General features: G+C 37.2%; 1 protein-coding gene across 2 annotated transcripts; it reads left to right on the forward strand.

Annotated features, from left to right (window-relative positions):
* Nucleotides 1-30,815: 30,815 nt before the first annotated feature.
* Nucleotides 30,816-94,784, forward strand: Gprin3 (GPRIN family member 3). 2 transcript variants are annotated; one of them, XM_046458938.2, is made up of 3 exons: nt 30,850-30,953; nt 41,415-41,463; nt 85,817-94,784. In XM_046458938.2, the coding sequence occupies exon 3, from the start codon at nt 85,930-85,932 to the stop codon at nt 88,225-88,227; it is 2,298 nt and encodes a 765-aa protein (XP_046314894.1). In that variant the 5' UTR covers nt 30,850-30,953; nt 41,415-41,463; nt 85,817-85,929; the 3' UTR covers nt 88,228-94,784. The 2 variants fall into 2 exon arrangements, with proteins under 2 accessions (XP_046314893.1, XP_046314894.1); XM_046458937.2 differs by lacking the exon at nt 41,415-41,463 and having other exon boundaries at nt 30,816-30,953.
* The last annotated feature ends 49,395 nt before the right edge of the window (nt 94,785-144,179 follow it).

Raw genomic sequence — 144,179 nt, forward strand, 5'->3', positions numbered from 1 at the left:
TGGGTACAAACATTACTGCTTTGGGTTCAGGTTAACATTCCTCCCCAACCTTGTTAGGACCAACAAGGAGCTGTTGGCAGTCCATAGGTTCAGAGGAGCACTGGTGGTAGATGTATGTCATGGTGATGTGACTCCATGAAGAACATGAACCTATAAGTAGCACAGCCTGATATCCCAGAAATAACTAGTGGTGCCTTTGAAAGGGGACTGAAGAAGTTTCCAGTCTCTAAGTCACCACAGTTTGAAAATTAATGTTGATGTGACTTCCTTTTAACAGGCTAGTGAGACTTAGGAAAACTTTATAATACATAAGTGATAAGGACTACACATAAAAGTAACAAATTATTAAAATCCTAATCTAGCTCAAATTGGTTATAGATTATTTTATTTATTTTTTTAAATTATCCTGCTATTTTATTAGCAATGAATTTAATTATTTTTATCCAGATAAACACTGGAGACATTTGTAAAGCTGTTGTTTTCAAATGCCATTTGAATTTCTATTTAGTTAATTTTACATGTCTGTTTATTTAAAAGAAAATAATATCATTGTCATGTTCAGATTCTTCATATTTTTATGTAAGGCATGTGTCTCCAATTCTCTTCAAGGTATATATATTTTTATTTAAAGGTTAGCTTATTTCCTGTAAGCCCTAAGTTTCTTGAAAAGTTTACTTCTAACTTACAGCATGTACATTGTTAATATTGTAAGTGAGCTTTTCTGTTATTTTATTTTCTAAATGAGAATTGCCGAAATAACATACATTTGTTGTTAGATAGCTTTCATACATGCCATTTGGCTGAATTTTTATTATAATACTTTGGTTTAGTAATATTTCTGGTAAGTCCTCTCACAGTACCTTTGTGAAGAAGATCTGCAATTTCTAGCAAGTTGATTGAGGAGAGAAATTGTGTGTGGGGGGAGTTTGTTTGTTTTGTTTTGTTTGTTAAACTATGTATGTTTAACATATATAAGTAGTAATAATGTTGTCTTTGCTTTTCCAAAACTTATGTACAACTTACTTCTATTTAAATTTCATTTCATTAAACAGAACTTACAGAGTATAAATAAATCATAAATTGATTGTGAGCAGAATTATTTATTTTTACCCTTCCATGTGGCAAAATAGAAATACTTGGGATGCTTCCTCACTCTCTTATGATAAAATTGCAGAACAGAAAAGAAAGACTGCACAGGGAAGGATGGAGAATGGTGGAGAGAGGAATGTCTTTACAAATCTCTATTTGGTAAACCCAGAAGCAAGGTCCAGGGGAGACACTTAGGCCCCATGCCAGTGGCAGAAATGAGAAAACACTGGAGGCTTTCTGAAGCCAGGTTTTGGACCAGAGATGTAATGAAGGAATGAACATGTTAGCTGTAGTGTCATGGTTGGGATATGAAGGCCAGGTGCTCAGAAATAAAAGAGGACAAATTCTGTCTTCCTCACAACCTCACTTGGGAATCAAAGTGAAAAAAAAATGGTGCTCATTTCTAATGTTAGACAGAGAAAGGAGTTCATATATTTTGTGTCTATATTTCTATTTGAAAGTGAGGGCAAATTTTCATTGTCACCATCACAGGTGTAATCAATCTAATTCCTTATGGTAATAGGGGACATTTTTTTCTGAGGAATTTGTGATAAGGAGTCCTTAAAGTCTAAACCACAAATAATTGGAGCGAGATGGGTTGAGATTTTCCCAGGAGATCCACTTGATTCTTAAGTAAAATCAATATATTGGCAGAATTTACTGGAAATAGAGAGTTGATTAGAACTACCTATGCAACCACACAGAGATGTCACACATGTAGACAGGACCAGAACCCAAGCTTCTAGTTAAATTGAGGTGGTTATTGTTGTTGCAGGAAAGGCTCAAAGATTTGGGAAGAGGCTCCCCACAGTTGACAAGCTTCCAGCTGATGATGGGAACCTCTTCTTCACAGAACAATGCTCTTTTCCAGTCAGATGCTTTCTTTTCAGAGGATTCAATATTACAGAGCAGGGGTCAGGTTGCTAGGCGCAATGGGTGGAAAGAGTATGCATTTCGGAATGATAGCCAGAATCATGACCTACTCCCATCACAGTAATAGTTTGGCAAAAACTCAAAACTCTACAAACCACAGTTTACTCAACAGTAAAACAAAACTATCTATAAAATGGAATATTATCAAAATTAAGCTAAGCAATATATATATGTAAATTTTATGATTTGATATGTGGCACATATAAAGGAAAAAATGTAAAATACTGCTTCTATTTTATTGCTATTTGAAATATGTTGTTACTTTAGCTTTTGCATCCTTTAGATCTTTGTTCACAATCTTCTCCCTTTTAATCAGAAGTAATCATTGGCTCAAAGCAGCAGGTGTTATGAGAAAAAAAATATTCTTCATTTCTGGACTTCCAAAATACATATTTCAAATTTATCTCAGGAGCAATAGTCCTGATATCCAAGTTTTCAATATAAAATACTTGAACGACTTGAACTTTGAGGTAGGAACAGGTGTTCAACATCCCCAAAACTTCTCTTTAAATGTAAAGAGATAAAGCTTAGATGCCAGAACATAGGGTTTTTCTCTAGTCTATAAGCATAGACCAAGAAACATTCAAGAAATGGCAGAGGGCATATCCTATAAGGTAGAAAGTAAAAATAGATAATACTTATTGCATTCCAAGTACTCCATACTTATTAACTCATTCATTTTTATAACAACCTTTTGTACAGAATTAAGGTTCAGAGAGGTTAAGTGAGTAATCCAATATTACACTGTTTATAGTTGATGGCACTGTTTTTTTTAAGTCTCTCTGATCTGGCTCAATTCTGTGCTCTTAACCAATATACCACACTGCCAGAAAAAAAAAAAAAACTGGTCCTGCTCTTGGGAGGAAGTACTGAAAAGCATCAGCAAGCAGAAGACTTCTCTACCATCTGAGATCTAAACACTTGGAGAGTGTAGATAAAAACATTGTCAAACATGTTTAGAAATTCCAAAGCAGAGGAGACTGTGAATATGCCTCACACTTATAGAATGGTTGCAGAACTGGCCAGTTAGTCATGGTGTTGTTACTTTGTCTTCCTAAGAGAAATATTTCTCATTCTCTGAGCCTGATTCCAGGGATTGAAACAAGTCCACACCATTCTCCTGGAGCACAAGTCCCTGCCTTCATTAGCTGGCTGCCTTCTCTGCTCTGGACTGCTGCTTTATACACTTCTCACAGCTCCGACACCTCTGTTCAATATGTCCTGTCATTCTTGACTAACAAAATCGGTCTTATGCCAAATCAACCATTCTGGCAATTCCTGGGAGTCCTGTCTTATCCTGTCTTCCTTTGATCATCAAATAAACAAAGTATGGTTTAACCAAAAAGAAAAAGGAAGGACAGCTCCACAGAAGATCCAGGAAACTACCCCCACCCCACCACTTGCGCGCACGCGCGCACACACACACACACACACACACACACACAATAGAGCAATAGGTAGGTCGGCATGGAGGGTTGTTCAGAAAGACCAGGTGTAGCTGGCACTCTGCCCAATGTCCTACATGCCCCTGCATACCAGTGAGGTATCCTGGGTGTCTCTGGGTATCAGATACATCTGAAATTCAGAAATAGGGAGAGGTATGTGGAAACGTTCCAGCTGGGGAACACTGGTCAGTAGCATTCCTGGGGTGTAGACAAGGAAAGTGCAGCATATGCTCCCTCAGGGCTGGAATCCAGGTGCCACCATGCCTGCACCCAATGATCACTGCTCATGGGGCACAAGGAAGGCCAGATCAGGTTCACAGGGGTTGAAACCTGGAGAATCCCAGGAGGCCACTTTAGGCTAAAAGAGTACGAAATGATGGATACAATTCTAAAAAGGAAAGTGAATATTTTGTGAAAAGAAAAATTTATAAAAGCTCACAAGTTATTAAAAAATTCACAAATGCCACAAGTATCACAAAGTCTGGATAATGGCAAATTTTTATTAATATTTGTCTATATCTTTATAAGACATTTTTTCTAGCTTTCAGCCTGTATTCTCTTTGATTATAACTTCATATGATAGTTACTTTGTAATTTTTTATAGAGAAAACAAAAAGGCCCTACTCAAGGAAGACCTTAGCTGACTGTCTTTTTAAAAAATGACTCATAATTGGAAAGTATAAAACATGTCACTTTGCACAGAGATGTTCCTGCTGTTTGTGCCTGTGCCCTTCAAACACAGGACTTTTATTTTGAACACTATACATATAGATATACATGTGTATGTGTGTGTGTGTGTATATATATATATATATATATATGTGTGTGTGTGTGTGTGTGTGTGTGTGTTTGTGTCTGTGTCTGTGTATTATATATATGCATAAAATTTAAAAATTGTATATGCTGCATTATTGAGCATCCTCCTGATCAGAAAATGTCCAGATGTTGGGTTGTTAATAAGAATTGAATCTTCTGCTTGCTCTTTATTCAACAAGCTTTTTTCCTAAGCTTTTTCTCCTCCAGCCCCCTATACTACTAGCATGCATTGTTGGCATCATGCCCTGATACCACACTCCATGATATGCTCTGCACATTATAAGTTGCTGGAAGCAATGGGAATATTGCCAGAACCTTCCTGCACAAGGTTGCCTGCATTTAACTTAAATATTCACAAAAGTGATTGCAAATAACATAAATATATCACATTAAAAGCAAACTGAAACTGTCCCCATGTCAACCTCACCTCACTAAAATTCCTACAAATGCCCCAAACCTACTTTATATGACAGAAAGTCTGATAGAGGAAAATTGAGTGGCAAGCAGGAGTGCCCTCCATCAGTTGCTGCTAAAATGTTTTGCTTTCATAATATTATAAAAAGTGTGACCATGTGAATACATCACGAAGGCTCCTTTCAGTACCTTGGAAGTTGCCCGGAAAATGAGAAGTCCTGAAATTTGAGCTTCATTAACTGTATAGTAAATTCAACCCTGGGCACATGACCCCACCAAAGAAGGCAAAGGAGGATGGGAAGACATAATATGGACCAGAAAACTTCCCCCCTGGCTCCTCCATTGCAGAGATCTAGATCTCATCCTGAGACAAGAAGGCTGACTTACCCTGGAAAAGAGGGTAAGCTGAAAATGATGAAGAAAACTTGATGGAGAAACTTAAAGCTCTTCCCCAGACCAGAAAGGAATCAGGGGCTCATGAGCAAGTTGAGTTCCGTCACAGAAAACAAAACCACATTTCTGCATGTCTAATTAACAACTTTACATATGGAACCTATGATATCCACCTATGGACATGGCATAATGAATCCCACTATTATGTATAATTATTTTTTATTTGTTCTAATTAATTATACATGACAGTAGAATGTAGTTTGATATATTGTACATATATGGAGTATAACTTCTCATTCTTCTGGTTGTACTTAATGTAGAATTATATTGACCATGTCATCACAAATGCACACAGCATAGTAACGTCAGATTAATTCTACTATCTTTCCTATTCCCATTCTCCCTCTCTTCCCTTCAGTCCTCTTTGTCTATTTATTCTTTATTCTTCCCTAACCTCTTTATTCTTCCCTAACCCCCCCCCCATTGTGAATTAGCATCTGCATATCAGGAAAAACATTCAGCCTTTGGTTCTTTAGAATTGGCTTATTTCACTTAGCATATTTGCCAGTTCCATCCATTTACCTGTGAATGCCATAATTTCATTCTTCTTTATGGTTGAGTGATATTTCATTGTGTATATGTACCACATTTTCTTTATCCATTTATCTTTTGAAGGGCACCTAGGTTGGTTCCATTAGTTTAGCCATTGTGGATTGAGCTGCTTTAAACATTCCTGTGGCTTCTTCATAATAGTGTGCTGATTTTAAGTCCTTTGGGTATAAACTGAGGGATAGGATAACTTGGTCAAATGGTGGTTTCATTCCAAGTTTTCTAAGGAATCTCTATACTGCTTTCCAGAGTTGTTGCACCAGTGTACAGTCCCATTAGCAATGTATGAGTGTACTCTTTTCCCCATGTCCTCGCCAACATTAATTGTTACTTGTATTCTACATTGTTGCCAGTCTGACTGGAGTAAGATGGAATCTCAGTGTAGTTTCTACAATTGCTAGAAATGTTGAACATTTTTTCATATATTTGTTGACTGATCATATTTCTTCTTCTGTGAAGTGCCTATTCAATTCTTTATTGATTGGGCTATTTGTTTTGTTTTGTTGGTGCTAAGTTTTTTGAGTTCTTTATATATCCTAGAAATTAATGCTCTCTCGAAGGTGAAGGTGGCAAAGATTTTCTCCCATTCTGTAGGCTTTTTCTAATTATAATGTACCAAAAAATAAAATTTTAAAAATTCTAGCAAAATGAAATAACTATTATGCCTACCACTTATGAAAATAAAATGCCTGAAACAGAAAAACAAAAAAATTCAACCTTTTCTCCTACAAAGATTGTGAGTTAACGTGAAATTTTTTTTAAAGGAACAAATAACATTTTGATAACTCTAAATTACTTCCTTGTAAGTCCCCAAGGCACTGCCTGACTTAACAAAAACATGGAATGGGTTTATTCTGTCTGGTTTTGAGTGTGACACTCACCGATAACTGCCAGGTTTGGAAATAGCATCTGGTATGTTTTGATTTGGATACGAGGTACCACCTAGAAAGTTCATGGAGCAACGCAGGAATGGTCAGAGTAAAATGACTATGAGAGCTAAAACCTAATTGGCAGATTAATCCACTTAATAGATTAATAATTTGGATGGATTTCTAGGTAGACCTGCAAGGAGGTACGGTGTGATTGAAGTAAGGAGGTCACTGGGAGTGTGCCTTTGGGTATTATTCATTCTCTCTCTCTCTCTCTCTCTCTCTCTCTCTCTCTCTCTCTCTCTCTCTCTCTCTCTCTCTCCCCCTTCCCCTTCCCCTTCTTCTTCTTCTTCTTCTCCCCCTCTCTTCTCCTTCTCCTGCTTCTTCTCTTCCTTCTCCTTCTTCTTCTTCTTCTTCCTGGCTGCCATGAGCTAAATAGTTTTCCTCCATTGTGCCCTTCCACCATGATATTCTTCCTTACCTCCAGCCCAGAACAATGTAGTTGGCTGGCCATAGACTGAACCTCTGAAAATGTGAGCCCAAAATACAATTTTTCATCCTCTAAGTGGTTCTTGTCAGGTATTTGGGTCACAGCAAAAAAAAAATGTTGACTAATACATGGCATCTGCAAGGCAGCTTTCCCTCTGTCAACCCTCCTGGATTAGCCAGGAAGATAAATGGATGCAGCTGGAACAAACTACACCATCAACAGATAATTTATAGTAATAAATTTAGTTAGTCCCAGCTATGAGTTGAATTGTGCCCCCCACCAGGTTGAAATCTAACCCCACTATATCAAACTGCAACTGTATTTGGATATGAAGTCTCCGAAGAAGTAATGGTAGCCATAGTAAATTAATACAATCCCCAAATGGGTTGGGTAGAGTGGAAGGTTCCCTTTATGCCCATAAATGACCATGATTTCAAGAAAGGTTTTAAAATTATAGTTTCCCCATATCTATTCTAGTTTCAATTACTCATGGTCAGAAACAGTTTAAAAATAGTAAGTGGAAAATTCCAGAAATAAGCAATTCTTAAGTTTTAAATTGCAGAATGTTACGAGTAGTATGATGAACTTTCACACCATCCTGTCTAGTCTGCCTTAGTCATGAATGATCTCTATGTCCAGTGTATCAACACTCTATATGCTACCCGCTTAGCCAAAATCTTGTTATCAGAACAATTACTGCAATATCACAGTGTGTGTTTTCAAGAACCCCACATTCTGCTTAATAATGGTTACAAAACATAGAGTAATGATACTGCAATTTGGATATGGCAAAGAGATGCCACAAAGTGCTTCCTTTAATTGAAAATGTGAAATTTCATTTACATAACTTTAATTACAGTACACTATTACAGTCATTCTGTTAATCTTTTACTGTGCCTAATTTGTAAATTAAATTTTATCACAGGAATGTATGTCTAGGAAAGAACAAAGTACAGTATATATATGATTTAGTACTTATTTTGGAGATTAATTCTCCAAGAATAAAAGGCTTCATACCAACCTCTACCATATCTACAAATTCCCTCTGGGCATTGAGAAGACATTTTAAATGGGAAATATCCTAGAAACTGATGTTACAATAGGAAATAAACCTCTTGCTGTTGGACATTTGAAGCACATGCTATATAGATCCTACAGACAAGTAGCAATTTCTGTGCAAAAATTATTCTTGCCAGGAGCAGTGGCACGCTCCTGTAATCCCAGTGACTTGGGAGGCTGAGGCAGGAGGGTTGCAAGTTCAAAGCCAGTCTCATCAACTTAATGAAGCCATAATCAACTTACCAAGAACCTGTCTCAAAATTAAAAAAAAAAAAACATTATTCTTTCTCTATGATTTCTCTTGCATTCTCTGGCAAGCGTCATTTAATATTTTTGCCTTTGAAGGAAAACTGCTTGGCCTGCTGTATATTTGGGATAGTGCTGAGAGCCACAGCATCATCGAGTGTGGCAGATGATGATGTCTCCCACGAAAGATGCCCACATGTCATCCACAGAGCCTGTAAATGTATTGTCTGAAGTGCAAAAAGACTCTTGCAGCTGTGACTAAACTAAGGATCCTGAGATGGGGAGCGTGTTCTGGATCACCATCCAGCTGGGTGGAAGCAACCATAAGGATCCTTGCAAGGAAATGAGGGAAGTAATAGGGATATGATGCCAGGGCAGAGCTCAGGTGGAAAAAAAAGGGTAATTTGAAGATGCTACTTTGATGACTTTGAAGACAGAGAAAAGGAATACAGTTGGAAAAGGCAAGGGCAAAGATTTTTTTTTTCTGATTGCCTCCTGTAGGAACATAGCTTTGAGTCTCATTTTAGACTTCTGACCTCCTGAAGGCAAGGTAATAACTCCACGTAGTTTTGAGCCACTAAATTTGTGGCACTTACTAATCTGTGCAATAGGAAACAAAACGTCTTTGTACTGCAAACCTGAGGTTTTCCTGTCCTAAAATCATCATGATAAATGTATCAAGACCCTCACATTCTATAGGAGCATGATTAAGTATGACCCATTAATTAACTGACCAGAAAGAACCCTGGGTGATTCTGCAGCCCCAGAATCCACAGCACCACCTGCCCACTGCTGCTTCTCCCTCCCTGCGTGGGCCTCGGCAGCATGGTGAGCTTCCATCCACACACCAGGCTGCCTGGCTATGCTGAAGAGTGCTGAAGACTCAGCAATCCTACTTTTCAGTAGGAGAACCTCCCCCACCCCATAGAAGAAGTGGGATCCATAAAAAAACTATAAAGCTTCAAAATCATATCCATCTTTGCTAATGAAATAAAATTTGGTTTCCATGGAGAACAGCAATGAAAGGACATCTTAGAAGGATGTGAATTTCACCTTGGAGACATCGCTAGTCCAACCTCACTTTGCCTTTGGTTTATGCAAAAATGAAATTAACTTTAACCAGCATGGATAGATTTAAAACTATTGGGGTTTTCTTTAGTGCTAAATCAATAAAGGCCAAATGACTTTAGAACAAATTGATCAAAATTTTATTTCATGTCTGCCATTTAAATCAGGGTGTCACAGAAGAACTGACTTGCCCTGAAGGAAAACTGAAATGTAAAAAAATTGCTGAGTTCAAACTGTTCTTACAACAATGAGAAAGGTTGAGATTAATTAAAATAATAATAATAGCTGCCATGTATTAAGCACCAACATTAGGCCAGACATTGGTGGATTCTTCATGTGCATTATCCTTAGTCCTAATAACAACTCCAAAGGTAAGCACTATTACCTGTATTTTACATATGAGAAACTCAACATGAAGTGATTCGCTTAACACAGCACTGATAATATATGGAAGGGTACACATCAATGTGTAATATTTTCATGACAGATAAAAGTCACTTGGCTTTATTCAGAATTATGTTATGTTTGCATTATGTAAAGACTAACTACTTCTGTTTTCTCTTACTTCTGCAACTTATATTTTTATCTTTAGCTACTAAATATGTGGTATTTCCTTAAAATTCTGGGAAGCAATGGTAGACAACTTTGTTTTTGTGTGGCCAGTATCCACACCCTTTTGGAAAACAATACCTCTGACCACCCTCAGTCAGATGATCAATATGAGTCTAACCCTGCCTCCTGGGTCCAATGCTGGATGTTTTCATTAGGATTTTGAGTCAGGATTTGATTGACCTGGCCAACCAAAGCACTGCATCTCCCTAGCACAAGTGACTGGTTCTAAGACGGTCATATCATTTAAGAGGCTGAAAGAGAAGTGTCCCCCAAGCTTTTGTTGGAACTCTTGAAAAAGAGAACCTTTATTTCCACTGAAGTTACAAGAATGATAAAGCAAAATCCTGAAGAAAAAGAAATAAGCTGCCCAAATCTGTAATTAGCCTAGAAGAAAGATAAAGAGAGGGAAATTCCTAAAGACAATTGAACCCCTGATTCTATCTATGCCTGAAACCATCTAGATATCACCTTTAATGACCTAACAAATGTCTTTTCTTCTTATTTCAATTTCTTAATCAGAAGACTTCTAATAACTTGGCATAATCTCCCTGTGCAGTTATCTATTTGACACCAGTCATGTTTCTGGAAATACTAAGCCCATGTAGATCACTGAGATGATGATGCTACAGTAGGCAGAACTATGAATGCTCTAAAGCTGTCTATGTCCTAATCCCCAGAATCTGTGAATACATTATCCTACATAGAAAATTATTCTTTGTAAATGTGATTAAGGATAAGGGCTTTGAGATTGAAGGGCTCAATCATATAAACTCTTAAAATCAGAAGAGAGACAAGAGTCAAAAAGTGAGATGGAAGAATGAGAAGAGATTCTAAGCACAGAAGGAAATGCTTACCTGATGTTAGCTAAAGATAGAGGAAGAAGGCCATAAGCCAAGAACTGTGCATCCTCTTGAAACTGGTAAAGGCCTTCAGCAGTCACAAGAAATATAAAACCTCCATCTTATAAGCACAAGAAATCATATTCTGCCAACAATCTGAATAATAAGGAGCAAATTCTCCACTACAGACTTGGTCAGTTTCCATCCACACACACTTCCATCCATGTGACACAAAGTTCTTTCAGAAAAATCCCATGGGCTCTGGGGAAGGAAACTTTGGGCCTGGACTTCAGATTGGTTATGTTAGCACACCCATGCAAAGACAGAGGGCAGGAGAGAGGCTGCAGAGTATCCAACAAGAGAAGGCAGGGATATAAGGCTAAAATGTCAGGCAATACATGTGACTCATTTTGTGTTACTGAGCAGTCTTTGATGAGGAATAGTTTTGTTGTGCTACTTATTGTATTGATAATCATGTGCAAAATTACTAATACAGTATTCGTAAAGAAGAAACAGAAGTTTGAGCCTTGGATGTCCATAAAACATTAATCAGTGGTGAAGATACTTCCCACCAGCCATAAGGTACAATGCATAAGTTTTGATAGCCAGGGAAAGTAGAGATCGGAGAGACAGCAACAGGGGTTGCAGCAGTAGTAATAGTAGCAGTGCTGGAATGATCTGGGTTTCAACAGCAACAAAGTTGTAATAGCCACCCACAAAGAACATGAAGTCCCCAGGAACCTCACAGTGAGAGGGAAAAGAAAGGAGAATGCAGATCCCTGTGAGAATTCTAGAGAACAGAAAAATCAAAGAAATGTTATTGCCCTCATTAGACAAATCCTATGTGTTCCCAAAATCCCCAGTGTCTGGAAATGTAGCAGCACATGCACACTAGTTTATATTTACAAGACCTTCTTATAATGTTCTAAGCCAGCTTATGCCCAGCTTTTCAAGGATGCTGCCGACTTGGGAATGATGTCTTAGAGGCCCCCTCAAAGTTCATCACCCAAGGCTCATGAGCTTAATCATAAAGACTTCGTGGTGTGATGGCCCCACACCAAGGTTTCCAATGTACAACTCACTTGTGTGGATTTGGCAGGGCAAATAAAAGGCCTATGTACTTCTGGCAGGATGTTTCTTCTACTTCTCAATTTACCTGGATGTCCTCTGAAGAGAATTAATCAGGAAGGTACGTGGCCATATATCTCTGAAGAAAATACTCTTGAAAAAGAAATAAAGCTTATGAAGTGGAACTGTTAAGAAAGATAGCCTTTTCTCCTTCAAGGATAGTAGCATTTATTACCAAACCATCCAGCCAGCTTTCATTCTAGGTAAATCATTTTTTACTTTCTTTCTTTTTTGTAATGGGGTAGCTTTATACTCTCAAAATGAAAGGTAATGTCGTCTGAAAGATTATTTTACATTTTAAAAATCCTAAGAACATTTGAATTATTCATTTAACTTTTAAAAAAATACCAAAACTATATTTAAAGACTCCTCTAGCTATTTAGACTTTGACTTTATAGCAGTCAAGACAAAAACCACAGAAAAATTATTAATACTATTAGCAACAAAAAGAATTCAGTACAGCCTAAACTTCCTGTGGGCTAAGAATCATAAAGAATTCATGAGGAATAAATATCATACTTTAAAAAGTCATAGTCTAGCAGTTTTATCCATGTTTTTTTCCTTATTAATACAAAGCTATAATGTCTTTATCTGTTAATGATTCCATTGGGCTGATCGCAGATAATCTTTAAAATAAGCACTAGTGGCCTCTTGATAATAACAACTTGAAAGAAAGTATTCTAGTTCATATTTGTTATGACATCTGAGCTTGGGAAATTTTAAAGAAAACTGGAAAAGTTTTTTTTTCCCTGTCAAACTATATTTAGTTTTATTTGTTTATCTTCCTTGCTGCTTAGTTGAGATCTGAACACAAGATAATCCGATTTCTTGTTTACAAATCTGCATCCACTAAACAGAAAATGATGGCATGTCCTTCCTGACCTCCAAGGCCCTCTGGGCTGAGAAGGGCAGTTAATTGCATTTATACCAATCACCCCTTACCCAACAGCAATGACTGTGTTTCTTTGATCATTAAGATTAATTGTTCTTTGTAATTCTGAGAAACAGCAATCAGTAAAGTCAATAATATATAGTAACCCAGTATGTTGTTGTTTTTTTTCAACAAATTAGGGCAAGAGTTTAAAAAAAAATATTAAGCCAACATTGCTTTTTAAACACATGGCACACACACTTGAACAAAAAAAAAATTCTGGGAGTTGTAGCTCAGTGGTAGAGCACTTGCCTAGCATGTGTGAGGCACTGAGTTGAATCCTCAGCAACACATAAAAGTAAATAAATAAAATAAAGGTATTGCATCCATCTACAACTAAAAAAAATTAAAAAACAATTCTGTAGCTAAATTTTGTTTTTCTATGAATTGTTTTGATTCTTGGGTTTATGAAAAGTCCTTGTATACAATATCAAGATCAGATTTTTAAAAGATTTTTAGCTGTTGTCTTCTCCATATTAGCCAGTCTTTACCTCAACTGATCAAGGGTTTGTACTAACAAAACAAACAGCAAAACCAAAATAAACAAACAAATAAATAAATAAATCCAACACAGAACAAAGAACAAGAATTAAGATTCCATGTGATTATCCTGTGTCATCTTTGGTGGAGTAATGGAGGACAAAGAGATTTCAGACAACTCAGAGAATTGAAGAGTTGGAAAGAACCTTGACCTCATTTTCTCCTGGCTTTATTCTCTGGGCAAGGAATATGCCTTGCTTGCTCTTTACCAGACTCCATTTACAAAAGAGGAAGGTGAGGCTTGGAGAATGTGAGATGATCGAGGTGACCATGACAACACCACTAGCTATTAAGAGATCAGAATTCCTACCTTCCTGTCCAACTTTCATTTCCTGTGTCCATGGTCCCTGGAGGATATGAAGGGTCAGAACAATAATCCAAACAACGATGTTGGTATGATGTTAAGGCTAGAAGGAATGTAATCATCTAATCCAACTCCCATATTTTCTAAGTGAAAAATATGAGGCTCAGATAGATAGCAATTTGTCTGAGGTCAGATAAACTGTCAAAGGAAAAGTAGAACCCAGAGATGTTGTCCCCACCTCAATCAAGATGCTCTTCATAGTGGGACCTGAAAAAAGATGAAACCAGCACCTAGAATCACACTGGTTCTTTCATCTCTGTCCCTCAGAGATGAATCCTGTTCAAGTGACTTTCTCCAAGTGGATTGAATAAAACTATTTCCAAGAGCCAAATAATGAAGATTTTTCAAGATATTCCTGAATCTCTTAAGATAATGACAATTGCCTTTGGAAGGAAACTCAGTAGCCTGCCTTTTACCTCTCCCTCCTTGTTGTCCCATTCAAGAAATGGAGACATCTTTTGCCCCAACTTGGAGTTGATCATCATAATTACATTTTAGATACTCCAACAGGAAATAAAAGTCATGAGGTGCCGTTGGAGCCTGGCTACAGTATACCACATTTTAGCAAAAAGAGAACCAGGTCTTTGGAGAAGAACAAGGTATAAAAGATCAAGAGAGGGAGACTGTTGCTTTTAGTTGTGATTTTTTAATTACCCTGTTTTTTTTTTCTACTTCTTCAATAGGAACGATAGTAAAACACACATTACTGGATTCTCAAACTTGTTAGGGCATTTAGAGCTCTTGATGAAAAAACCATAGGGTGCATTCACTGGATATAGCTTTTTAATTGGATACTAGAGACCACTCTAGTCACAAACACTTTAGACTCCCTCCCATATTTATTTGATACTCCAGGATATAAATACTCCATATTTATCTGCCACAATGCCTCTGGTAACTTTAATTCTTTCTCTATTCATTGATAAGCCCTAGACCTCTGAAGGGAAGAATTATAACCATAACTGCCACTAAATGAGTTCCCCCTCTATGCTAGGGACTATGCTGTGTGATATAACACCTTGCACACATAAGATAGGTCTTTTGATGCTAACTTTACAAATGATGAGTCTGAGAAGCCCATAAGTTTCCCAGAGTCACACAGGTAAGCTAAGGACAGGGACTATTCCCACTTGTGTCTCAACTGATTTGGGAGTTCTTTGCAGACTCCTCTTCTCTAACCAGGTTCTGGTTTAACAATCTCCATCCTGTTGCTCTATTACTTCTAAAGTGAAGATTTAGAAATGATGGCCATCCTCAGGGTGAATGCCCTTGCTCTGGCAATGGAGCTGGGTTGCTCACTTTCCATTGTTTGGGTCTCAATAGCAAAGAAGAGCTGGCAAGGCCAAAATGAGACTGTTGCTTGTAGCTATGCTTTTTACTTGACCTGTTCTCCATTTTTAATAGGAAAAGCAGTAATATCCACATTACTAGACAAACTCAGCAGGTCATGTGGGGACCCCGGTGAGATAAGCATTTGAGTGGGCTGAAGAAGATGTTTGAGCAAAGGAAAACTTAGAGATTGAAGCTTGACACTTTTTAATCAGAATAATATTCAAATCCAAAAAGTGGAGCAAAAATAAGTACTAACTTGGGGATAGAGTGGGAGAAGGAAACAATAAGATTAAAAAGGTTTTAGAAATACTAAGTAAGATAGAAGGAATGTAGGAGGTGATGAGGGTGATAGTGTGGTTGGCAGGGTGCAGTTTTGGTATAATTTTAAGTGTATATTTAATAAGATTTAAACGTGAGCTGTCAGAGGAGTAGTTTCTAGGTTAGAATAAGGTATATACAGAGACTCAAAGGATCCGAGATTTATTACTGTCTTTTAACTCCTTGCAAAAAAAAATTACATAATGATGTTGATTCCCTCAGCAATAAAAATTGACCTACCCTTCACAATAACATGGAAGTTAATCTCCCCCAGAATTACTCAATAATCATGTAAGCATGAGGTATTTCCCAAGAGGAATTAGGATTTATGTTTTTGGTGAGATTAATGATTGAGTTGGTTCATATATTAAATCTGTGCAAAACAACATTTCTGAATCCATTGCCTTTCTATGATTTTAGTAATGAATTAAACTTTTGGATTTACCCTAGGAAAAGTGAACTTACTTATTCTTAAAGGCAATAATAGACCAGAATGGACTAAAAAGTGAGCAGTACCTGCATTGCAGCCTATTAGTGAACAATGTGTCCTCTCTATCTTCTAGGCCTTAACTATATAGCAATACACAAAAAGAATATTGTTCCTATTCTCCCTGACATTTAAGAACTTAATACTATTGTAATTGTAGTCTAACTATGAGTTCTTGCCAATAATTGTTCTGAAAGTTACCATTCACTATAGGGCAACTACAGGAGAGAGAACAGGGGATATGGGCAAATGCACACAAGTCTGTATAAGTATTGCTGGTGATGTGTGCACACTTTATTTTCAACACAATTTTAATAAAGTGAAATATCTCTAGACTTCAGAATTTATAAATACCCATCAGCCAGCTCATATCTGGATATTTGTGGTCCTTAGTTTTTTGGTTTTTTTTTTTTTTTGTATTAACATCCATTAATCATAAAATTAAGGCAGTTGCCACCACTAGTAAAAAAAAAAAAAAGTTAAAATGAGGAAAAGAATATTCTTGCCCATGTATTCCCCATACACACTGTCATCCCTACCCTGAGATAACCTTTATTATCTTACTCTGTGTATGGTAGTTAGATCAGGTGTGGAATGAGTTCATTTATCTCAATGTACCTGATAGTTTTAATGCTACTGCATAGCCATTAGGTGAAAAACATGTCCAACATGTGCCCAGAGGTTTCCATGTATGTGCATAAAGTTCAGAAATTTAACACCAAATAAATCTCCTTCTGCTTTAGGAAGCTCTGAGAAAATTTATATTCCTCTGTCCTGAGACCAGCAAAATATATGAGGAAATAGATATATCAGTTTAAGTCTGACAACACAGAGGATAAGAAAATCAACCCTTCTCATCAGGAGCATCTGGAGATGGTCGTAAAAGAGAAACATTTTAAAATTTTAAATATTTATCTTAACCTCTGTGAGTTAATAATGTTATTAAACCAGTCTAGAATAAAACAGGTCTTGCTTAACCTTAATAAGTAAAGGTATATTATATATTATATTTTTATATATAATATGTAACTTTATGTACATAAAGTTATATTAGCAGTTTATATTTTTCTACTTTTTAGATAAATTTGAGACATAAAGGACTACTCCATGCTACATAGATTTTCTTTTCCGTCTTTACATTGATTAATTTGTTGCTAGGCAATATCTTCTTAAAATCATTAAAAGTACTATAGAAAATCAGTGGATGTTTTATTCTTAACTTTTTTGTGTTCTTCATTGTGCCATTTCTGAGGTTTTTGCCCACTATGACAATTCTATTTTCATGAGCCCTGACTTATGCAGAGGCCATAGTAAGACACAGGTAGATTTCGTGTTTAAAAAAAAAACAACAAAACAAAACTCTGCTCCACATGAAATACCTACAGGAAAGCTCAGATATGCCCACAAACAATAAAATATTGATCCAACAGTTGGAGAAGAACACACTTCACACAAATAGTAACTGAGTTCAGTTGAGGACATGAGGTAAATATAAGGAAATCCCTGTCCTCCAGGCTCACGTCTATTATTCCTGACTTATGGTGAGTTCAACAATGAGGTGGCACTTGGGACAAGAGGAGATTAGAGTTGGAGAAGAATCAGGAAGCAGAGTCATTATTTTAAAAAGCAATATGGACAGAAATTCTTTCCAATCCAGGAGGTATCCTTGCTGGCATGATCACATCAGTACACAGGTGCCAGACATTTCCTATAGAGGGCAAAACAGTAAAATATTTTAGCCCTTGCAGTCTCTGTCACCACTGCTTAACCCTATTGTGTTCCACATGATCTTTATTTACAAAAACAGGTGGCAGCTGGAATTGGCCTGAGGGCCCTAGTTTGCTGACCCCTGACACCAATTACCACAGTTTCAAACTTGGATATTATATTTAGAAGGTTGTACCATTAATTGAAAAGAAAACAGAAAGAAAGGTGAGTTTCATGAGGAGAAAACAATGAGTTGGGTATTAATAAATATTTGACTTAATATGACAAACATTTCCCAAGCATACCTGACATTGAGTGGACAAAATGTGAGTTCTACTCTCAAGGTCACCCTCTATCAATGTGATAATATCATATCATTGAGCCACAGTATTAAGGAGGTTATTTGTCTTGGAATAAGCCAGCCATTAACAGGGACTCAACAATCTGCCTCCATTTACCTCACTTTAGTCTATAAAACACACTTATCATTCAATGGGTTGAGCTGAAAAAGGGGTAGGTGGAAAAAGTTACCAATGATTGTTGACAAAGTAAAGATAGGAGGGCTTGATGAATTTTAAAATATATGACTGGAAATGTGATTAAAAAAATCTAGACAGATCAAGTTTAAGTTGCTTGTCATGTTTGCTCCTCTTAGGGGAATGAATAGTGGATGTTGCAATGTTGCAATGTTGCAATAGAATATAAAATTTTAAGTGCAAAAATGGTATGAGGCTTTTGCTATTTTATTTTATTATTTGTTTTAATATTTATTTTTCAGTTTTTGGTGGACACAACATCTTTATTTTATTTTATGTGGTGCTGAGGATCGAACCCATCGCCCCACACATGCCAGGCGAGCGCGTTACAGCTTGAGCCACATCCCCAGCCTGCTATTGCTATTTTAAATAGGTAGATTACCTACTTCAAACAAAACATGTTCTATGTTCTAGATATTACCATTGTAGAGAGAGAGAGAGAAAGATGCACCCCCGCTGTTGTTATATTAGTCATCAGAAGAGTTTGCCTACAGGTCAATTTGGTGGCTTTGATGAAGGAAGGGAGTATATCTCTCTGACTCCTGAAGAAGTTGAAAGAAATAGGGAAATATCATTATAATTACCTATTACAATGATTTTTAGTATTTGACAAAATTTAAAGACTCTTTGAAAATAGAGATAATATTTCCCCCAAAATATGTCTATATGTACAAACAAAAATTCCATATCAATCCACAGGATTATATGCACCTCTGAATTTCCTAGAAGTTGTGTATGAAAGTTTGAGAGACCCTGCTCAAAATATACCCAATGCTTTTCATGGTTATCTCAGTTGATTCTCAGACAACAGACAACAGTTAACAGAGGTACCCTTACCACCTTTGTAGAGAGAAAGAAACCAAGATTAAGACAATGATAAAAAGATCATACAGACTAAGGGATTTGTCAGGCTCCTGAGACTCTAGTGTAATGGAACTTATGCATGCCTTCATGTTGGAGTGACCTGCCTGAAATTTATAAGTAAAAGAAGGAAGTCATTCTTTTATATAACAACTTCCATGACACCCCTAAAGAAGCTTTCCAAAAGAAAGCAAGTTCTTTCATTTTAAATATTGAAAAATTATAGCAGGCCAAAAAGTGTACTCCCCCATCCCAGAAATACCCAGGTTCTGTTCCCCAGATCCTGTGAATGGGTTATCTTCCATGACAAAAGAGATTGTGCAGATGTGATTAAGTTAATGACCTTGTGATAGGGAGATTGCCTGGGATTATCCAGGTGACCTGATACAAAGTCACATGTGTCCTTGTAAGAGGATGTAGGAAGGACAGACAGAGGAAAAGGGAGTCTAAGGACAGAAGAGGACTTTGGAGTAATGTGGCCATACGCCAAGGAAAAACAACATATAAAAGCTGGAATAAACAAGGTGGCGACTCATCCCTCCCAGTACCTTGATCTTAGCACCATGAGTCCCATTTCAGGTTTCTGACCTTCAGAACACTGAGAAAATAAATTTGTATTAGTTTAAACCACTAAATTTGTGGTAATTTCTTTTACCTTAGCAACCAGAAATGAATTTAAAAATAAAATCAAGCTAATTTATACTATAATCATATTTCATTTTTTCCCAAGCTTCATAAAAGCAGGAAGTTTTGAATTTTTAGCACTTAGTGCCAGAAACAGAGCGTATGTTCAGTTAAAAATTTAAAAAAACAATGAAACACTTAATGTTCACAGTAGTGCCATAACACTCTAGAAAGACAGTAAAATTTAAAATGAAGCTAGGGGAATATTTCTACAGGGAGGAAAAAAGAAATGTTTAAAAGTACCATTGGGAAGTATAAAATAACTATATTTTAGCCATCCTTTACACCCAAAAGATGAAGATGCAAAAAAAAATTATACAAAGTTTTAGATGAACTAATATTAATTAATGATCTAAATCCTGCTATAAACCGGCCTGTTCCTCATATAAATTTTTGTAAGTTATGAAGGAGATATTCCAACTCTAATAAATAGTTATATTTTTCTTCTTCTACACTTCTGGTCATTGTTGCTATTCTTGGAACTGGGTCAGGAAGAGACTTAAAAAAGTTGGAGCTGAGCACTATGGCGCACACCTGTAATCTGAGCAATTTAGGAGGTTGAGGCAGAAGGATTGCAAGTTCAAGGCCAATCTCAGCAATTTAGCAAGGCTCTATGCAACTTATGAAGAACCTGCCTCAAATAAAAAGTATAAAATGCTGGGGGTGTGGCTCAGTGGTTAAGCACTCCTGGGTTCAATCTCCAGTACCAAAAAATAAAAGTAAAATCAGGTGGATGTTGCTGTTGGAAGAAGCTGCAGCTAGTGATTCCTACAAGCCTTGAAATCCATGTGCATATCCCTTAGAATCACTCAAACATAGTAGGATGATTATTCTTTTTCTCTTTGAGACTAAAACTTTTAAGTTGATCTTCCATGGTCACTTTCATTTTTTAGGGTTTCCATAATTTGGAGGGATATAGGAAAAATATTAAAGAAAATAGAACAACATCAAATATCAAATTCATTAAATACCTGTTTTCAAACCCTAATTGCTACAAAGAATTTTTAGTTAGATTTTCTGGATGGTAAAACATACCTCCAAAACTTGGTGTCTTCCCATAATCAATTGTATTTTATGCTTTCAACTACAGAATCAAGACTCCCAAGAGCCATTGATGGGGTCCTCGGTGGAAGCCTTCAGCATATGGCTAGCAGAGACAAGAGAGGCCCATGTAGAAGACTCATAAGAGTAAGTCGAAGTGACATACAGCTCTGCAACTGCATTCTGTTGACCAGATTACTTACATCTGATTACACACCTCACTGCAAGGAATGCTGAGAAATACAGCATGGCCACATAAGTTAGAAGTGAAGAAAACTGTGGATGGACATAAGGGTCTTACATAGAGGTCTAATGATCACTTCTACCAACTCTTTTCTGGTTATACTCTTCTACCACTTCTACCAAATCCTTTCCTGTTCTTTCCTCTTGTTTCATGTACACCAGGTGTTGTGGCCTCCTTGTTGGTCTTCAAAAATACCAAGCTGCTAAGGTTCAGGTTGACCCCCAAAGGTTCATGGGTTAGAGGCTCTTTCCCAAGTGTAACAGATTTGAGAGGTGGTAAATCTCTAAAAGACAGGGTCTAATGGAAAATCATTTGATCATGAAGTCATCACCTTGGATTCACATCATCCTCCCAGATCCTGTTTTGTTCCTGCAAGAGCGGGTTATTATAAAAGAGCAAGCCTAACCCTGCATGATCTCTTACTTCTTCTCTTGCCATGGGACATAGTTCACTCTCACACACATTCCCACCATATTGGGATACACCCAGAAGACCATCATGAGAGACTGACCAGATATGACCACTCAATCTCTGACTCTCAGTCTCTGAAATTGAGCTAAATAAACCTATTATCCCCTAACTTCATTCAATTCTCTGTTGAAAACTGCTTCTTCAGAGAGGATTTTCCTTAGAACACTCCCATCTAAAACAGCACTCTCTTCCTCCAGTCCCTTATCTCACATCTTTTCCTTTATACATTTATCACTCTCTGACTTCATAATATAGATATATTTGTGCATCCAACTTCTATCTATTTGCTGTACTGGAATATAAGTCTCAAAAGTTCAAGGACTTCTGTTTCCTATTCCATTGGGTCTACAGCACCTAGAACATTTCCCAGCACCTAATAAAACACTCAGAAAACATTTTATTGAATGAATCATGTTTCTAACAAGGATTTCAAATATGCAAATGCTACAATGTCTATTTTCTGGTTTCCCATCTTCAACACAGTCCATATTGTTCTCTCTCTCTAAAAAGTCATCTGTTCATTTCACTTCCTTATTCCATCAAATCCTATCCATCTTAAAGACTCATCTCAAGACTCAGTTTACCCCAAACTCCAGCAGCCCCACACTCCTCAGGACCTCATGCATGTGTCTGTTTGGAAGTCAGCTACTTATATGGCTCTCTTTGCACAGGACTGAGACAGGGCTATGTGTTACTAGATACAATGTTGTGTCCTCATTGTAAGGTACAGTGTCTGGCATATTGTAGAACTGTAACAATATCTGCTAGCCCAGAACTTTCAACGATTTAAAGACTTCCACTTGCTTCAAGAAAATCAAGAGGAAAACAAAAATTCATCCACTCAAATCTTTCTAAGCATTTTTAGTAAGAATTTGGCAAAACATTATTTCTCTGAACTTCTAAACTGTAAGAATGCAAATAAAATTATTCTGTAAATCATATGTAATTAATATAATGGTTATTAGAGAGGGATTTTTATTTAAATAAATCATGTGATATACAGTTATAATTGTTGAGTGTTGCATTTGTATGTGTTGTAAATGGAGAATCCTTAAATACTGATATACACATCTTATTTACATCATTTTTACAGAACTTAGTACATAATCTTATTTGAAATTACTGTAGAGATTTTAGTATTTGTTTCTGTGATACAGTGTTAATTTTTAAATTCTGAGTCATTTTGTTATTGAATTCATGATCAGAGAATCCAGGTCTAATTATAACATTCTTAGTACAGAAAGAAAAGGTCTACTTCATAATGATATGCTTTATCATACTACTTCTATGAATAACTTACAGAAAAGCATGGAAATTCCACATAGTAAATGAATATTGAGAGACACAATTTACTCCTAGAAATAACAAACTGAAAAATTACCCACTGGTTGATAGGAAAAATCTAATGTTTTTGTTAGCTAGATAAAACCTTTTCCATTCACTTTCCATATGTATATGATTTCCATAAAATCCAGCAACATTTAGACAAATGTAATTTTATCAGAAACACCTTCAACATATAAAAAATCAAATATACTACTTTTATGTTTAGACTTTATAGATCCCTACACAAATGTGTTTGTGTATGTGTGTGTATGCGCGTATTCAGTGTAATGGGCAACAGAAAAGATATGAAGAACCATTATTCCTTGAATTTGTAGAATCTCCTGCCATTCTAGAAGAACTACTAGATAAACTGGAATTTTCATTTAATACTATCTACAGGGTACCATTTACATACTGTAGGATTTAAGTTGTGCAATATCATTGCAACTAGATAAACTTAATTCATCTTGGGTACACTAAATATATTCATCAATCCATAAACATCATGTTGTGGCATGAATTCATTTAATAATCAGTCCTTATTAGTAACTAATATAGTAGTGGTGGTAAATTCTAAAATCACTGTTTGTTCTTGCAATGCCATCACACCTATTATAAAAAATAAAATTTAAAACTATATCTTAATTTATTTCTGGTTTATTTTTTCTTTTGTGATGTGATGTTACACATTCCAACCAGAAATCTTTACAGTTCTGCTTTAAAAAATTATATTCCATCCAATGTATTCTAGTTCAAAACTGTCAAAGGAAAGAGCAAGAGGCCAACTGGCTGGCTAGCTGGCTATTTTAGATAGGGCCCCTTGGGGATGTACTACCTGTGTAAGGTTAACACAAACCAGGCATTTTTGCTTTGTGGTTTGTTAAAATAAATTCTCTCTGTTGACCTCCAGTATATCAAACTCGGAACTAATTATTTAGACTGGAAAAACTTACAGGAAATTGACATGAGAACCAGAAGAGTATCAGTTTATTTCCATAGGTTGACATGCTTGGCAGGAGAAGTGTCAGTTTCCTTCCACATCAAGAAAACTGAATTGGATGGTTAAAGTTTTCTCCATAAGCTCAGCCTAAGTGTAATGGGAGCTAAAAAAAAAATCTTAAATGTATTCCATCAGACTAAACAAGTAATTCAGATAATATTTGCAAACAGATTTATTGAGATATAATTCACATACCATAAAATTCACCCTTTTAAATCATGCAGCTCAATGACTTTAATTTATTCATGAATCATGAAACTATCAATATAAACAACTTTTAGAACATTTTCATCCCCTCAAAAATAAATCCTATACCCATTAGTAGTCACTCCTTACTCACTCTTCTTTTCCTCCTCCCTCTGGCCTTATAGCCCCAGGAAACCACTCATTAACTTTCTGTCTCTATAGATCTGCCTATTCTGGACATTTCATTATAGTGGTACTCTACAATATGTGGTCTTTTGTGACTGGCAAATTTCATTTACAATTTCAGGGTTTATCCATGCTGTAGTACATATCGATGATCTGTTCCTTTTTATTTATGAATAAACTTCCCTTTTACAGATATACCACATTTTATTTTCCATCCATCAATCTGTTGATGGATATTTGTGTGATTCTTACTATTTGGCTACTATGAGTGATGCTGTTCTAAAAATTCATGTACAAGTTTTTGTATAGGCATATTTTAAATTTCTTTTGGATATCTACATAAGATGGAACTTATGGGTCATATGGTAATGTAAGGTTTAACCTTTTAAATACTTGTCAAAACTATTTTGAAAAGTATCTGCCTCATTCTCATGTCCATTAGTAATCAATGAGTGTTCCAATTTCTCCACATCCTTACCAGCAGTTGCTATTTTCTGTTATTATCTCATACCCATTAGGTATCTTATATAATATAATAACTCCTGATGGTTGGTATTTGCATTTCCCTGAAGGATTATAATGTTGGACATCTTTCCATGTGCTTTTTGGCCATTTGTATATTTTCTGTAGAGAAATGTCTATTCACATCTTTTATTCATTTTATAATTGGGGCATATATCAGTATTTCATTCTTTTTGTTGCTAACTAATATTTTGCTGTATGGCTACTCCACATTTTATGTATCCTTTCATCTGTTGATGCCCTAAGTAAAACAGAAAAGTCAGTAGAAGGGCAGATTTGCTCATGGCTTGATCTGGGATGTCCATCTTGTCCTGCCCAGGAGTGTTAGCATTTCTGATTCTCGGTCCTTCGGGTTTAGACTGTGATTACACCACAAGCTTTCCTGGTAGATTGTGTTAATTCTCGTAATCACAAGAGCCAATCCTTCATAATGAATCTCTTTCTGTTTATTTCAATATCTCCTATTAGTTCTGTTTCTCTGGACAACCCTCACTAATACAAGTGACTTTGAGGAAAGAACATTTCCAGTGGGGCTTGGAAAGCCGGGGGGCACAAAATAAAAGTAAAATTTGTGGTTTGTAGAAAAATGTCACAAGTGTGTACACAAACTACTATTTCAGAAAAGAAAAATGTAGTTTAGGAGCAGCAAGAGCTGAGGCAGTAGGACAAGCAGTGATTTAAGTGTCTATTATCCAATCAGTTGAACAAGTCTACCTTATTAAGAGTATTCCAGATGGAGAAAATCTAAACATTCAACAATAGGGCATTGATTAGGTATACAATGGAATACTAAGTATGGCAAAAGCCCCTGCAAGCATCGTCTTATGGCAGGTCCTTATGTTACTGGAGTGTGCCTTCCTCCCTCTCTCTGCCTCCTACATGGAGATGTGATCACTTCCTCCAACATGTGCTCTTGCCATTCTCATCTACCACCTCATCAAAGATTCAGCCAATAGGGTCACTTGATTTTAGATTTGACTGTCCCAAATATTAGCAAATGAATCCCTTTCTCTCTTTAAATTAAGTGCTTCTGGTATCTTTTTGGGTAACTAAGATGTACTAACATGATAAAGACACAGCAAGTAAAGGCAAGGAGAAGGAAGGGGTCGGGGGAAGTAAGATGGAAGAGAAAGAAAAATAAGCAAGAGCCGTACTTATATTCTTGCCATGGTCTCCCAGAAATCCAGATGTACTCAGGTAATGTGAAAAAGACATTAGTTTCTGTACTGATACACTGTGAAAGACATTGCTATGAAATGATCCTACAGCCTTCCTTCATTTTCCCTTTCCAATAGAAGCTCAATTTTTATTGGGGCAGCAAGATGTCCAGCCTGGAAAAATCAAAGCAAGTTTATTCCTCCATACTGGGTGTCCACGTTCACAGACCTACTGTTTGATCTAGTGACCAAATTCTGGCCAGTGACTGGGTCCTGGGAGATAATTACTTTTGTGGAAAAAGAAAAAAATAGAAACTGTTTTCAACTTGAATTTTTTTCTTCTTGAGCGTGGTTTGTAAAGATATGATTTTAAGAGGAATGGCAGCTATCTTACAACTCTTCAATGACAATCTGTTCAGAGCACAGTACTGGGCAGAATGCAGGGATGTAGAAGAAATAGAAGTTATTATAGTCCTTCAGCCCCCAAAGCCTACAATACAAGGTATCAAGACATGCACATGAATTAACTCAAGAACAATTGCAAAGCAATTTACAGTATTAGTCAGTGCCAAATACTGTAAACTCAATGGCCAGCCTCCAAAATCCACTGTTGATAACTCCATCCTGCCAATGCTTCCTGTTAATCTACCTAAATTGAATAAGTTTTTAGGAAAAATGTGACATTTTAGGGGACTCTAACCTCAATTTCTTACATATGTTAAACACATTCCTGACCCTTTTTAACCACCACAAATGACTTTTTCATGGGGAAAACAAATATCAAAAATGCATAAAATTGACATTAAATTTTAGGTTTGGTAAAGCCGATTCATCACTGTGGGACATTATAAAGTTCACTTAATCATTTGGGATTTGGGCTTCTTAATTTGTTAATTGGAGCTGATGATTCCTTCAACGAATATTTAATGAGCACTTAATAAATGTTAGAAGCTGTTTTAGGTCATAGGAATGTAGCATGAACAAGAGAGACAACGTTCTAGAGCTCAGAGGTGGTGAAACAGAATAAACAAATTTACTATATACAAAGGTATAGTGATAAGTTTGACAGAAAAACATAAAGCAGGAGGATAAAAAGTATGCGTAAGTGGGCAGTGTGGCTAATTTACATATAGCAGTCAAGAAATCTTTGATAAGAGGCTTTCCTTTCTGTCTCCATGCATGCGCATGCACACAAACATACACATGCATATCCACTACCCTGATTTTTCTGTAGGAGGAAGGGAAGAAGTCAAATGACTGAAAATACATGAACATCTGATAATTTATTCAGCACTACATGAAAGTAAGGTATGATTTTCATTATTATTGTGGATAAAGTCTAAAATCCTTAGTTTGACATTTAAGATTCTTAAAATACAACCTTCCAACCTACCCTTCCAGTTTTATTTCTACTTACCTGTGTAAACCTAATTTTCAAATAAAAATTTCAGTTCATCTCATCCAGTTGGCAATTAATCATGTACCATCTCATATTGCCTCTATTGTCTCTTCTGTCTAAATCCTCTAGGATTTAAGTTTTTATAAATTCTACATCCTTAATGAAATCATAAATTTTTGTATATCATCAGTCTTTTATGCCTTGAGCATAAAAGGTGTTCAGTAATATCTATTGGTTTTGTTTGATGTACTGTTTTAGCATTTACCATCATTCTAAAAGCTACTGAACTACTTGGGATTCAGTGTCATACTCTATTTTGTACTAGTTTTGAATTGCTTTATCTATTGGGCAATTGTATATTCCTTGAATAGCAGAATTTTAAAAATTTTCTGCATTGTTAGAGCTTCTACTTGCTTTCAGAATTTCCCATATGGGTCACCTCAGTGTCAATCAAATCTTCATGACCATAATCTTATATGCCCTTTTCATAGCCTTTTCATGTTTTAGGAGTGTTTATTGTTATTGTTGTTTCACAAATGATTTTCACGTGAATGTTTTAATTAAAAGAACTTTCCAGCAGTCTGAGAAATCAAGCAGAGGAGAAGAATTAATCAAGTAAAAAAGAATCTATAGGGTAAGTGCCAAGTGTGATTCTGATATACAGAGTAATAATAATCCTATAATGATATCTACATCCTACTCCTTGAGACCTGTGAATATGTTACATTACCTGGCAGAAAGTACTTTGCAGATGTGATTCAGTAAAGAACATTAAAACAGAAGGATGATTCTAGATTATCCAGGTGGACCTAATGTCATTACAAAGGTCCTTCTATGAGGGATGCAGAATCAGAAGAGATGAGACAATAGAAGTAGAAGTCAGAGTGATGTGGTCACAAGTCAAGGAACTCAGGCAGCCTCTAGAGACTGGAAAATACAAGAAGGAATAACTTGTCTCTTCAGAGTCTCCAGAAAGAATGTACAGCCATAATTGCCTCTTTGATTTTGATGTTAGCCCTAAAAGATCCATTTTCAGATTTATGCCCTCCATAGCTGTAAGATTATAACTTTGTAATTTGATAACTTTGTGGTTATTTGATATAGCAGTAGTAGAAAACTGATATAGTGATATAGTAAAAACAGCCACAAAATAGAATCTGTTATATCTAGCACCTAATGCATGCATAATAATTGAGTAACCTCAGGAAAAATCATTACTTCAGTTTCTTTTCCTATAAAATTAAATTTTATATACCTGTACAGTGTTCCTATGAACACAGAGAAAATTCTTTATATGAGCATTTTGTAAAGTGTTTCATGTTATACAAATGTTGTATGCAAAATTTTGGCTTAATTTTTTTAATTAATTAGTTTATTTTAATTAAGAATATATGACAGAAAAATGCATTTTGATTCATTGTACACAATTGCAGCACAACTTTTCATTTCTGTGTACATGATGTAGCATTGCACTATATGTGCAGTCATACATGTACCTAGGGTAATGATGTCCATCTCATCCCACCATCTTTCCTGCCCCATACTCCTTCCCCTCCCCCTCCCCCCTTTGCCCAAAGTTCCTCCATTTTTCTCATGCCTACCCCATTAGGGATTAGCATCCACTTATCAGAGAGAACATTTGGCCTTTGATTTTTGGAATTGGCTTACTTCGCTTAGCATGATATTCTCCAACTCCATCCATTTAGCTGCAAATGACATAATTTTATTCTCTTTTAATTCTGAGTAATAATCCATTGAATATATATACCACAGTTTCTTTATTCATTCATCTATTGAAAGGCATCTAGGTTGGTTCCACAGTTTAGCTATTGTGAATTGAGCTGCTATAAACACTGATGTGGCTACATTACTATAGTATGCTGATTTTAAGTCATTTGTAAATTTTTCTTAATGAGGCCACAGACTGGAAAAAAGGCATCTATCCTTCATACTCAGATACTGTAAATATTGCTCCATAACCACTCCTGAAATAAAGATGTTTTGGAAGTTACCACCCAGCATCCTTGTCACAAAGTTCCCATCAGCCAAAACAAGTATAATGAATTAATTTGCAGCATTATTTGCTAAATAACTAATAACAATAATAATAATATATAATATAATATAATATATAATATATATATTATATATAATATATAATAATAGCCTATATATAATATATAATAATATATAATAATAGCCTTACTATCCCTTTTAATCCACCTTTAGGAAGTAGTTCTCAATCAACTGGAGCTGGCATAAAAAAAAAAGACACTTATTTAAAAATCCCTGACCTAGTGGCTTAGAAAGTTTGTTGTTTTGGCCAGCCTCAAGGGCATCACCTGGGAGTTTGTTAGAAATGCAGATCCCACTCCAGACCTATGGAATCACAACAGCATTTTCAACAAGATATCTAGGTGAGCCCTGGAAATTGGTCAAAGAAGGTATTTTGGAGTGATGTGAATCCCAGCTGTGCCCCTTACAACCATAAACTCAAGGGAAGTGTCTAAATCATCTAAGTCTCATTTTCTTCATACACAAATGAGGAATAATACACATCTGATGGCTCATTGTGAGAATTAGAGTGCTGCATATAAGGCGCTGTGCACAAGGCCTGCCAACAAAGACTCAGTTAATAATAGTTTTCCTTATTGTATCATTTTGCACCATCTACAGCGGCTAACCGTATTACATATCCATTCATAACTGCTGGAGCTGCTCACTAGGGCCAGTTTCCAAAGCAATCCACGCCTCTTGGGGATAGGGGTATTCTATTCAGTGGAGGACCCTTAGCAATGCCAATTCCAAATACGCAGGATACTGTACACTGTACAACAAATATTAAACGTCCGGTGACCTCCTTGCTCTCAGATCTTCACCGCACGTGGCTTTGTGAGAAACACGTCCACTAGAGTCTAGACTCAGCCTTGGAGTCTAATGACCTGCAGGAAAAGGCAAGGGCCAGAATTCCTACTCTGCCGCTCTGGGTCACCAGCTCGCTTGCCTAATCCTCTTCTTAACTTTCGATCTGTTCTCCTGTGGCTGGTCTCCTTGCAGCAGAACCACAACCTGCCTTCCGCCGCCCAGCTCCCCCGCCAGGCGCGCAGCAGGCGCGGCTGGAACTCTTTCCCCTGAGACCAGTTAGGCAGAGGAGGGGGTTCGTGAGGGCGGAGCTCCGGCGTCCTGCTGCTGCTGTTGCTGCTGCTGCTGCTGCTACCACGGTTGCTGCTGCTGCCGCCGTCACCGCCACTGCCTGCAAGGCTGCAGCCCCTTGCTCGGGTCCTCAAGCCCGGCAGCTCCGGACAGATGGGAGCACCCTGGGCCTGATGGATGAACAGTCGAGTTCGTGAACTCCCATCACCAAATTTGCTCTGCGCCTGGTAGTGGCGGCGACCGGAGGCTGCAACACAGTGGCGGGGGCTGCCGGGCGATCCCGCCCCGCTCCAGCGCGCCACCTCAGCTCTTTGCATAGTAATTTCAGTTCCTGATCGCACAGAGCTGGCTCCGGGACTGGGTTGAAAAGGACCGCAGCTCGCCAACCAGAGACGTCGGTGTGGCGCCCAGAGCCTGTGCTTAGGATATGCGACGGGAAGCCCTTGCTACAGCGCAGACAGTGGCCCCGCGGTGCCGGGGAGAGCCAGGCGAAAGCAGGTAGGCGACCTGCGGCGTAGGGAGGAGACGCCCCCCGCCCTCCCGCCACTCTGCCCAGTGGCCAACCCTGGGGGCCGGAGCGTTGCGATGTGTTGTATATTGATGGGGGAGGGATTTGGTCCCACATTTTGCTGGGGGTTCCTTTGCCTGTTGCTCTTGTCCCCATCCCATCCTGCCTCGCAGGTAATGAATTTCTCTGCAAGGTCATTGCTGCCTTAAGCTCTCTGCCTTTGAAGGTAAATAGGAGAAAACTCCTGATGTTCGTGAGCTGGGGGATTTACAATCAGTCGGGTCTGCACACTGCGAATATCGAAAGAGGGGCGTGTGTGTATGTGTGTGCGGCATTTTTCTCATTTTTCTTACGTTTATTCCCATTAAGGTCAAAACACTGGACATATATAAGTATTTTCATGTGTGTTTGTGTGTATATATATTTACACATATATAGTTTTTCTTGAGATGGGCGGGGAGAGAATAGGAAGGGCGGGCAGAGGTTGATAAAGGGAAATCATTGTAAAGACCTGTTCAGTGTCTGGAGGTGAACTTTGGAACCACATTAAGTCAAGATAGAGACTAGAGCAGATAAACAGCTCTGTGGATGTGGATTTTCAAAAAAGGTCTGAAGAAGATAGTTAACTGATACAGCAGATCTTTATGGTATCCAGGCAAATGGAGAAGATGTAGGCAAAATTTCAGATGCAACAATGGGCAGTGAAAGAGGGGAAATGGAGGGGTACATAGTTGACATTGGGAAGTGAATTTGGGGTGGAGAGAGACAGCAAATGCAGGTCAGGTTTCTAGGGCCTTCTTGAGGGGTATTCAGAGAAATCACTGCCTTTGAATGTAGACAGTTCAAGGTTAAGATGATGTGAATGTCCACAAAGCAGCAGAGGAGGTGGAGGGGGGGGAGAGAAGACTTGAAGGGGGAGGGGAGAAACCAAGCTCTGAGTAGTCACTAAAGTAGCAGCCACCTTTTATTAAAGTGTCTTCTTCCTCCAGTTAAAACTGTGCCTGGATATGCTCGATTTAAATATTTTTCACAACACATTTATTAATGATCCATTGGTCTGTGTTTTTTGTTTTTTTTTTTATTTTTGCAAGGAATCTGGGTCATGGTGGGACTGGAAGAAACTGAAGTGTTTACAACACCAGAAAGATTTGGAGAGAGAGTTGATTAAGGCTCAGCTTCATGAAATATTTACACATCTCTTGCGTGGGCTTTTGTTTGCTCCTGTTGGTGCTGCTGCATATTTTACTTTGATAATGCTTTGAATGTACTTCTCCTGAATGTGCTTATTTTCCAGTTAGAAACTATTCTTTCTTTTCCATTGTGTTCACCATTGACCTGCCTTAAGTAATAATTGTGGGAATAAAGATACGTGAGTCACAGTACAAAGAATAAAATCTTCTCTATTGCTATCCCCAAATGGCCAGAGTTTGCATAAGAGAATGTTCTTTGAAAAGAGTCTTTTTCCCCCCAAGTTTGTAGGTGTTTTGGGGGGTGGGATGTACTGTTGATTCACAGAGAAAAAAGTAGTGATTGCTGTCATGGTCTAGAATATGATATGGTAGAAATTTATTTTGGACACAAAGCAGATGAACTCATAGAGAAATGTGGACATTGTGTTGGATTGTGGTGAGGCTTCACCTCATCACTAACTAGACTTATGAAAATGATAAGAATCAAATCACTAGTGCATCAGCTTCACATACAGAGTGTAGAACTGAAGCAGTATGTGACCAAATCAGTCTCAATTGGAGGGGAGGGGAGATTCCAGCAAGCTGTTTTGAAATCTGAGTGTTTTAATTGCCTCTAAGGACTTGCCCAATACACTTAATTATTTGTTCCTGCAACATTTTCTTGATTATGCCCCAAATAAACTTGAAAGAATATATTTAGATCCATCTATCTCTCACTGTTTGAATTGCTAGTCACAAACTCTGCAGCCTACAGGGAAACACTGATATATTGGTGATGGAATTACAAAATCATAAAATACTGGCCTCAAACAGTGAGGACACACAATTTTAGTTCCAAACTTGCTCTGGAGCTCTTTCTGTGGCAGCTGCATGTGGCCTCAGTGCCCTCATTCATTCACTCAGCCAAACAATTTTCATTCATGCATTCCACATGTATTTTTCTTGAATTGAACATGGCCCTTGAATGTAGAATAAAAGGATGAACAAGACATAGCTTCATCCTACAAAACTTGAGGGGGAGACTGATAGTAAGAGCTAGTTACATGCTATTGCAAGGTGCTAAAGAAAACAGATTATGAAGGTAGAGAGAACAAGACAAGTCTACAGTGGCTCTGAAGGGTGAGAGGAACTCACCAGGTGAACAAGCGAGGGCAAAATATTCAGAGTCCCAGAAAAACAAGGAGCTCTAAGTTATTAAAAAAAAAAATGTGAGCTGGGTGTGGTGATGTATGCTGGTAATTCCAGCCACTCAGGAGGCTGAAGCAGGAGAATTCCAAGTTCAAGGCCAGTCTGGTCAATTTAGCAAGACCCTGTTTCAAAATTTAAAATAAAAAGTTCTGGGGAAGTAGTTCAGTGGTAAAGTGCTTCCCTAGCATATGTGAGACCCTAGGTTCAATCTCCAGAATCATGAAGAACAGAAAACCAAACAAATAAACACGAGTACATAAAGGTAGAAAGTTGAGGATGGAGAGGAAGACAGGATCTACCTATGAGTCCAGCGGGCAGCACCTCATCTGGTCAGTAAACCTTTGGCTCTGAAGAGGTGAAGTAAATGCATACATATTCAGGCTTTTTATGGTTCCAATGATCCAAATTCGTATCCTTCAAATATCTACAAACCATATTTACCTTGATTTATAATCACCTGTTAAAGAAGAAAAATGTTCCTGAGTAAGTCATAATTGAGTCTCATTGACTTCATCCATGAAATGTCTGACCCACTTTGCACATTGTGAAAGTCAAAGAGATTATGAGGGAAAGGAAATTTGAGTTTTATAGAAATGAAATTTAGAAATGCAGAGAATCTTATTTTATAATAAGAGTGTATAGGGGAAAAGATGGGAAATTGTATATACCAAGCATTTACTTGTTCTAGAAAACTGGAAAAAGCAAATACACCAAGGCATGAAACACTGAATGAACAAACAACTAAATTGGGAGTATTACTTAAAGAGCCCAATGGCCACATATAATTTTTAAATAATTTTTAAGTGAGAGAAATGGCTATAACAATTCCATAGTAATCAATAAATGCCCTTCTGGTACGGCATTTTTAAAACTGCAGGTCTCAAGCCATTGTGAAGTCAGTGACTATGATTAGCATTTTTTTTTTAAATACAAGAAAGAGCCAGGTGTGGTGGTGCACGCCTGTAATCTCAACAACTTAGAAAGCTGAGGCTGGAAAATCACAATGTCAAGGCCAGCCTCAGCAACTTAGCAAGATCCTGTCTCAAAAATTAAGATTAATAAAAAGGACTGGAGATGTAGTTCATGGTAAGCACCCCTGGGTTCATACCCCAGGACCCTTCCCCAATATAATAAGGTAAGACAGCATAAAAGAATAAGTACTATTCATGCGAATTTTAAAATTAAGTACTTATATGTGGTACGTAATGGACCGTGATATAAAATATATATATCCTATTATAACCATCATGTTCCAGAAAGTCCAAAGGCTACTGCTTTAAATGACACAAAGAAGAGATGCCGCTACTTTGCAAGATGACAACAATTTACCAGGACTTCAGATCCACAAGTATTTATGCAATATTCTGAAAAGCAAAGTTGCTTCACTGAAAAAGGCAAGACTGTGTCTTATGAAATGCATTCCAGTAAAGTCTGAGAGCAAGCTCCTCAGGGACTGAATTGGTCTGCAAAACTTCAGGAATGAGGGGGAACTTGAGCTAGTTTATGAATGATGGCTGGATCTAGTTGGGCACTGAGGAAGGGGTGGTGACATAATAAGAGACAGCAAAAAATGAAGTGGGTAGTGGGAGGTAGCTTTCAGAATCATTTGGAGAAAAAGTGATTATCAAGTTGGAGTAGATAATGGTAGTGAAATTTCTGTTTAGCCTGAAATATTACTCAATGGTTGCTATTATTTTTAATAAATTTAATAAGTTATGCCTATTTAAGGTATACAATAAGATGTTGATATACACGTAGATATACCTAGTTACTATAGTAACTATGGTTAAACAAATCAACCTATCCATCATCTCCCATAATTACCCATTTCTCACCCCATTCTTCATACCCGTACCCCCAGTCTACCATCAACCGCAAGAGTAATTATAATCTACTCATTTGCTAACAGAAATCATGATGCTATACACTATTTTAAAAAATATTTTAGTTGTAAATTGATTCAATATCTTTTCATGTATTTATTTTTATGTGGTGCTCAGGAATGAACCCAGTGCCTCACACCCGTGAAGCAAACACTCAATCAGTGAGCTACAGCCTCAGCCCTGTGATACACTATTTTTAGCTATAGTCCTAGTGTTGTACATTAGACCTTTAGATGTTCCTCCTACATATCTATTGCTTCATATCTTTTGACTTGCTTCTCCTCTTTTCCTCCCTGCTCCCACTATTGTTTTAGTCTCTGTTTCTGTATATGTAATCTCGTTTTTAAAGAGTTGTTAATTATTTTATATCTAAGATTTCTCTTCCTAATCCTGCTGCTTCAAGAAGATATGGCTGGAATGGTTATAACATCATCAATCTGTTATGTCCTGCCATCTTTTTCATTCTTTTGCAATCATTTACTGGTTGAACCTTAATTTAGTTGAATTTGATAGTTGAACTGTTGAAGTTACGACATACACGGCATTGCAGCAAGATAATTTCATTTCTCAGAACACAACTACAGTCACTGTCACAGAGGGTGAAAGGGTGCTCAGGTGACCATCCTATTCTCTTTAACAAACTTCCTCCCAGGAAAACTTGATAGAGGCAACGTCCTCTGCAAGGCACTGACTGCCCTATGAGTATGTGCAGGTCACTGGGCTATGCATCCCAAAGGGAAGAGGAGCATCTACCATGTTTTCTTTCTTTCAATTGTTCTATGACTTGTCCATCTTCTTAAATATTTAAATGTGCTTATATATATATATATATATATTTTTTAAGAAATGAGCATCCTTGTGTTTTGCCATAGGTAGCCTAATAATTATTTTGAGAAGTCAAAATCAGAAGAAAGTCTTTGTGCTTCTGAAAACTTTATTGGCTTTCTCAATATGGTGATGTTGATACCCTTGAATGAAACTATACCTTTAACCAGAAGAACAGTGCCAGTTAGACTCATTGACTTGAATTAGTTGATTTGGACAGCAGTCAAATACAGAAATTTGCATCCACACACACATATCCTGGACACCTCTTTCTTTCAACTTCCTTTTCCACATCAGAGTGTTTCAATTAGTGATAATCTAACTTTTTGGCATAAGAGTCAAGTTTGAAATAATAAAAACATGAAAAGGTTGCATTTGAATTGGAAAGACGTGTGTATGTGTATGTGTGTGTGTGTCTGTGTGTGCGCACACGTGTTTCTTACAGTTTAAATTACTTACTGTCTTGACTGCCAGAGAGAAAATTATTCACAGCTTTTTAACTGGGCATATTGGAGTTGGCAGCACAGTAACAGCTTTCTAATTTTTCATGCCTGTAATTTGATTGTTGCCTTTATTTTAAAGTTAGCAGCAAAATAGGGGGTCCAAATTATTACTAGCAGGCACTAATAACTGATCCTTGGCCATAGGTTAAATGCAATTGACCTCTTGAATTCAAATCCAAATCCAAATCTGGAGGGAAGTTTAGAAATCTGTATTTTTAGAGGTCCCAAAAGGATTCTGACAGCCAGATGTGTACACTATCTTGAAGTCCATGCCTTTATTTACAGGGAAATAAAATGGTTTCAGATGAATTCCTGGGAACTTAATAACTTATTCTAAGTCACTGTTGCAGCAGGTGCTAAAATCCAGAATTCCTCTTGCTAATTCTTCACTGTTTCTCAGATAATGAGAACAGGAACAAGACCTCAGAGAACCTCCGTGGGGATGGAAGGAGAATCAAGTAACTTATGCATCCTTCCTCCAAATTGAGAGTCAGTGTGGTATATTCTTCCAAATGACAGTGCAGTCATCTCCATCTCTGTCTCAAGGGTCTGATGTGGCAGAAACATTGCAGGAATCAGCTGGGTGATCTGAAGCAAGACAGGTTCTTATACATACACACTGATTCTACTTAAAATTTCTGAGTCTTGGATTCTAAACAGAATGGATACCTGAGCATCTGACAAGAAGATTGGATTAATTAAGATATACAATCTGTAACTCTTGCACAATTAAAACCCCTGGGGAATGGGGGGACCCAAAACCTGGAGAATAAAAACCTACCAAGTCACAGGCATCTCCAGGGACCTCAGCTATGTTACTAATTCAGTAACAGACAGCTGGACAGAGATCTCCAAGGCTCCTTAAAAAAATCACATTTGCATCTAGTAATTTTGTAGAGAAAAAAGAGTTTCGGAAAAATCCTTTTTTAACCATGAGTTACAAATAGCGCATCAAAGTGGAAGATATAGTTTATGGGGAATAATCACATACTTTATGCTGTTAGATTCTTGATTGTTTTTCAGGGATATTGATTTCTAAATAGGCCAAAATTAAAATAACCATATTTTGTCAATGGGAGACTCTTCTCTGTCTTTATAATGTACAACTTTAGTTAAATGAAACCCTTGAGGGAGTAAAGTGTTTGTGTTAACTACATTTCCTGAGTTGAAGTTTTTCCTAAAATGTAATAGCCTGTGCCTGTATGTCTGTCTTAGTAAGTCTAAGATGTCAAATATTATTAAGATTCAGAATTTTGCATTGCCTCTGGGTTTTTACTCTGAATTATGGCTCTGTAGGACAGGGATATGAAATATAATATAGGTTTATTTTTTTCATTTTTATTCCATGTTATAATGTGCTTTCCCATGATAGACTTTTTAAAACTATTTTAAAATGCAAAATGTATTTGGTTCAATGTAGGTTCCACTTTTAAGTTTGCCATTATGTCATTTTAAAGTTCTCATTTCTTCCTTCTAAATTAATTTCTCAATCTACTCAAACATGTATTAAAACTCCATTATTTCAGCAAACCCTCCATGATTCCTAGGACCCATATATAAAACTGTTTCATACATAGCATGAATTTTTTATTTACACTTAGTTGCATTGTTCTTTAAGCATGGCTTTCCTTGGATTATTCTATAAACTATTTCTGCTTGAAAAATGCAGGCCAAAATGGAGCAACTAGAATTTTGATTGCTAATAAGAACTTTAATCAGAGGTAAAGCTAGTAAATGAGAACACATTTTCACCTGCATCCTTGGATGAGTAAAAATTTCTTATTACAAATGGGTGTGAAGAATTGTTCTTGTTTTCATGTCGAACATGTTCTGAAAGCAGTCAGAGAGCAGAAATCTGTCAATGTCAGGGTCAGGGGCTGAGCTGTGATTAAGGGCCGGGGGCGGGGGGTGACTTTATAATCCCCTTTCACATGGGGAACCATTTCCTGTCTACACATGGGAATTCTCAGAACAGAACAGATCTTTGCCACAAGCATCTGAGAGACTTGGTACCCTTGGTTTAATCTGCCAGGATTTCAGGTTTGGGAATGTATATACCAGCTCAGAAACCGAAAACTGGCAATCTGTGGGCCCAACAAGAAAACCTTGGCCTGCAGGAATTTATGTGCAATTAAGCCAATATTTAAAAATCAGAAAATCTGTTGTACAATGAAACCCTGGCCCACATTCTCTAGGATGGAATGGAACCACAGTTAAGTGCTACACAGTAGCTTCACTGCTGACCCTATTTCTCCCTGTGGTCTCTTTGACCTTGAGGCTTTGCGTGGGTCCCTTGTACTCTGTGTCTTCAAAAATACTGTTACATAGCTAGAACCCATAGGTATTGAGCTTGTGAATTCTGGACTAGGTGTTCTGTAAGTACCATCAAGTTCTAAAATTCTATGGCTGTACTCATGAAATTGATGTGTTCCCTACAAAGCAGAGAGAATTGTACTGAATACAGTTAAGTCCCATAAATAATAACTTTGCCTAAAAAGTTTCCATCAGTCAAATATGTAGAAAGTTCCATCACTACAAATTGAGTTGAACTGGTCTGTTAGCAGCAGAATAGTGAAGTTTTTGTTTGTTTGCTTACTTTTTACTGCCCGATATGTGGCAAATGTAAAAAATATTAACTGTTTTAACAATGATTTATTTTTTTTCTTCACCTTAAGGACCCATGAGTAAGATTTTACATTGAATTGCTTTACATAGTTTTAAGTGCACCATATCTTTATATACAGCTCTTTCCATACATACCCAACTTGCATAGCCTCCTGAAAGTCCAGTCTTTCAATTAATACTGCATTGTATTCAGCAAGAGTAGCAGTTGAGCTAAATCTTCAGGAGTACTGTCGACTCCTATCTCAGTTTGTGGCTATGTGTGGACAGCTGTGAAAAGCTCATCCAGTGATGGCAGCCCGCTGCATGCACAGCCGTTCTTGGAGGTAGTCAGATCACTACAGGGTCTGGCCCCTGGACTGTGAAAAACTGCTTTTTTAATATGGCTAAAAATGAAGTGACTACTTCAGTGTCAGGGTTGATTTATTTGTGCTGCAAATGAAGACAAATGTCCTTCTGAGATGCAAAACTCAAGCCCATGTCTTCAGTAGAGAGAGCTCTCTGAAATCTCTCCTTCTTTCTCAACTTCTGCTGCCACTTTCCTTCCCCGCGCACGCTTCACCGCATGCCACCCGCACATCGTGCCTCCTACTTTACTTCTAAAAACATCCTCTCATCTAATTATTAATCCTTAAGTGGCGGGTGCTTCAACAGCTTCGCTTGGAGAAGACAGCGCTGAGAATAGTATCAATTGAAGCTAACAGAGGACACAGTGCTACCTTAACTCTGTGCTTTCTTTGGAGAGTGGCATTTCCTTGTTAAATGATGAATGTTGATAATATATAAAATGTGTTGATAATGTATAAAGGACCGTGGTGCTAAAGGTCTTTAGGGATAAAGTCATTTCCTTTCTTGCTTTTTTTTTAACTTAGTTTTACTTATGATTTTTAAATAACACAAATTTACTTACACTGAAACTTCTCTACTTTGATAAGGAAACTATTCTTCCGTTTCCCTGGTGGTTATTTTGATGTTACAAAACTATAATAAGGAATTTTTTAAAAGATCATCCCTCTGGGGTTTGTGGCTTTTGAGTTGGGAGTCTTAAGTCTCAGGGATGGTCAGATTTAATGACCTGAATTGGATTGGCTTGAGGGTTCCTTCTGCTTTAAGAATTAGAGAAGCATTTCTCCAACTAGAAATAGGAATTTATTTAGAAGATGATGTATATAATTTGAAGTGTGGCTGGCAGGAGACCCTGATTTAAGGAAGGCGTATTCCTTGGATCATTTAGTAAATCTGTATTGAGCACTGGACATGTTCAATAAACCTTGTGCCATGAGCTAGGGATTCAAAGTTGAATAAAACATAGTCTGAATGCTTAAGTAATTCCCAGGCTATCGGAATAAACTTATTAATAAATCTGACTCATCAAAGTTAGAATGGGCAGTTTTCCTGGTGAGGATCTGAAGGAATTCCCCTGTAGACAATCAAGGGTCCCTCCTCTGACACTACTGCCCACCCCCATGGGCTCGCTTCCTTCCTGTAGGCCCCAGTCATTCAGCTTCATTTCCCCTCCTCCTGAGCTTTACCACCTGCTCGCCACACCTGGGTTTCTTTCTTCCAGCTAGGCCACCCTGAAAACTAGAAGTCCTTCTCATCCTATTCTTAATGCTATAAAAAATAAATCCTCCAACACACGTGTTTTTTTTTTTTTTTTGCTTCATTCTGCTAAAAACAAGTAAGAAACAGAGCAGATGAAGTGACAAAGACGAGGCAGGTATATGATGAAGAAATCTCAGGCATTTCTACCGGCAGCTCGTCCACTTACATGAAATTCCTTCCTCATGAATTTGCTAGAACCTCAGTGTAACTTCATCCCCCAGTTTTTCTCAGTTCAAGAAAACATCTCTGAGTGAGATGAGTGAGAGTGACATTATCACAGAAATAATGATGTTAGGAAGTTAGGATAACAGACATTTGAGAAAACTCTAAATTATTCCCTTAAGAAATGTTTGGCTGTCACTGATTCTTTATCATTGTCATAAATTATTTGTGATACATGAGTGTGTTTCAACACTGTTTAAGGGCTGCGGGTTGAGATGTTTGCTTGGACTCTCAGGGATCACCTCCACCCTTGGGGGATGATCTTGAATCCTCATTATTGGCGGGTGGACCAGACCAGGATGCTGAAAATACCCAACAGTTTCCATGGCTGCGTTTTGAAGTGCCCCAGTCTCTCTTGCTATCTTTTTTCCCTGAAGAGTTGCTCATAACTCTTTTGTGGTCCTTCTCTCCAGGGCCATGACCTGGAAGTTCATGTAGTAATTCATGCCTCCGGAATGCCTGGTGAGTGATTCCATCTCTATATTTACCCCAACTGGGAGGAGAACCTCTTAGCCTTGTAGCCCAGAAGGTTAGTGGCTCAGGAAAAATAAGAAGGGATAGGATCCCCCAATTGTAGAGAAAAAACAACCAAACACATGGTGAAGGAGGCGTAAAAGGGATAAAGAGGGAGCAGGAGGCTAGTGGGCATCGCTTGGGCACTTTGCTGCTTTGGTTATAGGACATAAGACAGCTCATTTGGCTTTATCCACCTGCTTTCCAGAACAGTGGGTGACAGATGAACTACAGATCTGTAGAACTCTTTCAAAACTTCGTTCTTCAGGCCCCCCTTGCTCATGGCATTCCACTAAACTACCATGTTTTATTCAAAGAAATCTATAAGGTTTGTACTATTCCAATTTTAGAAATGAGGAAGCATTAAATAACTTTCCCAAGATCTCACTGAAAGTAGTTGACAGAGCTGTGAGTAAATTTCAAGTCATCCAACTGCAAAGGCCACAAGTTTTTCTATGCCACATGTAGTATTCTGTGGAGTGGCAGTGATTAAAAAAAATAATAATAATAACACTGGTCAAAACAAGAGTCATAGGCAGGATTTTATGAACTGCTCTCTTCTGTCTTGGATCTGTTTTCATGTTGCTTTAAAAACAAATGTGAAAGCTTCTAAATCAGTCATAGGACATTTTTTAAACAAACAGGACATGTTCAAGGGCAAGCATTTTAACTTAAAACTCTATAAATCATTGTTTAGGCAATAAAATTGACAAACATAAATTTTATCAAAATATCCAGGTAACACACGTGTTCAGCAAACAACATTTCTTTGTTTCTCAAAAGAAAAAGTAAGTAGATTTTGTACAGTCACATGCATCATGCATAGTGGGCACACACACACACACACACACACGTGGATGTACACGTGCACACACACATCCACAATAAAACCAGGCATGTGTTTTTGTTTAACTCTATCTATGGACTTTGTACTCAGAAACTATTTATAGAACTAGTGTTTCCGTGGTTGATGTTTTAATCATAGACATTCATTTACTTATGAAAGTTAAGCAATTCCCTCTGATAGCTTAGAGCTAAGTGTTCTAGTTGAAAATTGAAGACAGAATAAAAGGCACAGGAGACCCATCTAAGACAAATTTTATCTTAAAACCATAGTTCTAATGTATGAATAGTACTTGATAGGAGGATAAATATACCTATCTGTGACCGTTTTGAAGATAATAATTCACTATTTTTGAAAGTCATAATTTCTGCTTCTTTTTTTTTCTTTTTAGTTCTCTAATAAGAAATTGATTTTTTTTCTAGTTAAAAAAATTGGAGAGAAGTCATCCTTAGGCATTAGTCTTACTAACTGGGTCCTTGTCATTTTTCTAGAATGTCTTTGCTACCCTGTGTCATTTCAAAATCCGAATTCTTTGTTCCAAGAGGTACCAAAGTGAAGGGCATTGCTTTTCAAAGGCCAGGAGATTTTCAACAATGACTTGTGACATGATCTTATGTAGTACACAGATTGACTTATTGCTTATGTCTTTATTTTAATATGGAAATATGCTGAGAGTAAATGTAAAAATACACTTTTAAAAATATGTGCTATGAAAACATATACAACTGTCACAACAGCCCCATAATTTCATAGATATTATTTCTCAGTACTAGGTGGGTATTTTTAACTGGGGCATCAGTTAATGTCAGTTTGATGAAAAATATTAAGTAAAAAAAATAGTTTAGATAAGGAGCACAGAAGGCAAAACTCATGGAAGTGGTAAACAGATGTCACAGTCTATGAAAGTGGTACAGAGTCAGGTCATTGCCGAAGGCACTTCAGGTTCTCTCTACAGATGAGACAGTGAAGCCAAAAATTCCTACAATCAATTTAGCTCTAATTGCCTCTTCCTTTTTCCCCCCATAACCTTGCATTTCTCCCCCACCCCCTTTTTTTCTTTCTTCCTGACTTCCCTCTTCTCTCTCTCTCTCTCTCCCTCTCTCTCTCTCTCTCTCTCTCTCTTAACACCCCTTAATTTTGGGCACATTTTCTAGTTGAGAAACCTTCAGCTTTTTTTTTTTTTTTTACAAGTTACACCTTTCTTACCTCCCTCTCTCATCACTGCCAAGCATGTATGTTTTAATTCATTCACAAATGAATTTATTAAACAATCATTGTCCAGAAAGTTTACATACTCAGTAACATGGGCGTGCAGGAAAGCTACAGAGTTCTATGCCTTTCCCTTCTTCCTTTGTTAAATGAGAATGCATGTCTGTTATTCACATTGAAGCAAAAGTCCTTGAAAGCCCTGGACTTCTGCCATAATCTTTCCTTTGTCCTTCCCGGATGGTTAAGAGTTCTTCAGTAGAAAGTCTCTTCATTGATAAAAAGCATTATTGAGGTTCATATTACAAATTTAAAACATGTGTTGCTGCACATTCTGAATGAGATTATACATGAGAAAAGACAAATGGGGTTTCTACTTTTCATAGATAGAAATATCTAATTCTTGGGTCATTTTAAGTGCAAAAGGGAAAAGATTAGTATTTTCATGATTTGAGGATAGAGGGTAATATGTCTTTTATCAGTTAGCAGTTTTTTACAAGTCTGAGTCAAATAAGGAATTTCAACACTTGTCAGTATTTGGGGTTTTTTAAAAATCAGCTACATTGAGAAGGGGAATCAAGTTTCATTAGTACTTATTGTTTTTTCATATAATTTATGCCAAAACAAGTGATGAAAGTATTACTATTATTTTTATATTTGGGGGGGGGAATTTTTGTCTTTGAAAAACGTTGCTAAATGTTTTTAAAGGATAGAAAGTTAAACTGTCACAAGTACCTATGTAATGTCAATATATCTGTTTTATGCTTGCCAGCAATTCATGAGCTTTGAATTGGTGAAAAGGATATAGCTGTGGTTTCCTGCTGGAGTTTCTATATAATAGTGAGAACAGCATGAGAGGATGCAGTTGGTTGTGGTTGTTTGCTCATTCTTTGCTGCTCTTTTCTTTTCTGTAAAAAACAGGAAGCCTAAATTTGTTTTTTTACTTAGTTCAATTGATACTCAGTACGGACTTATGTGTGTGCTAATATGGGTGGATGTAAAGATTAAAAATAAAACAGGTATCCCTGCCTTTAAGGACCATAAAATCTTAGAAAATTAAGTAAAAAATGAAGAATTTAAACAAAGAACTTGAATCTCTCAATAGCAATATTTATTTACTCTCACTGCAATACCTTGTAATAAAAGTTGATCAGTTGAAATTGCTTTCAAATTTTTAATGTTTAAATTTTATTATAAGTAAACACAACTGTCCAAGTATCATAACATTAAGACTATTTCAAGAAAGAGCTAGTGAGCTCAGGTGATTTTTAACTTTAATTATTGCACAACAGTTCAAATGAGTTTTGTATTTTTCTCAGGTCATAGACCAAACTCCCAATTCCCAGCCTATTGATTTTGAAGGGAATTAGGCAAAAGAGCATATTCAAGCCTCTATCTCAAAAACAAGGTAAATAAAATCATGTACTTAGGCTCAGTAAATTAGTACCATTTCATTTCATATCACCATAACTTTTTAAAAGGTATATACAAAAGAATATTTGTAATCAAGTATACTCCGAATAGGAAGGATTTGATGGAAGCCATTATCAGGGAATATAAATAGTGATATGAAATAATGCATTTATTGTAAGTTCTAAACCGTACACAATTGTGGGAGCTCTGTGGTTGCTTTTGCATTTACTTTTGGCCCTGATGTCATCATAAGTTAGTAGAGCTGGTTGAAAATCAAAGCTGGATTTGAATGGGAGCCAAACAAGGACCAACAAACCTGTAAGACAAACTGAAACCCATAACGACAAACCAGAACCTGTGTTTGAGTCATGCCTCCTCCAAAGTCAGTGACCCAGAGCACCGTAGGATCTGGCACTCTGCACTGCAAAGCTGTTCACGCACCTGGCCCAGAAGCCAAAGGAGAGACCTGGTGGGAGGCAATAGTCCAGCAGCCTGGCTGATATCTGTCACAGACCAGGTGAACCAGAGGTCGGAGAGCAGAACTTGTTGTGCCACACAGACCTTCTGAGCATAGCACTGCTGTTTTCCTGCTACCTTCCAAACCTCATGTAAATTTCCCTAGGAGCCAGCTGTAATGAAGAACCATTTAGGAAAGAGAATTCTGGGAATGTGTTTTCAGCCGACCTAAGCTGACCCCTACAAAACCACCAGAGAAGCTAGCCAGTGACAATATATCAAGAAGTCCCTTGCACTTGAGTTCTACTAGAAACCTATGAACACTGAATACTGAAGGATTCGTAATCCATTCTGTTCATGGATTGCATTTAAGAGGTTTTTTTTTTCTATAGACTTCTACAGTCTCCAACAATTTTCATCTATATACAACTGTACATCATTGGTTGATTTCTGTTCAAAAACTGAAGTTACAGAAGGAGTAGCTACAAAGTTCCAAGACTGATGTCACCTAAATCACCCAGTGCCTCTTTTCCTTGTATGTATCATACAGCACGTGGCACCTGGCTAAGTGATGTGGTGACAAAGGTATTCTCTGCCACAGTAGATTCCTGACTCCATTTTTAGATTTCTGTAGGTGCCATTATAAGTTCCTTATAATGCAATGTTATAGAAAAGTGCAAGCTCGGTTAGAAAGATGCTGCATCCCAGTGTTTCTCTTATTTCTTTGTTTTGTTTGGAAATCCTTGCTAGTCAGGATGTCCACACTGGTGCTGTATAAAATGCCACGCTCACCAATGATGGAGGCATCCAACCAGATGCTGGAGCCAGCGTTCATACAGTGAATGGGGGGCTGGCCTGGGCATCTTCAGAGAATTTTTCTATTTTAAAAATTGTCTTTTCAGTGACTCTCAACCCCCCCTTTTTTTTAAATCCCAAATCACTTGATAGCTTATGTTTACAGGGCAAGTACCCTGCAATTGCAACTTTCTCTCTCTCACCTAGAAAGCACATTTAAATGAATCAAATTTGTAAAATAAATAAATAAAAATGATCTTATGATCTCTTACGTACTAGTAAAAAAAAAAATCTTGTCTTTTGTATGAGTACAGGAAGTTCATCAAATATTTCACCATCCCAAAAATAAAACTGTTAGATAAGTTCCCAGAAAAACAAATGAAAGGGAGGAAAATGTATAGTTTTATTTAAATTTCTTTGATAGTCTAAAATTGGTTAAAAATTAGGCAAGGGTTGGGGTTGTGGTTCAGCAATAGAGCACTTGCTTAGCACATGCAAGCCCTGGGTTCAATCCTCAGCACCACATAAAAATAAACAAATAAAATAAAGGTATTGTGTTCAACTACAACTAAAAAATATTATAAAAAATTAGGCAATACTAGATTAAACTTTAGATGCATTAATTGCGTTACCGAATGTGTTGGTGTAATCTGACCATGCGGGAATATTTGCTTAAGTAGAATGTGTTATTTGCCTATTGTTGCAAATTCTTACACTTGGGATGGGGTGGCAGAGCATCATATAGATAATTAGGACCAAGACTTTTTCCTTACCATAAAAGAATCAATAGTCTAGTGGGAGACATAATACAAAGAAACAATTAAAGGGAAAGGAGAAGTACTGAGTGTCCGCTTAATATGGAAGGGAAGTTATTATGGTTCTAAAACTATGAAGCTGTAAATTTTTGTCCTGCACTACATGCTTGGAAGGGCAAAGACAAAAATAAATCCCTAACAATTCCAACAATACCAAGGGTTGGCAAGGATGTGAAGCAACTGGAACTCTTTTGTGTTGCTAGTGGGGATACAAAATGGTTCAGCCACTGTGGAAATACTTTGACATTTTTTTAATAAAATTAAAATTCACTTACCATATGACCTGGCAATTCTATTCCTATTTAACTAGGTGAAATAAAGAATTATACTAACACAAAAATCCTATTTATAGTGGCTCTTTTCCTAATCACCAAAAATTGGAAAAAAAAATATATCCTCAACTAGGAAATAAATAGTCACATGAATGCAAGGAAGCATTGTTTTGCAAATAAGAAGACTGAACTATCAATGCACACAGTTTCAAATATACTATGCTAACCAAATATGCTAACCAAAGAAGCCCAACTCAAGCAGCTGTGTGCCTTTATACTTGTATGATATTCTGGAGAAAACAAACCTGAAGGTGGCAAACGGATCAACAGTAAGAGTGAAGGAGGGTTTGACGACAAAGGCTTAGTCAAGAATTTCTTTAGGAGGTAACCAGGCTGCAGGTGCTCCTGGATTTACAATGGGGATATCTCCTGATAGATCTATTATAACCTGAAAATATGGTTCATTTGAAATGCATTTAGTGCACTTTGCCCTACTGACTACCAGAGCTTAGCAACACAGCACACTGGTTGTCCACACTGGTAATGGCAAGGCTGACTGGGAGCTGTGGTTCTCTGCTACTGCCCAACATCTCAAGACAGTGTAATATCACATAAATCGTTAGCCTGGGAAAAGATCAAATTCCAAAATTTGAAGTATGGTTTGTACTGAACAAGTATTGCTTTAACACCAATGGCGGAGTCAAAAAATTATACATCGAGGACCATCTGTGTTCTGTATCTTGATTGGGGTGGTGGTTAGGCCTATGCATTTGTCAGAGCACATAGACCTATATGACAAAAAGAGAGTAAATACACCAAATGTTTTAATACTTTAAAAAAAATCAGCCTAGAATTACATTCCAGAATATAGCATCCATCTGGTTCTGAGGTCAGGAAACAAGCCCTATGGAGAAGATGCTTGCCTTGTGCCCTATTTAAATGGGTGAAGGAAAGTGCCACAGGACTTTGGATGTCAACTGACAGTTCTGTTGCCTAAAATAATGTCAAGTTAACCACCCGATGCAAGTATATGTGAATAGTGTGTGTATGGTGTGTCCTCTACTGCCTATGCAAGTGGGGCATGCCACTTATCTCCTCACTCTCAGGATCACAGACTCCGAAAGAAGTTAGTTGTTCCAGTGTTACTCATTGAGGTCTTATTATATAAGAAGTGCTACGTGACACATTCTGAGGGTGAAATACTGAACTACTTAGAGTCCCCAGCAAAAAGTGGAGCTCATAACTGAGCATGAGAGATAAGAAATGTGCCTCCATAACTGTAATTCAATCAGATTATGGTAAATCCTATAATCGAGGTTCCCTCTCTGTCCTATGGCTGTGGAGAGGAGGAAGTCATCACTTCCTGCCAGGGGTATCAGTAAAGGATTATTTTGTGGAGACTGGCATTGATTCAGAAATTTGTAGATTCTCTATTCTTTGAGAAACAAATTCCTTCTGCCTTACTTACTTGCTTTCCCCCTCATACACAGCCAGTGGCTGAAAAACTGTTGATTAGAATTAGTTTAGTTTAGAATTAATGAATTAGTTTAGAATTAATAAATGACAGAAAGAAACAAAGAAAGGACAAGACAGCATGTTCAAAGGCAGAGAACACATTCCAGAGGACCATGCCCATGGCAAAAGCTTCAAGTACAATTCTGGGAGTAGCTCATTTTGGCTGGAGTATAAGGGGAGTACAGGAAGTAATGTTCTAAAGTTATATTGGACACAAATGGGAAAGTACCAGGTTAAGCAACTTGAACTTTTTTTTTCAGTAGAAGTCATCTCTGAAGGATTTTGAAATGAGCAATGTGACCAAATCTGTTTTGAGAAGATATCATTTGATGTAATCCCAGCAACTCCAGAGGGTGAGGCAAGAGGATAGCAAGTTCCAGATCAGCTTGGGCAATGTAGTAAGACACTGTCTCAAAATAAAAATAAAAATGGCTGGGGGTGAGGTTCAGTAGTACAGCACCCCTGGGTTAAAGCCCCAGCACCACACACACACACACAAGATGTCATTTGGCAGTGATTATTAGACAGTGACTATTAATTGTTACATAAGCTATGTTGGAGCAAAGCAGAGAGAATGTGTCTGAGATAACTGCACATCAAGCATGACTTGGTGATTGCGGCTGTCAGGATATTGCACTTAGAGGGCAGGGGTCAGAAGAGCTCCTATGAAGCCCTAACCTGGTTTCTAAACAGTCAGACAGATCACCTAGGTTTCTGGTTTCTAGAAGGTTAATGTGGAAATTTTAAGAAATGATATCTTTGGAAGCTTTGTATATTTTGGGGTTTTTTTATTTGAAAAATAAAATATTTAATCATTTTTTAAGCTTTGTATATTTTAAAAACCTACATAAAGATAGCAGGTATTGTTATTTGAGTGTCAACTATTGGAAAGAAAGTTGCAAGTATTTCTAGCAGAGATGAGAGAGGAATTGATAACTCTGTGGCTCTAGGGGTGAAAGGGGTCAAAGCTGTCAAAATGACACAAAATTTGACTAGGAGAACACAGAAATAGAGATCTCAAGAGGGAAAGTTTACTTTGGCAGAATGATGTCAACTCCAGTGTTGAACATTGCATTTGGGTCACCGGCACAAGAGGCAGGTTAGATATCTGGCCCACTCTTTAGAGGATGGAGGAAGACCAGGAAGAGAGGAAAAGAAAGAGGCCTGGAATTGAAACCTTTGAGTCAACACCATCAGATAGCCTAAAAGATATATAGACAAGAATGAAGAGTTCCAAAACAAGAAAGTTCCTAATAAAACCCGCATTTAGCCATCAGAGAAGGAATGTCTGAGCTAAGTCCACAAAGGATCATGTGAAAAACAGGAAGGAAATCTGCAAAGGAAAACATCAGGGAGAGGTGACCAGCGGTAAAAATAATGCCAGGAGATCAATGGAGATGAGGAATAAAATTCCATGTCCTCATCTTAAAATTGAAAAAATAATACCTTTTTGCGGGTTTGTGGAGAAAAAGCAAAGGACGGTGCTAAGTGCCATCTCTTATGTGGTAGGCTTAAAAGTAGCGGTTATTATTAGTATTGTTATTGAAAATTCATTCTCATTTTCAACATCCTTGAGGGATTTAAAAAAATGTAACCCAGACCTTGGTGAGGGTTATATGTAGAGTTGCTTTTTTTTTTTTGGATAAATCATAGGCTAAATTTGCTGCATAATATCATCTCCTGACCTTTAAAGGGTAAAAAGCAGTTCATCCCCAGTTTCAGAAGAGCTGTATCCTGTTCTGACAAGAGCATATTGTTTTTCAGTAGCTCTCATGCAAGTGTCCATGGAAAACTAATTTCCTTCATCCAGGCTAAAGTTGAATACTATCAAGGTACAAAGGACAACAGCAACGTGTTCATCAGCCTTCCTCTGCCCTAATGTGGCACAGATGACAGCTGAATTCCAGCCCTGAAGGTGGCAGCAATGTGCATTTATGAAAACATAATTGTGAACAGGAAAAAATTAAATAGAATATTGGTTGGTGTATACACTTCCAAAATTTATTACGTACCAGTGACCAAGATAGCATAGAATAATCATCCATCTGTTTGTATCATATTGATTATTTTTTAATTTTGATCTAACAGGCTGAGCCTCTGCTTGATTCCAGCAAGAGCTAGTTTGCTTTTGCAAAAAGAAAATTTAGAAGCCACCTTTCTTCCAGTATCTCATATTTCAACTTTCTGAAATCAGTGGCCTTAAAAATGCATGCAATTAAGGAGTCACAGTGAGAAAGCAGAAAAGGCCCAGGGACATCTGCAAAAATATCCAATGCAAGAAGCGAGATACAGTGTTATTTAAGGACCTTTGTCCTTGATGATACGTTATTCCATATGTTCAAGTGATTCATCAAAAATCATGGTCATTCCCAAGATAATTGATAAACACTTTTTTTTTTGGTCATCATTTGTCACGTGTGTTGGCCTTACACTGAAACCAGTGAACATTTTCTTCTATATTTGCAAAAGTCAGTCAAAATTAAGATTATTAAATCATTCCATCAGTCTTCTTAAGCTTAGGATTCACTGTGGTTTTCCCAATACTTAAGAACATTTTTGTACAGACCCTACCTTTTTTTTTCCTCTTTCATTTCACATTTTATTTCATGGAGTCGTTCATTTTTCACTCACTTCAAGGTACAGGGTTTTAAAATAATTTCTAAAACTAAATCTAATTATTTAAGCTGGCATTGTTTATTCAGAATGTACTTTTGATCTTAGAACCATATTTCCTAACTCACACCCAGCTCTTTTTCTTCACATGATCTGTAAATTTCAGACAACAATGGACCACAATCTATACTTTTTTGTCTGTAACCTTTGCTTAGGCTCATCCCTCTGCTCAAAGGCTCAGCTTTGAAAACCCAACTCAAATCTTTATGCTGTGCTAAGAAATAGCACACAGTTCAATTCCAGTTTAGATAAATTGAACCATAGGGAGCTAATTTCTATAACACACCACCTAAATTTTTCTGTGGCTTAAGGAAATAAAATGTGTGTGTGTATCTAAGTATGTGTGCATTTATATAAATATAGGTATAAATCTTCCCTGAAATGTTCAATTTTGGAGGGCAACAAATTTTTATATATCTTCATATACATCTCTGTATAGTTCCCACAGAACTTATAATGCCCTATTATACATAGGAAGTCTCACTATATATTTAATGAATTCAGTTCAGTTTTCCACTGAGTTCAGTATTGAACATTTGAAGATTAGTAGACTGGAATAGATTTTTTAAAAATAATTTGCTTTGTGAATATTTTTATAGCTCTACTTCCAAATCATTTTAATATCAACAGTTGTTTTTTAAGTGTCTTGATATCTTTATTATAATAAGAATAAGCACATATATTCTCCATCAGTACTTGGTGAATATATATTGGGGGTGGGGGAAGAGAGTTTTCTACTCTGAATGTCCAGAAGCTTCTGAAACTCAATTCAAGGAATGAAAAAAAAAAAAGGAAGTTAATGTGTAAGGGAGGGGAGATGCACATAGGAAATGAAAATAGACTTTGGAGTCCCATTCTAAAAACCATGAGAAAAACAGAAAAACTATAGAATTTCTTATGTAAGCTTGGAATGTGATGAGGAGGAATCTTAGAGGCAGAACATAGGAAAGCACTGGTAGAGGTGCATTTGCTGGGAGGGGATCCAAAGCTAACAGAAGACTAGGAATCAAAACAATGAGCCCAGGGTGTTGGGCGGTCATCATTGCACAGGGCTTATCATGAACACCACCTACCTGATAGTCTCACCTGTGTGCCTTCAATAAGATCATCAACAAAAGCCACAGTTCCCATAAAATATTGTTACATCTTCCTAACTGGTGTTCCTCCTAACTTTTGCTTCATTTCGCTGCTACTCAAGCATTGCTTTTCTGAATCTTTATTCTTAAGAATTTTAAAATTTGTATATATTATGTATATATGTACATAATATATATGTTATATACTTATATATACACACATACACACATACATCCATACATAAAATTGAATGGCCTCTACAAACAGGATAATATCTAAAAGTTGGAGAAAAGGATATGTTCAGTTATGGGAAAAAAAAGTCAAAAGAGCTAAGAATCTGAGTAACTGATGAAGTCAAGCTAGAAAATGATTCATCTAAATGAAAACAAAAGTATTATTTCTTTTTCCCTGGAGGATAAATTAAGTAGTGGGAGCAGCAGAGTTATACATTTAGGCAAAAGAATGGATGGTCTAACAAGCTACTTGTCCATAATAATTCCTTCCCAACACCAAGTTCTCTTCTCATACAGGTGATAATTGAATAATGCCCCTTGGGAATAATTATGAAGCAAGGAGATATGCATAGGATAGATTTAGGAAAAGTAAAAAGAAGCATAGTGTGTGATGAAACAGGGAAGTGAGAATTTCACAAAGCAGCCTGAAGTTTCTGAATTTTAGAATTAAAATGTCAAAATATAGACCTTGATATTTGGATTATTCTGGGCCTATGGAGAGGATGGGGTGAGGAAAAGAGGGGAGTAGAGTGAGAAAATAGACCTAGTGATGAGTTTGTGTTAGCAAGAAGGCCCAGGTAACTCTCCCATCCTCGGCACTAATAGTTCTGCTGCTACCACGGCTACCACGTGGCCTGTGCTACTCTCTCTTGCCAAAACTGTATGAGAAGGATGTGCTGACCCTGTGTGGCAAGTGCTCTCAGCCTTAGGCACCAGAGTTAATTTGCCTGAGGCCACCCAGCTAGTAAGTGGCAAACAGCTGGTGAACCTAAATCCTCTGATACTTGGAGGCACATTCTTCACCTCTCTGTGTCAGCTGCTGGTCATTTCCAGCTTCCTGCCTCTGTCCACGATGTTTCTTTTGTCTTAATGGCCTCCTTCCACCCTCCCTGCCCCTCACTTGGCTAGCTTTTCATCCTTCAGGTCTGGGCTCAGGTGTCATCCTGCTCAGCACACCTTTCCTGGAGCCTCCTCATGTGGGCCAGGTCCCTGATCTCACAGTCTTCAGGTGGGAACCCTGTGAGGGCATCTGTCATAGCACCTACCACACCCTGGTACCGTTCTGCCTTATCTTGAGAGCTTGCAGCCTTTGGCCCCTCCTCCTCCTTCACATTCATGAGGCCCAGCTGACTTGACCTCTTTAATAAGAATTTCTAAATCAGTTCCTCCCTCCCTATTCCTGATACCAGTTCTCAGGCACCATCTGCAATTGCCTTGTGAAAGATCCTTCCACCTCTAATCTACACCTGCCCCACCACACCCTTAGTGACTGCCCTTAACCTGGTGCCCTCTAGTCTCGCTTTGTCCTCACTTTAGCCCTGTCTCTTAACAGATGGCTGCCTTGTGACACCCAACAACTCTTTGTTCCAGCCCCACCCCACCCCCGGCCACTCCTCCCAGCAGTCCATCTGTGCATCTGTTCATGTGTTGTTCATGTGCACCTGAAATGCCCTCTCCTCCCCTTGGCAAACTCAGCCAGCTTTGCCAGTGTTTGCATTCAGAGGCCACGGTGGCCCCTCTGCTGGACACAGCAACAGCGTGTTCTCATCACACCCTCTGCCAGCCATTGTCACAGGGCTCACTACCTTGCACTGGTCTTCCTTTGCTTCTGCCTCCCACACTAGATAGGAGCCTCCTGAAGGCGAGAGCTGGGAGATTGAGCCCACTTGTACATGCTCTGACCTGTTTAGTGCTTACACTGTTCCTGCAGCTTTTGAGTGACCAGCTTTGCAGCAGATCTCCACTGACGCCCAGGGAAGCCTTCTCTGATTGCAAATGTTGGAATGGGTCATTCTCTTGTGTTAAAATCTCTAGCACTGAAATGGCCTTCCCCCTAGCAGATGTCTGTGAAGGCAAGATTGAGTCTTGGCTGTCTTTGTGATTCTTTAGGACCTACCACAGACCTGGCACATGGTAGATGTTAAACGATTTGGAACAACCCAAAAAATAATATGTTTCATGTTTAGTACTTAGGTTCTGTGTTGCTGCATAGTGCAAATTAGAAAAATAATTATTGTACAGGACTTGTTTTAGCTCATCCCTTAGCCCTCAATTAAGCAAGGGATTTTACAAGCAAAATACTAAAGCCCTTGGCCAACTCTGTTAATAGGTGGTCTTCTTAGGCCCAAACATATGTAGATGACATTCTTAACACTTTCAGGGGGAAAAATAAAAGTCCTCCTTTACCTTCTGAAGGTAATATTATTGCAATTATAAGAAATCATCAAATTAATGGATTCTGAAAAGTAAACAGCTCCAGCTTATTATAGTTATATTTCCACCAAATTGTGAGATCTGTAATGAAAATTTGGGGACTGATTCGCAGGTCTTGAGATAGCAAAGTGGGGATAACTAGCTAATCCACCTCAGGCCATAAAGAGTTAATGTTTTTTGTTTGTTTGGAAGTTGGTTTTGGTAATGGGTATTGAACTCAGGGGCACTTGACCACTGAGACACATCCCCAGCTCTATTTTATGTTTTATTTAGAGACAGGATCTCACTGAGTTGCTTAGCGCCGCACTGTTGCTGAGGCTGACTTTGAACTCGTGATCCTCCTGCCTCAGCCTCCCAAGCCACTGAGATTATAGAAGTGTACCACCGCACCAGGCACAAGAGTTAATTTTTAGGGAGTAAGTGCCTATACTTCTGACAAGCAATTCTCAGGCTACCACTCTAAACACATTGGATTGTTCCTTTCTTAATGAGTGCTTCTGTATCTGTGGGCCTATCCCAATAAAGGAAGCACCCCCACTGACGCAAAATGAGAGATTGCAGCTCCTCCACGGTCAGGTTAGCACAGCACATTGTAAACATCCCTGACTTCCACTTATCTTATGATTTGCAAAGGATATTTCTATCATTTAGATACTCCTGCGATATGTGCTTTTTCTTTGAGATATCATCACATAATTCTCACCATTGCTAGTGAATAAAACTAACATCAGTAGTAGAACAGTTATTTTATATTAGAGTCTGCTGTGAGATCTTATCTTTTGAGGCATATTGACATTCACCAAACATTAACTGCACTTTTTTTTTAACCCTTGTCAGTGCTGTACAAGATACTGGGGCTACCAGACAGGCAACGCTCTCTAGTGCCTGAAGTTTATATCTAACTGAAAAGACGAAAAAAAAAAAAAAAAACATGAAGACAGCCTAGCAATGCATCAGAATATAGAGAAGCATGGATGCAACAAGAGAACAGAGAAAAGACCACCAAATCAGGGACTGGATGGTTTGGGGATGGGAAGACATCAAACTGATGTTTACAATGGAATAAAGAGAAAGTAGAGCATATTAGCTTCCTAGAGCTACTCTAATAAAATGCTGCAAGCTGGGTGGTTTAAAACAACAGGAATTTGTTCTGTCCCTGATCTGTAGGTTGATAAGTCCTGTTGGCAGGGCTTTTCTTTCCCAAGGCTCTGAGGGAGAGCCTGTTCCATGGTCTCTCCTGGCTTCTGTGGTTGCCAGCAGTCCTTGGCATTCTTTGGTTTATAGATACATCACTCCAGTCTCTAGGTCTTCACAGGATTTTCCCCTGAGTATCTAAAGTTCGCTCTTCTTATGAGGACGCCAATCATACTGGATTTATATCTCGATATGAACCGGTCCTAATTTGATAATATCATGAAAATCTTATTTTCAAATAAGATCATGTTCATAGGTTCTATGTAGACCTAAACATTAGGGGACAGTATTCAACCCAGTAGGGAGGACATTTAAGAAACAGAACGCAGCATGTCTGCAGGCAGAGTCCTTGTCATATTTGCACAATCAACCATACATAGATCCTTCTCAGATGGTTGGATGGAAAGTTTGGGGGCTCCTAATAAGAGGCATAAGGCTTAAGAGGAAATAAAAGTCTCTTTGCAAAGAGACTTGTGTACCAAACTCAAGAATTCAAACTTCATCATGAAATGTGTGGGTGCCATTGAAGGATTTTAATTCTGAGAGTTACATGATCATATTTGCATTTTGAAAAACCTCTTTGGCAACAGTATAGAAAATTGAAAAAGGTACAGATTGGAAGCAGAGAGATTATTTAAGAAGCTCTTGAAATAATTCTGGCAAGAAATAAAAAGAGCCTATGTTACATTAGCACAAGGAGATTCAGGAGGTGGGTAGATAAAGGAGATATTATAAAGAAGGGATTTATAAATTGGTGGTTGGTTAGGTGTGGTGAACAGGAGGCAAGAATGGCTTCCTGGTTTATGACTTGAGTGAGGAGATGGAGGTGACATTCACTGAGATCAATAAAAGGAAGAACATGCTTAGAGATAAAAATAAATGAATTTGGGCCATATTTAACTAGTGATATCAATAAGACTTCAAAATGGAGATCTACTTTTGAAGATCAATAGGGATTTCTGGCTGGACATAGATTTGAGATTTATGAACACATTAGTAATTGGGTCCCCTGGGTATAGGTATGAAGTTGGGAGAATATCTGGGAAATGCTAATATTTATGAAATAAACAGAGGAAAAAGAAAATCTAAGAAATGGCATCAGGAAGAAAACTCTATAGAGAAAAGAAGAAAACCAGGAAAAATAGCTACATGGGTTAGGAAAGCATTTTCCTGGTATTAGAGATTTGACCAAGCTGTGATCCAGCTCAAGTGAAAAAGTGTGAGCTTCACAGAGTGGGCTTGCAGGTGGCAGGTGGTGAGACAAGGAGTGACGACATCTCTTCCAAATAAAGAATCCTATTGGAGACATGTTTTTAAGGAAGGTGAGGGATTTTTCACACAACTGCCCCTGAAATTTTTGTTAATACAAAATAAAAATCTTTCATTCATGCTCCATGCCATGGACATTGCTCGCTGCCCACCCTTCCCAAATCTGTTCCTTTTCTCTGCAATACCACTGTTTCCTATTGGGGAATTACTTCTTCTCCTCTGCATTCAGCCTTAGTGGAACTGTCAGAGAAAGTGCCTTGCCCTCCCTTCACTGACCTCTCCTGGTCAAAATCCTGGGCTTCCCTCCCAGGACTTTGAATCTGGAACCTTTAAATTGGAACAAGTGTTTCAAGAATGGGGTGACTAGAGTTTATCCCAGGGATAATTCCCTACTATGTCCTGGTTTCTACCCTTTTCCAAACTTGTTTCCTTAGATTTCCCTTCAATTTTATGCCTGTTGCAGATCCTTAGAATGGCTGTAGTACCTAAGACTCTGGAATTAAATGCTGGAGTTCAAATCCAGGTTTGGCTCCTTCCTAACTAAGTGACCCAAGGCAAGTTACTTAACTTCTCTGTGCTTTTGTTTCCTCATCTGTAAATCAGAACTAGTAACAGTATCTACTCTATTGGGTGTTCTAGTAATCAATGAGTCCAATTCTTAGAATGGTGCTGAATCAAAGTAAGTGCTATAGGTGTTGGCTATTATTATAAGTTGACTAGGATCATTTGTTATCTTGGTTGCTATGCACCACCAAGAATCCTAATGGACACCTCCTTTTTTTCCCAAATTACTAGCATTTTATCATACTGAATTTGAAAATGTAGACAAAATTAATAATTTGATACAGGTTGACTACATATGACAGTTTGAAGAGAGAAGGAGATTTAAATACGCCATTTGTAGGAAATGGGTAAAAGCTCTTATCTAAGAATCAAATAAAGGAAGATAACAAGAGGTGTTAATGGCATGTTTGTACCGAATTTTGGAAAACAAAAAAATATGGGAGAGTTTTTCCAATTATTTTGAAATGCAGTAGCTCCACATTGCTGCTGACAGAAATGAGATGGATGATAGATCCTTTCTGTGCAAGTGCATAACACAATGGGAAATGCTGCATCCCAGGAATCAGATTTGGAGGCTCACATCACTTATACCCCCTAGAAGTTAATGTTTTCTCACTGATTCTCATTTCCTCCTTGAAAAATGCTGGCTGCTTTCTGACAGTGAGTTTCAGGATAGTTTGATACACACCAGTGTCGCACCAATAGCTAATAGGGTAGGTGCTGTGGTTTGGATGTAGTTTAAGTGTGTTTCCCAAAGATTTACATGTAGGAAGCTTGGTCCCATGTGTGAGGTGGTGTTGGAAGATGGCAAAAACTTTCAGAGGAGGGACAGTGGAAAGTAGTTAGGTCATTGGAGGCAAACCCTCAAAAGTGGATAATGTAGTCTCTAGGGACCCTGGTTAGTTCCTGTGAGAGCAGGGTTGTTATAAAAAGAGCAGACCAAACCCCCGAAACTCTCTGGCTCCCTGTCTCACCAGGTGATCTTCCTGCACCCACTCCTGCCATTGTGATGCCATCCAGCATAAAGCCCTCACCAGATACTATACAGATGAAGCCCTATGATCTTGGACTTTCAGATTCCGACACTGTGAACTTAGTAAACATATTTTCCTTTAAAAAGTACACAGTCTCTGGTATTTTGTTACAATAATGGAAAACAGACTAAGACAGTGAGTTATAAAGCTAAGGGATTGGGTAAGATCACCCAGTGATGAAAGAGGGAAGTAGAAAAGGCCAAAAGTAGACCTGAGAAGTCTGGCCTTTGAAATGAGGAGGAGAAGCTAGCCAAGATATAATGGGCAAAAAGAAGATAAAGAATAGACTGTGGTTCATGAGGGTAAGACAAGCCTGTATTTCAAAGAAAAACATGCACAACTGAAATGGAAGCAGAACATCTTGTAAATTCATCCAGATCAAGGTCGCCATGATTGTTGCATTATATCAAATGGAATCTAGTGCTGAAGGCTGGGCTTTATGAGTCAAATAGTGCGTTACTGGTGATGGGTCCAGACGGCTCAGATACCCCAGAGGGTGGAAAAGGTGTGAAACTACCAAGATGTGTTTGGCAGGTGTTCCATCTGTCAGTGGACAGGACAGAATGATAATCTCCTTGTTGTAGACAAGTAGTCTAAGGTCAGTATTGTCCACCAACTATACAAGTTTCTGAGACAGAGAGGGTGAAGCCAAGCTGTAGATCTGATGGATAAAGTGAGGTTAGGCAGCCATAGACAGTGACCTGTGAATCAGCACAGGCAGCTCAAATGGTTCTGAAAGAGAAAACATGCAGAGAAATTGGGAAAGCCTGCTTTCCCAAGAGGTCATGGTCCCTCCCTTCACATGCCCAAACCAACAGAGAAAGCCCCTTGGGATCAGCTGGCTTCCCACCCAGACAGAACTCTGCCACTCTGAAGAGTTCAGCCTCCAGAGGAAGGAATGTTGGCCATGCAGGTCACCATTTGAACCTAAAAATAAAATTCTTAAATCATTTTGAGAACCTAACCATGACCCCCAATTTCTTTTCGTTGTTGTTTTTGACCCCCAATTTCATCTGAAATGTTCAATGGACTCTTCAGAAGCCACCATACCCCCAACTTTAATGGTTCTAAGGGAAAAATTGTTTAGGCCAAAGGCTCTTCTCATGATGTATGAGAAGCCTATGTATCAGAATGAAATACTGAAAAGAAAAAAGGATATTAAAAATTTGTTAAAAGGGAAACAAATCATCATACTTATATCTACCATAACCAGCCTATTTGACACATATTCTTATGAGCTTTCATTTCATAGAATATACCTGTCACACCGCATGGGTGTGTTAATGATGAGTTCCAACCAGAGCTGCAGGAGTTCATGTCTTCCTGCTGGACTCTGGTAGGCAGAGGATCACCCACCAACATGCCCACTTACAAATGAAAGTTGGAGGAATGAGGCAGCAACTTTGAATTTCCATAATGGGTAATGGAGGAGAGGTTGGGGAACACGGGACTTTGTTAATGTCTGACAAATAACACTCTCTGCCTTTCCCCCCTGTTTCTTTACAAGTTGCAATGTACTCACACTATCTTCTAATATGTTTATGTTTCTTCTTGTATTCATTTGTTTTCTATTGCTATAATAAAATACCTAAGTGTAGGTACTTTAGGAAGAAAAGAAGCCTATTTGGCTCATAGTTTTGGAAGCTGAAAGTCTAAACGACATGGCATCAGCTGTTGCATGGGGCCCTTTGCATCACATCACAGCAGATGGCATCTGGCAGGAGTATATGCCAGAGGGAGAGATCATACAGTGAGATAAGAGCCAGAGAGAGTGAGAAGGGGTCAGTGGTGCTCTTTTATTAAAAACTCTATCTCCAGAACTAACTTAATTTCTTTCAAGAGCAGCTTTCCCAGTGACTTCCCATGAGGCCCCACCTCTTTTTCCTTCCTTCCTTCCTTCCTTCCTTCCTTCCTTCCTTCCATCAGTACTGGGGATTAAACCCAGGGCCTCACCACTGAGCAAACACTCTTCCACTGAAGAGTGCTCTTTTTATTTTATTTTTAAAAATGTTTTGTGATAAGGTCTCATTAAGTTGCCCAGGCTGACCTCAAATTTGCAGTCCTCCTGCCTCAGCCTTCTGAATAGCTGAGATTGTGGGCATATGCCCCACTTTTTGAGGACCTGCTTCTTAAATGTCCCCCCATTTCTTAATATCAAGGACCAAGCCTCCAACCCAAGAACCACTGAAGAACAAACCACACGGAAACCATAGCACTTCTCTTTTCTCTTTCAAGGCTTGCAGAATGGGTGAGGGGTAGGTACACTGCTCATATGAATCAGCCTACCTGTGTTTTCTGTAGAGGAATGTAAGAGAGATACTTAGTTGTTCAGCAGAAACTGCTAGTCTTTCTGCATATTCAAACAAAGGCAAGACTTAAATTCTAAGTAATGATAGAAGTAACTAGTACAACAGTAATTATTAAAAGGGGTCTATAATTATTGTGGTTTCATATGTGGTGTCCCTCAAAGCTCATGTGTGAGGCAAGGCAAGAACATTCAAAGGTGAATTGATTAGATGATGAGAGTTGTGACCTAGTCAGTGGATTAATCCACAGATATGGATTAACTGGGCAGTTACTGTAGGCAGGTATGGTAGGTATAGCTGGAGGAGGTAGATTACTGGGAGTGTGACTTTGGGGTATATGTTTTGTGCTGGTGAGTAGAGCTCTCTCTTCTTCCTGATCATTGTGTCCTTCTTTCCTTTGCCAATGCCCTTCAGCCATGATGTTCTTCCTCACCTTGGGCCCAGAGCTATGGAGTGAGACATCTATGGACTGAGAACTCTGAAAACATGAGCCAAAATAATCTTTCTTCCTTTAAGTTGTTCTTGTCGGGTCTTTTGGTCATGGTGATACAAAATCTGACTAAAATAATAATTAAGAAAGATTATATTAAAGGTGAATTAAACTATCATCAGTAAAAGCTAGAATGATCTTACTAAAATAAATATTCCAAAGGAGCCCTAAAGATTAGTACATGGACAATTTGTAGAATAAGTAAGTAAATGTTATATAAGATAAAATTTTACATGATTATTGCTTGTGCATAGTAGGTGCTCAATAACTTTTTTTGGAAGAAAGATTGATATAATCAAAATTCATTATTAATGTCAAATATCCTATACTATTTGTACCATGACAGAAGGACAAGATAGCTTTGAGTTCAGAGAAAGAGCCTACTGCTTTTTTTCTGTTCTACTAATTAAAGCAAGAATTTCCTGGAATCCAGTTCTCTTGGGGCAGGTAATGCTCACAGACTCTTTCCTTGAAATGAAGTCTCCCTGGCCTAGGTTAATTGTAGACCTTATTCATTATGAAACTGAGAACCCCACATAAAACCAAACCCCTGTTAAGATCAGTTAGGCATAATGGAGTCTTGTTCTTCCTTTTTCTTTATGAAATATATCAGCAAATATCAAAGTGGCCGGTCAGTATTCCAGATTGCGTTAACAGTGATAGCATTATAGTTAGTCCTTGCTAGGGACGTGGACAAGGAGGCAAACAAAAGTCTATTTCATTAAAGGAAAGAAAAAAAATCTCAAACCAAGGAAAGGGGTGCCCATTTAGTTCCTCTGCAGCTCCTTGCAGGGCTGGTGGGAAATGGGCCATGTGGAAGCAGAGCCACATTCTGCTCCTCCTCCTCCAAGAGGAGATGCGATGATTATTTTGTTAGCCAGGCCACAGAACTGCCCAAGCAAATCTTACCCATCTGTCATGGAATTGTTTTCAAGAAGGAAGAAGAATATCCTTTCATCTTTTCTATTTTGATTCTTTTTTCTACTGATTCAAAGATACATAAAACCCAAGGTCAAAAAATGTGAGAACTCTATCTAGCATTGAGAGGCTGCTGGCTCTAGGAAGAGTACTATCACTTTAAATTGGTTAGAATATCTTGACTAGCAAAATGTAGGCATCTCAGTAAAGATTTAAATTAGCTATCCAGCATTCATTCTGTTACCCAAACCACAAGGCCAAACCTATCTTGTAATCGGGCCTTCTTCCCAAATAAGGACATTGTTCTACTATTAGGGTAATGGCTCCCACCCACACCTACAGATGCACAAAATCACCTACACACACACACACATGCACACACACACACACACACCATATACACACATGCATACGTTTTGTCCAGTCCCCTTACTGGGTAATATAGAAGCCATTGGGATATGGTACTTGTCAAAGAGGATGCAGTTTCTCTGACCAACATCTATAGCTCCCGTACCTGGGTTGCCTCAAGGGTCACATTTGGTGCCTATCTCTGGGCCATCCACAGCTACCCATGTGTCTATGTCAGTAACTGATCATTGCCAGGGTAGAAGAGCAGCCTCCTTCTCTTTACCACCTATCTCAGTGTGGATCTAATTAGCTATAAATCTTATCAGGAGAGTAGTAAGCATTGGGAAGACAAGGGTTTGGGAATGAACTAATCGCTGGCATAGACAGTGTCTTTCCACCTTCCCCCAGCATCATCCTGGCAGGCCAAATCTCTGTCTGGTCCCTTAAGTCCTGACTGATTTCTCCTAAGCTGTTGTCTGCCTTTGCCCTGTATGTCCCTGTTGCCTCAGTCCCTGCCAACTCTCCAGCTCCCATCCAGGCAAGGGACATCGTGGGAGTGGTTGGGTTCAGGGAGTTCCAGACACATCTTGGCAAGTAGAGGGAGAGTGAGCTCAGAAAATGTGTTCCTGAGAGAGCTCTCTGACACAGGAAGCCAGCCACTAGGTTACCTGAGTCTGTGTTTACCAGGTAGCTTCAGTGCTTAAAGTTAGAGGTCTCATGTGTGTTTTCTTGAGATTGTTTTTATGGGGGTGTTCAATAATACTCACGTAAATATTTTTTTCCAAGGTTAAACCATTGCAGCTCTGTGTCATAACCTAGAGCATTTGGATCAGATCAAAATAACTTTCCAAAGAAAAATTTGACCCTGAGCATAGGAAGTCCTTTTGACAGGAGGGTTGACCTGCTAACCCAGCAAAAGGCTCCCTTAGACCAAATGAAATTCCATAGTAGGGTGCAAGTCCCACCTCCATCTTGGCTGGCTTCCGTATGAAGTGGTTCCTAATTAACACACAGATTGATTCTGCAGAGGTGGAGGAACGAAACCAACTGCAGAATTTCTTTTAAAGATTTCCAGATCATTCTGATGCATAGCTAAATTAGGATCCTCTCATCCAGGTCAACCTTCTCATTTCCCAGACAAAGGTTCTGAGGCCCCACAGATGAAGTTCCGTGTCTTCTAAACAATGATGTTCTTCCTATTGCCCAATACAGCCTTTCTGAATTTCTTTGAAAATACATTCAGGGACACTATGAAATTTTGAATAATTACAGGTACATGACACTTCACAACGGAGATATTCCTAATTATGCATTTTGGGGAAGATCTCCATTGTTGGAACATCATGGAGTGCACCTGCACAAGCCTAGATGGAGTAGGTCAGTCACTCCAGGTGGCCCTAGATACCATCAAGAGATGCAGTGAACTGAAGGTCTCAGAGGCTGTTGCCAGAGTACCGTGGCATACTGCTTTACGATGCACATTTTTTATGAGTACACTCTAGAATAATGAGTTAAAACTATAGTGTAGTAAACAAATAAACTAGTAACATTATCATTTATTATCAAGTTTTATGCACTGTGCTTTTATGTGCTACACCTTCCTATGAATGGCAATACAGGAGGCGTGTATACACCAGCATTCCCACAGACAAGGGAGCAATGTGCTATGATAACATGTTATGATGCTACATCACTATGCAACAGGAATCTTTCAGCTCCATTATACTCTCAGGAGATTTCATACATCACCTTCATACAGCTGGTCTGTCCTTGACCGAAATGTCATTTTGCAGCACATTACTAACAAATAATTGCCTTTTTTTGTAACAACAGTGCAAGTATCAATGTGGAAGGGCAAGTAATTTCTTAGTGCTATTATGAAACAAATTCTGACTTCATGGACCCCTGGACAGAGGCCCTTGAGAACTTTGAAGTAGACAATCAGCTTTCTGGCTGTTCTCCCACATTTTAATAAGGGCAGTCACAACAAGCAAAAATAAACATGCTTTATTTTGGCAAACACAAATCAGTAAGTTTCATTTCATCCATCAAAACTGAATGTAAGTATGCTTGCTTTGCATTGACATGAAATACTAAAAAGCACTTTTGAGTTATTTTCCCTTTGATCACCCTTCATGTATTGTACTCCACATGCTCTTGATTCTTTGTACTAAGAGGGAAATGGTACCTTCATTGGGTAGAGTCTTTATCTTGGTCAACACCTTTTCCCTTTTGTCTCATCCTCTCCACCTTCACAGATGTCAGGTGTCCCTCAATGTCTGCCTTTCCCTCAGTGTAATTATCATTAGTTTGGCATCTGTCCTTCTTACTTCACAGTACTCTTCTTCAGGCCAGAGTCTGTGTTTATTCATTTTGCATCTTAGGTGCCTACTTGAGTACTTAGCGCACTATTGGCATTTAATCATGACATTGGACATCGCGAGGAGGAAGAAAATGCCATTTGGAAAGAAGGACACATATCATAACATACCAAGTCATAGATGTTGTACACACAAGTCATCTGTAGGGTTTTAATTTCTGTAATTATTAAGAAATTTTTTAAAGAGTGTTTATGTCCCAGCAATTTCAGAAGCAGGAATGATGAGGCTCTGTGGCTATAGATCTCTTTTACTCCACATTATTTTTTTTCCAGCTTCTTAAAACTCAACCAATGTAACATTCTGACTCAATATAAACACAGCCTTCAGGAGATTTAAACTTCACTGTTTTGTATTAATTGGATTAATGCTTTAAGATTATCAATTAACTGAATTTTGGACTTGGGAACATGTTTACCAATGCATATGCTATAAACTGAGTGAGACTGCCATTAATAAATTTACCAGATCTTTCTTAACTTTAGAAAAATATGTGGTCTACCAAAAAGATATGCTTTACTCCTCTCTCATCTTCAGCATTTCTGAAGTTCTATGTGGTAGAGTCTGAGCTGTGCTGCACACATGGGTTCCTAGCCATGTGGAGCTCTGAGGTAAGCTTACTATTTCCAACTCTGGGTCACTGTAGACATCGATTTGGTGAGCATCAGATAGCAATCTTAGATGGAATGACATTGAATAAAAATATCATAAAATGCACATTGTTTTTATTAACATTTGGTTTTGGTGAAATAGATAAGCATTGAATATGAATGTGTATACTGGGTTGCAACATAATTTTACACTGAATTGGGTCAAAAAAGTTTGAAATTTATAGGTATAACTGATTGACAAAGAAAATTTGTAATATTCTAAATATTCCATTGAAGCAAAAGTCCCATTAACCACCATCCTCAGCTCTTTTTATATATTATTTTAAGTTGTTCAGGCTGTCCTTAAACTTGTGATCTCCCTGCCTCAGCCTCCTAAGTCCCTGTAATTACAGGCATGTGCTACCACAAACAATCCTTTTTTTGAAAGTTAGAAGCTTGCCATCAGAAAACTATGAAACAAAAGCAGGAGAAACAAAAGTTTGAGTTGAATGCTTGATTAGTTGAGAAAATAAAAAGAAAATTTCATTTTTATAAATTCTTAACTAGTAATTGCTGTGATAATCATAACTACCCTATTGGTATGACTTACCTTCAAAAGGAGATGCTTTAAAGGGTCAGTAGAAGTGTGTGTGGTGTGGTCGAGAGAGATCCCTCTCAAATCCCAACAATAGCCATTGCCAATTTGTGACTCTACCACCTCCCTCTTTCTGCCCATTCCCTGCAGTCTTTTATTAGAAAACTAATTTTTACAGCCTTCCCACTCAGGCACAATCCAGGTTCTTATGTTTTCTATCATCCTCCTGAACCTGTTGAAGCCTGCTATAGTCCATTCAGGCTACTAATACAGAATGCCAGGCTGGGTGGCTTCTAAACAACAGAATTGATTTCTCACTGTTTTGGATGCTGGAAGGTCCATCAGGTACTGGTAGATTCAGTGTCTGGCCAATCTGCCTGGTTCGTTGAGGGTTCTCCTTTCTGCATCTTCCCATGGCAGAAGGAAATTTGAAAGCACTTGAGATCCTTTTTGTAAGAACAACAATCCCATTTATGAGGGCATTGTCCTCACATGACTTAATCACCCCCTAAGGCCCCACCTTCAAACACCATCACATTGGGGATTAGGGTTCAATATCTGAGTTTGGAAGGAACATAAATATTAAGTCTACAGCAGAATCTAAAGCCTGGTAATTCTTTCTTCAAACATTGCATCCATCCATGGCCTCCTCTTTCCACCGCCCTTCTCTATGTTTGTCCATATTATTGTTTTAACCATTTGTCCAATCCCCTTACTTCAGTCCCCTGAAGGTTCCCCATGTCTTTCATCTGACCCTCTTATCCTGGAAGCCTTTCAATAAGCTGATAGGCCAGGTACAGTGGTGCACACCTGTAATCCCGGTGTCTCTGGAGTCTGAGACAGGAAGATCACAAGTTCAAAGCCAGCCTCAGCAATTTAGGGAAGCCCTAAAGCACACAGGAGACCCTGTCTTTAAATAAAATACAAAAAAGGATTAGGACTCAGTGGTTGAGTGCACCCTGGGTTCAATCCCCAGTACCAAAAAACAAACAAAAAAAAATGATAAAGAATGAAACCAAGCTCTGAAACCAGCAGTATTGCTTATTAGTTATTTGACTTTAGGCAAGTTAATTAAATCTTCTGAACTTTTTATCAATGAGTACTACCTCCTGGGATTATTTTGTGGTTTAAGTGAGATAATGCTTATGAAATCTTTAGAACATAAGAGCACCTGGAGAACATTCATGCTCGATAAAATGTGTCTTCATGTCATAACACATTGCCACCCTACAGGATGGGGTATATGCTCTTCAGGCCACCACTGAACTGTCTAGCATTGCACAGCCTGTCCATAATGTTACTGAGGTCCTGCTTCATAGTCTGAGCACGTATGCCTTAAGCATTGTAACCTTTTAAATGTTTAGGTCCTCTTCTTCCTCAAAGAGGATGTGTATCTATTCTTATAGACTCCACCAGATTGCAGCATCTGCATAGGACTTTCTTTCTTTCATTCATTTGACCCCTAGCAAGAGAACTCAATAGTTTTTGTTTCTCCTTTGTGTCTCTTGAAGATGAAATTTACCAGAGGGCTGGCATAGCAAACAAAGAGCAAATTACCAAACACAGTGTAATGAATACAGACAAAAGAAGAGGTTTAAAAGAATAAGAAATAGATGGGTCATTTGGATTTCCACACTCAGTGAGATACCATATTTGTCTGGCAACTTGAATAAGTTATTTGATTTTAGGTAACTTACCTATGTTTTCTTGGCCTAGAAATGCAGGGAGACTGACTTAGTCACCAGATTTTATGTAGACCTTGAAAGTTACCAGTGTTTATCCACTTTCTTCATCCCTGAGAAGCTGGACCACTATCAGATGGAAGGCAGACCTTCTATCTTTATTTCTCCCATTTCTTTTTTTTTTCATACAAAATAAGGGTCTAGATATTTTTTAAAATACAGCAATAGAACTGTTATTTGCAACAATAAGAACAAAGAATTGATTAAAATGCTATTGGAATTAATAAGTGTTCGTATAAAGGATTGGATAAAACATGAAGATCCAAACAGCTTTTAATAATACAAAAGAAAATGGAAACATAGTAGATTTATAATAGCAACAAAATGCATAAATTACCTAGGACTACCTGTAATACAAAATGGACACGAATAAGCCTTTCAAAACTCTACTAAAAATCACAAAACCTTGAATAAATGTTCCCAGAGGATAAGAAAGGCATTCTTGCCAAACTAATCAGAAAAGTCAATTAAAAAAAAAAAGAACCTCAAGGGATTCATGTGGAATTTGACAACACTTCTACTGCTCATCTGAAATAACTTTTTGTAGATGCTTTTTATTTTTTTCAGTATTGGGGATTGAATACAGCAGTGTATATCATTGAGCTACATGCCCAGCCCTTTTTATCATTTTAAATTTTGAGATAGGGTCTTGCTTATTTTCCCAGTCTAGCCTTGAACTTGTGATCTTCTGGCCTCAAACTCAAAGTTTCTGGGATTATAGGCATGCACCACCACAAGACCTCTCTCCCACCCCCACCACTTTTATGTGGTGAATAAATTCAACATATCTCTTTCTTCACTTTATATTTTTTTAATGTCACCATTTATTCTGTTTGGGTGATTTTAAAATGGTAATTAATCAACAAGTCTTGTGAAATATTTTCTCTTCAAATGAGAATTAAAGGTACTCAGGCTGAAAGAATTAATTAATGCTCAAGATTTACATGCTATTGATCAAGCAAATTAATCTGTCTGTTCTAAGCAATATTTTAAGTGAATGGGACATTTATTCCCTTATCCCCTGAATATTTGATTTAAAGTTTAGCTCAATGGAAACCCTACAGCAACAGGAAAGTATTCCATTCTTTCCACAAACATCTTTGAGTACCAATTATGTGTCAAACTCTGTAACGAGATTAGATTCTCTTGTAATAATTATCTTGAAAGTTAAGTGGAAATTCTTGTCGCATTTTCTACAGGTTTCTTTTTTTTTCTTACACTCTAAGTAGACTTGGAGAACCTCATTTGTCCTCTATAGGGGAATGTGGGTTTAGATATGGAGTATCTTAACCTCAGTCCTATTAAAATATCATTTAGACAAAATGGGCTCTTGCATCCTACCTGGTCTGGTGTATAATTTTTGTAATAAATTTCACAATTCAGGGATTATATCTTAGAATTGATTCATTATGAAAAGAGTAAATGCAAAATTCATAGATTTTTGTAGAAAGTAGAGGAAAGCTTACTAGCAAGGTTAGTGGAAGGGGTGGTGGACACTAACACAGATCTAGTTCTAAAAAGGTATGCTGCAAGAGAAGATTAATGATATACTGTGGTGGTGATTTGCTCTCTCTCTAATAATTGCTTCATACATTCAGCATGTTAGCCTGCTGAAAAAAATACATTATTACTAAAATGAATTATTCATCTAAATTGTAGAGAAATCCAGCCAGATCATTCCTTCAGGAAGAATGAGAAACAATAAGCATGTCCAATTGTCATCTTTGAAGTACTAGAATATTAAACATTGTTTTAAAAATCAGAAGAAAATTTACCCTCAGGAGCCAAAGACTAATCTAGAAATATCTGCAGATCTTTTCTGAGTTGATGAATAAATCTTGTTATGCCACCTTCTCTGGACCTTGATAACCATGTACATCAAGTGTGCCTCAAAATCATAGGTGCGTCTTCCTTTTATCCTTCCAATTGATATTCTGAAACTTTACCTTACAATCATTCAAAGGCTTTTGTAGCACTTCACTATTTTTCTTGGTTTCATAACCAGTTCCTCAACAGACATATAAATATTCAACAACTGGTTTTCTAGGGTGGGAAGAGTGCCTGGATTTATAATTTGCCAATTTCCATGGTGTAAGTGTTCCCACCAAAGTCAGTTTCCAGCTACCTTCATGAAGTCACCGACAGTGGAGAGGGCAAGAGTTGCACAGGGTCAGATGTGTGAGACCACTCCAGGCTTGCCAGTCCATCTTTCGCCACTTATGTGGTATGTCCAGAATTTCTACATGGAAGGGAATTGCAGGACCAACCTAATTAGAAGGGGAAACCGCACAGCACAATAGTCACTGTTTTCAATAGACTGTGCATTTTGTCATGTGAGTCAGGTGGCGTGGAATGATAGCAGAGATAAGACTGGCCAAAACTCCCCTGTCCATGCCATTCACCCACCCTTGCCGTGGTCACTTGTGGATGTGTTCTGGTCTAACCTTGTTCCCAATGCCTCAATCATCTTGGCAATCTTTCCATCAACCTCTTGAGCACTTTGGTTGGAAATCTTGGGATCATCTCTGATTTTTTCCACAGCCTAGCTTCCTATATGCCTGTGACACCTCTGTAGTAGTTTCCATATCTCTTTTATTTTTATATTCCTACTAACAATATTGACGGATTTCTCCTAGCCTTTGTATGAAATATCCTCATAAACGATCTCTCTCCATTGTGGGTTCTTCACTGCTAGTCAGTCCAACTTTAAATCTGCTTCCTTCAGGAACTTCCTAATGGTTTCACGGGTCTGTTAGAAACTGTTAATAGTTTTCTACTACCTATCAGGAAAGCCCAGATTCATTAACAAAGCCACTGTGACTCTAACATGTCAGCTTTTACTTCCCAGTAGTATCCACTTTTGTGCGACTACATCCTAGCATCAGTGGGTGTACAAATAGCAGCCAATTTGATAATTCAGGCACATCAGGCATCTACTAAATATTTTTAATGAATCCCCAGGCTTAAACTTTATGACAGCCCACCCTGCCCAAATAAGTGGTACATCTCTGTCCCATGTCTACACCTTTCTCTATGTGGCTTCCTCTGAAGTCCTCACTCCTGTATAGTTGGAATATATCTTAATATATTCACTTCTAATATCTTTACTAAATATCTTTTCTCTACCTATTGTTTTAGATATATATTTCTTGTAGCCTATAACATCACAACTTAAACTTAATCAAAAGGGAGTAAAAATGAATTACAAAAAATGATACAAATATTCCTAAGATTTTTTCTTTCAGCTTATAACTTTTGACTGTAGTATTTACTATAGATAAAAAAAAATCACAAGTAAAAGAGAATGACTGTGATATCTATCTTAAACCAGAAGCCAGAAACCGACAGGGGCTTACACTGGAAAGAATGTCAAGGACCAAGAGAGAGCCATGATAAGCAACTCCTGGAAAAGGCTGTTGAACCAGGGCCATCACATGCCTCTGTATCAGGGTCACAGCAAATCTTCTAAAGCCGGCTACACACTGGGAAGCAGCGTGACTACCTTAGCTGGGCCGGTTTAACCCCAGATTTCTAATGGAGTCTCATTTTATAATTGGAACTCGTGTACAGAGCTGGTTTAGACAAAGAGCTGTTGTAATATTGGAAAACCCAGAAAGTTCTTTGAGATAAAGAAAACTTAAATGCACAACTCCAAAGAACATCCTTCCTAATTTGCATGCATTCACAATGGGAAACTCAAAGATTTAACGTAGATTTTAAAATAACAAACCTCTGAGCCATAGATTTGATAGTAATTTTCTTTCTTTATTTTTACTCTTATTCACATTTTTTGCTACATCTCATATAATTGAAATAAGATTGTTTCCAGGATTTTAAAATTCTAAAGAATAAAGTTTTAAAAAATCATCCATAATTCCACCATATATTATTAACCCATTAATATTTTAATATATTCCCTTCTAATATACTAAATATTTTTTCTCTACATATTATGTTATATATATATTTCTTGTAGCCTATAACATCACAACTTAAACCAATATAATTTATCAAAAAGGAGTAAAATCAAATTACAAAAATGATACAAATATTCCTAAGATTTTTCTTTCAGCTTATAACTTTTGACTGTAGTATTCACTAACCTTTGAAACAGGGCCAGATGTCTTCTTGAGAATGGACCCACTGCTTGGAGTTTTGTTATATCTTCCCTACATAAATTCATAGGACCCTTTGTAATTTTGTACTTCACTTTTGTTACGGAAAAACAAAGCAGTCCCGATTAAAAATAAGAGTGTTAAGTATTTACAATTGTTGTCTTGTCTTTTATAACAGTCTCCTTACCCTGAATTCAATACCAATAACTTTTTTTCAGGACCCACCTTTGTCAAATGTTTCTAAAGCTTTTGACTTAGTTTCAAAGAAACAAAAATGGTTTTTTACACTCAAAGTTTCATCCTTTTAATGTAATAGAGTAATAGCCAAATTATGTGGTGGCTAAAGAACTGATGTGAATAAATTTAGTGACTGCAATAGTTAAACTATGGAGCCAACCTAGGTGCCCTTCAACAGATGAATGGATAAAGAAATTGTGGTATGTATACACAATGGGATATTACTCAGCCTTAAAGAAGAATGAAATTATGGCATTTGCCAGTAAATGGATGAAACTGGAGAATATCATGCTAAGGGATATAAGCCAATCCCAAAGAACATAAGGCCAAATGTTTTCTCTGATATATGAATGTGGATGCTAATTCTCAATAAGGGGCGGGGCTAGTGAAGAACAGAGATACTTTGGATTAGACAGAGTGGAGTGAAGGGGGGCATGGGAGTAGGAATGATAGTAGAAGGAATTGAACATCATTATCTTAAATGCATATATGATTACATAACCAATGTGATTCTACATTATGAACAACCAGAATAATGAGAAGTTATACTCCATGTATGTATGATGTGTCAAAATGCTTTCTACTGTCATGTATAACTAGTTAGAACAAATTTAAAAATTAGTGAGTAAATACAGCAGTGATAGGAGCAGAGCTGGGCAGGCTCTCCCAAGAGGGGTCTGCCAACAGCCAGAGTTCTAGGAGTGGTGGTCTCCTCAGTAAATTGGACATTGGGGATGGAAAGCTAGTCAGTAGATGGAGGTTATTTAGAAAGCTTCTAAAATATAACCCTACAATGAACTTCATTATACACATACCAGTTATTTTTTTTACTTTTCTTAGACTGAATTCCTAGAGGTAGAATTGTTGGTTCAAAGGGCATAGATATCTGTGCTATTCTTCATCACTCAGTTTGTGCTCCCACAAGCAGAACTGGCCAGTCTCACCCTGCCCTTAAAGCCATTGAAAGTTTGTGTTTTTTTTAACGTTCACCAATTAAATAAGCAAAAATATAGTGTTTTGTGTTAGTTCACCTGAATATGTTATTATATAAGGTGATAATTCTCAACTGCATGCACATCCACTTCACCCAGGAAGCTTGTTAAAGTCTTTGTGTCTTATCATTTTAGTTACAAAGTATACTACATTGGTATAAAATAAGTCACGTAAATAGCATATTGATTTATTTTCTTATTTTATAATCTATTACAAAGTATTCATAATAAATTATATTGGTTTACACCAACAAAAAACACTAGGGATGGGGGAGGGAAGTAAGGGAGAGAAGGAAAGGAGACCATGGCCACAATAACATAGCCAATAAGAATCAGCTGAAATGTTACTGGAAATGAAATAGCACTTCAACAGCCTTGTACAAAATCATAACATATATCTATAGTGTTAGCCTATGTTCCCAGTTACTTTTATGAATTCATCACAAAGTTTTAAATGTTTAAGAGAAGAACCATTGGGAAGATATGTATATTCCCTAAGTTAGAAAGACAAATCTATAAAGGATATTATTTAACTTTTGGTATTTTTTTAAAGTGAATGTATATATTACATCTTTTTCAATGTATGTTAAACAAAAAGAAGTAGTATAATCAGTTCCATACAAGTCCCAAATAAGATTCACCCCATCCAGGAAAAGAATTAGAGATTTCCTGTCTTCATAGCAGATAATTTTAGAGGAATAGAATTTATCATCTAAATTAGCCAGTACCCAAAAGAACACTGACATATATTAAAACCATATCTCCTTAAATTAAAATTGAGGATAATATAAGAGTAACTATTGTGGCAATATAAGTCAAAATTTAGAACAATTATTTCTAAAACATCCAGGGTATATGGCTATCTCACCTATAGATGTGCCCTGCGGGAGGTGGGGGATCTATCCTCAAATGTAATTAGTAAAAGTTAAGTGAAACTCATAGAAACTGTGGCACCCTGTGAAGGCAAGCCAAAATGAAAAGGCAGCATTCTCCCATTCAGCGCCTGTCTGCTGGGAGCCATACTGTGGGCTGTTCACTGATGTAGGTGCTCGGGGTACATCAGTGAACAAGAATGACAAAAGTGTTGCCACTCAGAGCCTGCATTCCAGCAGGGAAAGACTGTCAATGTATAATACAAAAAGTGGGTTAATGTTTTGATGAAAAATGGTACAGAACAGAATAACAATTGAGCACAGCTGGCTTCGGAAGTGACAGAGAGTGGAAGTCAAAGGACTCGCAATTTAGCTGTAGCCTGGTCTGGAAGGACTCCTTTGGAAATGAGACTCACCTGGTTTTGAATTCCAAATTTTCCACTTACTATGTGCATTTGGAGAGCTGAATTTCTCTGAGCCTCAGTTTCCTCATCTGTACAAAGACAACAATCCTTTGAAGCTTGTCATAAGTAAATAACATACAGGGTCTGACAAATGACAGAAAGGATAGCGGTCTTGAAAAAGAAATAGATCAGATAGTGAGGACATGATATAAACTGAAAAATATATGTGCCATATTTTATGGGCAATGGGAAGCCATTAGAATTTTTACACAAAGAAGTAGCATTTGCATGTTTATTTTATAAAATTGACATTGGCCAGAAATGGGATAAGTTTTCAGAACTGACTGAATGAAACCTATTATGTTAGTATAATTCAGTTAAGCCTGGGATAAATAAAACAGGTGGATTTAATAACAGGCAATTAAAATATGTTTTTCAGATTTAACATCTTGACATTTAATCAGTTCCCAAAATATGGACAGAAAAATAAAAATAAATGAAATTTTTTTCTTAATCATTTCCGCTGATGTTTTGACCCAACTTCATAGAGTTTGACTTTAGGTCATCTTTGGATTTACTATCTGAGGGGTGTATAATTCAAAGACTAACTGCAAGAGCTTCCAGGAATAGGAAAGTGAAGGAGAGGGGAGAAATTAACTGATAAACAGGAGTCAGACAGTCTGAGAAAAGTAATTTAAGACCTTTATTTTGTGGCCTAGCAGACATCAGTCTAAAAACATTTCTTGGCTGTTGATTTTGTGAAATACTAACATTACCTAGCTGGGAACTTGTAGATAACCAAGCTGGAACATGGAAATTATGGTTTCCTTTAACTAGCTTCATGGTCAGGACCTTCACCACAAAACCAGAGGATTGGAGAACTGGGCAGTGCAAATCCATTGTCACTAATAGAAAAAAACCAGGGCACATGGATATTAAGTTTTTCCTGTGTGAAGAGTACTGACTTTTAAATTTTCATCCTTTTTGAATAGGTAATACATTCAAACTTTATAATTCAAAACATACAAAGGCATATAGAGCAAAAAAGCCTTCCACTTATAATATCCCTCGTACATCTACTTCTCTGATGGCAGTATCATATTTATCCTTGCAGAAATATTTCCTGTATACACAGCAGAGATGCTCATTTTCCCCTTTTTAATATAGACAGTAAAAAAAACTGTATTTCTCTGTATATTGAGGGTTTTTATTATTATTAGGTTTGTTTCAGTTGTTGTTATTGTACTTAAAATGTATTTTGGAGATTATTCACAGGTATTCATTCTAAGGAAATTTCTTTCCATCTAAGTTAACTCTCCTGCCCTTCTAGATCAGTGGTTCTCAACAAGGAACAAGTTTATCCCCAGCAGACATTTGACACAATCTGGAGATATTTTTGATTGTCACAAGTGGAGGTGGGGGTGCTACTGGCATCTAGTGAGTAGAGTCTAGGGATGCTGCTGACATCTTCCAGGGGAGGACAATATCTCCTTCTTTTCCTCTCTACAAAGGACTACGGAGTTCAAAATGTCAGTAGTGGCAAGGTGAGAAACTCTATCCTAGATAAATGTCTACTTTCTATTGATCACATTAGATACATTTTACAAAGCTTAGGTTTCTCTAGTTTAACTTACTTGTTAAATAAAATGAAGAATCTACTTCCGTAGTGCATTGGGGTATATTTTTGTTTGCCATTTTTCTTTTTCTTTTATGTTTCTTTTCCTCTTACAACACTTCAGTTCTATGTAATGATTTTCAGGAAGCATGAACTCCTCGAAAACATGAGTACATTGATCTTATTTATATTTGTATTCTAAATGGCTGGCACAAAAAAAAGGCATTTAGCTTATTAAATGAATGGATGTTAAGAGTATTTCCTAATTGTTTCAATGTGACTTAAGAGATTATTTTATTTTTAATCAAAGACCATTTTTTTTACCCTTACTTGCATTCTCTTAATTTCAAATGTCCATTTTTCTCTAAACTTACATGGTCAATTTTCTTCTGTCCCACAGAATAGTTGTGTCAGGAAATGTCAATTGAATTAGAAATATTGGTCTTTTCCCTGATTCAAATGTCTATAAAGTGTAGCTTATTATCACAGTATTAAGCCACTTAATTATATACAGTCTTGCTCATTTACAGCTTCTGATTGAATTTGTCTTGACTCCTCCATTGGATTGAAATCTCCTTAAGGGCAAAAAGCAAAACTTTTATCTACTTGTGATACCTGATTTAGTGTCTTATAGAGAGTGACATATTTGTTGATTCTCATTCTCTCTCTCTCTCTCTCTCTCTCTCTCTCTCTCTCTCTCTCTCTCTCTCACACACACACACACATACACACTTCACTGGCCAAACCCAAAGGTTCTGACCCCAGGAAAAAAAAAAAAAAAAACATTAATTTTCAGGAGCAGAGCACCCCAGATTCGCTCAGACACAAACAACAGAAAAGCAGCACAGGAGCAAAATAAACTGAAAGACCTGAGAGATGGATTTCATAACTTTGCTTTTTCTGAGGCTTCTGTGTTCCCCAAGAGCAGAGCAACCCCAATGGATCAGCTCCGTGTATAGCTCCTTTTTCACATCTATTTCCATCATCACAAACATTGCCAGCAGACACTTTGCCATCGTTCAACATGATTAAAGACCCAAGTGTGGGAACCAGAAGAGAGACTCCTCGCTGGTGCTTGACATGAGCTAAAAACAGAAATCATTAATAAGCTTTCAGCCTGCTACTGGGTTAGCAGGGGTCTCCCACTTAGGTGCTCACTTCTGCAGTTGGAAGATGCCTTTGCCAGAAGGGGAGCAGGTAGGGCAGAACCTGGATGGTTGGGGACTTGGGGGTGGGGAGACAGCCAGGAAGAAAAGCAGCAGGATCAACGAGGTCAGGGAGGAACAAGCAAGGACAAGAATATTTGTTTGTAAGGCTGAGTGGTATGTTACTGGTGCTAAATATATCCTACAGAAAATTGGGATGCAGAGCCGCTTTGATCCTATCTAACATAAGATTTTAAAATGCACATAACTTAGTTTACTTCTATTAGCTTGTTATTTAACCATCATTTAGCCCTGAGATCCTGTTACCTTCTCTTTGCAACTAAAATAAGCTTGCAATTGAAGTCCGAGGAAGCTGAGATTAGAGAGAGAGAGAGAGAGAGAGAGAGAGAGAGAGAGAGAGAGAGAGAGAAACATTCAGATTTGAATATCTGTTAGGCAAACCAAGTAGATGAAAGGAGCCAGGTTGATTAGAGAAGGCAAAAAATAACAAAACTTAAATGGCTTAGCTATCTCAAGAAGAGTTCATATATAAGGAAAAAAAAACTTACTCTAAGAATTTTTAATACCAAATTTATATTTATCTGTGAATATCTCCACAAGCAGGAAAATTAAGAGATTAATTTCTCAAGGTTACTAGAATCAGAATCTTTTTGATTTTCCTGAAAAGGTTGACAAATATATACATATATGTTTTACTTGTTCAAAACAGAAGAGGACTCATGATTGTGTTAATTTGTAAGTTAGCTGTCATATCTTCAAATGATAGTCTTTAGGCTGAGGCTTGTGAGAACACATAGTAAACTTATTTAAACACTGAACCACTGAAGATGGACTACATAAACTACATCACATAGTTCCTGCCTTCACGGGTAAACTGTGCCAAAATAAAAATGTTTAAAAATAATAATTCATCATTTTATCTCTCATATTCTAAGCATCATGCAACTCGTTTAACATATACTATTTCACTTAAGCTCTATCATATCTCTTTGAGGAAGATAAATTCCATTCTATGACATTTTTCTGATGCCTTGAAAAAAGGTATTAAAATTATCTGCAAATATGTGTAGGTGTGCTCACAAATGTGTGTTCCTTGAGAGAGGTTTTATAGTTTTATTCAGCTTCTCAGAAGTATCTGGAACCCTCAAAATGTCCAAATCAGGGATGGGAATATAGCTCCTTTGGTAGAGTGCTTGCCTTGCATGCACAAGGTCCTGGGTTTGATCCCCAGCACCACAAAGAAAAAAGAAAAGAAAAAAAAAGTTCAAGTGAGATTAATCAGTTTGAAGAGAAGAAATTTCTCTATTCTTAATTTGTCTTTATTAGCTTGAACTGGTAACATGGTTTAAAGGCTGTGCATTCTCAACAGCTGGGATAGAATTGTTCTGAGAAATGAGTTTCACAGAGAACAGTGTGGAATATAGGAAGCAACAAATAAGATCTAGCTGCTCCAAATCATAGAAAATGTCTGTTGGAATTGCATTTGACAAAAATGGATTATTTGGTATCTTCATGCTTCCTGAAGCCTTATTTTAACTTCCTGCTTTTAATCCAGTCCTACTGTATTCCAATGAGAGACCAGGCCATGTTCTTATTTTTCTGGAAATTGTTGAACAAAAGAAATCTATTGAGAGAAAAGATACAATACATTTCTCATGACTCTCTTTTTATAGTGACGATTTTAATTGAAAGCACACCTGCCACTGTTAGTGGCACCAGGCAGAGCAGCCTCTTTCAGACCTTCAGATTTGCTTTAGCCACAAATTGAAGGAAAGAATCCATTTTTCAGCCAATGTCTTAGGAAAGTGCATTTGGCATTTAGTGCTGTTAGTGCCAGGGTATGACCTTTTTAAGGAAAGAAGGAACTGTTCCTCCCAACCTGTGTATTTCTTGGGATTGGATCACCTCTCCTTAAAGTCATGCACTGGCAGGATCTGCTGGACTGAAATGCCAATGCAGAATGCAGAAGGCAATACTTCCTGTTAAAGGCAGCAGAAGACAGATTGAAAAGGATGCCAGATGACCTTTTGTCTTTGTCCTTCTCTTGAGGCTCAGTAGTCTCTCACTTCTTGCCTCACTCTTTTCCAAAGGGTCTTTGCATCAGTCACCTGAAGACTAATATCTGCTGTCTGATGGGTGGTGATGGATGTGCTTAACTGAGGCCCCTGCAACACTGCCCCAGTGTCACGTAAGAAGACATGACACCATTCCAGAGATTGCTAGAACAAGCCTGCCCTTGTTCTAGCAATGCAGCAGTTCTGCAGTGGGAAAAGGTAATTGCTGCTCACAGTAGTATCCCCTTGACCTACAGTACATCAGTATCCTGCTGGTCTGGGCCACTGAGACACTCTCCATTCCTGCCAGCACCCTTTGCAGGAAGTCACAAAGGGCTGAGACTCCCTGCTGCCTGTCTTATTAGCGTAGGTGCCTGTTATGAAAACAGACTGTGTGGCATAGACTGGTGGTGTCAATTTTCAGTAAACTGGGCATTGCATAAGGTGGCCAGTTATGAATGGCTCTGTGATCTGTGTTAACACCAGCTAGGCTACCCCTGGGCTGTGAACCACCTGAAAAAAAAATGCTTCCTCTTCTCTGTGTGTGTGTGTATATATATATATATTTATATATATATATATATTATTTTATATACATTTTGAGGGTTCCAGATACTTCTGAGAAGCTGAATAAAACTATAAAACCTCTCTCAATATATATATATATATATATATATATATATTTTTCTTCCTCTTCTTTCTATAGTTATAGATAATAAAAAGGGCCCAAACATAAATATTCATTAGAATTCAGTTCAACAGGAATTATCAGGTATCATCTCTGTGCCTCAGTTTCCTTCCCTATAAAAGGTAGATGATGTTTACCCTGCAGTCTGGCTGTGTTGTCAGAGCAATGCTTTATACCTTTTCTCACAATGTAAAGACGGAAACACCAAAGGACTGTGCTATTGAAAACACAGTTCCCTTTACTTAAATACAAACTCACTTTGAGATACCTGGAGATTCTGTGTGATTTTTGCCTAATTTGGGAAGGATTTGTAAGGCTACAGACAACCTTATAAGAAAATCCTATTTGTTGCTGCAGGTGACAAAGACTCTTTCCTATACCAAACTTTAGTCAGACTCCTCTGAGCCCTCCTGTGAACTCTTTTTCAACTGTGGGCTTCAGGATATTCTTGCAGAGCCCTGCTAAGCCAGCTTAGAGAGAATCCCTCATCACAGATACCTGATCAGCTGGCCTACCTTCACCAAGAAACTTGTTATACAATCCATAAAACTGTCCCTACCTTTAATGTTTCATCTTAGTAATTTTCTGTCCATGAACCCCCTCAAACTGTTCTTTGGCTATAAATACCTACATATTCTTATCATATTTGGATTTGAGCCCATTCTTTCTCTCCCCTATTGTGATCATCTTGACATTAATTGTGAGAGACCTGATTAAAGTCTTCCTTTTTCTGTTTTAACATATATCCAAATAATTTCTTCTTTAATACAGAACAACGCTTAAATATTGAGGTTTTTAAAAGAGGGTAACACTTACATAGAGCATGCTATGTGCCAAGATGCTATTTCTTCTAAATGCTAAGCCTGTTCCTCATGAAAACGCATTGAGGCAGTATCATCATCATTATCTTTAATTAATAGATGAAACTGTTCCCTGGAAGGTTACTTATGCAAGCCCGCAGAGATAAATCTGGGTAGTGGAACTAGTACTCCAACTCAGGGGAGCCTCCCCAAGTTTGTGTTCTTGAGCTCCAATTCAAACTGCCCTAGGGGACTGAATAGACATTAGACAGGGAAGTCTGCTCTGTCAGTACCCTTAGAGAACAAACTCAGCTGCACATAGGACTTTCCTAATATTAATGAGCAAAGCAGGATCCTGGGACATGGGCCACTTGGAGTGTCTATGCCCATCAAGAGGCCCTTCTCAGTGCCATCTAGTTGATTCCATCTGGAGATGCAAAGTTTGAAATTTTGAAATAGAAGCACACAGGAAAAAATCTGTATTTTTATTCAAGATCACGTCAGTTCAGAAGGAAAAGAAAGGGAAGGAAAAACCATCTAGGACACACACACACACACACACAAACACACACACACACACACCCTTATCCAGAAGAAATGTATTCAGTCTGGAGGCTACCTTTTTGGAACCTTACTCTTTTTTTTTCTTTACAATATATTTATTTTTATTTATTTATTTTTATGTCGTGCTGAGGATGGAACCCAGGGCCTCATGCATTCGAGGTAAGCACTCTACCACTAAGCTAAAACCCAGCCCCCAACCTTATTCTTTAAAGTCATTAAGTCTAATTTTAATGGAGTCTAGTTGGCGATAAAGCTCACTCCTCACTCTGAACCACCAAATAATTGCTTTTAATTATTTGGTGTGTCTGATCCACGGGAAAGGTAGATTTTGCCTATTTGGTGTGGGAGGGAAAGGGAGAGAGAAGTAGTTTGGGAACATAGGAGAGTGTCTTCTGGACTCATACAGATGCTGCAATGATTCCATTAGCAGCTACGTTTGAGACCAGTGATGACTTCTTATCTACTAATAAATCAATAGAACTCAAGTTAAGAGGTGCGAGGCAAGCAATCTGGACTTTGTTTCTTGATTCTTGAATTGATGGATCATTTAATCTCTATTAGCAAAGCAAATGAAAGAAAACACCCTTGCAAAGTTAAACTAACACACTCAGCTGTGTGTGGGAAATGGAAGCAAACACAATGACTGAGGATTTTATGAAGTCATCTTCATCAAAGTCTTTTCATTTTCAGTTGCTGAACTTTGTGCTGTTTCTATTTTACAGTCCTATTTGGCAAACAGGATTTCTGGGCTCCGGCCATGTAACATAGGAGACAGGCTGTACCCTTGGCTTTATGAGAACTACCAACTTTTCATAGCAGGTGTCCAGTGTTCTTGGTTTAAATTGTCTAAACTTGAATTCCAGATACAAAAAACTTAAAATAAATAAGATACTACCACTTTCTTACTTCCAAAAATATTATTCCTTTTAATTGTGATTTTATTATTATTTTATGTCATGGCTAAATATTTCCTGTTAGTTTGGAGTTTAACAGGGCTTTTAATAATGACCATTTTAAAGGAAAACAGGATCAATTAACAACTTTTTATGCACAAAACCCTGCACTGTATCCTGTGGAGTAAACAGAAAAGAATCAATAAGCATCTCCCTGCCTTCCTGGGGCTTTTTAATATTTGTGGAGAAATGGGACACTTAAATAGATAAGAATGGTACAAAAACAGAACATGAAACTCACAAGATGAAGAACAAGCTGACCGACTTGTAGGAGTTTTTGAAAAATAAAATCTATGATTTGAAGCCTTTACAGAACTTCAGAAAAGAAATGGGGTTCAAGTGGGACCTTGAAGAATCAGTGGGCTTTTTAGGATAAGGAAAGCCAACAGTAGGAGGAAACATATGATCAACACAGATGCAAAAGAGAGAGAAAGGGAAAGTGGCTTAGGGTACAGTAAATGAATAGAAAACTAGAGAAAGGAGAAGTGGAATAGAAACCTAGAAGAGTAATTTGAATGAGCAGAAAGCAGTCAAGACCAACAATGGAAAAAATATTTGGTCCATTAATATGAATAATGATGTTACAAGATAAACTAGTTTGCAGAAGAAAATGTTTGATTTATCGTTAGATTTCATGCAGTAGAAGATCAGACAAATACCACTGAATTAAAAATAAAATTTCGTACTTTCAAAATCTGAGCCAAACAAGATAGGACTTTGCCTTCTTTTGATACTTCGCAGCCCAAATTAAGATTGTTTAACGTATCATCAATCACATGCAAAGAAGTAGGAACTTTGAATACTGGAGTTGGAAAAACCCTTAGAAAGCTTATAATCCATTTTGCCAATTAGTTAATTTGGGACCCAGAGAGATTAAGTGATTAGCCTGAGGTAAGATAGCCTTTTAGTGACAGAGATAATATTAAACTAATTTCTGATCCGTGGCTTTATCCGCATGCCTTAATGTCTAGTTATCCTTTCTAAAAATGTTTACACATAAATGTACATATAATTTTACATAAGCATATACCCCAGGTTATATCAGATAGGTTTTAAAAAATTCATCATTTTCCCACTTTGGGGACCTCCATCATCCCTCCCTGTTCCTAACTCATCCCTCTCCCTTCATTTAATAAATAAGTGATATGTCTCATTCTAAATATTTTTAGAATCTATATAATCACATACAACCTTCTGTATGTGTGTGTGTGTGTGCATGTACATGCAGATGAAATGTCTTAGGTTATTGTTTTTACAAAAATAAAAATATATGTGCCCTTTTCTGTACCTTACGTTTCTCATGTACCCATACCTTGGGAAAATCCTCCCCAAGTGAAAAGTTAGAACCTAATCAGTTAACTTGTTTTGATTGTTGCTTAGTACTTTAAGGTAGGCACATGTTATTCATTACACATTACCATTCCCTCACTCATGTTTCCAGTTTTTTCTTCTACAAACAGCATTTCAATAAACACACTTATCCTACTGGGCACAGTGGTACACCCCTGCAATCCCAGCAGCTTGGGAGACTGAAACAGATGGATCACAGGTTCAAAGCCAGCCAGAACAACTTAAGAGAGGCCGCAAACATCTTAGAAAGACTCAGTTTAAAATTTGTTTTAAATGACTGGGGATGTTGCTTAGTGGCTAAGTGCCCCTTGGCTCAATCCCCAGTACCAAAAATAAATAAATAAACAAACAAACCTACTTATCCCTATCTCTTTATAGACGGGTGTTTTTATTTCTTTTGATAGAGATTGTATCACAGGATCAAAGACATGTGCATTTTAAGTTTTAAAAACTAACCTGCTTCCTTAAAAAAGCTATAGCAATACACTTAAAATTTGCACTTAAAATTAGTAAAAATACTTGCTTTCCCTAGGTCTCCCCAGGTCTCACTGTGTTATAAGCCTATTTTTGGTTTGGTTTTTTTTTTTAAGTTTTTCCAAGTGCAGTTGGTATAAAAGAAAATCTCATTAATTTATCTGCATTTATTTGATCAAAAATGAATTAGATCATCCTTTTATAAGCATGTTGGTTATTTGGATTTCTTATCTTCTCAGTTGTGTTTTCATATTCCTTACCCAACTTTTTCCAACAGATTATTTGGTCTCCTTTTAATTTTTACAACCTTTTGCTATATTATATAATCTATCAAATTCCCAAATCTATCATATCTTTTATCATGCAAAAGTTTTGAATTTTAGTCACCTATGTTTATATTTTATCTTATTGTTTCTGCCTTGTCAAAAAAAAAAAAACCAACTGTCCCATCCCTATATTGATGGTTTCTAGATTTTCTTACAAATTTTAATTTATTTATTTATTTTAAACTCTGATCCATTTATATACAATTTATTTTTATAATTGCTATAAGATAAAACTCTTTTTTTTCCTTCCAGATGAATAAGCAGTTTATCAGCACCTTCTATTAAGTAGTCTATCCTTTTGCCACAAAATCAAAATATATGCTTTTGGCATATATTAAATTCAAATTTACATTTTGATCTATTTCTTGATATTCTATCTCAGATATAAAGTTTGGGCTTATTTCAATACTTGCTGATATAATTAAAGTAGCTTTACAGAATTTTCTGATCTCTGGCAAATTAGATTATACAAATGACTTGTAAAGTAGTTATCAGATGTAAGTACTTACACTAAAAACCTATTTTCTAGACAGCGTTTGGATACAAGCAGAAGCTAAAGTACCAAAATAATATTTGTATAGTTAAAATATTTTTTTTTCAAAATCTTTCTTTCCAAGGTCTATTTTTACAGCAACAGATATAAGAAGAAAAGGCCAATGTGCTTATGTGATCTTATAAAAATGGCAATTGTGTACACTTTTAGTACTTAAATGATGTGCTGTATTAACAGTACTGTTTCCTTGATCCCCAGGCTGATTCTTCGGAGGAATCATCTCTGACTGTGTCTTCACTCTGAACTCCCACTGCTTCCAGCAAGAACACCACTCAAGGGAGAGCTCTGGCGTGTTTTTGGAAAGAAATTCCATGGGTACTGTACCTGACCCTCTGAGGTCCACTAAAACTTCCCTGGTTGCAGCTTCTTTAAAAGAGGAGGCTCAAGGAGAGCTGCAGGCTTCCTTATCTCAGTGCCGACCAGCTCAACCCGGAAAGAATGCCAATGGCCTGGCAGGTGCCCCTGCAGAACCAAGCCTCAGCCCCAGCACTGCTGCTGAGGCCGTGATGCAGGCTTGTGAGCATGACACCACCCAGCCAGACATGTCTTCTCCTGGTGTCTTCAATGAGGTGGAGAAAGCATCTCCCACACACAATTCTCCTGGAGATTCCCAACTGCTGGAAAGCAGAGAGCCCACAGCATCAGTCCCGAGCCCTACGGCAGCAAAGGATCTTGTACACAGACCATTTACAATGCCAGCCAATCAGCACACCCACCAGGCCATCCCAGGTGATCGGCCCAATGCCAGCGCCTCATCAGAACCTGAAGATTCTTTGGTGAAATCTCAGAGAACCTTGAATGGAGCCCAAACCGAGAAGTCAAATTGTCCTGCAGGGGGCACCTGTGGCAGCAGCAAAGATCAGGCATCTTGTGATTTTCCTTCTCAAGCAACAATTCAGGGAATGGTACAGAGCACAGCAGCCGAGGTATTCAGTCATTCTTCCCCTCCTGCAGGTGGGCCTGAAGGGGACAGGCAGCAAGCCATCTGTCACTCCACAAGGAGGTCCTGTGAGCCTCCAGCAAGAGAAGATGGATGTTCAGAGAACAAACAACTATCTGCCACTGCCTCAGACACCCAAGGTACAACATCTGGGACACCTCAGCTATCCCATCTCACTAGAGAAGTTTCATCATGTACACTAGATCCAGAGAAGGCACTGCAGCCAACACAACAGGTGTCGAGGTTCAAAGAAGCCAGTACAATGACCAACCAAGCTGAAAGTGAGATCAAGGAGGCCCCCAGCAAGGTTCGTCAAGATGCTGAGGTGCAGGCGGTGGCCAGCGTTGAAAGCAGATCAGTCTCCACTAGCCCCAGCATCCTCACCGCTTTCTTAAAGGAAACCCCTGCTCTTGAGTGCTTGGAACATCAAGAGCAGCTGCGTGTCATTTGCCAGGGAAGTGGCAGTGGCAGCCACGTGTTGGAGCTCTCTAACAGCATACAGTCCTCCCAGGAGGCAGGGCAGGGCTGTGGCATTATGGCTCAGGTGCACATCCAGACAGCTGCACCTGTCTCTACAGCTTTCCAAGGGGAACTTAAAGGAGTAAGCCTACCAGAGGAGATCCTGAAGACCTCACCCATCAGCAGGGCCTGCAGTCAGGCCCAAGATACTTGTAAAGAAGATGGGAGACCAGCAGGAGAGACTCCATTGAGGGAAGAGTCAACCTCTAGACAGCTTTCAGATGCTAATTCTAGCTCCCTGAAAGCTAGCCCCATTGACCAGATTTCTAGCAGTGCAGGTAGTCAGTCTGGAATAAACCAGGAACTGGGGACATCTGAAGCCAAGACATCTGATCACAAGACTGATCCAGACTACAAACTATCTGACTCCTGCAGCCCTGAGAGCAAAGAGGACCAGTCCAGGAGTTTGGACACCACGAGTAAAGGCAGTCCAAAGGAGACAAAGTACAAGTCTCCTCAGATAGTAAAAGAAAAGGAGCCTACGGGCACCGATACTCTAGATGCCAAAACCCTACTGCTCAATCCCAAAGCTCAAGAAAATGGAGGCTCAGGATCAGCTAATCCCATACCCTCCCCAAACAGAAAGAACCAGGAGGGCATCTTAGAGGAAAACAGACAGACCAAGACAGCCACCAGCCTGAGCCTACCCCCTGACGCCATGGGTGACTCCAGCCCAGGTTCTGGCAAGAGGACCCCTTCTCGCTCCGTCAAAGCCAGCCCTCGCCGGGCCAGCCGGGTCAGCGAGTTCCTCAAGGAGTTAAATGTGACAGCAGCTGCTGCTCAGGTGGGGCTCACACCAGGAGAGAAGAAAAAGCAGCTAAGCACAGATGCCAAACTCCAGCTGAAGCAGTCCAAGCGGGTCAAGGACGTCGTGTGGGACGAGCAGGGCATGACCTGGGAAGTGTACGGGGCTTCCCTGGACCCGGAGTCCCTGGGGATCGCCATCCAGAACCACTTACAAAGACAAATTCGGGAACATGAGAAATTAATCAAAACGCAAAGCGACCAGACCCGGAGATCCATTTCCTCAGACACTTCCTCCAATAAGAAGCTGAAAGGGAGGCAGCACAGCGTATTCCAGTCCATGCTGCAGAACTTCCGTCGCCCCAACTGCTGTGTTCGCCCTGCCCCTTCTTCTGTGTTAGATTGAAAGGGGACACGTAGGGCGGGGGCGGGGGGGTGTCAGCGTATGCACATATGGTATCATATGTGTCTGCCTGTGTCAAAGCGTAAGTTGTTTTCTGAGAGACCAAGAAGAAAAAGCAAGTATTAACTATATGAAATTGCTGTTAAAAATTGTGGGATCCCTTGAGGGTTCATAAATAAAGATGCCATTTCAATGTGAAAGAAAGAACAAGAAAAGCAAGCTTCACTGCAGATTTGCAACCCTAATTAAGTGGAAATCGTATTCACTGTTTGTGTTTTTTAACTATGACATTGCTTATAGAAATAACAATACCATTATACATGTGACATTTTGTATTACTGCCTCAATGTGTATCACTTGATGGTATCTGCATTAAAATCCCTACTTTATATTAAAAATAGCAAAAACACTATTAGCAAAAACGTTATAATTTCTAGTCCTATTGAAATTAGAATGCTGTTACCACACAAAATCTAAGTAGGTAATAAGAACCATATGTAAAATACCAAATATGAATTAGTATTTGAAAACATCTGCAGATAGCCCTTTTCATACACCTTGTATAGCTTTTAGAAAATATAAGTTATGTGAGGAGAATTAGCTAAGGCTTTAGATATGAATACTGTCCAACTACATCCAACATGGACTTACATATACACATGTTCCTGCACAGAAGGCAAGGTGCATCTCTGTGAGGCTAACCAAATTGTATTCATATTTTCTTACCCTAAAGGAGGCATATGGGACTGGATTCTTGAGAAGAGTCATCACATGAGAGATAAAAGTAAATTTTATGTGATACAGAAGTTCTCCAGTGATATTCTACTGAATTATAAGGTTCTGGTAAGGAATTATAAATAGCAGATTACCAAAATCTGTTTTATCTGTGTTGATAAAAGGAAGAGCCTTTAAGTAACAAAAACTACATGTTTCATCTGTATTCATGTAAACAGCATAAAATTTTTGGCTTTCTTTTGATTTGGTTCAGTAGTTTCTAACAGCAAATGTGGTCAACACCAAAGGGAACAGAAGTTCTCTTACATGTAGACAAATATCACCTGTTTAGGTCTATAATCTGGAGTAAAAAAAAAAAAAAAAAAAAGGTATTTTTTTATACTTTTGATTTTAAGAGAAATACCATCATATCTCAACCTCCAAAGCCAACAAAAAAAGAGGTCAATGTAAGCATGGTTTGAGTTTGGAGTAGGATATTCCTTGAGAACACTGGCATCTATCTGAGCTCAGCACTCACTCCTCTCTAGAAGAGGAGGGTATCCCTGAAACATAGGGGCATCCTCCAAGACACTGGCCAGGGGCCACCAGCAGCTGCTTTCTTTGACTAATGGAAAGAAGAATGCATTAGTCAAGGCCCTAGGAACCCTTCCCTTCCTGGATTCATCATAGGGCCTCCATCTTGCCCTTAGAAAATTTGACTGCTAGATGTTGGAGTGGTACTGGTTGCCTTCTCTAAACTCATTTCCCAGATGAGCCAAAAAAAAAAAAAAATCTGACCATGCAATTTTCTTCAAAGTTTCAAATACCATTGGTACAGTCAATTCCCATTGTCTGTTTTAGCTTATTTCAATTTAATTCTACTTTGCAGGTTCTGAACATGAGGGGGGAAAAATCATACCTAAACTCTACCCTGTGTGCAACCTACACTGGGAACTAACTAAATTACTAAAAAGCTTTGATTTCTTTCAAAGCAATCTAGCTGTATATGCAGCCTGCGTAAGAAGACCACAGTGACAGCCTTCTTGGAGCCTGAGATTGGTAATTACAGTTGTTATGCTTGGAACTTATAATGAATTTTTTAACAAGGCAAATTTTTTAGTTTCTTACTAATTGGCCTCTTTTAAGAACACTATCTAAAGTAGAAATTATCATCAAATTACCAAACAAATTACATTTAATGATTAGAGATTAAGTCTAAAATTCTCTCTTCTGGACTTATGCACCTATTTGTCTCAGATAACTTGGCCACAACTATTCTGTCTCCTCTTTCTCACTGGCCATTTCTATCACATGATGTCACACATGCTGTGTATACACAGAGTACACCCTGTGCACACAGGAGCAGCTGTCAACAGCACCTACTCCAGATAGGTGGGCCCCAGGTAATCCTCTGCTGTGAAGTGGCTAGAACAGGCTGCTCCTGTATTAACATAGGAGAGAAGAAAAATTCAACATCCGGCAATAATATTTACTTTCATGAGATTAGAGTAACCACACGATTTATAAATAGTGAGATGAAGCAGAGATCTAAGAGAAAAACGTTGGCATTTGTCACACATTGTTAATCAGAACCACTCAATTTGGTATTGTAGTTGTGCCTCTCAAACTAAAACTTTTAAGCAAAAATATTTGATGTAGTAAGTTTGGTTTTCTTTGGTGCTAGAACTAAATTCTTGATTTCTCAACACTCTAGAAATGGTCATAAGATAGTACAAAACCTTGTTTGTTTTGTTCTTATCAAATTTTCTAGAACTAGCAGCTTTTAGAAACAGTAACAGGAATGTGTCATCAAATAGATATATGAGATGGGAGGCTGTTTAAGATAGTGTTTTTACATTTTAGTACCTACCCTATGCTACTCTCAAAATAAAACCATGTTTGAGATTCTTCCTTACATCAGTCTGTGACACAGAATTAGGTATTTAGTATGCCATTTGGGATGTCTTGGATTCATTCAACAAAGGAAGTTGCAATATAATATAATCCTGGTGGACTTTAAACTTGCTCAATCATTTCTTGCTTTACCTGCATGATACCCACTGAGTTAAAAGTTGTTTTTGTTTGTCCTTAATTTCTTTTAATGCGATTTGTCCATTTTAATACACTCTACTTTTAGATCTTTAGAGAGGAAATATTTTATTCAATTAAGAAATATAAAATACTCCCTAAGCCAGTAATAAAAGAAGTGAGTTAGAACTTAGTGTCTGGCAGGTCATTCAACATTTATTTTTTTTTATTGGTTGTTCAAAACATTACAAAGCTCATGATATATCATCTTTCATACATTTGACTCAATTGGGTTATGAACTCCCATTTTACAACAGTCACTAATATGCCATTATGTAAAAATGTGAATGTGTAACCAATATGATTCTGCAATTCGTATATGGGGTAAAAATGGGAGTCATTCAACATTTAAAGTGTGAAGATGTTATACCACTTACCAAATGAACACTAGAATTTTTATTTAAGTATTAATTTTTCCAGGTTTATGATCATAAGAAAAATAGCATTGCTTCATTGCCACATGTTTATCTTGAATGCCTTTCTAATCATGTCTTTTTGAATTACTGGCTTTTGATGCCACAGACTAGCTACTTTATATACACTAAAATCCTGATTAACCTTTCTGTTTTGAATTAGTGGCATAAGTTGAATATTTTTAAGTAGAGGTTAACCAGAAACCTTTTTGTTTGTGTCCAAAATGAAGTGTTGGTAAAATGGATTAGTATGTTTTCTACCTTATAAATTCCACTATATTGAATATAATTTGACCTTTGATAATCTTTTAGTCTTGAGAATCATCTGATACTCATTATTCGGGGTACCAATATTCTCCATGTTATAAGTTAAACATAGAAATTAAAATAAATTGGACTGAGTACATATATGTAACATAAACCTTACAGGTTAGATTTTGAAACCAAATCTTTCATAGGAGCTTGCAACCTTAAAGGAAAAAGCAAAATAGGAAAATGCCATTTGGTTGTATCCCAAAGTATTGAGATTTTACTATTCCTAGGTTATACTAATATTGTTTCTTTCATTTTAGGGAATTTCTGCCATGCTGGGAATGGTTGTATATATATATAACACCAAGAATAGAATACAATGTGACTTTAAAATTTGTTTACAGAGGATATATACAATGTGCTGTTAATGTAACTTGTCTGGCCTTTGCTATATTCACTCTATTACTGTTTTGTTGCCAAAATGTGAGGAATTATTGTCTTTTTTTCCTCCTACATATTGTGCAAGTATTAAAGAAATTGTCCACCTCTGGTACCATGGAATTCACCATATTCCTTGTTAACTTTTTCAGAACCAGTATAAAGAAAAATAATATATTAGGATAGATTTGCATATATGTGTGTGTGTACTTGTGTGTGTGTGTTTATTGAAAATTGGGCACCTGTAGACTTGTGTAGACCTCGTACCTGCTTGATTGACTAATTCTCCACAATGCTGTCATGGAGATGAGGCTGTGTACTCTCACCTCCTTTGTCCTGAGTGGTGTTTGAAAAACGAAGCTTGTGAGTTTCCTTCTGTGATAACGCAGTGAGCTCAGCAGCATCTGAGATGAGTGAGCAGATCACCTTGTCCAGCCCTTGTTTTGTCTACCCAGTGAATCAGAAGTCTCCACATACACTCCAACTTTTGCTTTTCACATTCATCTGAGCATTTTGTTTTCTGCGAGCAGTGTTTCTCAATGTCATATGTAGCCCTTTGGGTTGATTCTCTCCAAATGTAGGTTAGCTTCTGCCACCTGGCAAATAACAGGCAATTTACTGAATCTCCTGTCCATCCTGTAACTGTATCCTCCTTAATGAAATTCTGCAACTGGCTGAGTAATTACAAATGTCATCTGTGCAGACACATGGGCTTAAGAATAACAACACAATTTTGAACACTTTTGCAAAAGGGAAAAAATAGTCTTATAAATACTGAAACAAATTTCCATGAACTTTATCCTGATCTTGGAGGAAAAAAAAAGTTTTCTCCTTGGCTACAGAAATCGAATAAGCAATGACCAAGGATATAAATAAGGATGAACTGAGTTGGAAAAATTCTGTCTCACAAGTCAGTGACATCTGCCAGAGGTCATCACAGCTACTTTTAACTGTGAATACTCACCAGCTAAACTACTCACTTGCCACAACCAAATAACCTCTCTCAAAGTAAATCCAATACACCTGTATATATGTGTTGATTGAAACAACAAAGAGTCCTGAAACATTACTTTTGGGCTACTGGGAAAATTAAGGTGATGATAATATAAAAGACATTCAAATAACCATGGGATTTGGTGAAATGACTCTGGGGGCCAGAATGGTGCAACAAGATGTTATTTACAGTTTTTTTTAAACAGATATCTCAGATACTAATCATGAGAATAAAGACTGTTGAATATGAAATTAAAGCCAAGCAATAATGTGCCAAAAAGAGGCAGTTATACCAGCAAGTGCATCTGTTACAGGCACACTGTTATATAACTATGGTTTGCTCTACAAAGACTTGACTAAAACCCAGAGGATAAAAGAAATGAAGGCATAATTTCTGCTTTCTTGTTGAGTAAACTTGTTTAGGAATTCCATAAAGAGGTGCAGCACTAGTGAGCATGAGTAGAGACACAGGCAATATGTCTGCTTTCATGCTAGCCAAGAAAGAAGAGGAGCCACTAAAAGGTTTGCTGTCTTAAAACTCAAGACAACGCCATCCAGAAACTTCTGTCAAGTGAAGGGGATAAACTTATGGTAATTCCTCTTCCTGGACCCTAGCACGTTCAAAAGCAATTTTGTCAACTCTGCCCAGAGGATCGCCCGTCTTAGCTATGAAAAATGGGTTTCCAGATGTAAAGTCACTAAAACATGAATACCTGTATCCAAAGGGGCCACAAATAATGCCTTACAGAAAATGATGCGCCAGATGGTTATCTCTAAATACCAATTCTTCAAGTGTCTTTCTGGGTTGAAGTTCAAAAGATTAATTGGCTGCAAAAAAAAAAAAAAAAAAAAACAAGAATTAAAATCACATATTTTACACTTTAGAAAAAGATACTGGTAATCAACCAATAAGGTGATAATTATAAGAGATACCCTACTGATTTAAGTATGTTAGGGAAAATTAAATGGGGTAAAAATACTAACTTCTTTCTTGATTTTTTATATGTGGAGATGTCATCAATTTATTTCTGGGGAGAAAATTATAGCTTACTTTTTGACATTATTGCTAATATTGCTCTTTGTTACTTTAAAAATTAAATTGTCTCTTCTTTAGGAAAAAAAACTTTTTAGCAGTTAAATTCTTTCAGATTCCAATCACTGCTTTTAATAACAGTAAAGGCTATGTGTAGAGCAAACTATAGAAAATGAGTAGAAGGGGTTTACCCATATTAATAAGTATCCTTAATGATTTTAGTTTAGATTCCTTAGCATTTATTTTCAACCACATCTTATGAGCAAATTGTTTTCTGTCATGTCTTAAAATGATGCTGGTAAATCTGGAGATTGCAGTATTATGATCTTACTCCTCAATCCCAGGAAGAGAGGAGAGACTATTTCTTACTTTAAGGGCACCTAGAGATACCTTTTTATCGAGGTTGAGAGAGGTCAGTATGACCTGACAACTCAAGAAAAATATCTCTTAGCAATTACTAAATTTCTAAATGTATTTATCTCTGCTGTACTAATGTGTGAACAATATGTTGTGCATAATGGCGTTGCTGCTGTGGTATGTCAGTGCATTCCATAAGTGTATACAATCTGTAAGTGATTGGCTTGCTATTTTTATGTGTAGAAAAAAAATAAATAACATGCCATATCCCATTTAAAGGCTGACTCTTGTTGTCAGGTAGGCATATCTATGAAAGTGAATAAAGGCCACACAAGCATGCGTCCCTGTTCAGTAATGGAATTCGTCCTTTCATTTTCCAAGGTCAGAAAGGGCTATTTTGTTTTGCTTCTTTTTCATCTCTGAGAGTAGATAACATAATTATCACAAAGGCTGAATACAGTAATCAGTACACTGGCATGTTACTAAATGTGCCAGAGCTAATTACCCATGCTGTTTGTCACAGGTAAGGTCAGTTCTTTGACCACTGGGAAGATTTACATTCCTCACACATCCTCTCTGTGCTAAATGTGTGACTAGGATGTACATACTATGGGTGTGATTGTGTACATACCTTGTATGAATTATCTAAACCCTCAGAGCAGTTGCAGGAAAGCAGGAAGAAGAAACAGTTGTTCAAAAGCCTCAAAAGGGCTAATCAATAGGTATTTTCACTTTCTACACATAAAAATATATACATGGCATAACTGTAAATAGCTTATCCACATTTATATATGCACACACAAATGCATTATACTCAAACCGGTATATTTGAATAAATCACAAAACAACTAATTGAAAGCTACAACACTCCTTTTCTTTTTTACAATAATTAATATTGACCCCCAATGCTGCCCTTTAAGTGGTGTTTCTCTCTGGTAGCAGATTTCATGTTTAGGAAGGGTCAGCCCTCTGGGTTATAAAAATCAAGTTGGCACCTTACTGAACCTGGTACCTGAGCAGCTTCCAAATATTAATGCTGTCTTTGAACATCTCATTTTATATCCAGAGCTGACAAACACGAGGCAAAACCGCTTGTGTTTGGGAGACTCCATCTGGACATATATCAATATGTTTATTTGCGCAGGCTAATAAAAGCCCTACATTTTTTCAGAGTTATATCCCTAGATTTCAAAAGCATGTATAATCACGCAAAATGGAAGACAGTTTCAGGCATTATTCTCTTGGAATCAGCTAAATAAATTTTACCAACACCAAAGAGAAGTCAAAGACTTCTGTGGTGTCAGTAGAATAATAAACTATGAGTAATTGGGAGTTCCTTAAGAAGGACTCAAAAACTAAATTACTTTTGTTGATAATCAGAGATTCCGTGTTTGATGAAAGTGATGAGAGGCTAGTATTGGTGGACATACAAGTAGATGGGGTATGGGACACTTAGAATGCCTCATGTCCCATTAGTGGGCAAGTGTTAACAATGGACAAGATTTTTTAAACTTATCACAATTCTAATTTGTGAATTTATATTGTTCAAATTTCTCTCATTTCTTAACAAAATGGTCTGTTAGGGATCCAAAAGGTCTGATTTGGTTCCTAAAGCCTAATAGCATAGGCCTGACCCTGATTCCTCAACACAAAACTGGTTACTGAAGACATGAATGGAAACACCACAATCACCCCCTTGATAAAGAATTTCATTTGGAAAAGTACAAATATAACTACCTCTCAGTGAGAGTTAAGAATAACATTTAAATACATATTCATGTTTTAGAGAATCATGCGCCATCTTTTTAACCTAGATAAAAAGAAAAGCTTAACCAAGTATAAACACTACATGTACAGCTATAGCTGGCAATGTTTTTTAACTAATACAAATGTACTTGTTTATAGGAGCAACATACCTAAAATCTTGATGTTTGTCAATATTTGTTGTTGAGTAAAAGAAAAATTTATGTAATTTTGGAAAATGTATTAATTTAAATGACACCCCCCAAAATTATAACTGTTAATATGAGAATCATTTGTATGTAAATACTCAGCTGAGAAAGACCAAAACATTAACATTCAATCACTAAAGAAATAAAAATATTCAAAATAGAAAGTCTATTTATAAATGTACCAAATATTAGAATCTAAAGCTATATCTTGTCATAATGTCTATGTACACAGTTGATAAAATGGTCTATTTAAGCAAGTTCCCATACCCCAAATATTGACCAATAAAATTTAATTTCCTAGAAAAAAAAAGAATGTTATGATTTATACAGGAAAAAAATAAAGATTTTGGATTAAATGTACTCCCACCTTCATTTCAAATTGGATTTTGAATGGATGTTAAAATACTAAAAGTCAACTTATGACTTAGTTTCACCCTCAAAAAAATTAGAATATGATTTTTTTTTGCATTCCACTTTCCATAATAAATATTATATAGAATAAAATTCATTGGCTTTTGTTGATATTGTTACTGCTGTTGTTGAAATTGTCCTTTTAGCCCTGTATATTTACAGTCAGTTGATTTTCCATGGAACACATTTCTGCTATTAATCTGCAGGGGAATTAAAAGTATTTACGATAAAGGAACTCTTTACCTTTAATTAAAATATAATTCCTTAGAATAAACAATAGTCACCAGAAGCAGCAGTTTTTCCTGTATTTGATGGCAAAGCTGTGTGTGTGTGTGTATGTGTGTGTGTGTGTGTGTGTTCTGTTGTTCTTGTTTGGTGAAAGTGATGAGAGGTTAGTATTGGTGGACATACAAGTAGATGGGGTATGGGCACTTGGAATGCCTCATGTCCAGGCTCAGCTACCTCTTACCCTGAGCCATTGAGCTATCTTCTGTGCAGTTCCAGCCTTTCTGGCTATCCCTGAGCAAGTAAGTGGAATCTTGCCTTCTAGATTCATAGATTCTAAAAACTCCAGCCATATCCTCCACGTTGGCTTGACCATTAATAAAATTAATGCCATAATTTGATCCCTTTTTGTCTCCTTGCATCTATCATCAATTCACCAAAGAATTATAGAGGAGAGATACAAGATCTATGAAAACTGAGGAGAGATACAAGATCTCAAAAAATGATTTATTTTCCACAGATTTTAAACCTACAAGAATCATACACTCCCTCCAACTGATGTGTATGTATAAATTCATACTATTTCTATCTTAAATAACATCCCAAGACTGCCATTATCTAATTCTTGCATACTTAGACATTCATTCTTGGCAAAATTAAACCTCATGCAGTTCCAAAGATATAAATGCCATTCATGGAGAAGCTAATCAGGCAATAGTCCCCAGGGCAGCTGAGAAACTATCTTATGCCTGTAGCTGTTCTTATTGTAACAGCAGTTGGTGGTCTCATTAGGTGCCATTTCTAGCCAACTATTCCCACTCAGCCACATCTTCAGTGTTGAGTAGAACATAGAAAACCAGCCTTTTTAGCATGATCTGGTTTCACTGGACTGATTGTGAACTCAAAAATACCTAATTTCTTATGAAGTGTGTTCTGCTGTTTGTAAATCTTGTAGGATCACTTTCAGTCTACCACACTGTCTTCTTCCATGTGGGCTGCTAAAACAAACATAAACTAGTTGGCTTATAAACAACATAAATTTACTTCTCATGGAAGCTTGGAAGTCCAACAGATCAAAGCAGATTTGGTGTCTGGTGAGGATCTACTTTCCAATTCACAGATGGTGTTGCCTTACTGTATCTTCACGTGGTGGAAAGGGAAGGATCTATTTCAGGTTTCTTTTGTAAGGGCTTTAATGCCATTCCTGGGATCTGTTCCCATAGCCTAATTACCTGAGTTAGGATTTCAACATGAATTTGGGGTGATCGAAAACATTCAGACCATACATATCTTTAATGAACTCATGAGTGCCAACACTATTTAATTTTTCTCAACACCATTCTAAATTATCAGTGAGCAAATTTATAGAGTTCTAAAATGTTTAGAACCCAATAACTGTATTAATAATATTCTGCAGCCAATTTTCTAAATATATCATGAAGGATGAACATAGTTGAAATTCAGATTGTCAGGATGGAAGCTAAAGTGCTTGCAGAGATTTCTGGTGGGAGTACTGGCATCACCAAAATGATGTTTTCCTACACCTTTATTTAGTCACACTTAACACCTTTCAATCAAACTCCACAAAAACCTTGGCCTGCCATTTTAAAAAAAATTTAAAAAAATTAAAAAGCAGAATGTCATGGCGAACAATATTATAGGCATTTAAAATCAAGATAAGACTTCATAAAGTGCTAGAAAGTATGTGCATATTATTTATGTTCATTTAGAACCACATGAAACAAAAAATTAAAGCTATGTGTCAAGAATTCTGCTGGGAATTTACACATAAGTCTCAACCTTGGATGATACTGGGAATAAATGTGCACTGGTTTTCAGTCCATTTTTTAAGTGTCAGATACTTGAGACATACAAATTAGATGAGATATAGCAGTCCATACTCAGGCTTGATATCAAAAAACCCTGGGTTCAAATCTCAGCTTTGAGTCAATACAACTGAATTAATTGGCTGAATCATTCAGTCTTTTTGAGACTCGGTGCATTCATCTGCAAATTGATGGTAATAATACTGACTTTGCAAAATTGAAGGAATTAAATTATATAGGCAAAAAGGTGTCACTTCCTTCCCCTATCCTTTGATTTTTGCTTTCTTCTTTGTTTAAATTTTATCAATATATTGTCAAAAGCATGGAATTTTGCCATTTTCTTCTATCTAATGAATTTTTCATAAATCTTGACAAATACTAGGAATAGTTTTAAACACAACTATGAGATACATCCAATTTGACTTTAGAAGTATTTCCTTTTATATTTAAAGCATGAAGAAAATACATCCAAGTATTTATAGTTGTCAGAGCTGTAAGAATTAGGAAAAGATTTTGATTAATTTTTGTCACATCAAATACTATTTTTAAATATAAACTCAAATACCAACAAAAAATATTATCAATTCAAATAATGAAGGAAAAGGGGAAATAAAATGTAAATTTAACTATATTAAAATTTAGAACTTAGATATGAGAGAAGAGCCTATATGCAAATTAAGAAAGTAGAAACTATAACTGACAAAATATTGGAATCTAGAAAATAGGAAGAACACCTACAAATCAGTTTAAAATGATGAGCAATACAATAGAGATTAGTTAATGTCAAACTGGATAAGCAAGCAACATAAAGGTATGAAAATACACTAACAAATCTCTAGTTCCTGCAGTTTAATGTTACTGGAAAAGAGCTTTCAGATTCATAGGAGTTGAACTAGAAGGCTATGTTTAAGAGTTAAGCAAGAGCACATGTTGGGCTGAGGGTCAGACCCTGGGAAACAGATCTGGGATCCCTGCAGGGGAAAGAAGATGTGAGGTCCATCTGGAAGAGTAGACCAGCTGTATTCCAGGCAGCAGCAGTCCCCGGCCTCACAAGTCTTTCCATAAGCCTTTTTTTATGCAAGTCAAAAAAGCAACAGTGCCAACAAGTTACGTAAGGGAGCGCATGCTCACAAGCAGATATTTATGACCTTGAGTACTTATGCTGAATCAGGGTGTTTGTGACCTCAGCATATACTAAAAACATAGCCCACTGGAAGTCTCAGCCAGAAGCCCAACTATAGTCATATTGGGCCTTCCTTACAACATTTCACCTTTATTAGGAGATCGGCAAATTGGAAATGGGAACATGCAAGAGCCAGGCTACTAGTGATTACAGCTGTATAAATTGGAGATCTGCAAATCGGTAATGCCTGAGTTCCGGTAAGAGGCTATAGGAAGAGGGTTTTTCTGAAGAATCCATGGAAATCCTAGGAGAGCAAGTTAGATGGAAATACCTGCCACATTCAGAGAGTACACCAATCAGGAAAATATTAACTTTCCATACCTTCTTGTTTTCTCTACCTCCCGGGTCTTCAACCAAATTATTTGGCAGAAACAGGTCTTCTAGGAGAAAAAAGAGTCAAAATCGCTACCTTTTTCCATAGAGGGCTATTGTGTTTGTCAGCTTTACATTAGTATAATGGCACACCTAACACAGGCTACTTATGAAGAAGAATTTTTTTTCCTTCACATTTTGGAGGTTCAAGGGCAAGGCGCTGGCATTTGCCAGTGCTTGGGTGCATCACAGCATGGTGGACAGCAGTTGTGGAAACACATGCAGGAACAAGCAGGTGATTACATCTCAAACTAGAACAGAGAGGGAAAGAGAATGAGCAGGACCAGGCTTTGCCATTTTGTAACAATCCTGTCATGAGAATTACCAAAGGGGTCACATGAGAGCTACCTCACACCCCCTTTCACCTACAGACCTCCAAGTAGGCCCCACTTCCCAGGATTTCCACCATCTCCCTACAGCTCTACCCTTCACACCAACCCTTCAATTGCAATGGAACTTTGGGCAGAAAAAATATATATATAGGTGGGGAATGAGGATATAGCTCAGTTGGCAAAGTGCTTGCCTCCCATGAACAAGGCCCTGGGTTCGATCCCCAGCACCACAAGAAGAAGAAGAAAAAAAAAACTATATATTAAAACCATAACAGTTGGTAAGGATAGAACCCACATGATTACTGTGTGATACTGAGGCATTTTTGGCTCTAAGTTGAGAGTACAATAGCAACTTCAAATGACTTGTGGCTAAATCAAGCAGTGGGTCTCTAAAACTTAAATAGATGCTGTCACTAAGGTTATCTTTGCCATAACTGAACACGGCATACTTAACCAATGAATCCATCTGCATTTGCAGCTCCTGCTAGACTAGGAACTGCAAATTACTATGGTTTTAGAGGTCAGCAAGAACTTCATTCACACTCTTCACAGGTTGTGGAGAGAAGGTCATTGTGCTTTATCGGGGCCTGCTGCAGTCTTCAGATTTCCAGGAAATCTCCTAAGATTCCCAGCAACTGATGTGCATAAGTTCTTCAATTTATTCAATCACTGCTAAGTATAAAGTAGGTCCCAAGTCAGTTTGCTGTAATACAGGAAGATTATCTGGGCCTTACATAATCACATGAGCTTTTTTTTTTTTTTTTTTTTGGATAAAAGCCTTCCTCATTAAACCTTTCTCAAATTGAAGATTTGTTGTAAAGAAAGAAAATTACAAAAACGTACATGTACTTTTTTTTGCATTACAATTCTTTTTTTTTTTAATTTTTTATTGTTGGTTGTTCAAAACATTACAAATTTCTTGACATATCATATTCCACACTTTGATTCAAGTGGGTTATGAACTCCCACCTTCACCCCATACACAGATTGCAGAATCACATCAGTTACACATCCATTGATTTACATATTGCCATACTAGTGTCTGTTGTGCTCCGCTGCCTTTCCCATCCTCCACCCTCCCCCTCCCCACCTCTCCCCTCCCCTCCCCTCCTCTCTCTCTACCCCCTCCACTGTATAACCCTGAGGGTCTCCTTCCATTTCCATGAAATTTCCCTTCTCTCTCCCTTTCCCTCCCACCTCTCATCCCTGTTAAATGTTAATCTTCTTCTCCTGCTCTTCGTCCCTACTCTGATCTTAGTTACTCTCCTTATATCAAAGAAGACATTTGGCATTTGTTTTTTAGGGATTGGCTAGCTTCACTTAGCATAATCTGCTCTAATGCCATCCATTTCCCTGTAAATTCTATGATTTTGTCATTTTTTAATGCAGAGTAATACTCCATTGTGTATAAATGCCACATTTTTTTTATCCATTCGTCTTTTGAAGGGCATCTAGGTTGGTTCCACAGTCTTGCTATTGTGAATTGAGCTGCTATGAACATCGATGTAGCAGTGTCCCTGTAGCATGCTCTTTTTAGGTCTTTAGGGAATAGACCAAGAAGGGGAATAGCTGGGTCAAATGGTGGCTCCATTCCCAGCTTTCCAAGAAATCTCCATACTGCTTTCCAAATTGGCTGCACCAATTTGCAGTCCCACCAGCAATGTACAAGTGTACCCTTTTCCCCACATCCTCGCCAGCACTTGTTGTTGTTTGACTTCCTAATGGCTGCCAATCTTACTGGAGTGAGATGGTATCTTAGGGTGGTTTTGATTTGCATTTCTCTGACAGCTAGAGATGTTGAGCATTTTTTCATGTACTTGTTGATTGACTGTATGTCCTCCTCTGAGAAGTGTCTGTTCAGGTCCTTGGCCCATTTGTTGATTGGGTTGTTTGTTCTCTTATTGTCTAATTTTTTGAGTTCTTTGTATACTCTGGATATTAGGGCTCTATCTGAAGTGTGAGGAGTAAAGATTTGTTCCCAGGGTGTAGGCTCCCTATTTACCTCTCTTATTGTTTCTTTTGCTGAGAAAAAACTTTTTAGTTTGAGTAAGTCCCATTTGTTGATTCTAGTTATTAACTTTTGTGCTATGGGTGTCCTATTGAGGAATTTGGAGCCCGACCCCACCGAATGTAGATCGTAGCCAACTTTTTCTTCTATCAGACGGCGTGTCTCTGATTTGATATCAAGCTCCTTGATCCATTTTGAATTCACTTTTGTGCATGGCGAGAGAAAGGGATTCAGTTTCATTTTGTTGCATATGGATTTCCAGTTTTCCCAGCACCATTTGTTGAAGATGCTATCCTTCCTCCATTGCATGCATTTAGCCCCTTTATCAAATATAAGATAGTTGTAGTTTTGTGGATTGCTTTCTGTGTCCTCTATTCTGTACCATTGGTCCACCCGCCTGTTTTGGTACCAGTACCATGCTGTTTTTGTTACTATTGCTCTGCAGTATAGTTTGAAGTCTGATATCGCTATACCGCCTGATTCACACTTCCTGCTTAGCATTGTTTTTGCTATTCTGGGTCTTTTATTTTTCCATATGAATTTCATGATTGCTTTCTCTATTTCTACAAGAAATGCCATTGGGATTTTGATTGGCATTGCATTAAACCTATAGAGAACTTTTGGTAATATCGCCATTTTGATGATGTTAGTTCTGCCTATCCATGAACAGGGTATATTTTTCCATCTTCTAAGATCTTCTTCTATTTCTCTCTTTAGGGTTCTGTAGTTTTCATTGTATAAGTCTTTCACCTGTTTTGTTAGGTTGATTCCCAAGTATTTTATTTTTTTTGAAGATATTGTGAATGGAGTGGTTGTCCTCATTTCCATTTCAGAGGATTTGTCGCTGATATACAGGAATGCCTTTGATTTATGTGTGTTGATTTTATATCCTGCCACTTTGCTGAATTCATTTATTAGCTCTAATAGTTTCTTTGTAGAGCCTTTTGGGTCTGCTAGGTATAGAATCATATCATCTGCAAATAGTGATAATTTAAGTTCTTCTTTTCCTATTTTTATGCCTTTAATTTCTTTCATCTGTCTAATTGCTCTGGCCAGTGTTTCGACAACTATGTTGAACAGAAGTGGAGAGAGAGGGCATCCCTGTCTTGTTCCAGATTTTAGAGGGAATGCCTTCAGTTTTTCTCCATTCAGAATGATGCTAGCCTGAGGCTTAGCATAGATTGCTTTTACAATATTGAGGTATGTTCCTGTTATCCCTATTTTTTCTAGAGTTTTGAACATAAAGGGATGCTGTACTTTGTCGAATGCTTTTTCCGCATCTATGGAGATGATCATATGGTTCTTATTTTTAAGTCTATTGATGTGGTGAATAACATTTATTGATTTCCGTATATTGAACCAGCCTTGCATCCCAGGGATGAATCCTACTTGATCATGGTGCACAATTTTTTTGATATGTTTTTGTATCCGATTCGCCAGAATTTTATTGAGGATTTTTGCATCTAGGTTCATTAGAGATACTGGTCTGTAGTTTTCTTTCTTTGAAGTGTCTTTGTCTGGTTTAGGTATCAGGGTGATGTTGGCCTCATAGAATGAATTTGGAAGTTCTCCCTCCTTTTCTATTTCCTGAAGTAGCTTGAAAAGTATTGGTATTAGTTCTTCTTTAAAGGTTTTGTAAAATTCTGCTGTATACCCATCCGGTCCTGGGCTTTCCTTAGTTGGTAGTCTTTTTATGGTTTCTTCTATTTCCTCAATTGATATTGGTCTGTTTAGGTTGTCTATATCCTCCTGACTCAATCTGGGCAGATCATATGACTTAAGAAATTTATCTATGCCTTCACTATCTTCTAATTTATTGGAGTATAAGGATTCAAAATAGTTTTTGATTATCTTCTGTATTTCTGAAGTGTCTGTTGTGATATTGCCTTTTTCATCCCGTATGCTAGTAATTTGAGTAGTCTCTCTTCTTCTCTTCGCTAGCATTGCTAAGGGTCTGTCGATTTTGTTTATTTTTTCAAAGAACCAACTTTTAGTTTTGTCAATTTTTTCAATTGTTTCTTTTGTTTAGATTTCATTAATTTCAGCTCTGATTTTAATTATTTCTTGCCTTCTACTTCTTTTGCTGTTGTTTTGCTCTTCTTTTTCAAGGATTTTGAGATGAAGTATGAGATCATTTATTTGTTGGTTTTTTCTTTTTTTAAGGAATGAACTCCAAGCAATGAATTTTCCCCTTAGAACTGCTTTCAATGTGTCCCATAGATTCCGATATGTTGTGTCTGTGTTTTCATTTATCTCTAAGAATTTTTTAATTTCCTCCTTGATGTCTTCTGTAACCCATTGATCATTCAGTAACCTATTGTTCATTCTCCAAGTGATGTATGCTTTTTCCTTCCTTCTTTTATCGTTGATTTTCAGTTTCATTCCATTATGATCAGATAGGATGCATGGTATTATCTCTACTCCTTTATATTGTCTAAGAGTTGCCCTGTGACATAATATGTGATCTATTTTTGAGAAGGATCCATGTGCTACTGAGAAAAAAGTGTAACTGCTTGATGTTGGGTGGTATATTCTATATATGTCAATTAAGTCTAGGTTATTAATTGTGTTATTGAGTTCTATAGTTTCCTTATTCAACTTTTGTTTGGAAGATCTGTCCAGTGGCGAGAGAGGTGTGTTGAAGTCTCCCATGATTATGGTATGGTGGTCTATTAGACTCTTGAACTTGAGAAGAGTTTGTTTGACGAACATAGCTGCACCATTGTTTGGGGCATAAATATTTATGATTGTTATGTCTTGTTGGTGTATGGTTCCCTTAAGCAGTATGTAGTGTCCCTCTTTATCCCTTTTGATTAACTTTGGCTTGAAATCTATTTTATTTGATATGAGTATGGACACTCCTGCTTGTTTCCGAAGTCCATATGAGTGATATGATTTTTCCCAACCTTTTACCTTCAGCCTATGTATGTCTTTTCCTATCAAATGCGTCTCCTTCACATGAGCTTTTTAAAAGAGTTTTCTTTGACTGGTCTCAGAAGAAAAAGTCACAAGAGAGACAGCTTCCAGTTTCTAATTGTTCTGTAAGAAAGCAAGAACCCATGTCATTTCCCTGCCAAGATCACACTACAGGAATCGCAGAGACTTTCTAGGACCTAGAAACAGTCCTCAGCTGATGGCTAGAAAGAAAACAGGAACCCCGTTATACAACTGCAAGGAAATAAGTTCTATAACAACCAGACAGTCGGGAAGAGGACCCTCAAGTTCAGATGAGAACTGCAGGCCTGAGGGACACCTTAGGTTTCAGTCAGACAAAACCTGGAGCAGTTTGTAATACCAGTTACTTCTAAAAAATAACCGATTTATTTTTCATTCAAACATATTTCTTTTAAATACTGCACATAGAGCAGAAAGGAAAAAAACAGATTAAAGTATCAAAATATTCATTCATACTCTATGCAAATCTCACATTCACGTTAACAATTTATTTTATGCTAAGAATGCAAAAAAATAAGAAATGCTCAATGAAACTATATAAAATAATTTGCCTTTACTTAAGGGGAAAAACAAAAAGATCTGTGTTGTCCGAAGCCATTGTTTTACATTCAATCTGAAGCGCTGTTGCACAAATTCACTAATAGTTACTGATTGGCTCTTATAGCAAATGAGATTATAGCAAATGAGATTGCTTTCTCCCTCACTAGTGTTTTAATAATTAATTATTAAGTTAAATATTTATGAACTTTATAAATGCAACTCATAAAATAAATGAACAAGCCATGAGCATATTTTAAAATAATTAATAAAAGTATTGGAAGGTATAAATTTTTAATTATATCACCAGCCTTTTGTATGAAAGAACTGAGGCCTGATATAACTTCCTTTTTCTCTTGAAGATGAAATGCTATATAAGATACAAATCCTAGTAACTTGACCCCATGCATAGACCAAGACATTAATACAATTAGGAATTTATAAGTGATACAATCATTTTATTTTTTTCCATAGCTTTATTAAGGTAAAATTGAAGTATAATAAAATGTATATATTTACAGTTTGATCAGTTTTGACATGTATGTGACCAATACAATCAATATAAAAACATTTACGTTACTTTTTTATTTGAAATTATGCAGAACTGTTTCCTGCATGATTTATTACATTAGAAATAAATAATCTTAAGATATATAGAACCCCACCCCCACATATCACCTATTTAAAAATTAAATGGCACACTTATAAATATCTCAGAGGTCAAGGAAGAAAGAATAATAAAAGCAAATAAAAAGTGTTTTGAACTACGTGATAATAAAAGCTTACAATATCAGAATCTCTGGAATGAAATTGTACTCAGATGAACATATAACTTGAAGTACTTGTACCAGAAAGAAGGCAGAATAACAATCAAACTGTTTTCAAATTATATAGTAGGAAGGAAAAAATAAGAGTAGAAGGAAAAAATAAGAGTAGCAGAAATATATGAAACAGAGAAGAAATAATACAGATATAATTTGATTTAAAAAGTCTAATCAAGAAAAAAGCAAGAACAAAAAAATTAGTATCAATGGAAAGCAAGCTATCAAAATAACCCTACAAATTGCTAAAAATATATGAAAGTAATATTACAATTGCATGCCAACATATGTGATAGCTTGCATAACATGGTCTATATTAGAGAAGGATCGTGTGCTACTGAGAAGAAATTGTAGTTAGCCATTAAGGGATGAAGTATTCTACATATGTCTGTTAAGTCTAAATTATCAATTGTATTTTTTCCTTCTATAGCTTCTTTATTTGGTTTTTGTTTGGAGGATCTATCCAGTGGTGACAAACACATGTTTAAGTTACCCAGTATTACTGTGTTGTGGTCCGTTTGATTCTTGAAATTGAGAAGGGTTTGTTTGATGTACGTAGATGCTCCATTGTTTAGGGAATACATATTTATGATTGTTATGTCTTATTGATGTATAATTCCCTTAAGCCATATGAAATGGCTTTCTTTGTCCCTTATGATTAACTTTGGCTTAAAGTCCACTTTATCTGATATGAGGATAGAAACCCCTGCTTGTTTATGTGATTCATGTGAGGGGTATGTTTTATCCCATCCTTTCACTTTCAGTCTATGGATGTCTTTGCCTATGAGGTGAGTCTCTTGGAGACAGCATATTGTTGGGTCTTGTTTTTTAATCCAGTCTTCCAGTCTGTTTCTTTTGATTCGTGAGTTTAGACCATTAATGCTCAAGGTTATTATTGAGATATGATTTGTATTCCCAGTTATTGGGTTTATTTCCAATTTTTAATTTGAATTAGGTGACTTTCACTTTTTTTTTTCATTTCCTCTTCATGAAATATTTTGTTAAGACTGTTCTGTAGGGCAGGCTTTCTAGTTACAAATTCTTTTAACTTTTGTTTATCATGGAAGGTTTTCATTTCAACTTCAAATCTGAAGCTTAATTTTGCTGGATATAGGATTCTTGGTTGTCATCCATTTTCTTTCAGAGCTTGGTATATGTTATTCCAAGATCTCCTAGCTTTGAGAGTCTGGGTTGAGAAATCAGCTGAGATCTGAATTGTTTTCCCCCTACAAAATAATCTGATATTTTTCTCTTGAAGCCTTTAAAATTCTCTCCTGATTCTGTATATTAGCCATCTTCCTTACAATGTGCCTTGGTGTAGGTTTGTTGTGATTTTGTACACTTGGGATCCTGTAAGCCTCTTGGATTTAATTTTCCATTTCATTCTTTAGGTTTGGGAAATTTTCTAACATTTCATTGAAAATTTGTGCTTTCCTTTGGTTTGCATCTCTGTACCTTCATCTATCCCAATAAATCTTAAATTTGGTCTTTTCATGTTATCCCATAGTTCTTGGAAGTTCTGTTTATGATTTCTTAACATCTTCTTTCCGTGGTTAACTCTATTTTCAAGATTGTGTATTTTGTCTTCATTGCCTGAAGTTCTGTCTTCCGAGTAGTCTAATTAGTCTTTTGGTGATGCTTTCTATTGAATTTTTAATGTACTTTATTGTTTCCTTAATTTCAAGGATTTCTGTTTGTCTGTTTTTTCTGAATCTCTGCTTCTTTATTGAAGTGATCTTTAGCCACCTGTATTTGCTCTCTTACATCATCCTTTATTGCGAGTATCAGTTTAACTATGTATGTTCTAAACTCCTTCTCTGACATTTCTTCCACTATGGTGTCAATGGATCCTGTTATTGGGGTATCTTGGTTTGTTTTGGACAATTTGTTCCCTTGATTTTTTTTTACTTTATTTTTAACTTCTTTTTATTTGTTGATGGACCTTTATTGTTTCTTTATTTATTTATATGCTGTGCTGAGAATCAAACCCAGTGTCTCACATATGCAATTGCTCTACCACTGAACCACACTCCAGCCCCTGTTTCCTTGCTTTTTCATATTGTTTGTGTGTCTACCCATCTAACAGTATGGATCTGAGGCAGTAGAGTTTCTACCCTGTGGACTTACAGTGTCCCTGAAGGTTTCCACTACTTCACTGCATAGGGGGAGACAAATAATAACAACAACCAATGCAATCAATTTACAGCATTAAATCAAGTAGTTCCTACTATGACATCTATAATGTTAATTATCACAATAAAAAGAAATAATATGATTAGCTATTGCCTACAATAAAAACAGCAAGTTTGCAAAGGGTTTATAATTTCAAATGGTGGACAGGGAAAGAACAGAAGTGATATAGGATGGATGATTATGAGAGAAGAAGTAAAAAATTAAAGGAAGAGTGAACAATAGAGATTGGCTGTTAGCAGAAGAAAAGAGAGATCAAGGGAAAGAGGAGAAAATATATATTTAAAAATACATATATATTTTAAAAATTTTTAAATTTAAAATAAAAATAAAAGAATACAAAGTAAAACTAAAATATACTAATCAAACATCCTAGTTCACAAAAAAGTAACCCATGAAAAATAACCCTTTTCAAAAATGCTAGAAATGAGGGAAAAGAAACAAATATGAATATGTGTAAATGTCCATGTACCATTAAGGTCACAATTAAACAGAGAAAATGATTTTTTTTTTTTTTTTAAAAAGACCTTGATGAAAAGTTACAGAATTCTTTCTGTTGGATTCAAAAGATTCTCAGCTTCTCTTCTCAGCAGTTTTAGGTGGGGTCATCTGTAGTGCGATGCTCCACCCTCTGGATTCCTGGAGTGAGAGAGGTAATCCCATAGGTGGAATTCCTGGAGGCAGGGTTTGAGTTTAGATGGGCTCCAAGCTCTTTGCTGATGCCAATTAGTCTGGAGATTTTAAAATCAGCTCACCTCCAGTGCCAAATACTTACTGGTCCATGCTGAAAGATTGTCCCCCAGGGATCTACCCTGGGTTCCATTCATTTGGTGGGGGACCCAATTCTTAGACCCCTATTTCACCTTTGGACCCCACATTTCCTGGTCTTGAGTTTAGTCTCCAAAAAAATCTCTCCCAACCCCAAGCTTCCTAGTTCCCAGCCAGGTAAATCTCTCCCAGCCAGTCCTGCAATGAGTCAGATTGGAGAGGAAAGAGCTGGGTGGGCTTCTGCAACCAGTTGTCCCCTGTGTAAACCACTCTTCACATTTGATTTTCTCCTGGTCACTTCAGCACAGTCTATTTCTTACATTGTGTGTTTACTGGGCCTGTATTTCAGGCCAAACTCAGATTTGCCAAGAATCAACCCCCTCAGCTGCTAGCCCCCACTCAGCAGCTACAAAATGGTTCCTTCTTTTGAACCCCACACACTGCCTGGAGAGATGGTGGCTTCTTAGATATTGTGGAACGCATCTTTCAGGTTTGCCAGGCAATGTCCTTGGTCTCTAAATGTTTCACACCCAGACATGCCTTGAGCTTCCCAAAAATTTGGGTTCCTTTAATTCCCTTATCCCTCCACTATGCTCTCAGAGGGACCACTCTGGCTGGTATTTTTAGCCCTGCTGTGGCAGTGGCTATGCCACACAGGATTTCTTCCTTGTTTTATTATATCCAACCTCCTGTGTCCTCAATCTGCTTTGAATATGCAGTTTTAAATTCCAGTAAAGTGGGGCTGGGGTTGTAACTCATGATAGAATGCTTGCCTGGCACATGTGAGACACTGGGTTTGAGCCTCAGCAGCACATAAAAATAAATAAATTAAATAAAGCTATTGTGTCATATGCCAAAAAAAAAAAAGTTTTAAATTCCAGTAAAGCCCCACCCCCCGCTTTGTTGTTGTTGTTGTTGTTTTTGTTGACCCACTTTGCTGAGAAGCTGCCTGTCTGCTTTCTTTACCCTGTGAAGCAGCCAGGAAAGTAACCTCTATTCCACCATCTTGAAAACCTCCAATCATTTCATTTTGAGAAGGGTATTTTTGTTTATTTTAAAAGGAGGTGTAATATAAAAAAAAAGACGTCAACTGAAGGTGAAGAGATGAAGAGACTCTAATGTGATAAAGCACTTCAAAATTCATATTTATATCAAAACATCCCATCATGCATCTTAACTAGATACAAGTTTTATTTGTCACCTGAACCTTTATATAGCTAAGGGGAGAAATTTTAATTTAAAAGCAATTTTTAAAGAAGGAAAGAAAGTTAAAAACAAAATTTTCCCTTTCAGGAAAAATATTAGAAATACTAATGAAATCAGCACTGACACAGATGACTTGAAAGGTAAATTTTCAATTTTTAAAAATCAGAAACAGATCCTATTTCCTCCTGAGAAATTTCCCAAGCATAATAACCAGTTCCACATATATTTAGGGGAATTTTCTATACTAGGTCAAATGCAATTTGAATCTGAACTCTGGAACACAAATAGATTCAAACAAAGTGACATCAGAAGAACTAGTTTCTATTCATTAGACATACATTATGCATCTTCACCAAACAGCGCAGCATTTGCAGGTGTTAGTAATGGAAGACCCACAGCTCTTACCCTCCAGAGACTTTTGGATATGTAAACTGCTCAACACAGTAATAGGAGAAGGGTCATAATAGAGATACTGTCCATTGGTATAGGAGCCCAGAAGATAAAATCCTGCCCCTGCCTAAACAGTTCAGTCATGAAAATAAAGGATAGAAAGAGGAAAACAATACACAGAATGCCTAAGAGTATATTTGCATTCCTGTTTATTTATAGCCTGTGTATTTATAGTCTTGTGTATTTATATACTCATGTATATTTATAGTCTCTTGTATTATAACACTAATTGTCACTAGATATATAGTACCACCATTGTAACTAACATACTTTTTTAAAAATTCTATAATTACTAAACTCTGATAACTGGAGAATATCATGCAAAGTCATTGCATGAAGGAACACAGGGAAAAAAGTGTATATTATATAAAATGTATATAAAACAAAACAATTTGGGGCTGGGGTTATGGCTCAGCAGTAGAGCACTCGCCTTGCATGTGTAAGGCCCTGGGTTCGATCCTCAGCACCACAAAAAAATAAATAAAAGTTACTGTGTACAGCTATAAAAATGAATAAATATTTTTAAAAAATGATTTAATACAAGGTGGTATGATAATATATGGTGTGAAGAGATGAACAACCATTATCCAGAACTCCTAAATCATGTTTAGAACCAGTAATTGAGGAAGGTACATCTAATCCAAAATAATTTTTTAAGAGGGCTTCCCCACCCCCCGTTCTTTCCTTTCACTTTTACTTACTGTGTTTGGGTTCTCTGGAGTATAAGCATAACAAAGAGTGTCAGATGTAGGGGGGGGGGGGGAATGTTCGATGCTTATTAAAACAAAAACAAATCACACAGAATTCTTGAGTGGAAAAGTCAACACAAAATTGGCATAAATTAAATTATGCTTAGCTTGAGATTTTCTCACATGCTTCACCCTGAGAGGCTCAACCCTAGTAATTACAGTGCAGGTGGGCAGGGGAGCATGTCCTCAGACAGCCCTCAGGAGTTTAGTTTGTCAGGAGATGAGGCAAAAGCAATCTGAACTCCTATAAGAGGACATAGGGATCATGTTAGCAGGCCTGATCAGAGAACAGGCTCCTCATGGTCCACGTCTTGCCTAGCTGTTGATGAACAAGGAACTGACAAGAGTGGATAAGAAAGTTCACCACTATTCAGAAACTCTCCAGTGTGTCCTTGCAAGTTCTTGAGAGACAACACAGATATTTTCTAACCTTGGCCTACGTGGTCAAATGTTGTCCAGTTCTGTTACAAGCTGCTTATCTTGGGCTTAGCCCATGTATTAATCTTGGTTACAAAAAGACAAGGTCACTGTAGTTTGTGTTTTCTTTTTCAGTCTCTATTCCACTCTTGGATATTGGGAGAGTCTTCAAAATATCTCTTGGTTTTATTTTATAAAACCAGATAGCAGCAAGCCTTTGCAATCTATAATCTCCATTAGTTATGGCAGTCACAAATTCTGTCCAGATTCAAGGGGAGGGAATATCAACTCCACTCAAAGAAGTGTTGATCACTTTGAAAAAGCATGTGAGACTAAGCAACTATATAGGTGTTGCATGCTTAGAAGCTATAATCTATCCTCTGTGATACACATCCTCCAAAACAAGAAAGGTCAGTCTTTCAAATATAATGGCCTTTCTCTCCTGCCTCAAGGGAAGGCAAAATACTTTTATTCATTCTTTTACAAAAGTAGATAAATATTTCCTTTAAAAATTAAAATGGCATATCTGTAATGGTTAATTTGAATTGTCAACTTGATTGAATTAACAGATGCTGATGATTAAGAGACTTCTGGGTGTGACAATGAGGGTGTGTCTAGGAATGATTGGCATATGAGATAGCAAACTGAAGTGAAGATCCTCTCTAATTGTGGGCATCACTGTCCAATAAAATGGTGGCTTGGATGGAATAAAAATTGGAGAAAAGGAAGCAGCAGTAGATGTAAGCTCATTTCTTCTTGATTCTTGATTGATGCTATGATCACCTGAGGATATCAGATTCTAGATTCTTCACTCTTCCAAAGCGGTGTGGATTCTGCCAGTGATTCTCCAGGGAGTTTCCAGAAGCCTTCAGTGTCCGACTAAGATAGCAACATTGATCCCTCTTGTTCTGAGGCTTCAGCCTCTTGGACTGCACAGTTCCTCCACCTCGCCAGCCTGCAGATGGCCATTGTGAACTATCCAGCTTCTTGTCACATAAGCCAATCTAATAAATCTCCTTTACTTTTTTTATATTTTTAATAATGAATAGAGAAAAGCAAAAAAGCATTTCCACTAAGATCTGCAATTAAGATCCCACTTTCACTACTTCTATTTGACATAGTTCTATAAATCCTAGCCAAAACAATCAGGCAAGAGAAAGAAAGGGCATCCAGAGTGAAAAGAGGAAGTCAAATTGTCACTATTGGCAAATTACAATCTTATATATACAAAACCTCCCAAAAAACACCAAAAAAAATCCATTAGAAGAAACAATTTCAGCAAAGTTTCAGGATTAACACAATCAACATACAAAAATCAATGGCACTAGTATATGCCAATAGCTAAGTATCTGAAATAGAAGTCAAGAAAACAATTCTAACAATGAATCAAAATGTATTCTGCTGTCATATAGACCCAATTAGAATTAATTAATTAATTAAAAAAGAAAACAATTCTATTTTCGGGAGACATGAAAAATAATAACAAAATTCCTAGGAATAAACTTAAACAAAGAAGTGAAGATTCTCTACAATGAAAATTATAAAAACAATTAATGAAAGAAATTAAAGCACACACACAAAAAAAGTGGAAAGACATCCTGTGTCCATGGATTAGAAGAATCAATATTGTTAGAATGCCTACACTAACCAAAACAGTTTACAGACTCAATGCAATCCTTGTCAAAAAACCAAGGACATTCTTCACAGAACTAGAGAAACAATTCATATGTTTATTTAAAACAATTAAGTCTGAGAGAACTCATCAAAGTTTAGAGCAAGGAAGGAAAATACCTAGGTGGGTGTACTCTTGTCTGTGTCCTGCATGGAAAAAAGATAGCTACTTTTCCACCAAAGTCCTCTTTGGAATTTGAAAAGAGGTTTGAGGAAGATTTCTTTGCAAAAACAGGGGAACTACCCTACCCCAAGCCTTGGAATCAGTCAACCTTGACCTGGTTGTGAACCTCAAGGAATAAAACCACCTGAAAAAAGAACAAACTGTGATTTCCCTCCCCTGGAAAGACCTAGATTACCTGCCTCTCTGATACACCTGGGTAGCACCCAGAGTCCTATTTCCCTCTGGCCAACCAAGACCCTCATCTTCTCTAAACTAGTTGCCACAGCCTGGCTCTGCCTGCTCCAGCTTGTCACCTTTCTGGGTTTTTATCCTGGGTCTTCATTGTGAGTCCCTAAGTAGAGGTAAGTAAGTTTTGGATCTTTGCTTTCCCCACTAATTAGCCAAGATGCCTGAAACATCTCTCCGTCTCTTTCTTTCTCACCCATTTCTATCCCTCAGAAAAGTACTCATTTTTGTTAGAATTTAGATGGGCAATTAGTGATTGTACAGTATTGTTGACTGCTGCACAATCACTAAGCGCTCTATGCATTTACTGAGTAAATCTGCAAACAGCTATGGGCTACTGATGTTCACAATGACTAGAAGGAATGAAGTGAAAAATAGAAAAAACACATCACAAAAAAAGAACGGCATTATCACTCCAAACCTCCTTTAACCACATCTGAAGAGAAAGAGATGAACTACATCACTGTTTTTGATTTAAAGTCCTCAAATCCATAGAGATTTTAGAATGTAACAAAAAGATTCTGTGGCCCATGAGGGACCTACACAAAAATGACTATGCATATACTAGCTGAAGTAGCATGTTTCTAAAGAATTTAATTATATTTATTAAAAAATGTATAATTATAATTAATTTCCTATACTAATCACTTGGAAAAATAAATTATTTACATAATTTAAAAATCTTGGGTTCTAAAACTCTCTGTGGATTGAATGACTTTATTGCTGAGTAATATTCTATTGTGTATATATGTCACATATTTTTATACATCCATCTATTGAAGGGCATCTAGACTGGTTCCACAGTTTACGTATCATGAATTGTGCTGCTATAAACATTAATGTGGCTGTGTCCCTGTAGTATGCTGGTTTCAAGTCCTTTGGGTATAGACTGTGGAGAGGGATAGCTGCGTCATATGGTGGTTCCATTCCCAATTTTCCGAGAAATCTCCATACGTTTTCCATATTGGCTGCACCAATTTGCAGTCCTACCAGCAGTGTATGAGTGTACCTTTTTCCCCATATACTCTCCAACACTTATGTTGTTTGTTTTCATAATAGCTGTCATTCTGACTGGAGTGAGATAAAATCTTAGAGTGGTTTTGATTTGCATTTCTCCAATTGCTAGTGATGATATACATTTTTTCATATACGTGCTGATTGATTGTATATCATCTTCTGAGAAGAGTCTGTTCAGGTCCTTGGCCCATTTATTGATTGGGTTATTTTTTTTTATTGGAGTTTAACTTTTTGAGTTCTTTATATACCCTAGAGATTAATGCTCTATCTGATGTGTAAGGAGTAAAAATTTGCTCCCAGGATGAAAGTTCTCTATTAATTTCACAGAATGTTTCTTTTGCTGAGAAGAAACTTTTGAGTTTGACCATCCCATTTATTAATTCTTGATTTTAATTCTTGCACCAAAGGAGTCTTATTAAGGAAGTTGGGGTCTAATCCCACACGATGGAGATTAAGGCCTACTTTTTCTTCTATTAGATGCAGGGTCTCTGGTTTTATTCCTAAGTCCTTAATCCATTTTGAGTTGAGTTTTGTGCATGGTGAGAGATAGGGGTTTGATTTCATTTTGTTGCATATGGATTTCCAGTTTACTCAGAACCATTTGTTGAACAGGCTATCTTTTCTCCAACGCATGTTCTTGGCACCTTTGTCTAATATACGATAATTGCAGTTTTGTGGGTTAGTCTTTGTGTCCTCTATTCTGTACCATTGATCTAGCAGTCTGTTTTGGTGCCAATACCATGCTGTTTTGTTACTATTGATCTGTAGTATAGTTTAAGGACTAATGTAGTGATGCCACCTTCTTCACTCTTCTTGATAAGGATTTCTTTAGCTATTCTGGGTCTCTTATTTTTCCAAATGAATTTCATGATTGCTTTTTCTATTTCTATGAGGAATATCATTGGGATTTTGATTGGAATTGCATTAAATCTGTATATTGCTTTTGGAAGTATGGTCATTTTGATAATATTAATTCTACCTATCCAAGAGTAAGGTAGATCTTTCCATCTTCTAAGGTCTTCTTTGACTTCTTTCTTTAGGGTTCTGTAATTTTCATTATATAGATCTTTCACCTCTTTCATTAAGTTGATTCCCAAGGTTTTTATCTTTATTTTTTGAGGCTATTGTAAATGGGGTAGTTTTCCTTGTTTCCCTTTCTGAGGATTTACCACTGATATACAGAAATGCCTTTGATTTATGGGTGTTGATTTTATATCCTTCTACTTGGCTGAATTTATTTATTAGTTTTAGAAGTTTTCTGGTGGAACTTTTAGGGTCTTCTAGCTATGGAATCATATCATCAGCAAATAGTGCCAATTTGAGTTCTTCTTTTCCTATGTATATCCCTTTAATTTCTTTCATCTAATTGCTCTGGCCAGTGTTTCAAGAACTATGTTAAATTGAAGTGGTGAAAGAGGGCATCCCTAACTTGTTCCAGTTTTTAAAGGGAATGCCTTAAATTTTTCTCCATTTAGAATGATCTTGGCCTGGGGCTTAGCATAAATAGCCTTTACGATGTTGAGATATGTTCCTATTATACCTAGATTTCTAGTGTTTTGTACATAAAGGGGTACTGTATTTTGTCAAATGCTTTTTCTGCATCTATTGAGATGGTCATATGATTCTTATCTTTAAGTCTATTGATGTGATGAATTACATTTATTGATTTCTGTATGTTGAACCCCAACCTTGCATCCCTGGGATGAATCCCACTTGATTGTGGTGCATGATCTTTTTGATATGTGTTTATATTCGATTTGCCAGAATTTTATTGAAATTTTTTGCAACTATATTAATTAGAGATATTAGTCTGAAGTTTTCTTTTTTTGAAGTGTCTTTGCCTGGTTTTGGAATCAGAGTGATACTGGCCTCATAGAATGAGTTTGGCAGTGCTGCCTCTTTTTCTATTTCCTGAAATAAATTGGAGAGTATTAGTATTAGCTCTTCTTTAAAGGTCTTGTAGAACTCGGCTGTGTAACCATCTGGTCCTGGGCTTTTCTTGGTTGGTAGACTTTTGATGGCATCTGCTATTTCGTCACTTGAAATTGATCTGTTTAAATTCTGTATATCACCCTGATTCAATTTGGGCAAATTATATGACTCTAGAAATTTGTCAATGCCTTCTATATTTTCTATTTTATTGGAGTACAGGTTTTCAAAATAATTTCTAGTTCTCTTCTGTATTTCTGAAGTGTCTATCGTGATATTTCCTTTTTCATCACGTATGTTAGTGATTTGAGTTTTCTCTCTCCTCTTCGTCAGCATGGCTAAGGGTCTGTCAATTTTATTTATTTTTTCAAAGAACCAACATTTTGTTCTGTCAATTTTTTCAATTGTTTCTTTTGTTTCAATTTCATTGATTTCACCTCTAATTTTAATTATTTCTTGTCTTCTGCTGTTTTTGGTGTTGAATTGTTCTTCTTTTTCTAAGGCTTTGAGATGTAGTGTTAAGTCCTTTATTCGTTGACTTTTTCTTCTTTTAAGGAATGAACTCCATGCAATGAACTTTCCTCTTAGAACTGTTTTCATAGTATCCCAGAGGTTTCAATATGTTGTATCTGTGTTCTCATTCACCTCTAAAATTTTTTTAATCTCTTCTTGATGTTTTCTGTAACCCATTGTTCATTCAGTAGCATATTATTTAGTCTCCAGGTGTTGGGGTGGATTTTATTTCTTATTTTATCATTAATTTCTAATTTCTAATTGTGATCTGATAGAATGCAGGGTAGTATCTCTACTTTTTTATATTTGCTAAGAGTTGCTTTGTAGCATAATATATGGTCTATTTTAGAGAAGGATCCATGTGCTGCTGAGAAGAAAGTGTGTTCTCTTGTTGAATGATGAAATATTCTCTATATGTCAGTTAAGTCAAAGTTATTGATTGTATTACTGAGGTCTATAGTTTCTTTGTTCAGCTTTTGTTTGAAATATCTATCTAGAGATGAAAGAGCTGTGTTAATGTCACTCAAAATTATTGTGTTGTGGTCTATTTGACTCTTGAACTTGAGAAGAGTTTGATGAACATAGATGATCCTTGTTTGGGGCATATATATTTATAATTGTTAAGTCTTGTTGGTGTACGGTTCCCTTGAGAAATATGTAGTGTCCTTCTTTATCCTTTTTGATTGACTTTATTTTGAAGTCTACTTTATTTGATATGAGGATGGAAACCCCTGCTTGCTACTGCAGTCCATGTAAGTGGTATCATTTTTCCCAACCCTTCACCTTCAGTCTGTGGATGTCTTTTTTTATGAGATGAGTCTCTTGGAGGCAGCACATTGTAGGGTCTTTTTTTGATCCAATCTGCTAGTCTATGTCTTTTGATTGGTGAGTTTTGGCCATTAACACTCAGGGTTATTATTCAGACATTATTTGTGTTCCCAGCCATGTTGTTTATTTTTGGTATTTAAAGTGACTTGATTTCTCTTCTGATTAGATGTTCCTTTAGTGTAATACCTCCTCTGCTGATTTTCATCATTGTTTTTCATTTCCTCTTCTTGGAATATTTTGCTGAGGATGTTCTCTAGTTCAGGCTTTCTAGTTGTAAATTATTTTAACTTTTGTTTATAATTGAAGGTTTTTATTTCATCCTCAAATCTAAAGCTTAGTTTTGCTGGATATAAGATTCTTGGTTGGCATCCATTTTCTTTCAGAGCTTGGTATATGTTGTTCCACGTTCTCCTGGCTTTGAGGGTCTAGGTTGAAAAATCTGCTGAGATACGAATTGGTCTCCCCCTATATGTGACCTGATTCCTCTCTCTTGCAGCTTTTAAGATTCTATCCTTACTCTGTATGCTAGGCATTTTCGTTATAATGTGACTTGGTGTAGATCTGTTGTAATTTTATACATTAGGTGTCCTGTAAGCCTGTTGTATTTGGTTTTCCAATTCATTCTTCATGCTTGGGAAATATTCTGATGTTATCTCTTTGAAGTGATTGTGCATTCCTTTGGTTTGAAAGTCTGTGCCTTCCTCTATCCCAATAACTCTTAACTTTGGTCTTTTGATGCTGTCCCATAATTCTTGGATGTTCTGTCCATGGTTTCTTACTATCTTCACTGTGTGATCAACTTTATTTTCCAGATTGTATACTTTGTCTTCCTTATCTGACGTTCTTTCTTCCAAGTGATCTAGTCTGGTGGTTATGCTTTCTATTGAGTTTCTTATTTGATTTATTGTATCCTTTATTTCAAGGATTTCTGACTAGTTTTTTTTCAGAGTCTCTCTCTCTCTCGAAGGAATCTTTTGCTACCTATATTTGCTGTCTTATCTTATGGTTGGAGTGATCAATTTTGGCCTATAATTGCTCATTTAGGTCACTCTTTAATTCACAGATCATTTTAATCATGAACCTTCTGACCTCCTTTTCTGATATTTCATCAAAGTTGCTGTCCATGTGTTCTGTTATTATAGTATCCTGGTTTGTTTGGGGCACTTTCCTCTCTTGTTTTTTCATGTTGTCTATGTATCTTCCTTTCTTGCAGTGTGGATCTGAGCTGTTATATTTTCTTCCCTATATTCTTGTAGTACCCTTGCAGATTGTCTGTACCTCACCTGGATGTTGGGCTTCCAGACCCTGCTGGTGTCCCTCAATGTATGCTACTGCATCTAAAGGTGATGGTGGCAATAGCCGAGGTAAATTGAGATAAAAAATAGATATGGTGCCCCAAGATGGAAGCACTGTCTTACAGAGATGGGGCTGCAAGAGCGGGCCTCACATTCCCTTTGGGATGCCTGCTCTGAGATGCAGCTGCTTCTAGGCCCTGTCTACTGTCAAAAAGTTAGGGGCTGCTGCGTGGGGAAGGCTATGGCAATGACTGCAGCGTCCCAAGATGGAAGTGGGTTAGGCTTAGGCTAGGGCAGGGACTCAGACATACCCTGGACTTGGGTCCTACGCCAACTCGGTGTGGACAGATTTGGGCCAGGCCGAGGCTCCTGCAGTAGTCTGCTGGTGGGAAGAGGCAGTCCTGTGCTGGAGGCTGGGCTCCAGCAGGTGCCTATCAGTGGAGGGGTAGACCCAGGCCTACTGTGAGCCTGGATCCTGCGCAGGCTGGTGTGGGTTGTCTCACAATTTTTATTCTCTAAACTGTTTTTATTTTCATATGTCACCAAAGAGCAATTTAAGAGATTAACAATGATAGGTCTTTTATATATTACAGAAAGATAATAATATCTATAATTTATTTAACACTTTAGAGATATCATCTTAATTTTTGCCACTCTGTGATAAATGCATTCCTATTCCTGTTTAGAGGATAAAAATAGAAATTTATTCTTAGCCAACAAAATGATAGAACAAGGCTTCAAATCCAATATACTATCTTCAAGTTCACTTTCCTATATTTCTTCTCAGAGAACCAGGAAGAAAACAAAAAAAGCCCTCTGCTACCAAAATGAATGTCAAAAGTCCATCTGCTAAAATTTATCAATTTGTCCCTAAGAAAATCCCTCAGGCTCTTAATCAGAGCCTATTCAGTCTAATCCTATCATAATTCCAGATTATCTGTTTTCTGACTCTGTCAGATAAGAAGCAGCATTTTAAAGCAGTGAGAGGAATAAGAGATGCAATTAACCTTTTCAGAATAAGAGACACAAGTGCTACAGAAATTATTATAACAAACTGAAAAAGAAAGAAAGAAAGAAAGAAACCCAGCAGTATAAGGCTACTTAGAAGCAAATAGCTGTATAATCTAACATCAGATTAGCCAAAAATTGCTGTTCACAAATACTAGGGACATCTTTTCACAACTTTATACCTTCTTACAATAACTCCATTAAATCTTCCAAATGACAAGAATCAGAAGTTATATGTTCTCATTTGTATTCTTTTTTATTTTTTAAAGATAAATTTCTGCTGTAAATACCATTGTTGACAAACAATTGGTTTTGCCAATTGAATCTAGAAGGTTCAAGATTCTGTTGTTGAAGACTTTATATGGTATAAAAACACTTTTTTTGAAGCTCAAAAGAAAATAATGTATTATTTAGGAATACATGATAAATCAATTCTTAAGTGCAAGGGAATAATGACATCTCAATTTGAGAGAGTCCTTTCATCCAGGAGGTGACAGGGAGATGGAGTAAGCAAATAATCCAAAGTGAAAATGTGAATAAACATTAACCAAAGAATTCCAATAGACTATACCAATAAACCAAAAGGTCATGTGAAGAGATACTCAATATTATTATTTATCAGGGAAGTACAAATCAAAACTTTAATGAGATACCATTTTTATCCACTAAGATGGGTATGATTTTTTTAAAGGGAAACAATAACAAGCATTGCCAAAGACGTGGATAAACTGGAAGCTCATATACTGCTGATGACAATGTAAGATGAAGATGGTACAGCCACTTTGAAAAACAGTTTTTTAATTTCTTTAAAAAGTTAAACATAGACTTACCATATGACCTAGCAATTCCATTTTTAAATGTCTACCCAACAAAGAGGTGGAAAAAAAGTATGTCCACCAAAAGAAAAATGCAAACAAATAATCACTGGAGCATTATTCACCATGGCTTCGAACTAGACGTAACTGTCCATCAACGAGTGAATAGATAAACAAAATGTGGTGCAACCATAGAATAGATGAATAGTGATTCAGCAAGGACCAAGAATGAAGTACTAAAGTATACTACAACTTGAACAAACCTCAAATACATGCTCAGAAATGTTTGAGGAGGTAGATATGATTTGAACATTACACAGTACATACAAATATCACTATCACAAGATCTCGTAAATATGTACAATTTTTTATGGGTCAATTTTTTTTTAAAAAAATTAAAAACATTATCCTCAGTAAATGAAACATGACACAAAAGAACACTTGTATGATTCTATTTATGAGAAATGTCCTAGAAAAACAAGACAGAAAGAAGATTAGTGGTAGCCTAGACCTGGAGGTTGGACTACAGAGTGATTGTGAATAAACATAATACTTATTTTTTAAAGTGGTGAAAATGTTCTACAATTGAATCATGGTGGTGATTATACAACTCTTTAAGTGTTCTGATATTTCATAGAATCGTACACTTTTGAAGTGAGTGCATTTTATGGGATGTAAATTATATCTCAATAAAACTAGGTTTTTAAGCATAACCGATTTCAACTTTTTCCTCTAACATTTTAATCACCCACCCACACTATTCAAAGTCCTCATGAAGTGTTTCTTAATTGAAGCAACACATGACTATGCTGTTCATCTCCTTCTAGTTTGCATAACTGTCAGGTGGAAAGGAGAAGCTTAATTACCCACAAATTACACTCATTATCATCCCTACCAATTTAAACAACTACAGTGTGGTTATGAGTAATGTCACTAAAAATGTGCTGGTTTGAAGTTCCATCGACAAAGGAAATAATGACAATTCATGACCTTTGCATTGCTGGACATGATAGTTTGGCCACATCTACCTTACAACCCTATGTCTGCATTGGATTATATTAGAATATGTGCATGCCTTTAATTTTAAATTCACAAAAAGGGAGCTGACAGTAGCTTTTTTGTTTTTGTTTTTTTGCTACCAGGGATTGAACTCAGGGGCACATGACCACTGAGCCACATCCCCAGCCCTATTTTGTATTTTACTTAGAGACAGAGTCTCACTGAGTTTCTTAGCACCTCACTTTTGCTGAGGATGACAATTCTCCAGCCTCAGTCTCCCGAGCCACTGGGATTACAGGCCTGCACCACCACATCTGGCCAACAGTAGCTGTTTTATATTAAAAAAGAAAAAATAAATACTATATTATCTCATTTATACTTGGAACCTAGAAAACTCAAACTCAGAGAAAGAAAGAGTAGAATTATAGTTGCCAGGGGTGAGGGGTGTGGGAATCAGGGAACTGTTGTTCAAAAGGTACAAAGTTTCACTGATAAGATACATTCTGGGATTTAAATCTATTGTACAGGATGATGATAATAGTTAATAATACTATATTTCACACTTGAAATTGATTAAGAGAGTGTATATTAAGGGTTCTTACAACAAACTTCTTTAAAAAAAACTATCATTTTCCTTTTCCTGAATCATCTTTAAATATATATATATATATACATATACATATATGTATATATATGAGAGAGAGAGAGAGAGAGAGAGAGAGAGAGACCATCTACAGGGCAAAATGGAAAAGTAGATGAACATAGGAGAACAGCATCAAATCTCATAAAAACAAAAACTAACTGTGAGACATATTTGCTATTCCTCTGTGAAAATACTCATTTGGTGCTTAATATAGAACTTGGCAAAGTTCAATATCTTCTGTCATTTATGCTTCCCCAAGGACTTAGGTGAATGTTTCTGATATAATTGTTTGTAACGAAAATATACTCTTTAAATTTATGTCTACCGCATTATTGTTCTAGGAGGTTCAGGAGTGTTTGGTATTTTTTTAATAGGTTGTTTTGAAAGCCTCTCAGAAAGAAGGCCCAGGATGAACTTAATGCCTTTGTTTATCCTTTTTTATAGAGTGGGTTATCATAGGTTCTTTCCACTGTGCAAAATGAAAAGCTGTTTGGGGAAAACAGCATTGACCAGCATATTTTCCCCTGATCTGTGGAGTGTTGTGGTGAGACCAGAGCTGTCAGACCCAGGCAGAACAGCCATTGAGAGCGCATTAGCACCCAGACACTCACAGCCTCATTTCTATGACTGCTGGTGCAGTAGGAAAATACAGGAGAGCAGCAAGGGCACAAAATGAGTTATTTCCTTCTTTATTTATCACTTTCTGTTCAACCTTGACAGGGCTGACTGGCAGGAAGGAAAACAGCAATGAAAAACCCTCCACTTGTTAATAGAGTGGTTTAGATTCAATAAACAAATGTGTCATCTTCCATGATCTTCTAGGTACCATGGATTGTGTTTGTTTTCATTGTCAAGGTATTTCCCCTTCCCTGGAATATCTTGCTCTTCCATCTACTCCTGATGAAATTCTATTCCTTGGAGACTGAGATGTAAAAAAGACATCAGTGTGGAAAAGGGGGAAATCTGGGCAAAATCTGTGGGTTAGTAAATAGTATTGTGTCAACATTAATTTCCTAGTTTTGATCACTGCGCCAAGCATATGTAAGATGGGGGTGGTTATTAATATGAGGATAAATTGGGTAAAGGACATATGGGAACTCTGTATTATCTTTTTGATTCAGGGGGAAGTAATCTCCACAGGTTTGTAGTAGAGAAGTCCTGTTACAAAAGACAAATGAATATAAGAAAAACAAATAGGATTTTATTAACACTTATATTCCATATAGATGAAGAGACACTCAGACTGAGAAATTCTCAAAAAGGGGACTTTGAATTCCATCTTCAACAAAGAACAGCATGTTTTAAGAGTAAAAGTGACAGGAAAAGGGAAAAGGACTTTGAGTCTGTATGGGTGGCAACTTGGGGAGAAGAAAATAAAGGACAGATAAAAGGCTAGTTAATATCAACTCCTCTGGAATCATCTCCAAGCTGATGAGGGTCTAACGCTGTCTTCATTGTCTCAAAGTGGCATATTCCAGTCTCCCACACACGTTTTCTCTGAGTCCAAATAAATTTCAAAATACAACCACTAAAGGAAAAAAAACTGCAAGAGAGTTACAGAACTCAAAACAATAAAAATTCTGCTCCTCATGTTAGGTCTGTTATTAGATATCTTCCCCATGCTGTCTGCTTTTATATCCCAAGGAGAGGTAAAATTTTATGTTTTATTTACTTTCATGGCCTTTTATTTTTGTATAACACATATCATATTCAAACTTTTATCCCTGGTGTATATGTTGAATCCCACCTATTAAGAAGGCAGGGTGGTTTACAACCTGAAAACTACAAGTTTATTTCTTAATTCTATGTTGAGGGAATGACTTGCTCTCCCTGAGCCTTAGTTTCTTCTAAGAAAGGTGAGGGCAATAAGTTATCTCTAGCCATAGTGAAGATTAGATGATATATATGCATAAAGATCCTTGGATGAAACCCGGAACATAGTTGATGATCAAAATTATTGAGCATTATTATTCCCATTGCTACTACCAATAGACTAAGTTTCTCAGCACAGGATTTTCTTGTTAGAATTTAAAGAAACTCAAAATGTGGATGCCCAGTAATGGGCTAGTGAATTAAAGATGTTCCAGAGTATAGTTTTTCAAGTTTATGTGTTTGTTGAACATTGTCATTTTACTCAGTATTCTGCTCTAAATTACAATTGACCTCTTTACAATGTTTTCAATTCTCAAAAGCATACATTTATATACACCCCATCTCATAAAGTATAAATACATGCAGTGCATACTACTGTAGTTTGTCTACCTCCAAATAGGAGAAAAGTCTTTATTTTGTACAAAGTTATAGAGTAAATCTTAAATGTTTCCCTTTTCTATTTCTCTGTATGAAAGAGGACTTTATCTCCCACTGCCAGCTCACAACCCATCACATTCTTTGGCCTGTCAGTACCTCTTCAAGGGAACACTGCTCAAGGTTCACAGTGCTTGCACAGGTATAATAATATCTTCATTTCAAAATCATAAAGCAAATTTTATTCATCCCAACTCTTGCCTGTTTGCTTTTGGACTGACAGAAAAGGGAAACTGCTGAAATGAAACAGGATGCCAGTTTAATTTACTTTTATATGAATATTGTGAAAATATTCATTAGGGTAAGCTTAGTTGTTCTCTCATTCATTCATTCCTTTACAAAGGGTGGCTGAACCAACTAAGCTGCATACTGAAAATATAAACCACGAAGAAATTACCGTCCCTACCCTAAAGGAACTCCCACTCCTGGGAAACAGACTTGTAAACAGCTCATTATAATGCATTGTGGAATGTGCAATAATAGAGATGTTCCAGAACATTATGGGATCATAAAAGAGCATTTCAATCTGCGGAGGAGAGGAGCATCACATCTGCAAGGTGTCCTTGGAGAGATGAACATTGAACTGCTCTAAAGCAGTGTACCCAGCTGTAACTGGCATGGAAGTCACTCAGAGAGCTTTAAAAAAAAATACTAATTCTTGGGAGCCACTCATATACATTCTTTGTAATTGGCCTGGGACATTACAATGGACTTTTAAAGCTATAATACCCCAAAGAATGAATAGAAACTAGCTCAACTGAGAACAAAGTGGAAAGGGGCATGAAAAGACATGCCAAGCAGAGAACAGTATAAGAAAAGGCACTGAGGCAAAAAAAAAAAAAAAGTGCATGATGGGTAGAGCAAAGCTTCCAGTGTTGAGTGCAGACTACAGCAGTGGTGGGCAGTGAGGCAGGGGAGGTGGGCAGGGAGGAGATGCTGCTTTTAGGACAACAGATAGGGAAGGAAATGGCATGCTCAGATTCTCATCATAGCTTACTCTATAGCTGAGTGAAGACATATCAAGAAATTCTAGGCAAGGCATAATTAAGGGCAGAATCTTGGACTAGGGGTGTAGTTCAGTTGTAGGGTACATGCCTGGCATGCACAAGGCCTCAGCACTGGGGGGAAAAAAGAGTACCAATCTTGAAATGTCAGGGAAGAGATTCCTAAAAATTGTTTGGGAAGTCACACTAGATGGGCTCAAGTATTGTTTACATTTGCACGTGGTGAATGAGGTAGAAAGAAATCTGGTGAACAGGTGGATGGAGATTAATACCTACTGGGACAGAGAAGATAGTAATAACAGTTTGTTTAGAAGGAAATATGATATGCTGGGTTTGGATACAATGTATTTGAGATGCCTGTGGAGTGTTCAGGTGGAGATGTGGCATTAGGCCACCTGGTCTGGGTTTAAGGATGGGACAGAATATTGGCTTGGACTTCTTCAAGGTTGTTCCCCTCCAGCTTGCTTCTGAAGCAGCAAATAAGTAATGCAGAGATAAATATTTGATGACTGATGTAGTTCCTCATTATCTCCCTTTTATCTTGAATAGCTGTGTACAAATGCAATGCCCCAGCAAATTGTGTGGACAATTTGTCCAGTAGGACAAAAGAATTACAGATGTGTGGGCTTGCTGATTTTTGCACTCTCAGCAATGTCAGCACCCAGTGACTTAGACCAACATTTGAAGCTACAATTTTGCTATTCCACAAACCACATCATTTATGCCTACTGTCTGGGCTCTGAGCTTTGATATTTCTTGGTGTATTAGGACTAGGGAGTCGCCTTATCTACCCAAGTTAATTTGGGCATGTACAACTTTTGGTGTTTTTTTTTTTTGTAATATCTCAATTGTCAATGATATTTAGAAGTAAACAGATAAGGGCTAAGCTTCAATATCAGGTTTGAACAAAGCAAATTTTATACCAAGCTCTGTCAAACAGATGGATATTTATTAGTGTCCTGACTATTCTTAAAACAAACCACCCTAAGACTTAATGGGTTAAAAACTATGTCATTATGGTATCTCAGGGTTCTAAGGATGACTGGTCTCAGCTAGCTTGTTCTTTCTTAGGATATCATATCTGCTGGGTCTCTGGGGACATATTGTACTGAACATCTGGCTTTTGATGCTGAGTTTGACTGGAAGCTCAGCTGGAGCCATGACACCTATAGATATCTTTTCCATGCAGCTTGAGCTTACCATATTATGGCAGCTGGTACCAGCATTTGTCAGGCCAGTTAAGACTATGCACAGAATTGGTGTAGAGCATGTTCTGCCATATTCTATCACCACAGCCACAAGGACTTCTCAGGTTCAAGTGGAGGTGAAAGAAACAGATTCTCATGGCTTGATGGAGAATGACAAGGTCACATTATAGAAGATCATTTAGTTTCTGTGGAAAATAAAATCTGTGCCAGCCAGCTGTGCAAAATTCAATCTTCCATAATTAGAAAACAGATACAACATAGTCATGCAACCTATTCTTGAAGAATTATGAAGTCTCAGTTCTTTGTCCTTTTTGGTACTCCAAAAATAGTTTCCATGAAAAGCTTTCCCTGAGGCCAGTGTTAAGCCATTTCGGAGAGAGGGTTTGGCTGGCTATTTTATTTCACCATACGATGACAAAGAAGGTAGGCTACTTGAGGCCTATGGGACACTGTGAGAATCAATCTTAGAGTTACAGCCCACAGGGCTCATTAAACTCTTATACTCTGCTTATGCGAAATTAGTGAACATCTGTAAAATACTCAGCACGTATATACTTTTGCACTACATATGGGATTGTATTTTAAAGTAACACAAAGATATCAAAACATATTCTGTCACAACATATTCTATCAGAATATGCTATTTATATCCACTTTGAGGTTTCTGATAATAAATTTGTTCCTTATCTGGCACAAATGCCCAGTAGACCATTGAATATGAAAGTCTAGGTCTTTGCAGAGAGCTTAGGATTGGGACTTTTGATTTAGCAAACATCTGGACATAGACTTTTATGCTTTTATTCGTGTGTTATAGTTATACATAGTAGCTGGGTTCATTTTGACATAATCATACACACATCGAATTTAATTTTCTTCATTTCAGTCTCCAGGGCCTCCTCTTTCCCTCCTCCCTCCCATAGTCCCCTTCCTTTACTCTTCTGGTCTTCCACTTATTCATTTGCTTGTTTGTTTTAATTGGTGCTTTATGGATACATAAAGATGAAATTCATTGTGGTATATTTACACATGCAGATAGTATAACTTGGTCAAATTCATTCTGCTTTTCCTCCCCTTTCTTAGCCCTCCTCCCTTCTTCTTCTCTTTCTTCTACTCCACTGATCTTTTCGATATCCAAACCCTTCCCCTGCCCATCCCTACATTTTCCCTTGTTTTGCTTTAGTTTCCTCATGAGAGAAAACATTCAGTCCTTGATTTTCTAAGTCTGGCTTATTTCACTTAGCACAATGTAGGCTGTCTTCACGCTCTTGATCTCTCCATTTCTGTGCAGAAGATTTTCAATTTGATGCCATCCCATTTTTTGATTCTTGATTCTCTTTCCTAAGCATTAGGGTCTTATTAAAGAAGTTAGTACCTGTGTTGACCCTGTTTTCTTCTAGCAGTTGCAGATTTCTGATCTAACTCCTAAGTCTTGGATCCACCTTGATTTGACTTTTGTGAAGGGTGAGAAAAAAAATATCTAGTTTCATTCTTCCATATATATATATCCTGTTTTCACAGCACCATTTGTTAAAACATTATCTTTTCTCCAATACATATTTTTAGCACTTTTGTCAAGCATGTAGGTTTGTCTCTGTACCTTCTATTCTATTTCATTTGGTCTTTTTTAACCCTTTGACTAAGAGTTTTTCAATCTTGCTTCTCTTTTCTAAGAACAAACTCTTTGTTGCATTGATCCTTTGTGTTGTTCTTTTTTATTATTATTCTCAATTTCATTAATGTCAGCTCTGATCTTAATTCTTTTCTCTCTTCTACTGATTTTGAAATTATTTTGTTTTTCCTTTTCTAAGACCTTCAATGTATAGCATTATATTGTTTATTTGGAATCTTTCTTTTTCTAAACATAGGCACTCCATGGTATACACTTTCCTGTTAGAATTGCCTTCATACAGTCCCAGATACTTTGATATGTTGTGTCTCTGTTCTCACGTATTTCTAAGAATTTCTTGATTTGTTCTCTCATTTCTTCTTTAATCCCTTCCTCATTTAAAAGAATATTGTTCAATCTCTATGTGTTTATGTGGTTTCTTTCTTTCTTTCTTCCTTCCTTTCTTCCTTTCTTTTTCTTGCTGTTGATTTCTAGTTTCATTTCATTAGGAACTGGTAGAATTCATAAGATTATATAAAAACAATTTGTTTATCTTCTAAGACTTACATTTTGACCTAGAATATGATCTGTCTTGGAAAAGTTTTTATGAGTTGCTGAGAAGGAAATTAACCAACTGTTCTGAGGTGTAGTATTCTGTTGATGTCTCTTAGGTCCATTTGATTAATGATATTATTTAGTTGGGAAATATATTTATTGATTTTACTTTTGGATGACCTGTCTGTTGGTGAAAGCGGTGTGTTAAAATCACCTCAGTATTATTGTATTAGGGTTTGTCTGGAATTTAATGTCAATAAGTATTTTTAGTCATTAGGTACACTGAAATTTGAAGCATAAGTATTTGCTATCATTATATCTTCTTGTTGAATTATTCCCTTTTCAGTATTTACTGGCCTTCTTTGTCTCTTTTGATTAAGTTTTACTTGAAATCAGCTTCATCAGATATGAGAATAGCTACTCCTGCTTGTTTGTGCATGCTATTTTTTTATCCATTTATTTTTAGCCTATGGATGTTGTTGCCTGTGAGATGAGACTCTTGCACTCCTGCACATAGTATATAGTTGGATATTGTTTTTAAATCCATTCATCCAATCCATGACTTTTAATAGGAAAGTTGAAAACATTTACATTCAAATTATTACAGATAGGTATTTTTATTTCCTGCAATTTTGGTTTGTTGGCTATATTTAATTCGGACTTTATTTTTATTCATTAGTTGCTCTTCTAATGAGCTATAACTATTTAAGAGGTTTGGGGTTTGTTTATGAGTTCTTCTAAGTATGGTGTATTTTTTAGTATTCTGTGTAGTGCTGACTTAGTGGTCATGAACTCTTAGTTTATTCTTTTCATAGAAAGTTTTTTCTTCATCAATTCTGAAACTTAGCTTTGCTGAATACAGCAATCTTGACTGGCAGTGTTTTTCTTTTAGAGCTTAGAATATCTCATTCCAAGCCTTCCTTGATTTTAGCATCTGATTTGAAAAGTCAGAAGTGAGCTTTACTGGTTTTCCTCTAAATATAACCTAATGTTTTTCTCTTGCCGCTTTTAATACTCTTTCCTTATTTTCTATGTTAGACATTTTGATTATGATGTCTTGGAAAGGTTCTTTATTTATCTAATCTATTTGGGGTTCTGTATGCTTCCTTATGTGGCTGTTTCTCTCATTTCTAAGGTTAGGGCAACTTTCTGCTGTTATTTCACTGAAGATGTTCTTAATACCTTTAGCCTGTATCTACATGTTCTCTTCTATCCTGGTCACCCTGGTTTAGTCTCTTGCTGTTGTCCCAGAGTTCTTGAATATTCCAATCATGGCCTTTTTCTCTTTTTATTTATTGCATACTGAGTACTCAAGTTCATATACCCTATCTTCAAGTCCTGAAGATCTGCTTTTTATGTAATAAAATCTGTTAGTGGTACTCTTAAGTAATTTTTAATTTAATTCATTGTGTCTTTTGTATCCAGGAATTCTCATTTCTTTTTATTATCACTACTTCTTTATTGAAATGGTCTTTCATCTTCTGCATTTATTTCTTAATTCATTCCTTCAATGATTATTTAGTTAATTGAATATTTTAATAATCAGATTTTATAGCCTTTCTCTTGAATTTTATCCACTTCCATATCCTATATCTGTGGGTTCCTTTGTTGGGGGGACTGTGAATTTGTGAGGGAGATTTGTTTGCCTCTTTCTTCATGTTTTTTGAGGTTGTAGATTTGCACATCCATTAAGATGGATTCTTCCTCATTTTTTACCTTTTTGTTGTTGTTGCTTACTTGTTAGATTGACTTTGTTCTAGGGACTCTTTTCTTCATTTTTGCTGAATGAGTACAAGTTCAGGAGTAGAACCTGAGTGCTCCCTCTAGTTTTACCAATTGAGGCCTGGTTATTGGTGTGGGGTTTTTGTCTCCCCTATTCTATAAGTTGAACTATTGTCAAGGTTCAAGTGGGACTAATTCAGGTGTGGAATGAGATTTGCTGTTACTTGGATGAGTTGTGAGTATTGCTCAGAGTAGAGTATTTCTGCTCTGTAAGCCTGAAGTGTCCCAATCACTTTCCACCCCCTTGTAGAGGCAGTGGAAAGTCAGGAATAACACTAACACCAGCAACAGATTTACAGCCTTAAGAAAAATGTCCAGTGTCTACTCTGATACATGTAATACTAATTACTATCTGTATAGAAATTGTGGGGTCAGCATTTAACATCAGCACCAACGATAAACATTTGTGAACTAGATTGGAAATTAAACAGCAGGTGTCTACCATATAATCCACTATATTAAAAATCACAACAACATGAACAGGGTAGGAACTACATAATTCTATCAGATAATGGAATTATAGTTCCTTAAGTGAAAATAAAATAGGGTAGGAAGGCAAGAGAAGGTTTGGAATATTTAAAAAGTGAACTGAGGAGAGAAGCAGGAGAGAGCAGCAGATGATAGCAATAAAGAACGAAGAGTAAAAAAATAACTTAATACTAAAATTTTAAAAAGAGAGGAAGAAGAAACAAGAAAATTAGCTATTAGTGAGGGAAGAAAGTGAAGAAAGAATAAGAACAAAAGCCAAGTTCCAAACAAATATAAGATCAAAACAAGACAAACCCAAATAAGATTTTATCCCACAAGAGTGAAACCAAGTCTAAATAATAAGCAGGTGAAGAAGAAAGCTAATTAAAATTAAATAAAAATTATATTAATATATAATATGTGTGCATTATATATATTATATATTCTAGAGCCTATCAACACAGCAAAAATCCACACATATGCACATGAAATCATGCAGAATGGAAAAAAGTAAAAAGCAAATAAAGTTTTAAAATAAAATATTTATTTTAAAGAAAAGGAAAAAGTGATTTGAATAGGAAAAATATTTTTCTTAATAAGAAATATAGGGCTTATTTCTGCTGATGTAGTCAAAACTATTGGCAAGGATGGATGTTCATTGCTTATGCTGCTGTACTATTTTTTGTATGTATGTATGTATGTATTTGGAGAGAGGGCTTCATAACACTGGTCAAGGGCTGGGGGTTATGTCCCAGGTCTTTGTGTATCTCACCAAGCTCCAGCCATAGTGGCCTAAAGCCAAAGTTGGTTATAGCATCTCTCAGCTTCACATCTTCCAACATAGGATGAGACAGACTTGTGAGTACTGACAAATCGTGTACTCCCATATTAGGACTGTTGCAGAGTTCTAAATTAGAAGTTCCAGCAGCTGAGTGGGGTTAAGTCTTGGCTAACTTTGGAGCTCTGTAGGTGGATACTTAAGATCTGCTCCACATGAGATGCCCCCCACCCCATTGCTGGGGAGATACTTGTCTCTGCTGACATCTGGGTCTCAGGGACCTTTTGAAAATTCCACTTTTAGGGCAAGGAGTCTAAATCTCCACAGGCCTCACATGTTTACCACCATGGATGTGAATTACCCAGGATGAGATCTGGAGTGTGGACATTCCTGTTTGATCAGTTACTGGTATATTCTCAGTTGCTTGCATGGAACGCCAGCAAAGGGGAGGCTCTCTCTCCTCAGTATCCCCAGTCTGGATTGCCCTAGGCACCATTCTCTCATTCTCTCTGCACCTGTTTCAATCACCCTGTATCAGGTACACACTCCGAGACCCACAATAGGTGACTGGTGGGTCAGGCTGGCAACTTCCTTCATGAATACCTAATCTCACACTCAGCCCCTTGCTCCATGTTTTCTAAATAAATGAGTCCCACTGGAAACTCTGGTTCCCACTGGACTCTCCACCCCTTAGCCTAGCAATTTTGGTTGCTTTTCACTTAACAACTTCCTCCACCATCTCTGGATCAGTTAAGGTCAGCCTCTCTCTCTATTCTGCATGTTCCCCAAGCCAATTTTATTTGCTATGCTTTCCTCTCTCTCTGCCTATGCTCCCCTCCCCTCCATGATGGAACTTACACTGCCGCCAGCTAAGCTGGTAAATATCTAAAATGTATTTCTTATTTTATGTTCAAAGTTCCCAATTTTCTGTGTGTGTGATTATTTTATTGTCCAGTGCTGAATTTCAGTGAATCCCCTTAACTGAGAGTATAGTCTTACTGCTGTTTAAATCTTGAGCTGAGGAACTAGTGGGGAGTGCACATTCTTCTAATCCACCATCTTCTGAGTCCTGGCATATATTTTTAACCATTTTTTTTCCTATTTAAATTTAAAAAAAGCATGAGAATGAATAAAATAATTCAGGAAGAGTGAGAAAAGCAATGTTTCTTGGTCAGTCCCTAAGAATCACCAATATCGATAGGGTAGAGAAAGATCGAGGCTGTAAGTAAAAATAGTATAGACAATTTCCAGAAAGAGTGCTGATCAGCAATTGCAAACACAGCAAGGTGGTCTGGCCAAAATGTTTTCACTGGGATTCGAAATTAGAGGTCACAGTGACCTTAGCAAATGCTTTTTCAATGAATTGCGATCAGAAGACAGGCACCTGGGGCTTGAGAAGTGAATGGAAAACAAGGAAGTAAAGACTGACTCTGAGAAGGTTTGGATAGGAAGCAAAGGGAGAACTAGACAAACCCAAGAGGGACAGAGAGTGAAGACAGAGACTTGAGTATGTTTCCAGGGAAGAAGAGAAGCAAATATTGGAGGTATTGTCAAAAGAGACATTCCTTATTCCTTATCAAGTTTTCAGTGGATAAAAGGGAGAAGTGATAGAGGTCAAGGTTAAAGAATTATTGTAAGTCATAGGCATGAATTTGTTCTGAGTCAATTTAAGACCTACAAATCTTCCTAACTTCCTACATAGGCAGACTTAATCTGTGTTTCTGGATTATTTTTGTGCTGGTACAATTATCTAGCCCTGATATTTATAATGAGTTTCTTTATGGGCTTGCTTACTTACTTAGGAAAAACTATAGAATTCCATACCTTGGAAACTAAAGGCCAATTTCTAAGAAAATATATAATGGCAATATCCTCCACTTTATCACCTGTCAGGTTAAAAGAACTCCTTGCTCAGATTCCTCCTCTGAAGATTGAAAATCATCACTTCCAACCTGGTGACTTGGTTTTAGTCAAGACCTGGAAAAAAGAAGCAAGCTTCAACCAAGCTGGAAAAGACCTTACATGCTCCTGATCACCTGAGGGCTATGCAAACTACTTTCAAAGGGGTTAACTCATTACCATGGGAGTTTCCACCTCAAAAAGTGAATATGGCCAGGATGGATGGCCATGCCAAATGGTACAAAAACAAAAAAATGAAAATAAGACCAAAAGCTATAAAAGGAAAAAGGGGGAATTTGTGAGAAAAAGAAAGCCCAGTGGTCCATTTTCAGAATACAGTATTTAGCTTTAAATGTAAAATACCTTGGGATATATAAGCTGGAGGGGAAAGAAGGATATAAAATTACAAGCAGTTAACACCGGAGAGTAAAAATTCACAGCCCCTTGACAAACAGAAGGTGAAAAGGAAGGCCTCCACCCGCAGAATTATTGTAAAATAATATTTGACAAACACAGATAAACTCTACATGCCAAAAGGCATTCAATCCAAGAGGACTTTCCAACCACAAGAAAACAAAGGGAGGTGGGGACAACTAAAGTTGCATTTCTTTAAATAACCCAATAAGGAATAGTAAAACCTAGGTGATGTTCAGGAAGACTGTGTACCCAATAGTACTCAGCCAATGAGCAACTGGGGGAAGGATCTTGTGCTCTAAGGAAAAAACACTGATTGCACCCAATCTGTGGGTCCCTGACCACCAGGCACCCAATTTTGAAAGACCATCATTAAAGTAAAGCCTCACTTTTTGCTGTATCTTGTGTCTCTGAGTCCATTCTTTAGGCTTGTACGGGTGACTGTGTTTCTCACAAACAGCAACCATAACAGATGGGAGTCCCCAGGCCCCACACAAGTTCCCTGGATCCTTGACAACCTCAGAATAAAGATGCAATTTCTCATAACTCTAGCATATGGGAACTCACAGGCAAAATTAATTTGTAATTTAGTTTGGAAAATGTAATGTAAATGTGAGAAATGTAAAGAGGAAAACTATGCATCCTACTATCTTGACTACTTTCCAAATCTTGATCATTAAAGGAAGTTAGAGGAGCATTGTTTATAGAAAATTTCTTTTTCTGAAAGAATGTAAGGTTTCTGTTAAGATGAAATGGCATAAGGACTGAATAGAGAGCCATGAAAAGGGGTGAGCTAGGGAAAGAGATAATCAAAGAGTGATCTGACCCAGGTCTTTCAGGCAGTGTTTAAAGCCCCAAATGAGAATGGATATCATGACATTTCAGTGATGGTAGGCACACAATGGTGTGACTATCTCTAGCAGTGGTCATTCTGGTATAGAAATTAAAAAATGGATGCCTGAACTTCTCCTAAGTTGAAGTTTTACTAAGAGGACACATCAAGAGAAAAATTAGCCTGACCTCCAAAATGCAAAAATTCTGATTCAGAAGTTTTGAGGGAGAGGAATTGCTTTGTTGTTTGTTTGTTTGTTTTAAGTGGAAGACCAGGACTTCAGTCACTTTTCATCACAGTGCAGTATAGTAGAAATCATCTCGATACTTTCCTCAAGAAATGACTCATGGACTTGGACTGCTTCTGACTTGTAACTCTGCCACCTTGGACATCTTTACATCCATCAGGCAAACAGGAAATAAAAAGAGGGGGTGGAGCACCACATCCACCCTTAGTTATCTGAAATGGGAAGAGATACAATATATCCACTCATATTCCTACCAACAGAGACCCAGCTTCAACCTAAACATAAGAGAAATAGAGTCTGTCTTTGTTCCTATAAAGAGGAAAATTATGAGATAAACAGAATATTGACTTAGCCAAAGTACTGGTAGTTAGGACATGAAGATTTCTAATGTAAAGCAAGTTCACACAATGACAAAGTACCCAGGAATGTTTGGAGGCTATTCGAAGAATTAACTAAGCGCTAAACTGTTGCTTAGATGGCTATAATGGACACTGTGGTGTGCAACTCAGATTCTCCAGCTGCAGAGAAACAGCCTTCAGCTATAAGCTGTCAGTGAAATTTCCTCAGCTTTCCCAAGAGCATCTTCCCATCTTGGGGAGTCCCACAAACAATGGCTGGTTAACACCATTATACAATAACATGACTGAACTGGCCTGAACTTAGAACATTTCTGAAAGGCATCCTAGTATCTGAGCTCCCTGCAGAGTTGGTGATATCTCTATTGAGACTGCATCAGAACTCAAGTTTCCCCCTCTGCTCAATGTGTCTTTCTTCCTTCCACTTAAGTAGGGTATCAAGAGTTATTCCCAATAAACCTCCACTATGTTAATCTCCTGCTCACAATCTGCTTCCTGGGAAGCCAACTGCCTACATAATCTATGAATCAAAGAGCAAACTGAAACTGCAAGGAGCTTGTTCAAAATTAAGAACTTCAAGATGGTAAAACCAACTTTCATTCAGGGGCCCTCCTAAGCACAGAGCTTGATGTGACTATACAGGTTGCATAGCCCTGAAGCTGGTCCCACAATAACCTCTATATACTTAGAAATTTTTTTATTATAGGAGTTGTGGTAGATAGGTCATTAAGGACTCAAGAGGTTGAATTAATCAAGGAAAGAAGTCAGATTATCAGGTCATTGACAGGAAAGGGATTTTGAAGGCTCTAGCTAGACCTAACCCACACAGCAATAAAACAGCCAAGGACAGGAAGCAATAGACAGAAGAATGCCAGTCCTATTCATGAGCTTTTGGCACCTGAAATCTGCATAGAGAGTGGGATATTCTGTCAAGGACAAAATTTGAGTCAATACAACAAAGAAGGAAGAGAACTCTTATATGCAATTTTTACAGATGCCTAGACTTTATTGCAGAATACATCTAACTAAAATATGGTTGATTTTGTTCAGTTATATGGTGTCTGCTTTCTACACAAATACCACTGTAATAATTGCAATGCCATTTTCTCAGAGCTTTGACACCTGGAACTATGAGAATATCTACTCTAATAGACTTTGATCTATTCATCTGATAAACCACTCCTGTACAAAAGACCAGTTAACTTTTCTTAATAAAAAGGAAATTCATTTTAATTACAGGGTTGTATTTAACATGGTAGATTCTTAATTGCAGGGGAGATTTTAGAGATAACTGTTTTATTTGCTCTTGAGGATATGCTAGCCCCAGCCTCAGCTGTTGTTTTCTTTTTAGTAAATGTACAATATATTGAAATTGCAGCTTCCAAGGAAGGCTGTTAAGCTAATTATGAAAACAGTCTGTATAATACTAGAGTGTTGCCTCTCTGTGTGTTTTTCATTTAAATTACAAAATTGGTGCCCCTTTGAATGCTTTTGCTTGGTTTGGACCACCAGTACTTTTATGGAAGAAATTAGGTGACTATCAAGCATGATTTTTTCATCACTTTGAAGCTAAACCAAGGTGACCAATACCTAAATAATTTGTCCAAGGACACTAATGATAGGAACTGCTGCAGTGTTCAGAATTTCAAATTTATCATTCTCATAGCTAATGGCTACAGTGTTTGCATGACAGACTTCATTTTCTCCTCTACCAGAGAAGAGGGATAACAACAGACTTTACTTTCTTCAAGAGAAAAGGCCTATTCTTTAACTATGCTATCTAAACTGTACAAAAGGAACATCAGTAGAGAAAAAAAAAAAGCGGGGGAGGGGGACCAAGAGGGGGGAGGAAGAGAGGCAGGGAAATAACTGGGGAATGTTATATTGTGTGCATGTATGAAAATGTAAAAATGAATCCCACCTTTATGTACAATTGTAATGCACCAATAAAAATGTGGAAAAAAATATTTAAAGTAAACTTTGTACAAGTTTTTTTTTTTATTTCCAATTGATAAAATAGAAGTCATTAGTAAATTGTACACAGCACTGTATAAGTACCTATAAACTACTCTTTCTAAACCTGGGGTTTTAATTAAAAAAAAAAATTGGAACCAACTGTCATAATGTTCCCTGAACAGGATGCACTGAGGATACAATGCCAATGATGTAGTATTCCTGCAAAAATGATTAAACTAAATATACTGATAAGGAAGCAATCAGACAAATCCTAATTGAGATATTGTGCAAAGCAACTAGCCTATGCTTTAAAAAAATGTTGGTGTAGTGAAAGAGGAAAAAAGTAAATGGAAAATTGTTTTAGATTAAAGGCAACTACAGACAGGACGATTAAGTGCAATGCATTATTCCTGATCAGATCTTGAATTTGAAAAAGAGATAACCCCTCGGACTACACCCAAAGGACTTAAAAACAGCATACTATAGGGACACAGACACATCAATATTTATAGCAGCACAATTCACAATAGCTAAACTGTGGGAGCCAACCTAGATGCCCTTCAGTGGATGAATGGATAAAGAAAAATGTGGCATATATACACAATGGAATTTTACTCAGCAATAAAAGAGAATAAATCATGGCATTTGCAGGTAAATGGATGGCATTGGAGAAGATAATGCTAAATGAAGTTAGCCAATCCCAAAAAAACAAATGCCAGAATGTTTTCTCTGATACAAGGAGGCTGATTCATAGTGGGGTAGGGAGGGGGATCACAGGTGGAATAGATGAATGATAGATAGGGAAGAGAGGTGGGAGAGGATGGGAGGAGGCAGGGGATTAGCAAGGATGGTGGAATGTGATGGACATCATTATCCAAAGTACATGTATATAGATTCAAATTGGGTGTCAACCAACTTTATATACAAACAGAGATATGAAAAATTGTGGTATATGTGTGTAATAAGAATTGTAATGCAAAAAAGTACGTGTATAAAGACATGAATTGGCATGAACACACTTTATATACAAAGATATGAAAAATTGTGCTCTATATGCGTAATAAAAATTTTAATGTATTCCACTGTTGTGTACTTAAAAAATAAACTCAATTAAATAAAAAAAAAGAGATAACCAATAAGAAACATGTTTGGGACAACTAGAGAAACTGAATAGAGGTTGTATGTTATACTGTAGTATTACACTAGTGAAAAATTTATCTGAATTTTTTTTATTTTTTGTTTTGTTTTGTTTTCATTTTTAAATATTTTGTTTTAGTTGTAGTTGGACATAATACCCTTATTTTTTTATGTGGTGCTGAGGACTGAACCCAGCACCCCACAAATGCTAGGTGAACGCTCTACCACTGAGCCACAACCTTGGCCCCTGAATATGGTTTTTAATAATGAAAATTAGGAGAATTTCCTTTTTCTCATGGGATACAGGCTAACATGAGAGTGAAGTGTCAAGATCTCTGTAATAAACTCTCAAATGGTACAGTAAAATAAACACAGAGAAAGAGAAAGAAAAAGTAAATCTTGGAAAGTTGTAACAAGGGCAAATCCAGCCAAAGGGCATACTGATATTCATTGTACTATTTTCACAATTTTTAAGTTTAAAGTTTAGTCTATATTTGAAAATGTACTAATTTGATAAAGCAAAGTGATGGTGTGTGAATTTATATTTTCATCACTAGTGAAGATGAATTTTTCATATTTTTCTTTGCAGTTTAGATTTGTCTCTCTTATCTGCCCATATCAATACATTAATTCATTCATTTAAAACAATATTTATTAAGAGTCTATCACAGGCCAAGAGTAATTCTTCACACTGAGGCCACTGTAAATGAAGCATAAAAGAATGCTGCCCTCAGAGAGCTTGCATTCTAGTGGGGAAAGGCAGACAGCATCAAATAAAGAGAAAATATGCATTTGGTCTGTTCTGTATCTCTGTGCCATGCACTGGGGATATGCTAATGAATTTAAGAGTATTACTGGGCTGGGGCTGTAGCTCAGTGGAAGAACACCTGCCTTGCACGTGTGAGGCACTTGGTTCCATCCTCAGCACCACATAAAAATAAATAAAAATAAAGATATGGTGTCCATCTACAACTAAAAAAATATTTTTTAAAAAACAATATTACTAACCTGTTGGGGCTCATATTCTAGTGGGGAAAAAGAGATAATTGGTTACAAAGGAAAGAAATACCACCTCTGTGTATAAATCTAAAACAATTGGAAGCAGAATTTCTAAGAGATATTTGCACACCCAAGTCACTGAAGCAACATTTACAATAGCCTGCCCCAACAGACATAGAACCCAAGTGTCCATCTACAGATAAATGGACAAAGAAAATGTATTACATGCATACAATGGGATGTTATGCAGTTAAGCAAAATAATCCAGTCACAAAAGACAAGTACTATACGATTCTACTCATATAAAGTATCTGAAGTGGTCAAAATCATAGAAACACACAAAAAGTTAAAAGATAATTTCCAAGGACTTGAGGGAGAGAGAATTAGTATCTGATAGAATCAGAGTTTCAGTTTTATAAGATGAAAAAGCTCTGAAGATCTGTTGTACAACAATATGACTATATTTAACACTCTCTCACTGTACATTGAAAAATAGTTAAGGTGATATGTATAAGAGAGAAACAAACATCAGACTATCAGGTGGCAATAGATACTACAGAGGAAAATAAGTAGGGAAAATTAGCAGCACCCATTAGAAGAGTGAAGGGACTTTTAATCCACATGGACAAATGAGGAAAGAGATTTCCAAAGGCAAGGCCCTGAGGTAATTCAGGAGGTCAGTGTGTGCAGGACGAGGAATCCATGATGAAGTAAGAGAAGAATGGGGTGTGGGGAGGAGAGATTGTGGAAAACCTAGAAGCCATTTTATAGATTTTATAGAGTTGTTTTTATACTGAATGATATGGGAAGCTATGAGCAAGGATGGAAACAGGCACAATAGCCCAGAAGCTACGGAAACAACCAGAAAAATAACTGAGGGTGTGTGGCAGGGATGACTAAAGAGTCGTGGAATTTATTCATGACTTCACATGTAGGAGATAAGATTATCTACCATCATACAGTTGAGTTCTTTTCTGGTCACAGACAATGCTCAACTTAATATATAAATTTCAATATAATCTACTAAAGATCTGTCTCTCCAATTTGACTGTATCTCAAATCTTTTTCATGTTGTTTGTACCTAAAAAGTTAAAACTCTGTAATGTAGAACATTTATTTCTTACATATACACATAGTCCCAATGCAGATATTCCTAGATGTCCTGCTTTCCTGAGTGCCTCTACTCCAGGTAGTGACTCAGGGACCCAGGATTCTTCCATGAGGTTGATCCAGCATCTCATTGTCCTCCATTTCCAGACATAAGATAGAGGGAAAAATCCCACAGGATGTTTTACAGTCAGTTCTAGAAGTAGCAAAAACATTTCTACCCACTGCACTTTAGCCAGAATTCAGGTATATGCTCACAAGTGGTAGTAAATGGGGCTGCATGGGTAGTCTTCCGGAGTAGGCAAAAGGAGAATGAAACTACTAGGTCAACATGCAACATGGTCTCTACAGAAATTTTCTATTTTGATCTTTAATATATTTTAATTTAACTACTCTCCAAAGTCCAAGTACATTACTTAACAATTCTTGGCTTCAAAGTCCAAGTACATTACTTAACAATTCTTGGCTTCATTATTAAGGATCATGAAGATATGAAACCCAAAATAAAATCTCCTTTTTGTTTCAGAAATTTCACAGAAGGAAATAAAAAGATATTATTTTGTCTGTTTTAAAGGGGAATTTCCTACTATTTCCAGCACTTTATACCTTCAAATTTTAAGCTGGGGGCAGCTTCTCATAAAATACCTGGAACCTAACTTTTAGTACCTAAAAGGAATTTCAGTGGAGGCATGTGGTGTCTTCCTAAACAAAAACTGGAAGAGCACAAAGTCTGTCCCATGAGATGATAATAAAAAGCCAAGTAGCAAACAATTAACACAGAATCAGATTGAGACAACCCTTCAAATCAATATTCTTTTTCTCACATCTATTTAAGTGGAACTGCTGCACAGAAAAATCCAAAAATTATACAGAAAACATAATGGGCTTCTGTGTGTTTTAATATTATAAGTCTTTTAATAATTAGTATGAAACACTATCCTCTGTGGTTTTAACTGGCATTTCTCTGATGGCCAGTGAGGTTGTATGTGTACCTTTTCTGTTTGGTTTTCTATTCTGCAATCTTCCAATTCATATCCTTTCCCCATATTTCCATTGGATCTTGTATGTTATTTTCATGTATAGTCATAGTGGGTATTTTGAAGTGCTTGTCTAATATTTACTTTCAGATGCTAAAAGTGACATGGAGAGCAGGTGGCAATGCATCACTGCTGCAGTGTGACCTTTCTTTATTATCTCTAGCAATTCACTCTGGCCCCACTCAGCAAAATAAAACCCTGCATGCAATCAGGACCACCCTTCAACAACCTGGCAAGCACAACTGCATTGCTACTAGAGAGTGCAACATCCCTGCACCTTCTGAAGGCAAACAGAAGGCTCCCTGGGCAGTACTCTGGTGAATATCATTTCCTCCTTTTCATTTTATTTCCAGGGAAATTTTAATTTATCAATGGTATTTCATCATCCATTGTAGGCTGACATTTAGATATTCATAATAGGCTGGCATCTAGTCAGAACCTTAATC

This window comes from Marmota monax, unplaced genomic scaffold (genome assembly GCF_021218885.2).
Source record: "Marmota monax isolate L192 unplaced genomic scaffold, Marmota_monax_Labrador192_F-V1.1 WCK01_AAM20220418_F8-fsc00002, whole genome shotgun sequence".
In the NCBI taxonomy this organism is placed as follows: domain Eukaryota; kingdom Metazoa; phylum Chordata; class Mammalia; order Rodentia; family Sciuridae; genus Marmota; species Marmota monax.

Excerpts from the sequence above, each read along its gene's own strand:
- Gprin3 (XM_046458937.2), top strand. The coding sequence starts at position 85,930 with ATGGGTACTGTACCTGACCCTCTGAGGTCCACTAAAACTTCCCTGGTT.